The sequence below is a fragment of the Sus scrofa genome, chromosome 7, assembly GCF_000003025.6.
Source record: "Sus scrofa isolate TJ Tabasco breed Duroc chromosome 7, Sscrofa11.1, whole genome shotgun sequence".
NCBI lineage: Eukaryota > Metazoa > Chordata > Mammalia > Artiodactyla > Suidae > Sus > Sus scrofa.
Window position 1 is genome coordinate 55,380,431 of NC_010449.5, and position 144,179 is coordinate 55,524,609.

At 44.3% G+C, this 144,179-nt stretch overlaps 2 protein-coding genes and 1 pseudogene across 6 annotated transcripts; 1 reads left to right on the forward strand and 2 right to left on the reverse strand.

Annotated features, from left to right (window-relative positions):
• AP3S2 (adaptor-related protein complex 3, sigma 2 subunit) lies at window positions 14,729–81,922 on the reverse strand. The gene is made up of 6 exons (NM_001244548.1): window positions 81,770–81,922; window positions 77,738–77,829; window positions 76,985–77,096; window positions 58,119–58,190; window positions 17,979–18,086; window positions 14,729–16,400 (listed from the first exon to the last, which is right to left on the reverse strand). Exons 1-6 carry the CDS (start codon window positions 81,836–81,838, stop codon window positions 16,272–16,274), a joined length of 582 nt encoding a protein of 193 aa, NP_001231477.1. The 5' UTR covers window positions 81,839–81,922; the 3' UTR covers window positions 14,729–16,271.
• LOC106510165 lies at window positions 43,055–44,213 on the forward strand (annotated as a pseudogene).
• ARPIN (actin-related protein 2/3 complex inhibitor) lies at window positions 88,585–103,202 on the reverse strand. Of its 5 annotated transcripts, none has more exons than XM_021098270.1 (6): window positions 102,798–103,118; window positions 100,867–100,942; window positions 95,708–95,840; window positions 91,513–91,719; window positions 90,994–91,157; window positions 88,585–89,580 (listed from the first exon to the last, which is right to left on the reverse strand). In XM_021098270.1, the coding sequence occupies exons 3-6, from the start codon at window positions 95,718–95,720 to the stop codon at window positions 89,572–89,574; spliced, it is 393 nt and encodes a 130-aa protein (XP_020953929.1). In that variant the 5' UTR covers window positions 95,721–95,840; window positions 100,867–100,942; window positions 102,798–103,118; the 3' UTR covers window positions 88,585–89,571.

The window sequence follows — 144,179 nt, forward strand, 5'->3', positions numbered from 1 at the left end:
CTTCTGCCCACCCAGCCTGAGCCTTCCCTGCTCCACCCGCCAGGCTACGAGCCTCTTTTCCCAGCACTGACCTGTGCAGTGGAGGAATCTCTGTATCATGCCCATTTTCACCTCTGCTGATGGGTTTCCTGGGGCCTCTACAACAAATGTTCATAAACTGTGTGGCTGAAAACAATAGAAATGTATTCTCTCACTGGTCTGGAGAAACATCAGTCTGAAATTATGGTGTCAGTAGGGCCACACTCCCTCCAAAGGCTCCGGGAAGGACACTTCAGTGGCTCTTTCAGCCTCTGGCAGCACCAGGTGGTCTTAAGCTTGTGGCTGCATTACCCCCATCTCTGCCTGGGGTCATGTGGCCTTCAACTCTGTGTATTTCCTGTAAGGACAGTTGTCATTGGACTCAGAACTTACCTAATCCAAGATGACATCTCCAGATCCCTAACTTAATTATATCAAACACCCTTTTTCCAAAAAGGTGACATTCATAGGTTCCAGGGATTAGGGCTGGGACATATCTTTTGAATGGGCATCTTCAGCCTACCTCACTCAGCAGGGCCCTGGGCCCTCCTCAGCCTCCTCCAGGCCAGTCTTGGCCCACTCGCCACATGGCTCACCTAAAACACAAAACACAAGCACCCCTCGCCCCAGACTATGGACAGTCAGCCATTCTTACTCCCCAGGCCCTCTCCACCCCCAAGCCTCCACTTCCCTCACTTGTGAAGAGGAAGGTCCGAGAGGCCCTTCAGGCTGTGGCGTCCCCGGATTTCTCCTCTTCACAGTCCTCAGAAGGCTGCAGAGCCTCCACAGCCCAGCTTGGCCCCTAGGGCTTCAGGGCCCCTGGGAGGCCCAAGCTGTTGTGGAAAGAGCTCAACCAGCCCTTGGCCTTGGTCGTGGAAGATGGGTCAGTCTTCTTCCCGGTCTCAGCTCTGCACAAAATGTGGCCCCCAAGACAGGCTGTCCACAGGAGACATGGGGCCACTGACCTAGTGGTCACTGAAGCCTACTCCAGGCTCCTGGGGACCTGGGGCCTGTGCCGGGCTGGAGGTTTCAGGAAAGGGTTAGGGCAGACCCTGCACCCAACACTGAGACTAGCTTTGTATCCTGCCTGTGACATTTCTTAGCTGAGTGACTCTGGGAAAGTAACTTCTCAGTTTCCTCATCTACGGAGACTAATAGCACTTTACCTCTCAGGGTTGCAGGGAGGATTAAATAAAGAAATACACAAAAAGCTTATCAGGCAGCTGGGCTCATGTCAGGCTGGCCTTGTGATCACCATCATTACAGGCAGCCCTGGGCCTCCGGCCTCTGTCTGAACCTGCCTCATCCTTCAGCCCCAGACCTGAGCCTCCTGCCCGAGACCCTAGGGCTTAGTGATATGATGATTACATGTTTAACCATCTGCAGGGAGTGCACTTGAGAGATTAGCCCTGACTTAGCGTTTTCCCATATCCGGGGTGTAAATAACCCCAAAGGTTCAAATTTGAGCTTCCGCAGGAGGCAGAGTTGGGAAGAGACCGCTTCTACCTAACAGATACAATGGTGTGCAGAACCGCAAGAGCAAATATACCAGTCAGATGTGGAAGTGTAATTAGGAGGCCATGGTTTTGAGTATTATTACTTTTGTTTTTTACACTTTTTTGAGTGCAAGCATATATAATTTAATTGTTGTTTATTTTTGTTTTTGTTTTTAGGGCTGCACCTGCGGCATGTGGAGGTTCCCGGGCTAGGGGTGGAATCCCAGCTACAGCTGCCATCCTACATCACAGCTCACAGCAACACTGGATCCTTAACCCACTGAGCGAGGCCAGGGATCAAACCTGCATCCTCATGCATACTAGTCAGGTTCCTTACCACTGAGCCACGATGGGAACTCCCTAATTTAATTTTTAATAATGGCTGAGTTTAACAAATGATCCATGGAGTTCCTGTCGTGGCACAGTGGTTAACGAATCCGACTAGGAACCATGAGGTTGCAGGTTCGGTCCCTGCCCTTGCTCAGTGGGTTAACGATCCGGCGTTGCCAAGAGCTGTGGTGTAGGTTGCAGATGCGGCTCGGAACCCGAGTTGCTGTGGCTCTGGCGTAGGCGGGTGGCTGCAGCTCCGATTCAGCCCCTAGCCTGGGAACCTCCATATGCCGCAGGAGCGGCCCAAGAAATGGCAAAAAGACAAAAAACCAAACCAAAACAAAACAAAACAAATGATCCATGAAATTCCTGAAATTTTAAGTTAGCTCTCCCAAGTGGGTACAAGTTGGCTTCAGAACCCCACTGCTGCCATGCCATGCCCACTTTTCCAAGAGATGTGGGTCTTCTCTGAAAACTGTGGGGCCTGACATCTGCTTACCTCCTCTTCCCCCAAGGTGACTATTGGGGAATATTGTGTTTAAGCAGGGGCTGTGTCTGGGGTTCCATGCGTAGCCCATATTCATATGTGGAGACCCTTATCTCTGAACCCTTGACCTACAACTCAGACTCCTTCAGGGTTAAAAGGCACAGGTTTTTAATTCAGGCACACCTGGTCCAGATTCTGGGTCCAGGTGAGCTGAGTGACCTTCAGCAAGAAATTTAATTCCAAAGAACCTTGTTTTCCTCATTTGTAAATAAGGATAAGAATTTGATTAGAATTCTAGTCTGACAGTTTTCTTTAAAAACAGTTTACTGGAGTTCCTGTCGTGGTGCAGTGGAAATGAATCTGACTAGGAACCATGAGGTTGCAGGTTTGATCCCTGGCCTTGCTCAGAGGGTTAAGGATGCAGCATCACCGTGAGCTGTGGGGTAGGTCACAGACTCAGCGCAGATCTCGAGTTGCTGTGGCTGTGGTGTAGGCTGACAGCTATAGCTCTGATTTGACCCCTAGCCTGGAAACCTCCATATGCCATGGGTGTGGCCCTAAAAGCAAAAAAAAAACCAAAAAACAAAAAACCCAAAACCCAACAGCAATTTACTGGAGTAACTTGACATATAATAAACTGTATGTATTTAAAGTATCTAAGCTCTGACATGTATATATTCATGTAACAATCTCCACAATTAAGATAATGAACATATCTGTCACCCCAAATCTTTCTCATGCCCCTTTGTAAAACCTCCCTTTTGCCCCCTTCTATTCCACCCAGTGGCCAGGCAGCCACTGATGTGCTTCTTGTCACTGTAGGTTACTTTATGTTTGCTGGAATTTTATACGCATGGAATCGCATACTGTGTGCTCTTTTTTATCTGGCTGCTTTTACTCTCAGAGTTACTTTGGGATTAACTGCACAGTGCCTGGTGCAGAGCAAGCATTCCAAATCCATAGGGAGCTGTAGCAGTCAGCTGAGACTACGGTATGCTTCGGTAACCAGCAGCTCCCAAATTTTAGCAGCTCACAACAAGGTTTATTTCTTACTCACATTACATGTTTCCCATGGGTTGAGTGCAGCTCTACAAGTCAGCTCCACTCCAAAACCCAGGTTATAAAGGAGCAGCCCTTATCTGGGACACTCCTGGTCTCCTGGCAGAGATGAGAGGACATGGCAAGTGCTGTGACTGCTGAAGTCTCTTCCTAGAAGTGGCACGCCTCACACACTCAGGTCACTGACCAAAGCAGCCAAGCCTATCAGGCAGCCAAGCCTGATTTCAAAAGTGTGGCAAATATCATGTGCCCCAGGAAGAGAAAAGAGACATTTTTAACAGGAACAGTGTCTATCAAGCTGCTTTCACCATTACTGTTGATGTTGTTCTGCAAGTTGGAGGCCGTGCAAAGGCTCCACACACGTGATCCAGCCTGATGCGCTGCCGCCCTGGGCTTGGCTCTCTCCTTTCCAATCCAGGATCCTGCCATTCCCCAGTGCCTGGTTCATTGGCCTGGAAGTTTAGGGACAGGCTAAGCATGCCAGGCCCCACATCTCTGTCATCCTTGGCCACAGCCCACTCCGTGCATGAGTCCCACCCCTCTGTCAGCCCTTCCCCCTGAGCCCCAGATATTCTTGTTTCATGGCCCGATCTGAGCCTCTCCTCTGGGCCAGCTGCCTAAACTGGGCACCATCCTTATAAGCCAGGTGTTCTCTGTGCTTCCCTTCCCTTCTGCGACCCCACCCTCCAGAGGCCTTGCCCACTGCATCTCAGTCTTTTCGGACTCTTCTCTCCAAACCTAACTTATGCCCACCCCCAGTCCTGTTCCTTGGAGGAGCCTGGCAGTGCGTTACCCAGGGGGCCTTCCGAGTCCCTGGTACTGCCTGCCTCGTCCTTCCTCATGCTTCCCTCCATGCTGGGTGACAGTCCTCAATGTCACCCAATGTTCCACGTCTCTCTACCTCCACAGGCCCACCCCAACCTGGTCCGGGTCACCACCAAAGGCTTCCTAATTTGGCTCCTGGAATGTTTTTGTCTCCCTCACTAAAGCCAGGGCAAAACTGAACACATATACCTCCCCCATGCCCAGCAAACACATACCCAGGCCACTCCCTCCCTGGCTTCCTGCCGTCCTCAGGATGGACTCCAACCCATTTCCTGCCTCCAAGGCCCCAGCTCTCCATCACCTCCCTGACCTCAGTTTCCACTCCTTGCCGTAGCTACCTGCAAGCCCTTCGTTTACCCAGTTCTCACTCTCTGGTCTCCCAGCCTCTGCAGCAACTGGCTAATTCCTTTTTTATTTCTTGCTTTTTAGGGTCACACCTGCAGCATATAGAATTTCATTCTAGGGTTAGAATTGACAGAAGTTCCCAGGTTAGGGGTCAGATCAGAGCTGCAGCTCCCAGTCTATGCCACAGCCACAGCAACGGGGGATCCAAGCCGTGTCTGCAAACTTTACCACAGCTCACGGCAATGCCGGATCCTTAACCCACTGAGCAAGGCCAGGGATACTAGTTGGGTTTGTTACCACTGAGTCACAATAGGAACTCTAGGAACTGGCTAATTCCTTGCTGAGTGAGTGAGTTAAGCCAATCCAGGAGGTCTGTACCCACTACCCACAAACAAGCTCGAGCCCCTGTGCTTGCTGCACCTGTTCTGTCTCCTGAAAAGATTTGAGGGTTGAGAACAAAAAAAGAAAGAAAAACACAAAATCATAAAAGAACTCATCGAAGCTTCACAACGTGAACACACTGTGAATCCAGTACCTGGATCAAGAAAGGGAGCTTTTCCACCCCCAGGAACCCCCCTGCTCCTTCTTCTCTGCCCTGCTGGGATGACACCACTATCCCAGCTTCTAAAACCAGGCATTCATTTTGTCTGTGTTTGATGTGCAACTAAATGACACCATACAACTTATGCTGTTTCCTGCCTGGCTTTTTATGCCTGGCATTGTGCTTGTTAGACTTCTTCATGTTGTTACATGGTTGTATTTTGATCTTTCTAACAGCTGTTGTGGTATTCCGGGGTAGTTATTTATTCATATTTTCCATCGTTTTTTTTTCTTTTTACCTGTGGCTAGGGGCTGAATCAGAGCCGCAACCACAGGCCTATGCCACAGACATGGCAACACTGGACCTGAGCTGCATCTATGACCTACGAGGAGGCTTGTGGCAACGCTGTAAAATTAACCCACTGAATGAGGCCAGGGATCAAACCTACATCTTCAAGGACATTATGTCAGGTTCTTAACCCACTGAGCCATAACAGGAACTCCATGCATTGCATTCCTTTTTTTTTTTTTTTTCTTTCTTCTTTTTTTTTGTCTTTTTAGGGCCACACCTGTGGCATATAGAGGTTCCCAGGCTAGGGGTCAAATTGGAGCTGTAGCCGCTGGCCTACCCCACAGCCACAGCAATGCAGGACCTCAGCCACGTCTGCGAGCTGCACCACAGCTCATGGCAAATGCTGCATCCTTAACCCACTGAGGGAGGCCAGGGATTGAACCTATTCATGGATGTCAGTTGGATTCGTTTCTGCTAAGCCACGACAGAAACCCCTGCACTGCATTCTTGATGGCATCTGGCTGTTCCCAGATTTTGGTGATTACACATAGTGCTGCTGTTAACTTTTTTGTTCCTGTCTTCTGGTGGACACGCACACTCGTTTGGCATCACTGAGTCATAGGATAAGCATACACCAACTCCAGAGGATTCCACCAGGTTTCCCACCAGCTGTGTATGAGGTTCTGGATTAACTCCTAATCCTCAGGACAACATTCTGCATGCGATGTAGTGGGTGATGTCCTTCCTTGCTCAGCAAGCTCCTTCGCTGGCCCCTGGGCCTGGGCCTCACAAAGCAGGGACACTGCCTAGGAGTCTTGTCTATTCAAGGGAGGCCAGCAGGGTCTGTGGCCTCAGGGTCCAATGCTGGCAGTGCTGGTGGTGTGCTCCAGAGAATTTTTTCCCTGTGTCCTGGTCAGCTTTGTTTTGGGCTTTCCACCTTCCTGTTGAGACTGTGAGAGCTTTCCCATAACACTTTAGCAAGCTTCTGGGTTGGTTCTATTGTCTGCAACTAAGAACTCAACTGATTTAAGGAAGCTGTTTTACTTCTGTTTCAGAGATGAGAAAACGGAAGCAGAGAAAGGTTAGGTATGCTGCCCCAGGTCACACATTTGGCAGATGGTGAGGCTGGGATTCAAACCAAGTTTCTATCCTGTCCAGGGCTTTGTCTCTGTATAATAAGTGCATTCTCATACACTATTCCTACAACTAGAAGCAGGCAACTAAATGACTCACTAAGGCTCACCCATGAATCAAAAAGCCAGGCCCCATGACTCCCACCCCAAAGACTCCTGCCCCTAGGCCTGGAGTGGGTGTAGTGCTCCATGCGCATTGAGAGGGAAGCAGTGGAAGTGTTCATTAAGTCATTCACAATCATGTTTACTGACAACTGACTAAGGTGGGTCAGGCACTGTTATAGGCACAGCGAAACAGCAGCAAAAAATAGTGAAAAAAAAATCAGTTTGTTACAGCAGAACCAGGAACGAGATGTTCTGGACTCTGGGATGTCACGATCCAGGGAAGGAAAAGAAATTTGACACTGGATCCATTCCCTCCTTGGATCTCCCTTCCACCAAGTTTTCGATTCTCGGACCAGCTGCTCATTCAGAGCTGAAGGCAGCCTCTTCTGCAACCATTACTGGCCTACTCTGGCTTGTCGGGAAAACCACCCCGCCCCTCTAGACAGGGCCCGGCTGGCTTCTCTGTTCCATACCAAGTACTGGAGAATAGTGTCAAGCCCTTAGTCACCCCTGCAGCTCCGACCTTGATGCCCATCCTCTCCTGGCAGAGGCCAAACCCACTCTCTATCTGTAGCCACAACACACATTTACAGTGACACAGTGAGATGTGATTGAGGGGCTTTGAACCTGGCTGGCCTGGGGAAGCTGTAGGGGTGGACAGAGCTGTCTTTCCTTCTGGGTTATCTCCATCTGTCCCTACCCCTTCCACGCCCCACCCCACTCCCACCAAAAAGTTAAAAAAAAAAAAATCAGGATTTTTTTCACTGTCCATTGCTTTGTTTTAATAAATTTGCAGTGAAAAAAAAATCAGTTTGAACAATGGACTACTACTCAGCCATAAAAAAGAACAGAATAATGCCATTTGCAGCAACATGGATAGAACTAGAGACCCTCATATTATATGAAGTCAGAAAGAGAAAAACAAATACCATAGGATATCACTTATATCTGGAATCTAATATATGGCACAAATGAACCTTTCCACAGAAAAGAAACTCATGGACTTGGAGAACAGACTTGAGGGGGAGGGGGATGGACTGGGAGTTTGGGTTTAGTAGATGCAAACTATTGCCTTTGGCGTGGATAAGCAATGAGATCCTGCTGTGTAGCATGGGAAACTACATCTGGTCACTTATGGTGGAACATGATGGTGGATAATGTAAGAAAAAGAATGTGTGTATATATATGTATATATATATATATATATATATATATATATATATAAAATGTATGTATGTAAAGCTGGGTCACTTTTCTGTACAGCAGAAATTGACAGAACATTGTAAATCAACTATAATAAAATTTTTTTAGATCAGTTTGACAGCATATACACTATTCTGTCAGGTGATAAATGCCATGAGAAATAGGGAAGAACAGGGAAGTCCTCTGCTGGTGGCATTTGTGCAGAGACTCTCTTGAAGAGAGGGAACAAGGAAGACCTGGAGATGGGCAGAGGGGACGGCCTGGGATTTGAGGCTTTTCTGGGGCCATGGGAGCCCAGAGCAGCTCAGCAGTTCTGGGCTGGGGCTGGGAGCCGGTGACCTGACAGGGAAAAGGGTTGTAACTCAGAGTACTGTGGCTCAGGGCGGGGCCTGGCAGGGAGGGCCTGCTGCGGGCTGTCAGTCTGCCAGGTGCATTTCAATGCCAGGTAGTGTCACTGTGACATCTGCCTGTTTGGCATAGAACTTGGACTCAGGAGTTTCCTTCCAATCCTCTAACATCACCGTGCACTTTAAACAGTGGATGGGTTGGGTGGTTAAGAAGTGAGCAGAGCCTGGGAAACTCAGCAGAAAACACCCCAAAGTGCCCAGTCCAACGTTTGAGTGGGAGCCACCTCCTGGTGGCCGGTGCTGAGGGGGCAGGTCCAGCTGTACCTCTCAGACACACAAAGGAAGGTCCAGAAAAGCTGGTTTAGCAGTTGGCAGGTCAAATCCTACCTGGCCTCAGTTAGATAAGCACTTCTGCAGGAAAAGATCACCTCCCAGCATACATGTGCCATCCTTGGCATGCAGCTTCCTCATGCCTGCCAGCCAGAGTAAGATTCCTGTGGCCTGTGGCCAGCTAGGGGGCCACTGGGAGGCTTGGAGAGGGGTCAAGGGAAGGGCACCCAAAGCCAAGTGCTCAGAACTAGGAGGCTGGAGGGAAGCTTCACTCCCAGGCTGCCCAGGGCAAAGGCGGTGATCTTCTGCAGTGGGCGTTGAGTTGGGCTTGTGGCTTCTAGTTTCACTGCCAGCTTGTGAGGGTCTAGGGGTGGGGTACAAGAAGGCCCCTTGTCCCTCCCACCACAGTGGCCAAGTGAGACGCTGACTCACCAAGCCACAGCTACAACCAACAGGGCCTCATTCTCACTTCACCCAGGCCAGCAGCAGACTGAACTGTGGCAGCTCCGGGTGAGGTGGTCTCTGGGCTTCTCTCCTCTGTTGCCACAGGAGAGGCAGGGACCTGGTGACAGAAGCATCATGAACCCCCAGTAATACCCCCAAACCCCCATCTGGTACCTCCAATCATCGGTGCCTGAACCATTCCTGTTGGTAAACATTTTAAGTTATCACTTGAGTCTGGGGAGCTGTGAAAGTTTTACATGGCTCCTTTGCTCAGCTGCTGCTAGGGTGCTCAGTCTCTCCGAGGAAGCTCAGGCTGCACTGGGGTCAGGTCCTCCTTTCGTACGGTGACTAGCACTGTGCCAGGCAGTACCTGCCTAGCACTCACCGGCACCGTGGCCTCTTTCTCAGAGCTTACCTGCATCTACTCAGCCTTCATTCATGGAGGATCAATGCCTTCATTAAAGCAGCCAGTGTAAATGCTGACCCCTTCTGGGCAAGATTGTTTGCCGAGGCTCTGGCCAGTGTCAACATAGGAGGCCTCAGCTGCAATGCCTGGGCTGGTGGGCCTGCCCAGCAGCTGGTGCTGGACCTGCAGGAGGTCCCGCCCCCTCCACCACTGCTGCTCCAGCTGAGTAGGAGACAGTGGAAGCAAGGAAAGAATCTGAGGAGTCTGATGATAACATGGGCTTTGGGCTTTTGGACTAAACCTCCTTTGTAACATGTTCAATTTTTTTCCTTTTCACAGCCACATCAGTGGAGTATGGAAGTTCCTGGGCTAACGGTCAAATCGGGGCTGCATCTGTGATCTATACCACAGCTTGCAGCAACATCAGATGTTTCACCCACTGAGTGAGGCTTGGGATCGAACCTGTGTCCTCACAGACACTACGTCGGGTTCTTAACCAGCTGAGCCACAGCTGGAACCCCAAAAGCTGAACTCTTAAAAAAATGAAAAATGAAATAAAAAATCTACCTGTACCTCCTCCTTTATACTATTTCAGCTGTGCTTTTACCCCATGGGTTTGCAAAGGGTTTTCATCCTCATCAATGCAGAAGCAGGGCCCATTCTAAGTGGCAGCAGAAGGCACCCCTGATGCCAAGTGCTCTAGGAGGCCAGGCTAATGTTGAGTTCAACAAAAATGTAAAATTTGCAGAGTTCCCTGCTGGCTTGGCAGGTTAAGGATCTGTTGTTGTCATTGCTGTGGCTCAGGTTGCTGCTGTGGCAAGGGTTCAACCCCTGGCCCGGGAAATTCTGTATGCCACTGGCACAGCCAAAAAAAGAGAAAAAGAAAAAGATTCTTAAAAATGTAGTTTGCTCTTGAGAAAGCCCAAAGATCTCATTTCTCAGGGTAAGCATGAAATCCCTCTAAGACCAGCCCTCAGCCAAGCCCAGTCCTGGCCTGCAGGACCTCTCCTTTCCCGCTGACTCCGGGGGAGGGGGTTCCAGGCTGTGTCCCTGAACTTCTGGTCCCACCAGTCTTTAAACTCCTCTTTGTAAAGGAGACTTCACTTCCCCTACAGCTTTACCCAGGGCTGGACTGTCCCAGTCATCCCTCTGCAGCCCTTGGTTCCTCCTCCTCCTCTGCCAGGACTTCAGTGCCATGGGCTGGTCTCTCCTTCCCAGCACCAGCAGGGTCCACCCAGCTGAGCGCATCTACTCCAGCTCCCGTTCCCTCTGCAAAACTCCCAATGATGACTGCAGCCCGTGCTTATGGAGTCCTTCCAGGTCTATATCAGTTCTGTTAACGTCAAACAGTCCCCTGAGGCAGGAGTTACTGGTGCCCTTTGTGGATGAGGACGCTGGACTTTTGAAGGCTCTGTGTCACAGAGCTGGATTGTGGCCCTTACCCTCACAAGACCACCTTGTGGTTTGGATCCACCTCGCTGCTGCCTAGCCTGAACTGCCCCTTCTGAAGTTCCCTCATTTAGCTGCCTCACTCCAAGAGCTTGGGGGACAATGGCTAGACTGAGAGGTCATCTCCTCCTAGTCCCACTCCCTGGCCTCTCAGCAGGGTGCCCACCCATTGACAGCCCCCCTCAACTTGAGGTTGCTCCACCATCTCCCCTCCTCTCCCCACAGCTCAATCCTCAACCCTTTCCTCTCGGCCTTTGGCCACATCACTTGCTCCCACGTCTTCAACCATCATCATCTCTCTGGGATGGACATTCATTTCCTCTTCTGCCCACACCCAGGTTCCAGCTGGCTGGTGGACATCTGCCTCCAGACACTCTTGGCAACTCCAACTTCATGTGTCCACACCCGAGCTCTGCGCCTTTTGCCTCCCAAACCGCCTCCTCCCTCCCAAGTAACTCTTGCTCGCTGGTCGTCCAGTCACCTGGGCTCCACCGCCACCAGCTTTGCCTTGTGCCCCTCCCTTACCCCACAGGCCACCACGTGGTCCTTCCCTGCCAGCTGCTCCAATGCCATCCCCCCTGGTTCTCTTTCCCAAAGTGCCAACTGAGCATGGGGCCTGGGGAACACAAGCTATGAGTTACTCTTATGATTTACTGTTTGCCTCAACCATTCACTCATTCAAGGGTTATTTACTGAGCTGTATGTACCAGGCACTGTTCATAACAGTGGGGACTCAGCAATGAATAAGAGCGAAAACGCCAGCCCTTTGAGGGGTGTACATCCTGGTAGGGAAGACAATGACCACAACCCAGACACATGGCAGGTCAGAGTGTTACAGAAAACAGAGCAAGGACAGGGCATGCTCACTTTGTAGGGGCTCATCTGGGAAGCCCCTCCTCCCTACGAGGACAGCATGGTTGTAGTGGGTTGAGGTCAACCAGCAAAGTCAAATGGAACAGAACTCTTAGGAAGTATACTCTCGGTTTTGGTAATAAAAATCTATGGGCTTTGTTTATGTTAAATTGGAAACACTTGTTTCTACCAAGGATCTAGTAGGGGGCTTGGTGGTTTGGGGGAACAGGGTGGGAGTCTGGCTGAACTTTTTTGTTCTCTTAAACTTTGAACTGTTTGAATGTATTTCCTTTTCTAAGCATTAATTCATTTTAATAGGAAAGAACTTACACAATCTTTTGGGAAAGAGTAATCATTTCCATGGAACTATTTCGTTAAAGGAGGCCCTGTCTGCCTATCTGCCAACTGCTGCCAACTGCATTTGTAGATGTGGGAGCCTCCAGAGTTTCCCAGTGGGTGACATTTAAACCCTATCAGCCATCCGGCACCCTATGGACACTGGCCACATGCTGGTGTCTGCAAGTCTGTGGACCCCAGGCTCACAACAACTACAGTGAGATGGGCACCCTCTTGGTGGAAGAGCAGAGGACTTGGGAAGCCGAAGACCAAGATGTCTGCTAGGAGCCGACATCACCCCTTTCCCCAGGTCTCTCTCACACCTAAATGGCCCTCACTGGTCGTCATAATCACTCCTGGTCTTTATCTTCAGGCGCCAAATCACTAATGCATCCTATTTGGAAACCCAAGGCCCACACTAAGGAAATTCTGCCCACAAGACAGGATTTAGCCATCAGCCTGGTTTGAGTCACACTTCTCTGGTTTTTTTTTCTGAAGCTGGGCCCAGGCAGGGCTTCACTAGGCTGGCTCCTTAAAAGTAGATGTGTAAGAAGGAAAGGCCAGCTCTAGAAGTGGCAGAGGCCTGAATAACAGGGACTTAAGACTTGAGACATCTTGAATGTCCTCTATGTGACAAGCACAGGGCCAGGACCAGGCCTAGAAGGAAGGTGGGTAATCAGGTACTGTATAGACTGAATGTGTCTTTCCCCAAACTTATACACTGACATCCAAGTCCGAGTGGGATGCTGTTTGGTGACAGGGCCTTTGGGAGGTAGTTAGGTTTGGATGCAGTCATATGGGTGGGGCCCCCACGGTGGGTTGATGCTAAGGGGATGAAGAGTCTAGAGCTTTCTCCTCACCATGTGAGCACAGAGCAAGAGGACGGTCCTCAATGAGACAGGAGGTGGGTCCACACTATACACCAAATCTGCAGGCACCTTGATCTTGATCAGTTTGAAGAACTGTGAGAAATGTTTGTTATTTAAGGAGTTCCCCTTGTGGCTTAGGGTTAAGGACCCAGTGTTGCTGTGGCTGTGGTATGGCTGCAGCTGCAGCTCCAATTCAACCCCTGGCCTGGGAACATCGTGCCGTAGGTATGGCTGAAAAGGAAAAAAAAAAAAAATTTGTTATTTAAGCTGCCCAGTCTATGGTACTTTTGTTACAGTAGCTTGAAGACAGATTGGAGCATGGACAGCAGGGCATAATGGGGTCAGCTGGGGCTGGAAGTCGGGCTGCTGTCCTTTAAATAGTCCATGAACACAAAGTCACTGGTCTCCACAAATTCAAGATGCCAGTCAGACTCAAGATGAGCACACAGAGATCCTCAGCAGAGAGAAGAGTAGGAAGCAGTCTCATTTCTCTCTCTCTCAATATTCAGAGCCTAGAACCGAGCCTGGCATTCACCAGGCACTTAGAAACTGCATAATTGAGGAATATTAGATTTTAATTAGTGGCAGTGAGTACTGAAAACCCAGTATTCCGTTCTACTTTAGGAAATCCTCGTTGTAAATCACCCAGGGCCAAGGACTCCCATATTCACACCCATCTCTCTCAGCAGCAATATTTGTATCCCTCTTAAAAAAAAAAAAAAAAAAAAAAGGTTTATGGCTTTGTTGATAGCAGGCAAGAAAACTACCTGGATTTGCCAGCAACCACAAGTACTTAATGTACAATTGCTATGGCTTGTCCAAGGGGTTCAAGTAGACCACACAGAAGACCAGGCTCAAGTTGTATGTCATTTTTAGAGGCAGTAGAGGGATGATGTTGAGATGCCCACTGTTGGGAGTCTACAGGACCAGTAAGTGGGTTTGGGGAATCATTGGTTTCTGGCAGGCAAAACATTCTAAGACTATCCCAGAAAATCCAGGACAGGTGGCTGTCCTGCAAGAATACAATAAACCGTAAAACAAACTCAAGAAAAACGACTGGGTTCTAGCTCTGTGACCCTCAACGCAACACTTAACCTTTTGGGCTTCCATGTCCTCACCACTTCAGTGGAGGGATGTGAAGTACCCTCCAGCTCCTACACTCTACCATGTTGTCGCTGATACACTCTATGATACACTCCATGATGCTGTCACTGACATCGTAGAAAACCAAGCCTATTTTTTATCACAGTTTGTGAGAAGCTAACCAACATCTTTGAAGCTTCCTTATCCATAAGAAAGTTTAAATTGGGAGAAGCCATCATGAGCAATGAAAAACAAAAGGACAGGGGATTTGGGCATAGTCTCAATGCTTAGCCCTGTGTGACCTAAAACAGGTTACTTGACCTCTCTTACTTTCTTGACTAGCAAAATGGAGATAACAATGTCTGTTGTGAGGTTTGTGCAAAGATCTTGCTGAAGCTACCTTACAGTAGGTGCAAAATAAATACTGTTTCCCTTCCTTAGTTCCTATTTCACTTTCAACTAATGTGAGAGAAAGGGATGTGAATGTGAGAAAATGACTGTTTAAAAAAAATCATATATATATATATTTTTTTGGTCTTTTAAGGCCACACCCATGGCATATGGAGGGTCCCAGTATCTGCAGACCTATACCACAGCAATGCCAGATATGAGCTGTGTCTGCAACCTACACACAGCTCACAGCAACGTTGGATCCCTAACCCACTGATCAAGGTCAGGGATCAAACCTGCATCCTCACAGATACTAGTCAGATTCATTTCCACTGTGCTATGATGGGAACTCCAAAAAAATTAAACTTTTAAAAGAATAATATCAGAGGTTTTGACATCAGATATATTTACCTACAACTTCCTCTTCCAACATGGGAGGGCCTACCTTCTGACCAACACTGCCCATCTCTAAGGTTATCAGAGAGGTTCTGAAAGAATGAGAATAAGAGGCTACAGGTAGCAAAGGGCACCAACCACAGGGAGCAGTGTCAAAGCAGGAAAAGACGTAGTCCTGACACATGGTCCTCTCACACACCACCTCAGATGGACCCTGGGATACCATCAGGAAGCCTGAGGACAGCCTGGACCACCGGCTGGGACGCACAAGAAGTCCTGACATGATGGCGCAGGGAGCTCCCCAATCTCAAGCTGCTCTCCAATCTCAAGGCAGCTTAGCACCATACCAGAGACCTGGCCTCCGAGGCAGTGCAGGAGTGGGAGGCACTACCCCAAAGAGCAGTTCAGCTCTAAGTTATCCACAAGAAGAAAGACTCTAATTATACATAAACACTTACAGGTTTCCACAGCCAGCTCTAGGGGACTGTCATTTGAGGGGAGCAGGGGGGCCCATATGTGTGCTCAGGGATAGACCCCTCGCTCAGTGGGGAGAAGATGCTACACTGCCACCCATCTCAGCCAGCACACTGCCCATTTCCCCGGCCTTCCTCTGTGCTAGGTCCAGAACACGTGACCCGAGCTCAGATTTGTGCTCCAGAGGCTGGTATAGACAGCAGCAGGCTTCCTATACAGAGAAGACTCATCCATAACACAGCAACTGACGCATCCGCTCCTCGTGAGGACTATGTATTTTATACTTGGGAAGAGTTGTAATTCTGAGATGTTCCACTTGCCTTCTACAGACACAGGGAGGAGGACCCCTCTGGCTGCAGTGGGGGGTGGTCTCCCTGTTGGCAGAAGAGTGGGGGGCAGGCACCAAGTTTATGATTTGGATTGTGTCCTGCACACTAACAGCTATGAGAGCAGCGCCAGGACTGTGGCAGTGGGGCAAGGTGTTCCATGGGAGGTGGTGTTCTGAAAGCATGGCCATACAAAAGGATTCTGGGTGTGACAACCCTAGGAGGGCCAGTAGGCGACTCTGGATCTCATAAAATCATGGCTCTGTTTACCACTCACCACATCCCCAAATCTAGAGGATCGGCCCTTTCCTAGCTCTGGCACCTCACCAGGAAAGTCAGCGCTACAGGACCTCAGGGCGCTAGGGCTGAACACTCAAATCAAAGAATGTCCTTGTGGTGGGGCTCTGGGAATGGGGTGGGGGGGCTCTCACTCCAGTCCCCAGTGCCTGGGAGTGGTTGCATGTGGAAGGTAAGGGGGCAAGTGACTTGGGCACCTGACCCCCACTGAGGAAGCCAGGACCCCTCACACCCGAGAGGCCGCATGTATGAGAGGCAGGTGAGGCTGCACATGTGAGAAGAGAGCACAGGCTGGCAGTGGACACAGGACTCCTCCCTGCTCCAGGACAGCAGGGGCCAGGGCCCGAGGCCGGACTCCTCCAGGGCGCAGGGTGAGTTCTGTTGCCAGCCTGGCTTGGCCTTGCTGGTTCCAAGGACTCAGGTCAGCTGTCTTCCACCCTCAGACAAACTGGGACAGGTTAGGGACCTTGATGTTGAGATCGCCAATGTTGATGTTCCGAGGCATCTCTGGCAGGTTGATATTCTTCACAGCAGACACGGCCCGGGCAGGCGCTGCTGAAAGGCCACCCTGAGGAGATGTGAAGGCAGATATGAGATAAACCATCAGTATCACTTGCTCAATGCTTGAAGAAAAGAAAAACAAGCGAAAGAAGCTAGAAAATGTCCAAACTGAGCACAGGTCCAAACTGTGCCCTCCTTACACCTCAAAACAACCTTCAGGTTAGTGGGTTCTATGGCACAGGGACCCAAACTCTGCGCTCCTACAGGCGGGCTATGCCTTATGCCTCAGCACCAACAGCGCCTGGCACACAGTAGGTGCTCCATAGATGCCTGCTGAAATAATCTGAGGTAGTTTAACCAAGTCACATTCAATGTCAAGGCACTTCTCAGGTTATGAAACAAAATAAAGCAAAACCCTTTCCTCAGGAGACTGAAGACTCTTACAGACGAGTAGAGTCACAGGGGAATTGTTAAAGGGAAAATGAATGTCACAGCTCAGGACAACAGCTTGCCAACTAATAATGGGAAATGGAAAAGAGCTGCTTTGGGAATGTCATGTGGCAACAAGATGGGAGGAAGGCCACGTAGGGAGCAGAGTGAAGTCACAGACCCAGAAGGTCCGGAAATGACACAGAGAGGAAAGGTGCCTGTGGTCAGCCCTGGCCCACCAGGCTCAGCCCCACTGAGCAGAGGAGGGGAGAAGCTGACCGTGATGTCATCAAAGCTGTCTCCTCCTCATCGACTGCTTTCAGGATCCCAACTCCAACTCTACCCTCGAGCAGCAAGTCTCCGTTTCTTCTGGTTTCCAAACCCCTTGCCTCTGACTCACTTACTATTCCTGGAAGCGTCCCAGCCCACATTTCTGAAAGAACTACAGTTGCCACAATAGCCGCGGTCTGGAAGAGCTTCTTCAGCAGGACTGCCAGTCCTCACAGAAAGAAGAATCCCTGGTTTCGCAAGATCAAGTTCCATTATACAAAGTAATGAAGCTCTTTAGGTCACTCAGATAGAGAGGTCCTGCTCATTCTGCCATGGGACCCTCTACTCCCTGCTAGAGGCTGATAAAGGCGATGGAGAGACCTCAGAGGAACAGGATAGACTTGGCTGTGAGCATTTCTATCAAACGAGGCACTCTGTGGGGGTGGATCTGGGCTACGTTATTTTCAAACCAGCCCAAACTCTACTGTAGCTTTTTATAAGGCTAACTGGAAATAAGGAAATTGGCAACTCTGAGGTCTGAAAGACACCACTAGAAATGGCTGCTGGGAGACCAGACTCATAGGCACACAAACTAGGAAATCACGTTGGAATCAGAGAAGGGGATTCTGAGTACCTCCAGGCAGTGTGTGGCTTTGAAAAGAGGAATTACAAACCACAAACATGGGCCATAACCTCTCAAGCTAGAAGATGTGTGCCTTCCTGTGCCACCTAGCTCTTCCATTCACACTTTTAGCCTCATTCTTAACTGTTTAATCTTCAGGGCTGGTCTTCAAACCAGTGAGTTTCAATGGACTCAAGGAAGAAAGAGGATGAGGAGAAAACATCCTAAAGGTTCCACAGCAACCCAAACCAACACATTAGCCATTCCTCCTTCTGCCTGGGTCTTCTCTAACCAGCGAGGGCAAAATTACACCTGCACGGTCACCTCCGATTTCTCCAGCTTGTTTTGAGCTTCAATCTGAGCCACGATTTCATTCATGTTTGTTTCCAACACCATTCCACCCATCACCACCTCCTGAAGGATGTAGTGCACCTAAAGGGGAAACAAAAATAATTCAGGTTAGAGCTCTTCGTGGTGTTTGGGGTGTGGCCCCAAAGGAAACCTTGTGGGTTTTCCTGCAGCAGCAGAGTGGCCAGACCTGACACTGGCTCCTGATTCATAACAAATGCCTCAGCCCCCTGGACTGAGACCACGGGGGATTCCCCCACATCTCAGCCTGTCATGACACAAATCTCTCCCATGAGCAGTGGCAGAAAAGCCTGGCTACACTCAAAGCAGGGGGCAGGCTTCATTTGAAATTAGACTGTGTTTAAATTTCAGCTCTGTTATTTGTTAGCAGGGTGACCTTGGGCAACTACCCCTTCAGGGCTGTGGAGAGGGCTGAATGAGATAACTTATGTCAAATGCCTAGCCTGGTATCTGGGACACACTGGGTTCTAAATAAATAATAATGGCTTTCATCACTGGTATCCTCGTGGATACTAGTCGGGTTCGTTACTGCTCATCCATAACGGGAACTGGTGCATGTGAATTTCTGCCATATGAAGTTTCCTGGCACATCCGTTCTCCACATTTCGCCCACAGTACGTGAGGGGAACACACTAACAGATATCTAAGGTATTTCTTTGGACCACGAGGAGGGAGTTTACTAAAGCATACATTTAAATACAAATAAAATACATTTGCTATTAAGTCTTATTAACCACTTTTCTGTCCACATATACGCTCACATGAGGTGTTCTTAAATTTTCTACAATATGAACGACTTCATTATCTACATGCAATGGAGATTTCACGGTAAAACTCTCATCTATAGATAATTTACAAAACTAACAAGACTGTTCTTAAAATTATTCCCTGGGGAACTACACTGTTTATACTTCCCCATCAAGAAACAGGCCTCCGTAATCACTAAGGTATTTTCTTTAAAAATTAAAAATAAAATTACCTTATTACCTCTGGGTTTATACCCAAAAGAACTGAAAAGATATTCAAAGAGATATTTGTACATCTGTCTTCACAGCATCATTATTCACAACAGCCAAAAGGTGGAAACAACCCAAGTGTCCATTAACGGATGGACAGATAAACAAAATGTGGCATTTACATGCAATGGAATATTACTCGGCAATAGAAAGAAAGAAAATTCTGAAACATGCTACAACACCAATGATTCTTGAGGACATTACGCTAACTGAAGTTAGTCAGACATAAAAGGATAAATATAGTATGGTTCCACTTGTATAAGATCCCTAGTAGTCCGAACTATACAGGCAGAAAGTACAAAGGTGGTTGCCAGGGGCCAAGGGGAGGAGGGGCTGGGGAGCTGTTGTTTAATGGGTACAGAATTTCAGTTCTGCAAGACGAAGACTTCTGGAGATGGGCTACACAAAAATGCGAACACATTTAAAACACCACTGAATCGTACGTAAAAATTGATGACAAAGTTCTCTTGTGGCACAGCGGCATTGTCACTGTAGCAGCTCGGATCACTGCTGTGGCATAGGTGTCATCCCTGGCCCAGGAACTTCCACATGCCACGGGCACAGCCAAAAAAAAAAGCCTCTAGATCAGTGCTCCTAGCATTTACTCCTTTCATTTAATGAACTCCTTCATGGGGAGTAGTACTTGTGGAGTACCCACTCTGGTCTGATTTTATAACATCCACCTGAGGGGGGTAATGTTATCTTCATTTTATATGAGGAAACTGATAAATAAAAAAGTCAAGAAACTATCTGAATGTCACATATTTAGTAGCTGGATCTAGGTCTGCCCGACTCCAGAAGTCATGTTCTATTCTTTCCATTACACTTCCTCAAGATCCCAGATTATGTCTTCCAGCCTGTTCATCTCTTAGTCCACATGGACTTGTTTTAAGACTGGCCTTCGGTGTTCAAAGATCGAGTAGGACTTCTTCCTTGTTTTATCCCCAAAGCTTAGAGCAATGCCCAGTGTGCAGGAGGCATGCTGGATGAATAAAAGGCTTTTCCTATGTCTGACCAGCATCCTCCATGTGCTTTAGGTGCTTGGAGGATGCATGACACTGTGGCAGTGGAGCTTTCATGGAGAAAGTGTAGTAAAAGGCCCAACAGAGAATATCATGGGGCCCAGTGGTTGATTAATAGAAAAGGTCAGTTAAGACTTGTGCTTTGAACACTGCAACATGAAGTCGTAATTTTATTTATTTATCTATTGCTTTTTAGGGCTGCACAGGCAGCATGTGGAGGTTCCCAAGCTAGGGGTCCAGTTGGAGCTACAGCTGCCAGCCTACACCACAGCCACAGCAACACAGACTGAACGTGCAACCTCCTGGTTCCTAGTTGGATTTGTTTCCACTGAGCCACGACGGGAACTCCTGAAATCATAATTTTAAAATGCTATTCAAAATGTATTTCAAGTGCAAAAAGGAGAAATAAATAAAAATGCAAATTCTAATTCCAATGAAATTAGAAGAAAACCACAATCCCAGGCCTGCAAATGAGTGTAAAAGCTGTCAAAAGCAGGGAGCTCAAGCAATGGCTCCTTTCCTTTAGAGAAGGATAGGGAGAAAGGATGCTCAGAGAGGACATGGGAGCTGGAGCACTCAGGAAGATCTGCAAAAAGATACTTCTCGTAGGTAAAAGACATAACCTCTGGGATCAAACAGACTCTTTGTTTTTGGAAGATAGGAACTTCTTTCCACCTACAGTTGAGGCTAAATGAGAAACCACCCAAACAATCTCTATTTACCAGTCCCTGTGGCAGCAAAGAAGACAGTCTTTGCATAGTGGAAAAATCACAGACTCCCATCTCTCTTGGCTGAGTGGAAATAAAGGGTAAGGAACTCACCCAGAACCTGAAATCATGAGAACACTGCAGCCAGTCGGGAACACAGACTTGGCACCTCCCCTAAACCAGCATCCTGCAAATAGCTGGTCCCTGAAAAACTCACCTATTTAAAGATGAGTCATAAAGATGAGATCTGCAGAGGATCTATATAAAGGTACAAAGAGAAAAAAATAGGGAAGAAACAGGAAAACGGAAGGACAGACTAAGACTACACACCAAAAAGACACTGCCATGGAGCAGATGAAAGGTGATGAAATATTTTGTAACTTGAAAAAAGAAAACTATGAAGCGAGAGTTTCAAAGCTATGATTGCAAGAGCTTATGGGAGTAGCAAGGAGACAAGAAATAGGTGGAAGAGAAGAAACATGCAGAAATGCAAAAAGCAAAAAACAAAAACCGGAAAGCACAAAAGGGAGAAGAGACACTGGTAAAAACACAGGAAGGAACAAAAAGGGAAGTTTTAAAGAGCAAGTAAAATGCAAAGAAAAAAGAATTAAAAGGAGTAGGGAGGAAATGAGTTACAGAAGACAGTACAGAAAACTGTAACATGGAACGGAAAAAATATGTAAAAACCCAGTTCATAAAGAAGACAAAAAAATGCAATTCAAGATGTTCCTGGAGTTCCCGTCATGGCGCAGCAGAAACAAATCTGACTAGGAACCACAAGGTTGAGGAAACGAATCTGACTAGGAACCATGAGGTTGCGGGTTCGATCCCTGGCCTTGCTCAGTGGGTTAAGGATCCGGCGTTGCCATGACTTGTGGTATAGGTCACAGATGTGGCTCAGATCCAGTGTTGCTGTGGCTGTGGTGTAGACCTGAAGCTACAGCTCCGATTAGACCCCTAGCCTGGGAACCACCATATGCTGCAGGTGCGGCCCTCAAAAAACAAAAACAAAAACAAAAGTTCCTTAAAAGGCACATTGTATCCCATGGAAAAACTGGCCCAGAACAGTCAGTGCCTAGATAGAAACTGAAGGTAAGATTTCTGGATTTTCACAACCAGGCAAAAAATCAAATCACTTAAAAGAAGAAAATCTTGAAAATTTCTGCAGTAAAATTCAATGCTAGCAGAAAAAGAAGCAATACTTAACAAAAATTCCCAAGGAAATTACAACTCAAGATTTTTACACCCAGCTGATGGTAGGATCAAGAGTAACAGGATGGGAAATATTGTTCCCATGAATCTTCTTAGAAAACTACAGAAGAAAACACTTCTGCCAACTAAGGGGTGACTGAAAAAAACCATGGCAGAAAGACGGAATCTCCCAAATGGCATTCGAGTGACAACAGAGTGTCAATGTTATATGCTTTGACATTGCAGAAAAGCTACGGCTAGCAAAAATTAGGAAGATGGGGGAGAGGGGAAGGAGGAAGGCAGAATAGTAACACTGATTTCCTCATCTTCAATGACTGAGAGCCAGTGGAGAACATTTAAAACCAACTCATGTAATAAAGACAAATTTTCTTTTCTTTTCCTTTGCCTTGACCACAGCGTGTGGAAGGTTTCCAAGCCAGGGATGTAACCTGAACAGCAACCTGAGCTGATGCAGTGACAAGGCTGGATCCTTAACCCACTGCACTACAAGAGAACTCCTAAAGATAACTATTTTGACTTTTGTTGTGATTTTTTTCCCCAATGTCCAAGCCCATAATCATCCACTATAAACAATACTTTGAGAGCCACCAAACTATGAATGTAGGGCCAACAAGACCTCTTCTGCTGGCTGGAGATCTATGCCATTTTGCATAAAATTTGCCCATAATGTATCATCTACAAATTCCAGTTTCTCTAAAGGAGAGGGAGAACTCAGGCTCCTATGAAACAGGAAGTACAGAATTTTTCTAGATTTTTAAGAGTCCCCCACCTCTAGTATTCCACAGGTATCCTGCCCAAACTTAATCCAACTTCATTTCATATTTTTAACTGATTTGCCTTTCCAAACCTTCATTTTCACAATTCTTTCCTCACTCATGGTTTATCTGTATATTATTAATTAAATCACATAATTATAGGAGTTCCCGTCCTGGCTCAGCGGAAAGGAATCTGACTCCTATCCATGAGGATGCAGGTTCGATCCCTGGCCTTGCTCAGTGGGGTAAGGATCCAGCGTTGCTGTGAGCTGTGGTGTAGGTCACAGATGCAGCTCGGATCTGTTATTGCTATGGCTGTGGTGTAGGCCAGCAGCTACAGCTCTGATTCCACCCCTAGCCTGAGAAGCTCCATATGCCAAGAGTGTGGCCCTAAAAAGACTAAATAAATAGATAAATAAATAAAATAAAAACCATATAATTATAATACCAATAAAAGTTGCATCAAAGATCTGAAGCCATCACAACTGAACTTTTGGTAAGCACAGTGGCTCATGTGGTGTTAATGAGCAGAGGGTGAGGAAGTAGGTGTTAGCTCACTAGCTGCCCATGTTAAGCTGACAAGCCAGTACAGACCTCCTTCCACTGAACAACGAGCAGATCCCGAAAGCTGAGTGATGTTTCTCTGAGTGGAGATGGGGACATGAAGAAAGCTGGAGTTTGTCGAGCATGAGTGTGGGGAGAAGGCAGCCAAGAATCAATGCCAAACTCAAACCTAAAAACCTAGAGATAAACTCAGATCACAGAGAATGGTTCAATTAAATGACAGGAGTGATCTGATGGGACGCCAGCAGAAATGTAGGTAAATACCTCAGAGAACACTGAACGTTAAAAGATCACACCAACAAAGCAAAGTGTTGGAAAGAGAAATCTGAGGTGGCAACGCAAACCCCGGGAACAGAAGGCAAAGTGGTAAAGGCCCTCAGAGCCTGAAACCAGCCTAACATAGCATGCACTATATAAATAGGAATTATCAAGTAATAATAAGATTTTCTGCTATTTCAGCAACCATCTAAAATAACAATGCTGGGAGTTCCCGTCGTGGCGCAGTGGTTAACGAATCTGACTAGGAACCATGAGGTTGCGGGTTCGGTCCCTGCCCTTGCTCAGTGGGTTAACGATCCGGCGTTGCCGTGAGCTGTGGTGTAGGGTGCAGACGCGGCTCGGATCCCGCGTTGCTGTGGCTCTGGCGTAGGCCAGTGGCTACAGCTCCGATTCAACCCCTAGCCTGGGAACCTCCATATGCCGCGGGAGCGGCCCAAGAAATAGCAACAACAACAACAACAACAAAAAAAAAAAAAAAAAAAAAAGAAAAAAAGAGAAAAGATAAAATAACAATGCCTGCAAAATTCACTCAGAAGTGTTTAAGAGTTTTGGAGTTCCTATCGTGGCTCAGTGGTTAACGAACCCGACTGGCAACCATGAGGATGCAGGTTAGATCCCTGGCCTCACTCAGTGGGCTAAGGATCCAGCGTTGCTATGAGCTGTGGTGTATAGGTCACAGACGTGGCTCAGATCCTGTGTTGCTGTGGCTGTGGTGTAGGCTGGCAGCTACAGCTCGGATTCGAGCCCTGGCCTGGGAACCTCCGTATGTCCTGGGTGCGGCCCTGAAAAAAACAAAACAAAACAAAACAAAACAAAAGAAGTGTTTAAGAGTTTCAACCAAAATGCTACTGATTTCTTTTCTTGGCAAAGCCAGTGGTAATCTGACCCAGGAGTAATCACAACCAGCAAGAGTTTAAGATAAAGTCTTTAAAAAATAAGATTAAGATAATTCCAATAAAGTTATTTTGATATAAGGAGAAGGCAACAGAGGAAATACTTTGGATGATTAATCTGAAATGTTAACAGGTAAAATACTGGTTGGAAATTGGTGTTACATAAGATCAAGATATAAAAATTTATGTCTACACTTTAATGAGTGGAAGCTGGTGTTTATAATTCTGTCCCATTAAATATCTCTTAAATCCCTCAAAACGGTCAAAAAGTAGGAATGGTTACTAAAATCACGATGTTTATTCCTCTCAAGGCAACCTAACCTGCTTTATTCCTCTCAAGGCAATCTAACCGGCTATCAAGACTATTCTCTGCTCCCCCCACATCTGGACATCCCTTCATTTTTCTTTTCTGGGAAATTGTCACATCATTTTCCCTCCCTGGAAGGTACTTGCTTCTATCACTACATCCTCTAGGCATCCAACCTGGTCTCAGTAGATGTTAACTGCTTGAGACCCTCCCTATCTCACTCCTTAGCAGCAATATGAATGTCCTGATCAGGACAGAGTTCTCTAAGTTTGTACCCTCGGCTTTCCCAGGAAGTTTTTCTGTGACCCAGTTAACTAATCGACGAACTAAGAAGAACGAATCTGGTGCATGCTGAGCTTTCAACAGTGCTTAGGTATAGCTTTGGGACTCTTGGAAGGAGTGACTCTTCTGTTCCAAAGAGCTTGAATCAGAGGTTCTGTGCCAAAAAGGTCTGGTAAGCAGTTCCACTGTGAAAATGTACAGAAGGGTGAAAATAACACTGGGAGGTATTGGAAGAGAGTTTAAAGATTGTCTAACCTGTTGGGACTTCCTGGTGGAAAGAAAGCACTTCTCCAATTGGAACAAGGGCTTGTAGTGCTGCCAACTGTGCTGAGAACTGCTAATCCTAACCCTCACTATTTTCTACCAGCCTTCATGCAGATCCTGTTAAGCAGTTCTGTGAACATCAGAGACTGCAAAAATCTTCTTCCAAGATTTGAGGTGATGAATATCCCAGGCTTGGGCCAAGTAAGTTCAAGAAAGACGAAGGACCTGACCTCTCTAGGCTGATAGTTATCCTCTTCTTTAAGATACTGCTGTACCCAGTTGTACCTCTCCTAAGGGACTCAATTCAGCACACTGTCATATTTTTCACTTGTCTGTCTTTTCTTCTTGACCATGATTTTCTAGGAGGGCAGGTTCTGTGCCATATTCATTTCGGGGTCCCCAGTGCTTAGGACTGTGCTTGGAAACAGCAGTACTTCATAAATACTAGCTTGAATGGCCAGAAGAGGCTCATCTAGTTCAAAAGACCTGATTTTTTTTTTTTTTTTTTTTTTTAGGGCCACACCCACAGCCTGTGGACATTCCCAGGCTAGGGGTCTAATCGGAATTATAGCTGCCGGCCTAGGCCACAGCCACAGCAATGTAGGATCCAACCCGCATGTACGAGCTCCACCACAGCTCAGGGCAATGCTGGATCCTTAAGCCATTGAGTGAGGCCGGGGATTGAACCCGATTCCTCATGGATACTGTTAGGGCTCGTTACCGCTGAGCCATGATGGAAACTCCCTGAATTTTTTTTTTTTTTTTAATTTTTATGGCTGCACCCATGGCATATGGAGTTTTATGTGCCAGGGATTGAATCCAAGCCACAGCTGTGACATACATACACTGCATATGTGGCAACGCCAGATCCTCTGGCCCACTGCACTGGGCCAGGGATCAAACCTGTGCCTCCGCAGCAACCTGAGCCACTGCAGTCAGATTCTAAACCCACTGCACCACAGCAGGAACCCCCCAAAAGTCCTGATTTTGAGGAGACACAAGACTTATGAGTTGGCCTGATATCTGATTCTAGTACTAAGGAGCAGGCTCTACTGCCTGGGACAAAGGAGTGTCATACAGCAAAAGTGGGTTGGAATGAGCTTGCTCATTTCGTGTCAGGATTGATGGAGTCTAAGACAGAAAATAAAAGTATAACTTCAAGGATAGAGGTGCTTCTTAGAGACACAGCTCTGGAACTTCTGGGGATGGAGACAAGTTAGTTTCAACAACCATATCCAAGAACAGAGAATTCCAGGGTCTTCAAAAGTTCATCCTTGGTTGGAGTTCTCACTGTAGTGCAGTGGATTAAGAATCCAAATACAGCAGCTCAGGTTGCTGGGGGAGGTGTGGATTTGGTCCCTGGCCCAGTGCAGTGGGCCAAGGGATCTGGCGTTGCCACATCTGCAGTGTATGTATGTCCAGGTTTGATCCCTGGCCTCGCTCAGTGGGTTAAGGATCCGGCGTTGCCGTGAGTTGTGGTGTAGGTCACAGACACGGCTTGGCTCTGGCGTTGCTGTGGCTCTGGCGTAGGCCGGCAACAACAGCTCTGATTAGACCCCTAGCCTGGCAAACTCCATATGCCACAGGTGTGGCCCTAAAAAAAAAAAAAAAAAAGACAAAAGACAAAAAAATTAAAAAAAAAAATCATCCTTAGTTATGTTTCTCACTAAAGTCAAAAAGTTCTAAATCTGGAGTTCTTGTCATGGTGCAATTGAAAAAATCTGACTAGTATCCATGAGGATGCAGTTTCAATTCCTGGCCTCGCCATGAGCTGTGGTGTAGATCGCAGGTGTGGCAGCTTGGATCCCACATGGCTGTGGCTGTGGTGGCAGGCCGGCAGCTGTAGCTTCCACTTGACCCCCAGCCTGGGAACCTCCATATGCTGAAGTGTGGCTCTAAATAGACCAAAAAAAAAAAAAAAGTTCTGAATCCAATCCCAGGTCAATAGAGACCATCACTGATGGCTGTTAACATAACTGAGTTCCTCCTGCCCTTCCACAAAGCCTACCTGGGACTGCACTGTGAGGTAAATCACTTCGCTGTTGTATTTGTATGTAACAGATATTGTTTAATTAATCACCATTAGGACCAGGTGGCCTCTATGCTCTGTCAGTCCCCAAACAATGCTGAAGACCTTTGCTGACGTATACCTGGCACCCATGAGACTAGTAACTCATTCATAAATCTTGACTTGAGAATGAGTGTATGTCCTGCAAAAACCATGCAAATGTTTTCTTAGGTCAATCTCCCAAAGCAATAGAAATAAAAACAAAAATAAACCAATAGAATCTAACCAAACTTACAAGCTTTTGCACAGCAAAGGAAACCATAAAAAAACAAATCAAAACAAAAGACAATCTATGGAATGGGAGAAAATAGCTGCACACAGTGCAACGGATGAGGACTTCACCTCCGAAACGTACAAACAACTCATAAAACTCAACCAAAAAATAAACAACCCAACTGAAAAAATGGGAAGAAGACCTAAACAGACATTTCTCCAAAGAAGACATGGCCAGTAAAAAATGCTCAATATCACTAAGTATTAGACAAATACACGTCAAAACTACAATGAGGTACGATCTCACATCAATCAGAATGGCTATCATTAATAAGTCTACAGATAACAAATGCTGGAGAGGGTGTGGAGAAAAGGGAACCCTTCTACATTCTTGGTGGGAATGTAAATTGGTACAATCACTATAGAAAACAGTATGGAGGTTCCTCAGAAACTAAATATAGAAATATGATCTAGTAATCCCACTCCTGGGCATATATCTGGGCAAAACTGTAATTCAAAAAGATACATGTAGCCCTACGTTCATTGTAGCATTATTCACAGTAGGTAAAATATGGAAACAACTTAAATGTCCATTGACAGATGAACAGATTAAGAAGATGTAGTACATATACACAATGGAATACTACTCAGCAATAAAAACGAACAAAATAATGCAGCAACACAGATGGACCTAAAGATTATCAAACTAAGTGAAGTAAGTCAGAAAGCGAAAGACAAGTGATATAATATCACCTATACGTGCAATCTAAAATGTGGCACAGGAGTTTCCATTGCAGTGCAATGGGATCAGCAGTGTCTCTGGAGTGCTAGGATGTAGGTTCGATCCAGAGCCTGGCATAGTGGGTTAAGGATCTGGTGTTACTGTAGCTGCAGTATAGGTCATAGCTGCAGCTCGAATCTGATTCCTGGCCTGGGAACTCCAAATGCCATTGAGCAGCCGAAAAAGAAAAAAAATGTACAGCACAAATGAACCTATCTACAAAACAGAAACATACTCACAGACATAAGAGAACAGACTGTGGTTGCCAAGAACGAGGCAGGAGCGAAGGGGATAGACTGGAAATTTGGCATTAGCAGATGCAAACTATTACATTTATTTATTTATTTTGCTTTTGTGGGCCGCAGGTGAGGCATATGGAAGTTCCCATGTTAGAAGTTGAATTGGAGCCGCAGCTGCCAGCCTATGCCACAGCTACCATGATGCAGGATCTGAGCCACATCTGCGACCTACACCACAACCCACAGCAACACCAGATCCTTAACCCACTGACTGGGGCTGGGGATTGAACCTGCATCCTCATGGATCCTTGTCAGGTTTGTTACCTCTGAGCCATGACGGGAGCTCCAATGCAAATGTAATGCAAACTATGACATTTAGGATGGACAATTAATGAGTATACATACAGCACAGGGAACTATATCCAATCTTTGGGACAGACCATGATGGAAGATAATATAAGAAAAGGAATGTATATGTATATGTATGACTGGGTCATTTCATTGTACAGTAGAAATTGGCACAACAGTCAATCAACTATACTTAAAAAAATATTAGAAAAAGAGAAAGAATGTATATACATATGACTAGGTCACTTGGCTATACAGCAGAAATTGGCACAACACTGTAAATCAACTATGTTTTAATAAAAAAATTTTTTTAAAAAAGGAATGCACATAATGTTTCCAAGCATATACCCTCCTATACTAGGTGAACTATGAAATTGTTCCAGTATCCCTTCAGCAGTGTGGAATGCAGCTGCAAATGCTCCTAGGTCAATGTCTGCTCCATCCCACCCTATAAAGTACCCTATAATAAATGGATTCCATTGATTATGTAGAGCTGCCTGCCTTGGTTTTCAGTCAAGATACCTTAGTTTGGTGGGCACTTTTTGTTCCCTCTGACCTTTAACAATCACTAAAAGCAAACTGATCTGGTGCTTCAAGATAATAAACATTATTCTTTTTCCTCTCGTAAAAAATACAGTCTCCAGACATTGAGCTGGCTATGTTCCAAAAGTCTAAGTATTTTTCAATGTATTTTTCTTTTTTGGGGGGGGCACACCTGTGACATATTGAAGTTCCCAGGCTAGGTGTCGAATTGGAGCTGCAGCTGCCGGCCTATTCCAGTCATAGCAACATGGGATCCTAGCCATGTCTGTGACCTACACCACAGCTCACAGCAACACCGGATCCCAGACCTACTGAACAAGGCCAGGGATTGAACTGGCATCCTCATGGATACTAGTTGGATTCATTTCCACTGCGCCACAATGGGAACTCCCCAATGTATTTTTCTACAGATATAAGTAAGGTTTTTATGCCAGCAGCACACAAAAGCTAGCTCTAATCCATAATGCTACCTAGAATGTGGTACCATAGAGCACCCCTACACCTACAACTAAGTACTATGAATACTACTGTTTCTGTAGTAAAATGCAGTTCTATATTAGGACGGCAAGAACCTATCCAGCAGAACTCCCCAGGGATAGAGGGTAGGTAAGATCTTCCATGACAGGTAAATGCACCAGATACTCCAAGCTCAATCACATCCATAGAAACCGCTAAACTAAATCAATCCCTCCCCAGATGTTTTGCACTGGAGGACAAAAGTCTATGTACCAAGAAGACAGGGGTTCATATCCCCATTGCTTACCCACACTCTCATATCTTTCTTAAAACAATCATTACCACAGAGAAGGCAATAAAACACTACCAATTACAAAAGAGCACTGTCACAGTGCACGTACTGGAACGGGAGGAGACCACTATTGCAACCCTCAAGTTTTAAAAGAACTGTTAATTGCTAATAAGATATCTAGTCTACTACATAAAAGCTTAAGTGCTAATGACTTTTTCTACACCTTCTTGGCTTGGTTGGTTTCATTGGTTCCTAGGAAAGGTCTCCAAAGAGTAAGGTGAGAGGAGATCATGGTAGGATGGGGTATATGCATCCTTTCCTGGTCCATGCTACGGGGTGTGGTGGCTCTTAATAGGCCAAAGGGGTAGGAAGACACACCAAGTAATCTCAACACTGACGGGAAGAAATAATCATCTGAGAGTCATTTTGCCCAGAGTCAGTCTCCAGTTCCCATATTATCCATTTTAAAAAGAAATGCAAAAGGAAGAGTGTATAAAAATGACTTTCAGAAATCTGGTACACTCTGCTAAAGAAAGCAGGCAGATAGCACAACCTGCATTATAAAGTTCTGTTCTTCTCTTTTCCTTGCTATTAGTGTCTTGTGAACTACTTTTATGACCTTCCTTAATCTTTACACTGGACATCTCCACGGTTTTCTCCAGATGTCCTCTTGTCATGAAATTCCACAAAACTCAATCCCTAGTCCTTGATTGTTTATCTTACTTTCTCTTTCATTCACATGATTACACATACTTTCAGTGAAAAAAATGAAGGAATCCAGTGGAATCTCATCTTATATAATAAGGTTTAAGTTCTCAGGTCACCAAGTAAGATGGAAACTATATGGAGCTAAAAATTTTCTTAGACCACGTACATAGTCCAAGTCAGCTGGTCTCTCCTTTCCCAGTGGTACTGATTACTCCCCCCAGCTCCCCGGGAAGCACCAGATGAAGAGGCTGGCTTGTTTAGGGACCATAGAGATTGAAAATCTATACTGTATCTTTAAGCATTCAAATCACTATAAACACCGTAAGATGCTCATGTTAGGCACAAGACAGACACATGAGAGCAGAGGCAAAGAAGAACTGATTTAAATCTTCCATCTCACAACCACTCCAGGCACATGGGAGTAGAACTGTAGGCAGAATCATCCTGTATTTAGAATTTTTGTTCTTTCTTTTTGCCAAAGGGTTAGAGATGTGATCTGTGTAAACTAAGTACATGTATGCAAGCCCACTGTATCCACTTACCCTCAAGATAACGTGTTAGATTAAACACATTCGGGGAGCCTCTGTTGGGGCTCAGTGGTTAGTGAACTTGACTAGGAACCATGAGGTTGCAGATTCGATCCCTGGCCTTGCTCAGTGGGTTGAGGATCTGGCGTTGCCATGAGCTGTGATGTAGGTCCCAGATGCGGCTCAGATCCCACGTTGCTGTGGCTCTGGCGTAGGCTGGCAGCTATAGATCCGATTCAACCCCTAGCCTGAGAACTTCCACATTCTGCAGGTGCAGGTGCGGGCCTTAAAAAGCAAACAAACAATCAAACAAAAAATATTAAACACATTCTTTCATTTTCGCCAAAAGAATGTGATTTGTAATAATGTCTGTTTTCAAATATGCTGAACATCATAGAATGGAGGAAATGAAGATAAGATGTGGACCCTGTCCTCAAAGGGGTTAGTCAAGTAGGGAAAATAAAACATGTACAGGATTAATGATAATGAAAGGATGACTGTGATAAGTACTACGGTCCAAGTATGAAATGCTACAAAGGTCAGCAGAGGATGGGCCTTAAACTAACCAGTAGATGAAAGAGAAAGCACCCAAATGGAAGGAATGGAAGCTGCCCAGTAACTCATTAACCAATCCTTATGCTTTACTAATAATTATTCTTTAACAAAAATCACTTATTCGCTGGTTTCTTATGCTCTTGAGTATGTATCATAGACTGCAGCAAAGTACACACATTACATATTATTCCTTCCCCCCTCTTTTTTTTTTTTTTCTTTTTTTTGCTTTTCAGGGCCGCACTTGGGGCACATGGAGGTTACCAGGCTAAGGGTCCAATCAGAGCCACAGCTGCCGGCCTACACCACAGTCACAGCCACTCGGATCCAAGCCACATCTGTGACCCAATTCCTTGCCCCCTTTTTTAAACAAATTTCTTTTACGAGTCAGAGTTCTCTGTGATTCCATTTTTTTAAAATGTTCTCTTAGGCTACTATATAGAGAGCAGATAAACAACAAGGACCTACTCTATAGCACAGGAATCTACATTCAATATATTTTAAGGACCTACAATGGAAAAGAATGTGAAAAAGAATATGAATATATATATCACTGAATCACTTTGCTGTACACCTGAAACTAACACAACATTGTAAATAAAATACATTCTAATGAAAAAACATTTTTTTAATGTTCTAGCATGGAGTTCCCGTTGTGACGCAGCAGAAACGACTCTGATTAGGAATCATGAGGTTACGGGTTCAATCCCTGGCCATGCTCAGTGGGTTAAGGATCTGGCGTTGCCGTGAGCTGTGGTGTAGGTCACAGACGTGGCTCAGATCCCACATTGCTGTACAGCTATGATGTAGGCCAGCAGCTGTAGCTCTGATTTGACTTCTAGCCTGGGAACCTCCATAGGCCATGGGTGTAGCTCTAAAGAGCAAATAAATAAAACAAAATAAAATAATACAATATAAAATGTTCTAGCAGGACTTTTTCTTCTTTGTCTACTGTTTCATCCTCCTTCATTTCTTGCCTGTTTGCAATATTGGTCCCAAATATTAAGCACAATGCTGGCCTTGTTTTCTTGAATGTTGTCTCTCTGGGTGGTTATTTGTTAACAAAACATGAGTCAAATACATTTCTTACCATGGTGAGGATGCTAAAGCAGGAGAGGACACTAAGGGCAGCAGAGCAGTGAGGAGAGTACAGACTCTGACGTCAGAGCCCAGGGTCTAGAGTTTGCCTCTGCCACTTACTATTGTGTGACCTTGGAGAAACTCAGGCATCCTAGCTCTAAAGTCAGCTTCTTCATCTGTAAAATGGGGAGAACTGGAGTTCTTACTTGATGTACCCATTCTAAAGATAAATGAGATGATGCAGGAAATAATTCAGACACTGAATTTAAAGCACTTAACTATTATGTGCCTCATACATACAAATTAGTTCTTGATGAATGTAGTCATTATAATTTAAGTCATCCTGTCCAACGTCCTTCCTGATGCAGGAATTTATTTTTTGGCTCTTGAGACAGAATAGATCCTTCAGTGATGAGAGTTCACTACTGTTCCCTACTGTGGAGCAGCAACAACTATCAGAAAGTTTTTAAGTTGCTGAGCTACAAAGTATATTGAACCATTTCCATCCCGTGGCCCTATGTGCACCCTCTGGAGCAGCAAAGAATAAGACCCTACTCTCCAACCCTGGGATTCCACCACTTTTTCTAAATTGAGCAAATGTCAGGCAGTCAGGTAAGTGAAACACAATTCATTTGATCATCAAGAAAAAAATCCTAGGAGTTCCTACTGTGGTGCAATGGGATCAGTGGCATCTCTGGAGCCCTGGGATGCAGGTTTGATCCCTGGCCCAGCAGAGTGGGTTAAGGATCCGGCATTACCGCAAGTGTGGCATAGACCGCAACTGTGGCTCAGATCTGATCTCTGGCCCAGAAACTCCATACGCTGTGGGGTGGCCAAAAAAGGGAGAAAAAAAAAAAAAATCCAAATGCCATGCTTGGATCCACAAGTCCATTTCTAAGAAGATGATCTCCATCCCCATAGCTCTTGTTCCTTCTATAGCACTGCCCCTGGAATAGCCCTGGGCCCTCCTCCACCCTCTCTAGCCTTTTACATGCTGGGCCAAACATTTACAGAGCTGTAACCTCCCTAAAGACAAATTACATAAACTGTAGGTACTACTGGGACACAAGGGTCAAAGGAGGCGATGGCAAGAGGTAAGGCTAGGAGAGCGGACTGGGAGGCCTTGGAGGCCTCTGTGAATGTTTAAGGGCCTCAGTGCCATTCTGTTGGCAGGGGTCTCCATTTCGTTTTCCACATTCACAAAAATTCACTTGTTTAACACTGTTCTCAATCACCCAGTGTCATTTAGCATTCATAAGGGCTTTGAGGAAGGCAGGGAAAGGAATGAGGCATGTCCTCCTTGTCCTTAACAATCACTGTTACAGGAGTTCCTATTGTGGCACAGTGGTCATAAATCCGACTGGTATCCGACAGCAAAGATGTCCTTCTACAGCCAAAACTGGGAAAAGAGGAATGAGATCAGGGAGGACCCAAGAACCAAGTAAGGCTCATTGGTAACGAACCCCGACTAGTATCCACGAGGACATGGGTTTAATCTCTGGTCTCATTCAGTGGGTTAAGGATCTGGCGTTGCCATGAGATGTGGGGTAGGCTGCATACATGGCTCAGATGCTGTGTTGCTGTGGCTGTAGCACAGGCTGGCAGCTGGAGCTCTGTTTGATCCCCAGCCTGGGAACTTCCATATGCTGTAGGTGTGGCCCTAAAAAGCTAAAAAAAAAAAAAAAAAAAAAAAAAAAAATCACTGCTATGGGGTGAATTATTCAAATAAAAAATACACTTTTAAGGTGTTCCTATTGTAGCTCAGTGGGTTAAGAACTCAACTAGTATCCATGAGAATGCAGGTTCAATCCCTGGCCTTGCTCAGTGGGTTGAGGATCTGGCGTTGCCATGAGCTGTGATGTAGGTCCCAGATGCGGCTCAGATCCCACGTTGCTGTGGCTCTGGCGTAGGCTGGCAGCTATAGATCCGATTCAACCCCTAGCCTGAGAACTTCCACATTCTGCAGGTGCAGGTGCGGGCCTTAAAAAGCAAACAAACAATCAAACAAAAAATATTAAACACATTCTTTCATTTTCGCCAAAAGAATGTGATTTGTAATAATGTCTGTTTTCAAATATGCTGAACATCATAGAATGGAGGAAATGAAGATAAGATGTGGACCCTGTCCTCAAAGGGGTTAGTCAAGTAGGGAAAATAAAACATGTACAGGATTAATGATAATGAAAGGATGACTGTGATAAGTACTACGGTCCAAGTATGAAATGCTACAAAGGTCAGCAGAGGATGGGCCTTAAACTAACCAGTAGATGAAAGAGAAAGCACCCAAATGGAAGGAATGGAAGCTGCCCAGTAACTCATTAACCAATCCTTATGCTTTACTAATAATTATTCTTTAACAAAAATCACTTATTCGCTGGTTTCTTATGCTCTTGAGTATGTATCATAGACTGCAGCAAAGTACACACATTACATATTATTCCTTCCCCCCTCTTTTTTTTTTTTTTCTTTTTTTTGCTTTTCAGGGCCGCACTTGGGGCACATGGAGGTTACCAGGCTAAGGGTCCAATCAGAGCCACAGCTGCCGGCCTACACCACAGTCACAGCCACTCGGATCCAAGCCACATCTGTGACCCAATTCCTTGCCCCCTTTTTTAAACAAATTTCTTTTACGAGTCAGAGTTCTCTGTGATTCCATTTTTTTAAAATGTTCTCTTAGGCTACTATATAGAGAGCAGATAAACAACAAGGACCTACTCTATAGCACAGGAATCTACATTCAATATATTTTAAGGACCTACAATGGAAAAGAATGTGAAAAAGAATATGAATATATATATCACTGAATCACTTTGCTGTACACCTGAAACTAACACAACATTGTAAATAAAATACATTCTAATGAAAAAACATTTTTTTAATGTTCTAGCATGGAGTTCCCGTTGTGACGCAGCAGAAACGACTCTGATTAGGAATCATGAGGTTACGGGTTCAATCCCTGGCCATGCTCAGTGGGTTAAGGATCTGGCGTTGCCGTGAGCTGTGGTGTAGGTCACAGACGTGGCTCAGATCCCACATTGCTGTACAGCTATGATGTAGGCCAGCAGCTGTAGCTCTGATTTGACTTCTAGCCTGGGAACCTCCATAGGCCATGGGTGTAGCTCTAAAGAGCAAATAAATAAAACAAAATAAAATAATACAATATAAAATGTTCTAGCAGGACTTTTTCTTCTTTGTCTACTGTTTCATCCTCCTTCATTTCTTGCCTGTTTGCAATATTGGTCCCAAATATTAAGCACAATGCTGGCCTTGTTTTCTTGAATGTTGTCTCTCTGGGTGGTTATTTGTTAACAAAACATGAGTCAAATACATTTCTTACCATGGTGAGGATGCTAAAGCAGGAGAGGACACTAAGGGCAGCAGAGCAGTGAGGAGAGTACAGACTCTGACGTCAGAGCCCAGGGTCTAGAGTTTGCCTCTGCCACTTACTATTGTGTGACCTTGGAGAAACTCAGGCATCCTAGCTCTAAAGTCAGCTTCTTCATCTGTAAAATGGGGAGAACTGGAGTTCTTACTTGATGTACCCATTCTAAAGATAAATGAGATGATGCAGGAAATAATTCAGACACTGAATTTAAAGCACTTAACTATTATGTGCCTCATACATACAAATTAGTTCTTGATGAATGTAGTCATTATAATTTAAGTCATCCTGTCCAACGTCCTTCCTGATGCAGGAATTTATTTTTTGGCTCTTGAGACAGAATAGATCCTTCAGTGATGAGAGTTCACTACTGTTCCCTACTGTGGAGCAGCAACAACTATCAGAAAGTTTTTAAGTTGCTGAGCTACAAAGTATATTGAACCATTTCCATCCCGTGGCCCTATGTGCACCCTCTGGAGCAGCAAAGAATAAGACCCTACTCTCCAACCCTGGGATTCCACCACTTTTTCTAAATTGAGCAAATGTCAGGCAGTCAGGTAAGTGAAACACAATTCATTTGATCATCAAGAAAAAAATCCTAGGAGTTCCTACTGTGGTGCAATGGGATCAGTGGCATCTCTGGAGCCCTGGGATGCAGGTTTGATCCCTGGCCCAGCAGAGTGGGTTAAGGATCCGGCATTACCGCAAGTGTGGCATAGACCGCAACTGTGGCTCAGATCTGATCTCTGGCCCAGAAACTCCATACGCTGTGGGGTGGCCAAAAAAGGGAGAAAAAAAAAAAAAATCCAAATGCCATGCTTGGATCCACAAGTCCATTTCTAAGAAGATGATCTCCATCCCCATAGCTCTTGTTCCTTCTATAGCACTGCCCCTGGAATAGCCCTGGGCCCTCCTCCACCCTCTCTAGCCTTTTACATGCTGGGCCAAACATTTACAGAGCTGTAACCTCCCTAAAGACAAATTACATAAACTGTAGGTACTACTGGGACACAAGGGTCAAAGGAGGCGATGGCAAGAGGTAAGGCTAGGAGAGCGGACTGGGAGGCCTTGGAGGCCTCTGTGAATGTTTAAGGGCCTCAGTGCCATTCTGTTGGCAGGGGTCTCCATTTCGTTTTCCACATTCACAAAAATTCACTTGTTTAACACTGTTCTCAATCACCCAGTGTCATTTAGCATTCATAAGGGCTTTGAGGAAGGCAGGGAAAGGAATGAGGCATGTCCTCCTTGTCCTTAACAATCACTGTTACAGGAGTTCCTATTGTGGCACAGTGGTCATAAATCCGACTGGTATCCGACAGCAAAGATGTCCTTCTACAGCCAAAACTGGGAAAAGAGGAATGAGATCAGGGAGGACCCAAGAACCAAGTAAGGCTCATTGGTAACGAACCCCGACTAGTATCCACGAGGACATGGGTTTAATCTCTGGTCTCATTCAGTGGGTTAAGGATCTGGCGTTGCCATGAGATGTGGGGTAGGCTGCATACATGGCTCAGATGCTGTGTTGCTGTGGCTGTAGCACAGGCTGGCAGCTGGAGCTCTGTTTGATCCCCAGCCTGGGAACTTCCATATGCTGTAGGTGTGGCCCTAAAAAGCTAAAAAAAAAAAAAAAAAAAAAAAAAAAAAATCACTGCTATGGGGTGAATTATTCAAATAAAAAATACACTTTTAAGGTGTTCCTATTGTAGCTCAGTGGGTTAAGAACTCAACTAGTATCCATGAGAATGCAGGTTCAATCCCTGGCCTTGCTCAGTGGGTTGAGGATCTGGCGTTGCCATGAGCTGTGATGTAGGTCCCAGATGCGGCTCAGATCCCACGTTGCTGTGGCTCTGGCGTAGGCTGGCAGCTATAGATCCGATTCAACCCCTAGCCTGAGAACTTCCACATTCTGCAGGTGCAGGTGCGGGCCTTAAAAAGCAAACAAACAATCAAACAAAAAATATTAAACACATTCTTTCATTTTCGCCAAAAGAATGTGATTTGTAATAATGTCTGTTTTCAAATATGCTGAACATCATAGAATGGAGGAAATGAAGATAAGATGTGGACCCTGTCCTCAAAGGGGTTAGTCAAGTAGGGAAAATAAAACATGTACAGGATTAATGATAATGAAAGGATGACTGTGATAAGTACTACGGTCCAAGTATGAAATGCTACAAAGGTCAGCAGAGGATGGGCCTTAAACTAACCAGTAGATGAAAGAGAAAGCACCCAAATGGAAGGAATGGAAGCTGCCCAGTAACTCATTAACCAATCCTTATGCTTTACTAATAATTATTCTTTAACAAAAATCACTTATTCGCTGGTTTCTTATGCTCTTGAGTATGTATCATAGACTGCAGCAAAGTACACACATTACATATTATTCCTTCCCCCCTCTTTTTTTTTTTTTTCTTTTTTTTGCTTTTCAGGGCCGCACTTGGGGCACATGGAGGTTACCAGGCTAAGGGTCCAATCAGAGCCACAGCTGCCGGCCTACACCACAGTCACAGCCACTCGGATCCAAGCCACATCTGTGACCCAATTCCTTGCCCCCTTTTTTAAACAAATTTCTTTTACGAGTCAGAGTTCTCTGTGATTCCATTTTTTTAAAATGTTCTCTTAGGCTACTATATAGAGAGCAGATAAACAACAAGGACCTACTCTATAGCACAGGAATCTACATTCAATATATTTTAAGGACCTACAATGGAAAAGAATGTGAAAAAGAATATGAATATATATATCACTGAATCACTTTGCTGTACACCTGAAACTAACACAACATTGTAAATAAAATACATTCTAATGAAAAAACATTTTTTTAATGTTCTAGCATGGAGTTCCCGTTGTGACGCAGCAGAAACGACTCTGATTAGGAATCATGAGGTTACGGGTTCAATCCCTGGCCATGCTCAGTGGGTTAAGGATCTGGCGTTGCCGTGAGCTGTGGTGTAGGTCACAGACGTGGCTCAGATCCCACATTGCTGTACAGCTATGATGTAGGCCAGCAGCTGTAGCTCTGATTTGACTTCTAGCCTGGGAACCTCCATAGGCCATGGGTGTAGCTCTAAAGAGCAAATAAATAAAACAAAATAAAATAATACAATATAAAATGTTCTAGCAGGACTTTTTCTTCTTTGTCTACTGTTTCATCCTCCTTCATTTCTTGCCTGTTTGCAATATTGGTCCCAAATATTAAGCACAATGCTGGCCTTGTTTTCTTGAATGTTGTCTCTCTGGGTGGTTATTTGTTAACAAAACATGAGTCAAATACATTTCTTACCATGGTGAGGATGCTAAAGCAGGAGAGGACACTAAGGGCAGCAGAGCAGTGAGGAGAGTACAGACTCTGACGTCAGAGCCCAGGGTCTAGAGTTTGCCTCTGCCACTTACTATTGTGTGACCTTGGAGAAACTCAGGCATCCTAGCTCTAAAGTCAGCTTCTTCATCTGTAAAATGGGGAGAACTGGAGTTCTTACTTGATGTACCCATTCTAAAGATAAATGAGATGATGCAGGAAATAATTCAGACACTGAATTTAAAGCACTTAACTATTATGTGCCTCATACATACAAATTAGTTCTTGATGAATGTAGTCATTATAATTTAAGTCATCCTGTCCAACGTCCTTCCTGATGCAGGAATTTATTTTTTGGCTCTTGAGACAGAATAGATCCTTCAGTGATGAGAGTTCACTACTGTTCCCTACTGTGGAGCAGCAACAACTATCAGAAAGTTTTTAAGTTGCTGAGCTACAAAGTATATTGAACCATTTCCATCCCGTGGCCCTATGTGCACCCTCTGGAGCAGCAAAGAATAAGACCCTACTCTCCAACCCTGGGATTCCACCACTTTTTCTAAATTGAGCAAATGTCAGGCAGTCAGGTAAGTGAAACACAATTCATTTGATCATCAAGAAAAAAATCCTAGGAGTTCCTACTGTGGTGCAATGGGATCAGTGGCATCTCTGGAGCCCTGGGATGCAGGTTTGATCCCTGGCCCAGCAGAGTGGGTTAAGGATCCGGCATTACCGCAAGTGTGGCATAGACCGCAACTGTGGCTCAGATCTGATCTCTGGCCCAGAAACTCCATACGCTGTGGGGTGGCCAAAAAAGGGAGAAAAAAAAAAAAAATCCAAATGCCATGCTTGGATCCACAAGTCCATTTCTAAGAAGATGATCTCCATCCCCATAGCTCTTGTTCCTTCTATAGCACTGCCCCTGGAATAGCCCTGGGCCCTCCTCCACCCTCTCTAGCCTTTTACATGCTGGGCCAAACATTTACAGAGCTGTAACCTCCCTAAAGACAAATTACATAAACTGTAGGTACTACTGGGACACAAGGGTCAAAGGAGGCGATGGCAAGAGGTAAGGCTAGGAGAGCGGACTGGGAGGCCTTGGAGGCCTCTGTGAATGTTTAAGGGCCTCAGTGCCATTCTGTTGGCAGGGGTCTCCATTTCGTTTTCCACATTCACAAAAATTCACTTGTTTAACACTGTTCTCAATCACCCAGTGTCATTTAGCATTCATAAGGGCTTTGAGGAAGGCAGGGAAAGGAATGAGGCATGTCCTCCTTGTCCTTAACAATCACTGTTACAGGAGTTCCTATTGTGGCACAGTGGTCATAAATCCGACTGGTATCCGACAGCAAAGATGTCCTTCTACAGCCAAAACTGGGAAAAGAGGAATGAGATCAGGGAGGACCCAAGAACCAAGTAAGGCTCATTGGTAACGAACCCCGACTAGTATCCACGAGGACATGGGTTTAATCTCTGGTCTCATTCAGTGGGTTAAGGATCTGGCGTTGCCATGAGATGTGGGGTAGGCTGCATACATGGCTCAGATGCTGTGTTGCTGTGGCTGTAGCACAGGCTGGCAGCTGGAGCTCTGTTTGATCCCCAGCCTGGGAACTTCCATATGCTGTAGGTGTGGCCCTAAAAAGCTAAAAAAAAAAAAAAAAAAAAAAAAAAAAATCACTGCTATGGGGTGAATTATTCAAATAAAAAATACACTTTTAAGGTGTTCCTATTGTAGCTCAGTGGGTTAAGAACTCAACTAGTATCCATGAGAATGCAGGTTCAATCCCTGGCCTTGCTCAGTGGATTAAAGATCTGGTAATGCCTCGAGCTGTGGTGTAGGTCGTGGATGTGGCTTGGATCTGGTGTTCCTGTGGCTGTGGAGTAGCGGCTCCGACTCGACCCCTAGCCTGGAAACTTCCATATGCTGTGCATGCCGCCCTAAAAAGACAAAAAACCAAAAAACCCCACTTTTAATATGTTAGTAGGAGGCAGGTGTGTAAAGGATGGATTTAAGGGGGTAATATTGGAGGCAAAGAGAAGAGTAGGAAAAAAAATAAAGACAAAATCACCATTTATTGAGCTAAGCAATTACTCACTAAGTCCAACTCTCAAAATAATCACAAATGGTGGAAGTTAATTTTATCAAAGTCAAAACTCCTTGATTATGAATCACAAAATTAATTTATCACCAAAAAGGAAAATGCTGAAATGCTAATTTAACTAAAAATGCCACTGACTGTAAGACAAATCTGGATTTGCTATGTTAAAATTATAAATATTACCCAAAAAGGGAGTCTAAGGATCACATAAATATGGTATCAGCTCTGTTTTACAAGTGAAGAAACTGAGACAACAAGGAGGCCCTTAAGAGGGTTGCCTAAGTTGCACAGTTAGAATTTGGTATAGCCCATGAAGCCCATGAGGCCACTTCAGGCAGAATCCCAGTTGAAAACCAGGGTCCTTTCTGAGTTCACCCAGAGTTCATCTCCTGAGAGAGCAGAAGCAAAGCTGAATGAGTCCTATTCTGAAACTAGTGAGCATACATAATATAACCTTGAGAGTCAAGGTCTAATTAGAATCCAGTTTCTAAAAATAGGCTTCTAGCTGTGTTAAATCAGACCTTTTATCTGAAAAGGGCTTTGAAAATTAAAAACCTTCTGAAAGCACATAGAATTTGGACAATCAATCAACAGCATCAAATGAACTATCAACTATATTTGAGTGCCCTGTGCTGTTCAGATAACCAACGAAGTATTACATGCTGACACTGTTCCAAGAGTAAACAATCTACTGGAAACAATTAGGACTAAAAGCAAGAGTAAGAAGACAGACAGTTTGGAGAACTACGATACTGGAGTTTAGGGAAGACTCCATCGAATGCACAATGAGCTGGGTGCCAAAATCTTGAACACTTGTTTGGGGGAAGATGAGGGTATTTCAGGGTGGGGCCGTGGCACCGGCAAAAGCAAAGAGGTGGGAATTGGGCTCAGACACAAAGAAGTGTCAGCTGGGCCCGAGGAGTCTTCGTTCCAGAGCAGAGAGCTCCTGAGCAATGAAAGGATCCACCATCCAGAGATCCTTTGGGGCCACAAGAAAGTAGATTGAAGGGAAAATGGGAGAAATGTTTTCTGTAGTTTAGACTGAAAAGATGGGAGAAAGACTAGATATAGCTGCTATGGCTGCTTAGAGCTGGTATGTTAGCTACCTGGGAAGGAAAGGAGGAGTTGGGGCTGAAGCAAACACTGAATAAGAACCAACATCATCGTGTGACCACTGGAAACAGAAGGCAAAGTGGGCATCCCTGAGACTTCATGCCTTGAAGGAAGATGGTGTCGCTGACAGAATAAGGAAAGTTAAGACGAGAAGACGGCGGGTGAGTGGGTAAAGGGTGAAGGGGCAGGCAGGAAAGGGGATGAAGAAGGGAGGAAACGTGAATGGACTGGTGCGCACCAGGCTGCAAGCGGTGGCAGGTCTTCCAAATGGAAAGGTGCTGTCTACTCCTGGAAAAACAAGCCTTTAGCTCTTTCCCTCTGAGAGGGCGGCAGCGGCAGCTTGTAACAGCCGTGGCCAAGATTAAGGCTCAAGACCTTCAAGGCCAGAGGAAGGAGATGCTGCTGAAGCAACTGGAGGACCTGCAGGTGGAGCTGCCCCAACTGCATGTCGTGAAAGTAACAGGCGGGGAGGCTTCCAAACTCTTCAAGATCCGAGTTGTTCACAAATCCATTGCCCATGTTCTCACCGTCATTAACCAGACTCAGAAAGAGAACCTCAGGAAATTCTACAAGGGTGAGAAGTACAACCTCTGGATCTAACGGCCCAGGAAAACACGTGCCACGTGCCATTGGCTCAACAAGCACAAGGAGGACCTGAAGACCAAGAAGCAGCAGCGGAAGGAGCAGGTGTACCCACTCTGGAAGTTCACTGTCAAGGCCTGAGTGAGCATCCAGGCAACAATAAAAGAAACAAACTGGCAAAACAACAACAAAAAAGCAAAACAAGCCCTTTGCTTGGGTCAGAGTGAGATGCAGATCTGTCACCCATCTGTATCAAAGTGGATGAGTGCCCAAGGATGAATGTATAGAAAGAAAGTCAGCAGGGTGCCAGTGACAGACCTGCAGGGAAGGTGCCCATTTCTCTCACTCTGCAGGCAGGAAAAGCAGCAGTTTTAAAGCTCAATGAGTCTGTCAGCAGGGAACCTTCCATCCCTACCCTGAGATTTCTCCAATCAACATTCACAAGGTTCTTTTAGGGTAAATTCAGGTACATTAATTCCGGGAATGTAAAGGGATGCACTTGTGCAGTGACAGGGCAAAAAACTCCAGCAGTGCTCAGCTCCAGGCTTGGACTTCCCTGCAGTGCGATCAGCAGTTAAACTGCAAGGGGATGGGCCTGGGCATCCCTCTGCCATAAGCTGTTGAAAATGTCTCCTGGTACAGACCTGGCTAACTTCAGACACAGGTTCAGCAACTTGTTCTCTATAAAATTCTTGCGATCAGAAGCAGATAAGGCCACAAAGATTTGTCAATGACTGGGATGTCATTGCAGTGCATTGTTTTTGACCAATCTGGATCCATAAATGCTTTCAGAACCATAAATGTGTCCTGCGGTGTACTCTGGGCCATAAGCACTGCTGTGCACATACTCCCTCACCCCTCTCCACCCGAGTGAACCACAGTTCCCAGGTTAGGGAGGAGGGGTAATTCATAGACAATCTGTCAGTTTATCTGGCTTCAAACTGTTTACTGTACTGGGCCATAAAGCTTATACACACAGAGGACTGTACTCTTCAGTGTGCTGGGCCTAAAAGACCCAGAGTGATAAAAAGGCAATACGTGCACAGGGCACAATATTTTTGAAAAGTTAGTCCTCACGCTTACCTAGCTCCTCGCTCCAGAGGCAGTGACCCTTACCAATCTCTTCTGTAAAAGGGACTTACAATGACTTACCCGATCCTCGTTCCCCATCCCTACCTCAACTCCTATTATTTCCCCCCTTTCTCACTTCCACTTGGCTATACCGGCCCCCAAGGTCTTTGGATTTGTTGTTCCATTTAACTGGAATGTGCTTCCCCAGGGAGTCATGAATCCTTCACTTCTCTTCCTTCAGGTTTTTGCTCGAATGCCATCTTCACAGTGATGCCCTCCCTAAGCACTGTATATAAAACATCAAGTCTTGTCCACCCACCACTTAGCCTGTTTTATTTTCTCCCCTGCACTTATCACCACCTAACATTTATTCTGTCTCCCTCTAGCAGATGTAAGATTCATGAAGAGAGGAATGTCTGATTAACTCTTTTCCTAGAATAGTGGATGGAGAAATGAATTCAACAACGAATAACCAGTATGTGTCAAGTACTGTGCTAATATCTGGGAACACAGTGGTAAACAAGATCCTTATCTTAATATCTGGGGTGGAGAGGGGGGGTCAAACAAACAAAAGAATAAAATACTTACTCTGTATAAGCCCAGTTCTAAGCACTTTCCATTTATTTAACGCTCACATCTATCATATAAACTAAGTGCTATCTTGATTTCCTGTCCACATGTTAGTTCCTAAGGCACAAGCCATACAGTTCCTAAGCAGCAGAGCCAGGGTTCAAGCCTAGACATGCTGGCTCTGGAGTATGTGCTCTTAAGCAGGCAAATAAGCAAAAATCACTGTTAAATGCAATGGCAAAAGCAGCTGAAGGGGCTGGGGGAACAACAAGTACAACTATTTCAGTCTATGAGCAGGGAAGGGAATGCCAGGAAATGCTTCCCTAAACGGTGAGTCAGAATGGTCAGTCTGGAAATTCAGGGGGCTAGAGATTCGGTTTTGGACAGAACTGAGTTTGAAATCAAGTTGAGTTCAGACAGTTACTTTAGTAATCGCCAGCAGAAAGATAATTGAGGTCATGGGATTGTATGAGATTTCCTAAGAAGAGAGTGTTTATAAGAAAAGAGAAGAGGCATCATTCAAGAGTTAAAAAGTTCAAAACACCAGATGGAATGGCCAGAAAGGCAGATAAAATGCCAGGTGAGCGTGTATTAAGGAAACTAGGAATACAGGATTCTTCAAGAAAGAGGAAGTATCAAAACTGCATGGTGAGAAGAGCATTGGAAGCACATGTTAGACTCAGAAGAAGTGCAGAGGACAAGGCTGTCCACAGTCTGATCATCATCTACTTCTTCAAACTTCTCCCTAACAAATCCCATATACACCCTGTACTCTACCCCAGTGCTCTTCGTCTAGGATGGTACTGCTCCCACCCCAAAGGGCCACAGCCACAGCAACTCGGGATCCACATCTCATCTGCAACCTACACCACAGCTCACGGCAACTGAGTGAGGCCAGGGATTGAACCCGCATCCTCATGGATACTAGTCCAATTCGTTTGCACTGTGCCACAATGGGAACTCTCTCCCCAAATATTTTCAATCTAAGCTTGGTTGAATTGACAGATGTGGAACCTGCAGACATGGAGGGCTGACTAATTTTACACAGGAGTTTCTACAGCCCTCGCTGCTCTTCTCACTCTGCACTGACCTTCTATCTCAAGTGGTTTTCTCTAGATATCCAACTTAGGGCCATTACACCTGTGGCGCTCATCCAGCCTTGCCACACTTAGCATGGGCCACTGCACTCAATCGGTAGGCTGCCCAACATGCTCCATATCTAAGACCCCAGACTCTCAGCCAAAAGCTGCAGATGGGCCACCATCTATCCTACCCCATTCTATTTCAGAACCTAGCCTCAGAAACAGCTATTTCTTTAAAGTCTCATTCTTCTTTCTCTACCTCCAATTAAATACACGAGCTCATGATTAGGTACTGTATCATTCTGTATAAATAATTTACATACACTTTAGTTTTATGAAGTACAATATGCAGATATACTATATATATTTGACTATACACAATGCTTGTGATCATTTCCATAAAATAGTACAAAACGAAAGCTCTCTCATATAAAACATGCCTACTAAAACATTACATCCAACTTATGACTTCTTTCCCAAAAATGTTGCTTAGTCCAACACTGAGGAATGTCTCCATGTGACCCATCTTTGTAACTGGACTACGAACCCCTTGAGTGAGGACAAAACATTTGTCTTTTCCATCTTTATATCTCCATATTTAACACAATATCGTCCTTAGTAAAAAATGTTTGCTGGGGAGTTCTCACTGTATCTCAGCAGCTTAAGAACCTGACTAGTATCCATAAGGATGCAGGTTCGATCCCTGGTCTCACTCAGTGCGTTAAAGGTCCAGTGTTGCCGCAAGCTACAGTGTAGGATCTGGCACTGCTATGGCTGTGGTGTAGGCTGGCAGCTGCAGCTCTGATTAGACCCTTAGCCTGGGAACTTCCATGTGGCCCTAAAAAGACAAAAAAAAGTTTGCTGTTTGACAGTCAGAGAAAAAAAGACAAAAACATTCTCAGCAGACATTAGCACTGTATACCAAGGTCAGAAAGTGAAGGTAAGTATAGATAATTTGAGAAAAGCCTCTGTAAGGAGGGAGATGCCTCTCAGGTAAGGAAGCAATTTATTCTATTGGGAAGTTTTAATTCCATAAGTCACCTTAAATTCATCTGGCAAGTATGTAAGCTATAGATGCCAAATATTCCATTAGAGAAACTGAGAAGTTGTTACACGAGATATCTTCCCCTAAGATTTAGCCATGGTTCCTTCTTGGAGTGTTCTTCTATTGTTCTGATACTAAAATTTCTAAATGCCCACCTAGAAAATGATACTGAGCAAACATCAGCTTTTCCTTTAAGAAAATAAGTGGGAAAAAAACTACACTAACCATTAGTAATATTCAAAACTATTTCTGGTTCTCCCCCATCCTGGGCACATGGTAGGACTGTAATTCCCTAGGCTCTTAAGTATGGGCATGTGACTTGCTTTTGGCTAATAAAATGTGAGTGCAATGGATGTATCAGCTGAAGAGCCAGCACAGGAGTTCCTGCGGTGGCTCAGTGGTTAATGAATCTGACTGGCATCCTGCGAACCTGACACAAGTTTATCCCTGGCCTCGATCAATGGGTTAAAGATCTGGCATTGCCATGAGCTGTGTGTAGGTGGCAGATGTGGCTTGGATCTGGTGTCGCTATGGCTGTGGTATAGGTTGGCAGCTATAGCTCCGACTGGACCCCTAGCCTGGAAACCTCCAGATACAGTGGGTGCGGCCCTAAAAAGGAAAAAAAAGAAGACAAAAAAAAAAAAAAAAAAAGAGCCAACATGCAAGTGCCTAGATGGAAGTACGCGTTCATGATTTCCATCAACCTGGACCTCTGAGGGGCTACAGTGAGCAGAGACACCACAATGGCTACATAAGTGAGAAATAAACCTTGCTGCTATAAGCTATTAAAAGTTTAGAGCTATATTATTACCTAGTCTACCTAGATTGATATAAACATCAAGGCTGGCAAGGGGTTCTCAACTAGGGATCAAGAAATTCCGTTTTTTATCTCAGAGCAGGCCAATCCTCTTTTGCATCATAAAGAATAATAGCAAGAACAGTAGAAATGAATCTCAATTCCAGCCTTTTGGGGGACCTACACATCAACAGTCAAAGTGACATACACTTGCCTTATCTGCAACACAACCAAGTAACATCACTGGTAATAAGCTCTGCTGTAACTACAATCCTGACAAACACTAGGTTTTATTAAAAAGGCTGGATAACAAACGGGCAACTCTAAAGGTCAAATTCTGCTATTTTGTGTACACTGTCATCCTAATGCCCTTGACCAGTAATAAGGAATGATTAAACAAAACAAAACAATTCTCTGTCATTTCAAGGGGCAATCGAGACTGTGCATCAAGGCAGTGCAAAGTTCAAGTAAGGAAAGCGAGAGTGTGTACTGTAGCAGAGAGAGAGAGAGTGTGTGTACTGTAAGTGTAGTTTGGAGCATTCTAAGTTCTTATTCTCTTTTTAAAAACAAAGTATAGCAATGCTAGAAATTTGTTGTTGTTGTTGTTGTTGTTTTTAGGGCCACACGCGCAGCATCTTCCCAGGCTAGGGGATAGAATTGTAGCTGCGGATGCCAGCCCATACCACAGCCATAGCAACATGGGATCCTAGCCATGTCTGCTACCTACACCACAGCTCACGGTAACGCTGGATCCTTAACCCATGAGTGAGGCCAGGGATCAAACCTATAGCTTCAAGGATACTAGTCCGGTTCCTTACTGCTGAGCCACAATGGGAACTCCTAGCAATGCTAGAAATTTAAGAAATCATTATTGCTAATCTCTCAGCTGTCATGAGGGAATAAGATATTGGCCTCTGAAAAATATTCTGCCACAAAATTCTTCTCTCTCAAGCATCAGCAGAGCAGGGTTCAGGATGCAATGGAACAAAAGGCAGGTCCCCTTGGCTCTCTCAGGCACGTCCAGAGAGAAACAAAGGCAGACAGATGGTCAGACATGCCAACCAGCACCTTTCACAAGAACTAAAACCCAAACAGGAGTTCCTGTCGTGGCGCAGTGGAAATGAATCCGACTGGGAACCATGAGGTTGCGGGTTCGATCCCTGGCCTCGCTCAGTAGGCTAAGGATCCGCTGTTGCCGTGAGCTGTGGTGTGGGTTGCAGACGCGGCTCGGATCTGGCATTGCTGTGGCTGTGGTGTAGGCTGGCAGCCTCAGCTCCAATTCGACCCCTAGCCTGGGAACCTCCATATGCTGTGGGTGTGGCCCTAAAAAGACCAAAAAAAAAAAAAAAAAAAAAAAAAATAGAACTAAAACCCAAACAGACTGTCTTGTTCTTCTAGCCTCATCAGCTCCTCCTTCCTCACTAAAACCACATTGGATGTACGTCCTTTACTCTTCCTCCATTCCTGGAGACAGCAATCAGGATAGCTGCTCCAATGTCACCAGGGTGTGGAGGGCATTAATGAGCTTTCTTATCATAACCTCTGTTCCCAGAAGGGACAGTTAACAAGTACAACCATTATTACTATTTATGACCCTTTCATCTTAGGGCTCAACAGTCATTTCAATTCTGAGCCCTCAGCATTTTCCCATTTTAGCAGCCTATACTTAACAGAGATTTTTTAATTCCATACTACAAGGATTCCTGGGTTCAGACCTGCCCCAAAGCATATTCCAACTCAGGCTGGATGAATTCCTTTGACATAGTCACTAAATTGTGACTCTGATGACCAAACCTTGAAAACCCAACTGAGTTCCAAATCCAGCTCTGCTGTTGAGACACTTGTAGACCAGAATGTTAGGCTACTCACATGGTTTTCTTTGAACAAAACTCAATTCATCAAAATTAACCAACACCCAACTCAGTCATGATGTTAAGTTGTGCGGGGGAGGGGGGGGTTCTAAAATCGAAAGGCAACCAACTTCCCCAGGCCAGATAAGCTCCAAATGGCACAGTATGGAGAGCTGAGGATTACACCAGAGGCTATAGAATCAGACTTTACTCCAACCTGCATTTTAAATCATGAAGAAGCTTATGAGGCTAGAGATCTGAGACCTCTTTAGTGACACTCACCTATGTACACTTCACTCAGTAAAAAGCACCATGCTAGATCCAGTGAGGGAGACAAGGGCAAACACACACAAAAGAACAGTCTAACCAAGCAGGGAAAACATACATAAATGATGGTATAAAAGGACAGAAATAGCACTACATGTTGTCTACAGAGATCATGACAGGCAAAGGGAACCAGGACAAGCTTTAGGGTGGCAGGCTTTGAGCTGAGCCTGAATGACAGGCTGGATACAGTTATATGAAGATGTGAAAAAGGCAACTCGGGCAAGGGCTCTGATGCAGGAATTACAAAGTGCTGAGACTGGTCCACTCTGGCTAGAGCAGAAGACACCTGGCCAAAAGTAATGGTAAGTGAGGCCAAGGTAGAATAGGGGCAAATTTTGGACAGCTCTGAACGCCTGTCCAGGGAGTCAATGCTTGATAATGGGGGACCAAAATAGGTCTGTGATCAAGGGAGCAGCTAGTTTAAAAGGTGATTTGGGAAAATGAATCTAATTTCAGTGTGCAAGATCAACAAGAAGGAAGAGAAAATAAGGTAGACAATCTGACAGACATAACTGAAATCAAGAGATATAGCATAAGCACATAAAGACAGTGCTTGATTGGGAATTCCCCCTGTGGCTCAGCAGGCATGAACCTGACTGGTATCCATGAAGACAAGGGTTTGATCTCTGGCCTTGCTCTGTGGGGTAAGGATCTGGCATTGCTGTGAGCTGTGGTTAGGTTGCAGACACAGCTCTGATACTGTGTTGCTGTGGCTGTGGCATAGGCTGGCAGCTGCGGCTCTGATTCGATCTCTAGCCTGGGAATTTCCATATGCCACACATGCGGCCCTAAAAAGCAAAAAAAGCAAAAACGAAAAACCCAAGATAGTGCTTGATTCATAACTGAAACTAGGATTAAAATTTACATATATATAAAGGGCATTACTGGGACAAATGGGAAAAATTAAATGAACTATATATAGGAGTTCCTGTTGTGGCTCAGGGGAAATAAATCTGACTAGCATCCATGAGGACACAGATTCAATATCTGATCTTACTCAGTGAGTTAAGGTCCGGCATTTCCATGAGCTGTGGTGTAGGTCGCAGACGAGGCTTGGATCTGGTGTTGCTGTGGCTGTGGCATAGGCCAGAGGCTATAGCTCCGATTCAACCCCTAGCCCGGGAACCTCCATATGCCACAGACGCAGCTCTAAAAAGCAAAAAAACCCTGTATATTTAGAATAACAGTTATTTATTCATGTTAAATCTCCTGAATGGGAGTTCCCATTGTGATGCAGTAGAAACAAACCCGATTAGTATCCATGAGGATGTAGGTTCGCTCAATGAGTCAAGGGTCTGGCGTTGCTGTGAACTGTGGTGTAGGATCTCTCATTCCTGTGGCTGTGGTGTAGGCTGGCAGCTGCAGCTCCAATTTGACCTCTAGCCTGGGAACTTCCCTATGCTGCAGGTACGGCCCTAAAAAGCAAAAACAAAACAAAACCAAAAAAAAAACACTCCTGAATGTTAATTTTTTTTTCTTTTTTTAGGGCCATACCTGTGGCATATGGAGGTTCCCAGGCTAGGGGTGGAATGGGAGCTACTGCTGCAGGTCTGCACCACAGCCACAGCCACAGCAACACGGGATATGAGCCACGTCTACAACCTATGTAGTTCAATGTCTGCTAAACTACTTAAGAGTTACAACATCATGATGACTGCAACTGACTTTCAAATGGTTCAGGGAAAAAGCATATATCGAGAGAGATATAAAAGCAAGTATAACAAATATTAATGACTGGTGAATCTTAGAACAAGATATGAGAATGAGGATGAGGGAGCTGGAGTTCCTTGGTGGCTCAGCAGGTTAAAGATCCAGCATTTTCACTGCTGTGGTGTCAGTTCAATCCCTGGCCCAGGAACTTCAAAGAAGAATGAGGGAGTTCCCTGGTGGCCTAGCAGTTAAGGATTTGACATTGTCACTGCCGTGACTCCGGTCTGATCCCTGGCCCAGGAACTTCCACATGCTGCAGGTGTGGCCAAAAAAAAAGGTGTAAGAATGACTCTACGAAAAAAAACCCTGACTGCCGGTTAGGGGCAAGGAAGAGGGAGGAAAGAAGGGTTTTGAATGAACAAGACACAGTATGCTTCCACAGTTTTCCACCGGAAAAAGTAAACTGGGGGAAGAAACAGTTTTCAGAAGACACATGAATCTGGCTCCAGATAAGAAGTGGCAAGAAGAAATAAAATACTAGAATGAAATGTGAAAGAAATGTCTTTGGGCAGTTGGAAAAATAAGAATAAGACTTATGCCATACATCAGGACTAGTAATGACCAACTTAGGAACTACCTAAGTGGATAACAGTTAAAGTGTGAGAAAGAGATGACATCTAAGAAAGAGGCATTAGAGGGAGAAGAGTGAGGTGAGAGATGACTGATGTCATGAGTTACTGGCAGAAGCTGGGACGAGAATAAGGAAAAAACCAGGAGAGTTCTATGTGACAGATAAGGTAGAAAAAGGATTGAGGCAGGGCTCCATGGAATGCTCAGCAGCATCAAATGCCACAGAAACATTAAAGAAGGCAACTGAGATTAGGAAATCATCTGTGAATTTTGGGTTGAAATGAAAACCAGGCAACAGGCTCCAGAGAAGAAACAGACGAAGCGGAAAGGCAGGACTGGGCATAAACCACTCACTCACTGAGGAAGTTTATCTGAAATGAAACAATGGAAATGAAAATATAGTTAAAAGTATCGGTGCAAGTCTGGGAAGAGCTGTATTCTTTTTTTTTTTTTTTGTCTTTTTAGGGCCACACCTGAGGCATATGGATGGTCCCAGGATAGAGGGTGAATCGGAGCTGCAGCTGCCGGCCTACGCCAGAGCCACAGCCACACCAGATCTGAGCCACATCTGCAACCTATGCCACAGCTCACGGCAACACCAGATCCTTAACCCACTGATCAAGGCCAGGGATCGAACCCACATCCTCATGGTTACTAGTCAGTTACTAGTTAGTTACTGAGTTACTAGTTAGTTACTAGTCAGTTACTGAGCCATGATGGGAACTCTGAAGAGCTGTATTCTTTAAGAAATTGGGACAATCTGGGGAAATCTGTAGTTACAAAAGAAGGAACAAATAAAGGCACCTCGGTTGAAGAAGTGAGATTATGGTGTATGTCAGGGAGAGATGGGAAGAGGACTTAGCTCTAGAAACAGAATGGAACGAATCTTCCTTTAAGATAGGAAGAAAGGCTGAGAGAAAAAAAGACAGCAGTAGTGATAAAAAGAGGACACTGACAAAAACAATTTAGAAGCTGAGAAAGAAATCTCAAGATGAGTTCCCATTGTGGCTCAGTGGTTAACCAATCTGACTAGGAACCATGAGGTTGCGGGTTCAACCCCTGGCCTTGCTCAGTGGGTTAAGGATCCGGTGTTGCCATGAGCTGTGGTGTAGGTCGCAGAAATGGCTCGGATCCCCCATTGCTGTGGCTCTGGTGTAGGCTGGCAGCTACAGCTCCGATTAGACCCCTAGCCTGGGAACCTCCACATATTGCAGGAGCGGACCAAGAAAAGGCAAAAAGACAAAAAAAGAAAAAAAATCTCAAGATGAGACAAAACAATTGCCAGGGTAGCAGGAGCTCAGTCATTTCTGGTCCTCTCACAGGCCTGCTCCTCCAGCCACTTAGGGGAATGGGGCAGCCTTCCATGACAACTCAATGCAGAGAGTAAAGGTCTGATAGGAGTTCCTGACATAAAGTGGGGAGATTCTTCAGTTAAGAAGGACAGTGTTCAAGCTGATATGCCTATTGTCTTATGACAGGTCCTCTGCTTATCTCAGTAAAAAGGCCATTTTCTGTTATCAATAGAAGATATGCCTGAATTAGCAACTGCTCTCTATGAGGGCAAAGGTAAGCCAGAAATCCCACTGAAAGCCACCTGTTAGAAAACACCTTCAGGCATTCTACAGGTGAGTACAATGAGGTTCAGATTCATTGCATCACTTTTCAAAAACTTCAGGAGATATGGACAGTCATATGAGCAACTAAAAATAAAGTTTTACAATCTGTAAAGGAAATGTGCTGCAGCAGCAAAACGCTTTATAGAACTTACCTGAAGGTAAGACATGAGAAAGAACAATGTTTTTATGGCCTTTTATTTTCTTTAAAAGCCACGCCTTTGGCACATGCACACTGAAGTATATATGGAAAGATTGGACAATGGAGATCTGCTATATAGCACAGAGAACTCTACCTAATATTCTGTGATAATCTATGTGGGAAAAGAATCTGAAAGAAATGGATATGTGGTGAGTTCCTGCTGTGGCGCAGTGGCAACAAATCCAACTAGTATCCATGAGAACATGGGTTCAATCTCTGGCCTTGCTCAGTGGGTCGGGGATTCGGCATTGCTGTGAGCTGTGATGTAGGTTGCACATGTGGCTTGGATCCCTCACTGCTGTGGTTGTGGTGTAGGCAGGCTGCTGTAGCTCAGATTTTGCCCCTAGCCTGGGAACTTCCATATGTGGAGGGTATAGCCCTAAAAAGGCAAAAAAAAAAAAAGGAAACGGATATGTGTATGTATGACTGAATCACTTTGTTGTACAGCAGAAATACAACCTTATAAATCAACTACGCTTCAATAAAACTTAAAAAAAAAAAAAAAGCCATGTCTAATAAAATAGCTGGGACTGGAATTACTTCTCTGCTTTAGCAGGTATCCTCACAAATATCTACAAAAAAATATTTACAATGATAAGGCAAAAAATCTTGACTGGCTCAGGAGATGCAGAAAAAGCTTTTGATACATTTTAATACCCTTCCATGACTAAAAACTTTCAGCCAGTAGGAAGAGAAGAAACATCCTTAACTTGATAAGGAATATCAAATGCTATATATACAACAAATTCTGGCAGGATGAAGACTTCCCTTTGAAATCAGGAACTAAAAGAGATGCCCGCTATTACCATTTCTATTCAACATGACACTGGAATCCTAGTCAGCAGAGTAAAGCAAGAAAAAGACAAGGATTGAAGAGAAAAAGGCAAAATATTTACAGATAAAATATCAGAATTAGTAAGAGTTTAACACAATCTCTGGAGTCAACATGAACATGGAGAAATAAAGTGATTTCTATATTACATAGCAGCAATAAACAAAAAATGAATATTTAAAACATCATTACATAAAAAACATAAAACAAGTATCTAGGAATAAATTTAATAAAAGATATGTAAGACTTCTAATGGAAAAATTGTAAAAGTTCATTGAAAAACTTCAAAGACCTAAAGAAATGGATATACTGTAGCATGGATAAAACTTGATATTGTAAAAACGTAAATTCTCCTCAGATGTTTTACTGATTCAATGCAATTACAACCAAAATCCCCACAGGGGTGTGTATGCACATGCTCTTGTGTGTGCTTATACATACGTACGTGTATAACTTATAAACTGACCCTAAATTGTACACTAAAATGCAAAAGACCCAAGCTCAACTTCCCACAGGACCTGAAACTGCTTCCTGCAGGTTTATTGTCCCATGGTACCCAAGGTTTCAAGTGTTGGGCAGCTGGCACTCCCAGACAACGTCTATAGATTGCGGAGACCCAAATACAGACTCTTAGCATCCAGGCAGTTTGCGCATCTCCTCACTGGTAAGATTACTCCTGATAAAAAGAGAGGGCACTGGGAGGAGGGCAGGGGAATCCCTCCAACAGAGAGAGGCCCTGACACACCACTCAATGGGACAATGGAAGGATGGGTGACCCGTGCCTCCTCTTCTCTCACATGGGAACTCCCTTTCCCTAATAAAACCCATCCCTTAATCCATGATCTGAGATGTGGATTCATCATTGACCTGCTAAGCAACAGGACACATCCACAAAGGAAACCACTTTAAACCAGGTGGGAATCCCCAGGGAACACCTTGTATCTCACAATTAGGCGGAAAAAAAAAACTTTGAAAAATAATAACAATAAAGGCCTAAGGGAAGGCATTCCACCATTCCCTCCATAGTCTCAAGTCTCTTTAATCTTAACCTTTTCCCCCTACTAGTACAGAAGGAAACTAGATTTGAGCTATGGCTCTCCTTAACAGAAATTATAAGACAGCAACACCGTTAAGAACCGACAAGTATAAAACAACTTTAACTGCTGGCAAAGAGGAGGGCAAGACCCTTTCATATGAAAAGGGAGTGTGACCACCTCAAAAGCCTCAGTGTGCTCTGGAAGCCTTGTGAGGCTAACAGGGAAGCCCCAAGTCAAGCATCTTAAAAAGGGATGGGGTTCTGTGATTCTCCTGCACCTGCTGCTCAGGGAGCCACACAGCCAAGCCAGATGTTGGGAGAGAAAACTTGACTCCATTCCAACATCCAATGCACTCACTGCATTAGTCCAGAAAGTGCCATACGAGAAGCCCTTGGGAGACTTAAGTGAGACTGAAGATCCTGTTGGAAAATGAAAGCAAGTCTTCGAGACAGCAATGATGTATCTCAAAATACGTATTTCGTCATGATGAAAACAGATAACAAAGGATCATAGCTTAGCAATGAGTAGCTGTCTTGTAAAAATCATTAACTCCCTCCAAGGGCCATGGATCACAGTGACAATAATCAGCAGAAGAAAAATCAGGACCAAGAAAACCCAAGATGCACCAACCTCCACCAATGTGCCAGCTGGATAAAATAAATGTGGCCGTTCCTACCCCCTTGCTGGCTATCTCCCACATTTAATTTGGCACATGAGGACATAAACATGTCACCAGCTAGCAACACAAAACTGTGGTACTTTTGGACAACTTCAATTCCGCCTGATATCCTGGTTCCCTACAAAGTAAAATAAATGACCTCAAACTATGTTACTGATGTCTTAGCCACTACATTACTCTTTAGGAAAAGAGGGTAAATTTTACTAGCTAAGTCAAAAACCCCTGTGTTGTATTTACTCCAAAGCTTTCCTGTCAATGAATGGACTACAACTAGGAAACATTTCATGACCAATATAAAATTATTTATCTCATTGTTGGACTGGTAGCCAGTCTAGTGACATCATTCACCTAAACCAAGAAGTCTGACTGTGAAAAGACAAACCTATTATAACATAGGCCCAGGAATAATCTTGTGTGTGTTAAAACTAGTGACAAATCTCAGCAAAATACTCCCCCAACTATTAAACTTAAGAATTAAATAGGGGAGTTCCCGTCATGGCGCAGTGGTTAACGAATCCAACTAGGAACCATGAGGTTGCGGGTTCGATCCCTGGCCTTGTTCAGTGGGTTAACGATCCCACGTTGCCGTGAGCTGTGGTGTAGGTCCGCAGACGCGGCTCGGATCCCTCGTTGCTGTGGCTCTGGTGTAGGCTGGTGGCTATAGCTCCGATTTGACCCCTAGCCTGGGAACCTCCATATGCCGCAGGAATGGCCCAAGATATGGCAAAAAGACAAGAAAAAAAAAAAAAAAAAGAATTAAATAAAATAAAGTCTAGGACTATCCCCAGAGTAAAAAATCAAGAGAAGGAACAGGAAAGGGGAGTTCCTGCTGTGGCTCAGTGGAAATGAATCCGACTGGGAACCATGAGGTTGCAGGTTTGATCCCTGGCCTCGGTGTAGGTCGCAGACGCAGCTTGGATCTTATGTTGCTGTGGCTGTGGTGTAGGCTGTCAGCTGTGGCTCTGATTGGTCCCCTGGCCTGGGAACCTCCATCTGCCATGGGTGTGGCCATAAAAGGCAAAAAAAAAAAAAAAAAAAAAAAAAAAAAAAGAACAGGAAGGGGTACAGACAGCTAGAGATGTCTTAGGTTCTTAGTTTCCTAGTAAACCTGGTTTAGGAGAGACGGTACCTTATCCATATGGAAGATCAAATCCAATTCACAAACATTTTCGAAACATTTATCCAGAGTCTCCACAAAAACCTAGGAAATAAGGAGAAACAGATACATAATTCACATCTTCATAAATGTCGCATATGAAAGTAAAGGGGGCAGTGAAGATACTCTTTAAGGAGTTCCCATTGTGGCTCAGTGGTAATGAACCTGACTCACTCATTACCATAAGGATATGGGTTCGATCCCTGGCCTTACTCTGGTTAAGGATCTGGCATTGTCATAAGCTGTGGTGTAGATCGCAGATGTGGCTGGGATCCTGCATTGCTGTGGCTGTGGTAGGTGACTGCAGCTCTGATTCAACACCTAGCCTGGGAACTTCCATATGCTGCAAGTGTGGCCCTTTAAAAAAAAAAAAAAAAAAGAGAGAGAGAAACTGTCTACATTATAAGTCTCAAAAAAACCCTAACAGCCCCACTCCAAACCTACCAGCACTAGCTAGCTGATCACCCTACTTATCCCAATTTGAAGGGGACAGCTTGTTTTCAGTAAAGTTAACACAACAAGCAGTCACATTTGGCTTTCGTTCCCCCTTTGTAAGATGCTAACTTAAAAAAAAAATAACAAATTAAAATAACAACTACTTAGGAGTTCCTATTGTGGCTTAGCAGGTTAAGGACCCAACATTGTCTCTGTGAGGATACAGATTTGATCTCTGGTCTTACTCAGTGGGTTAAGGATCTGGCACGGTCACAAGCTGTAGCGTAGGCCACAGATGCGACTTGGATCTGGTATGGCACAGGCCCCCGCTGCAGCTCCAATTTGACCCCTGGCCTGGGGAGTTCCATATGCTGCAGGTGCCGCTGTAAAACAAAATAAAACTTAAAATACTGTCCTTTCCCCAAGCCTCCACGTATATAAGTACCAAAAATTTTTCATTTTTATGGTGTTAACATAACTCTGTCTTACTAATTTCATTAACTTCAAAATACTTTTCAGAGTTCCCTGGTGGCTCAGCAGGTTAAGGACCTGGCGTTGCTGCTGTGGCTCAGGTCACTTCTGTGGCTTCAGTTCAGTCACTGGCCCAGGAAGTTCCACAGGCTGTAGGTGCATGGCCAAAAAAACCCCCACAAAACAAAACATTATTCCATGAATAACGTTAGTTAACATGCCTACAACTTTTTTTTTTTTTTGCTTTTTAGGGCCACACTTGCAGCATGTAGAGGTTTGTAGGCTAGGGGTCTAATCAGAGCTGCAGCTGCCGGCCTATGCCACAACCACAGCAAGGCCAGATCCAAGCCGCGTCTGCAACCTACACCACAGCTCACGGCAATGCTGGATCCTTAACTCACCGACCAAGGCCAGGGATTGCATCTGCAACCTCATGGTTCCTAGTCAGATTCATTTTCACTGCGCCACAATGGGAACTCCTAATTTAACTTTTAAATATAACATTTAAACAGAAAAGTGTACGAGTGATAAGGGTGTGGCTTCATGAATTTTCAGAATGAACATGTCACGTCAACTATCATCCAGATGGAACACTGCTAGCTCCCTAGACAGCCCCTTCATGCCCTGTTAGGTATTATCCTTTCTCCAAAGGTAACCACCATCCTGACTCCTACTATCAGTTTAGTTTTGTCTGTCCTTGAACTTACACAGGAGTCATAAAACATGTACTCCTTTTATTTGGCTTCTTTCACTCAACAATGTGAATTCTTCCATGCTGTTGCATGTCATGAAAGGCTTGTTCATATTCACTGCTATATGGTTATTTCACTTTTAAACTTATTTATCTACTCTACTCCAGACAGGACATTTGAGTTTTTTTCAGTTTTTTTGACTGGGTATAAACATATAAATGGAAATTATATCTCCAACCACCTTGGAAAATTATGTGACATTACTTACTAATATCCCATGACCCAGCAATTCTATTCCTAAGTATATACTCAACAGAAATGCACACAAATGTATGCAAAAAACCACACACAGTAACTTCATTATAGCACTATTCATAACTCTTACATTTTTAAAAGTGACTCAGCATCCACTGTAAGGATAACATACATAAACCTGGGTTTATTTTCAATCACTGTGCTGGATACTTGGTGAGTCCTGCAATCTAACAACTCAAAGTCCTTCCATACTCCTAGTGTATATATATATATATATATATTTTTTTTTTTTTTGAGCTGTTTATATTGGGATATTGAACCTGCCATTTTCCTATCTTTTCCTCCCATTTTCCTTTCAGGTTTTTAATTTCCAAGAGATCATTTTGCTCTATGTTTCTTGTTTGTTTAGCAGCCCAGTTTGGGGTTTTTGTAGTTGTTGCTGTTTTTGTCTGGAACTGGGGGAAGGACTTAGGGACCTAACCAGTTTTCAGAGAGCTTTCCCTGTCTACTCTATACCCACACCCCAGAGAGACTCTGTGCTTTGAGGATTCTGTAGTGTGGTGTCAGCTTTCTACACTGCTGGCCTGGGATGTGGCTTCCTTGGACTAGCCAAGTCAAGAGAGGAATTCATATTCCCTTCTGCTTTCAAAAAATTCCTTGCTATTGTCTTCTCTCCTGTTCTCTGAGCCCTTGAGTGTATACATGTTCTTTTAAAATTCATGTTCTCTAGGTTTTGTGTGTGTGTGTGTGTGTGTGTGTGTGTGTGTGTGTGTGTGTGTGTGTGTGTTCTCTAGTTTTAAAGGAAGAAAATCAACTACCCTACTGCCAGGACTCTGGACTAAGAAGCCTGGAGTATGTAAGGAGAGGCAGACCATACTTCTCAGCAGCACAGTGCCAAGGGGCTGTTTCCATTAAAGAGGGTTAATGAAATTAAGATTGGTGTATTAGGGAGTTCCTGTTGTGGCGCAGTGGTTAACGAATCCGACTAGGAACCATGAGGTTGCGGGTTCGGTCCCTGCCCTTGCTCAGTGGGTTAACGATCCGGCGTTGCCGTGAGCTGTGGTGTAGGTTGCAGACGCGGCTCGGATCCCGAGTTGCTGTGGCTCTGGTGTAGGCCGGTGGCTACAGCTCCGATTCGACCCCTAGCCTGGGAACCTCCACATGCCTCGAGAGCGGCCCAAGAAATAGCAACAACAACAACAACAAAGACAAAAAAAAAAGACCAAAAAAAAAGATTGGTGTATTAGTCTTCTTGGGCTGCCATAACAAAATAAGGAGGTACTGTCGTGGCTCAGCAGAAACAAATCTCACTAGTATCCATGAGGATGCAGGTTTGATTCCTGGCCTTGCTCATAGGGTAAGGATCTGGCATTGCCATGAGCTGAGGTGTAGGTCACAGACGCAGCTTGGATCTGGTGTTGCTGTGGCTGTGGTGTAGGCCAGCGGCAGTGTTGGAAGTTAAAAGTCCTAGATCAAGGTCTTGCAGGATCAGTTTCTACTCCTGGCTTGCAGACTCGCTATGTCCATGAAAGGCCTTTCCTTGATTTGTGCACAGAAAGAAAGAGGCCTCTGGAGTCTCTTCCTCTTCTTATAAGAACGTAAGTTGTATGGGATCAGAGCCTTACCCTTAGACCTTGCTTAACTTACTTCCTTAAAGACCCCATCTCTAAATACAGCCACATTGGGGATTAAGACTTCAACATGTGAATTTTGGGGGGCACAATTGGGTTCTCAATAAGCAAGTGATACAGAATGAGACAGAACAGCTCCAGAAAAGACAGCCCCAGATAGAGATAAAAAAAGAGCAGTCACAGGAGCTCCTGTTGTGGCTGAGCAGAAATGAACCCAACTATCCATGAGGACACGGGTTCCATTCCTGACCTGGCTCAGTGGGTTAAGGATATGGCGTTGCTGTGGCTGTGGCATAGGCCAGCAGTTGCAGCTCCAATTCGACCCCTAGCCTGGGAACTTCCATGTGCCACACCTGTGGCCCTCCCCCCCCTCCCCGCCAAAAAAAGGCAGTCAGGTGTATCTGTTTCTCCTAAAGTTTTCTCAAAACATCATTATTCAAGATCACGATCAAGGTAAAGAGAACAAAAGTCAGATAATGTAGGAAAGAACAGAAGCAAAGAATATGCTAATGCATGAAGAGATTGAACTGAATGTGCTAGAGACTCAGACAGCAAAAGAGTATGACATGAATCTAAAAATAGTCTAAAAAACAAATTTGAGGAACATAATGACAAAGAACACTCATTCTTCTCACAGATAGGGAAACTAAATTTATCTGAAAACGGGGAGGACAGACACAACTGCAAAGAAAGAAAGTCATCAAGTGGCGGAAGTTACTCAAGATCGAAGCCTCATAAAAGGCATCATCTGAGAAAAAAGGAGTGGGAAACAACTTGATCCTAGGAGGCTGGAAAGGATGGACAAATTACAAGAAAAGGAAATGGTGAAAAACAAAAGTAAGAAATAGCTGCAGCTACTGGAGCTTTTCTATGTTGCTGTCCTGCTGTCATCGAGAACACAAGTAACTCCTTGAGTGGCTATGATGGCTCAAACGGCAGCCCTGCAAGCTAAAGCTTTGGCAGAGACCAGAAGAGCCACATTTAGCTATTATAACCCAGGAGCTGTGAATCTAATGAAATTTGCTGAACAAGAAATAAAAACGAAAACACTGGATACAGCTCGGTTGATGGAGAAAGTCATATGACTATGAAGTAACAGGAAATAGTCTTTGGAAACCTGGATGCTAAGTATCAAAAGATCACATGCCCACATGAAGAGGAGTGGGACTGGGTTAGACATCTTCCAATTGAGGAATGGATACAGTTTGAAGGTGACTACACATTTAAAGTTTGGGACTTACAGAGTTCTCCAGATGTCAGCTCCTTGTGCACCAAACACCTAGCATTCTAACTTTTCATGGATGTCACAATGATTTTTATGTACTAGAAAATATGATTCTCACCACACACAAAAAAAGAAATAGTAATTATGTGACAGGGTAAGAGGTGTTGGCCAACACTATTGCGGTAGTCATTCTGCAATGCATAGGTTTATCAAATCAACATTCTGTGTATCTCAAATTTACACAATGTTATGTATTACATATCAATTATATCTCAATAAAGCTGGAGGGAAATATCATTTTTTGTAAATATTAAATCAGTGATACTGATGTTAGTGTTGTAATCAGATTAAATGTATTTCTATTAAACTTGATGGATTTTTTTTCTTTTTTTCTTTTTAGGGCTGCACCTGCAGCATATGGAAGTTCCTAGCCTAGGAGTCAAGTTGGAGCTGCAGCTGCTGGCCTACACCACAAGCCACAGAATCCTTAACCCACTGAACGAGGCCAGGGATCAAACACGTCCTTATAGATTCTAGTTGGGTTTGTTACCACTGAGCCACAAAGGGAATTCCCTTTTTTTTAATTTTAAATGGCAGCACCTATAACATATGGAAGTTCGTGGGCCAGGGACTGAATCTGAGCCACAGATGCAAACTACACAGCAAGTGCAGCAATGCCAGATCCTTTAACCCACTTCACTGAGCCAGGGATCAATCCTACGTCTCCTCAGCGACCCAAGCCACTGCAATTGGATTTTTCACCTACTGTGTCACAGTGAGAACTCCCAACAATATTTTCTAGCTCATGAATTCTATACTTTTCAAATCTACAAAAGCCAGAGGTGGGATAAAATCTCATAGATGCATTTTTTTGTGTCCAGCCTTGTGTACTTTTGTTCTTAACCTCTTACTGTTATTTTCGTCGTTTGAAACATGAATGTTATGTAGATATTCTATTCTTTAGACAGTTGGGCCATTTGCTACATAAATAAGCTGGGTAATGATGACAATAAATATGGTTTTCTCAAAAGAAAAAACAAGCAACAGCAATACTGGAGGACATATTTAAACTTTTTTTGGCCATGTCCACAGCAGGTGGAAGTTCCTAGGCCAGGGATCAAACCCAAGCCACTGCAGTGACAATGCCAGATCCTCAACCTGCTCAGCTGCAAGAGAACTCCCCTTTTTAAAAAACTTTTTTACTTTTAAGAACATTTTTATACCTTCAAACTATAAGAAAAAAGGCAGACCTAACTACATAAAGTTAAAAGACAAGGAGAAAATATTTACAATAAATATAAAAGAGGAGTTCCTGTCGTGGCACAGCGGTTAACGAATCCGACTAGGAACCATGAGGTTGCGGGTTCGGTCCCTGCCCTTGCTCAGTGGGTTAAGGATCCGGCATTGCCGTGAGCTGTGGTGTAGGTCACAGACTCGGCTCAGATCCTGCGTTGCTGTGGCTCTGGTGTAGGCCGGTAGCTACAGCTCCAATTTGACCCCTAGCCTGGGAACCTCCATATGCCGCGGAGCAGCCCAAGAAATGGCAAAAAGACAAAAGAAAAGAAAAGAAAAGAAAAGAAAAGAAAAGGATTGGTATCCATAAAAATTAGGAAAAAACCCAACACTTACAAATGAATAAAACAAATAAGCCATAGAAAGGTAGATACATACAATGGTCAGACATTTTCAAATACAAATGACTGGTAAACACTAAAAGATATGCAGCCCAGTATTCAAGGAAGCTAGGGGAAACAACGAATACCTACTTTTGCACCCATCAGACTGGCAAACATTAGAAAGTATTCTTAATATTTAAAATTGGTAAGGTTATGAGGAAATACAACTTTGGGGAGAGGCGATCTGGCAATATCTATCAATGTAAAAAGCACACATCTGGAGTTCCCGTCGTAGCTCAGTGGTTGATGAATCTGACTAGGAACCATGAGGGTGCAGGTTCGGTCCCTGGCCTTGCTCAGTGGGTTAAGGATCCGGCATTGCCGTGAGCTGTGCTGTAGGTTGCAGACTCGGCTCGGATCCCAAGTTGCTGTGGCTCTGGTATAGGCCAATGGCTGCAGCTCCGACTGGACCCCTAGCCTGGGAACCTCCAAGTGCTGAGGAAGCGGCCTTAGAAAAGGCAAAAAGACAAAAAACAAAAAAAGCACACATCTTTAATTAAAGCAGCAATTCCAATTTTAGGAATCTATCCCCCTAAAACTAACACATGCACATATGGATGCATGTGTAAGGATGTCACTGCATCATAATTTGCAATAGTGAGAAATGGGAGAAATCTAAATGCTCACAAGTAGGGTACTGAATAACAGATTAAGATACATTCATATTATGGAAAATCATGCACTACTAAAAAGATTATATGAAGTGGAAAAAGTTCCAAGACTTATTAAGTGATAAAAAAAAAGAGAGCAAGTTGCAAAACTATGTATATAGTGATTAATTTTTATTTAAATTAAATAAGTAGGAGTTCCCACTGTGGTGCAGTGCATTGTCTCTGTGGAGCACCAGTTTGATCTCTGGGCAGACATAGTGGGTTAAGCATCTCACAATGGCCCTGCTGCAGCATAGATCACAAGTGCAGCTCAGATCTGATCTCTAGCTCAGAAACTTCCATATGCTGCAGATGCAGCCAGAAACAGAACAGAAAGAAACAAATAAAAAATATGTATATGACACATATGTGGGTCTGTGTGTGTACATGCACTAAAAGACTTAATAGTGGCTACCTCGAGAAAGGGGAATGGTATATGACAGAAGGGAATAAATGCTAAGGAGGAAGATGTCTTCATTCTACTTAATAACCTTACCGTTCAAGTCCTTTATAAAAACAAAAAATTCAGGTTCTACTTAATATAATTTAAAAAACCCAAAACAAAATAATGTACTTGAAATTCCAGAAATAAGCTTAAATTTATCAGAAATTTAAGTTAAACTGGAAGTAGCAGAACAATGGGAGACTGAATAATTTGAAGAAACTGAATAATGATAATGGAGAAAAAGTAACTCAGCTCCCTATCTCAGAATATATTGAAATAAATCTTGCATTAAAAAAATGTAATAATCTTTGTGCTAAAAAGCTTAACAAAATATGGAGTTCCCGTTGTGGCTCAGCAGTAACAAACCTAACTAGTATCCATGAGAATAAGAGTTCGATCCTTGGCCTTGCTCAGTGGGTTAAGGATCCGGCATTGCCATGAGCTATGGTGTAGCCCACAGATGCAGCTCAGATCCTGCATTGCTGTGGCTGTGGTATAGGCCAGCAGCTGCAGCTCCAATGTGACCCCTAGCCTGGGAACTTCCCTATGACGTGGATGTAGCCCTAAAAAGATTAAAAAAAAAAAAAAAAAAAAAAAAAAGCTTGGAGTTCCCGTTGTGGCACAGGGGAAATGAATCCGACTAGGAACCATGAGGTGGTAGGTTTGATACCTGGCCTTGCTCAGTGGGTTACGGATCTGGTGTTGCCATGAGCTATGGTGTAGATCGCAGACACTGCTTGGTTCCCACATTGCTGTGGTTATGGTGTAGGCACAGCTGTAGCTCCGACTGGACCCCTAGCATGGGAACCTCCCTATGCCATGAGTATGCCCCTAAAAAGCAAAAAAAAAAAAAAAAAAAAATATATATATATATATATATACACACACACACACATATACACATATATACATATACATACATACATATATATATATAAAATATACATTTTTAATTGACAACAAATGGTTTGAAATTTCATCCCAAGTGTGATAGGAAGATGACTGGTGAAGAAGCAGAGAAGTAAAGTGAATAGTTGCAACTATACTGAAGCACAAATAATGAATGAACAGAGTAAACTAAGAACTAAAGGGAAGGTTGTATAATGGTTAAGAAACACTTGTGTACATGATGATTGATAAATATCCTAAAACTCCAGAATAAACCACGAGAAATTAGGGCATTGTTTTTACAGAAAAACAAAGCTTTAGTGAAAGAGTCAAAAGAAAGAAATGAATATATGGAATGGAAGGAAATGCTACTGTATTTATTTTTTGTCTTTCTGCCATTTCTTGGGCCGCTCCTGCAGTATATGGAGGTTCCCAGGCTAGGGGTCAAATTGGAGCTGTAGCCACCGGCCTACGCCAGAGCTACAGCAACTTGGGATCTGAGCAGCATCTGTGACCTACACCACAGCTCATGGCAACAACATATCCTTAACCCACTGAGCAAGGCCAGGATTCGAACCCGAAACCTCATGGTTCCTAGTCAGATTCATTCACCAATGAGCCACAACGAACTCCAGGAAATGCTACTTTAAATTCACTTCTCCCCCCCCCCCGCCCCTTTATGGCCACCCGGCGGCATATGGAGTTCCTGGGCCGAGGATCCAATCCAAGACTGAGCTGCAGTCTATGCCACAGCTATCCCTAACCTACTGTGCCAGGCTGGGGATTGAACATGCATCCCTGCTGCTGCAGAGACACCCTTGATCCCACTGCACCACAGCAGGAACTCCTATATTCACTGTTAATTATAATCCAATAGGAACTTTGGGGACCTTTACAACTCATTCAAGAATGTGTATGAATGAATAAATGGTTATAAATATCAGAGAATATTTTGTAAAAGAACTGTACCCAAGGTAAATAACTGGCATTCCTACGGATATGACCCTATATAACAACCACAAATAAAACAGCATGAAACTAACACAGAAAGAGACTCAAACTCAGAGGAACAAAGTGAAAAGTAAACACTAAATCTACTATGGATTAAATATTTACTCAGTTTACTTAGTGAGTATTTACTAAGCACCAGGCACATACCAGTCTACTCTAAGGAAACCTAGGTCAACAAGTCACATTCTCGCCTGGGTTATGTTCTGAGTATGGTGAGAACAGGGCAGATAAATAAGATCTTTCTATTGTCACAAGTGCTCTGAAGAAGTAAAGGCAATGATGCAATGGGGGTTACTTTAAACAGGGAGTCAGGAAAGTCTCTCTGAGGATAACATTTGAGCTGAGTCATGAATGATGAAGTCAGTCTTTTAAAGAGCTGAAGGGTGAAAGAACCTGGGCAAAAGCATTCCAGCAGACAGAACAGGTACAAAAATGTACTTGTGTATGAGGAACAGAAAAAGGCTGGAATGGCTAGCTAGAGCAGCGGGAAGGTGAGAATGTATATGGTGAGGTTAGACGGAGACAAAGGAGCCATACCACGTCGGACCTTGCAAGCTGTGATTGGGCTTTTGGATTTTACTCTAAACTTAAACACTAAAGTTTCTTCAACAATGGATTATTTATACTTAATGTAACTGTTTAGAGAAAAGTTGGTTCAAAAATAAACTAAAAAAGGAGTTCTCATCATACTGCAGCAGAAAGGAATCCGACTACGAACCATAAGGTTGTGGATTCGATCCCTGGCCTCACTCAGTGAGTTAAGGATCTGGTGTTGCTGTGAGCTGTGGTGTAGGCCGGCAGCTGTAGCTCTGATTTAACCCCTAGCCTGGGAACCTCCATATACTGCTGGTGTGGCCCTAAAAAGCAAATAAAATAAAATAATATATTTACTTTTTCATTGATTACAAGCAAACCATTAACCAAGAAAAAAAACACTGTCAGTTTTAACTGTAAGATGTCATCTACTGTAATACACATCCTGTTAGTTATTCAAGTGTGAAAAATATGTCATCTTAGAGTTGATGAAATATAATAATATAAACCAGGACCTAGACTTAACTGGCCAAGTGGTTCAATTATATCACAAAAGGTTTACATGAAAAAGAACATTATAAATCCACACATGGAAAAAGTAGATAATTAATAAAAACAAAAATTCTGACATTTGTGAGGTACTACTCCGCCTCTGAATAGAAATTAAAAATGACATATTTCTTGAGGTTAGTAGATGCAAACTATTGCATTTGGACTGGGTAAGCCGTAAAGAGACCCTGCTGTATAGCACAGGGAATTATATCTAGTCACTTGTGATGGAACTTGGTGGAGGATAATGTGAGAAAAAGAATACATATATATTAATGACAGGGTCACTTTGCTATATAGCAGAAATTGCCAGAACATTGTAAATCAACTATAATAGAGAAAATAAAAATCTTTTAAAAAAGACATATTCCAATGCTGGAGCTAAGACAAATAAACTGATACAGTTCTAAAAGAATTATAAAGTTAATCTTTCTAAATATCTATCTAGAAACATGCATTACAATTAGGAATATGAATCCCTTTGACCCAGGAATTTCATTAGGGTGAAAGAGGCACAGCAGTTTACATAAAAACTTATAGTAGTTCTATTCACATTAATAAAAAATGGAAACTAATTAAAAAAGAAAAATGGAAACACTCAAACTGTCTAGTATCTGTTCTACTGCTCTGCTGACTCCATCAGCTGAGAACCCTCATTTTACCGCCACTGGAATATTGTTTTGAATTATTCTTGAAATACAGGGGTAGCATGACAAGCTGAGAAGCAGAAAATATATAGTGGGTCCACTCTCCTGTCCATGTTCCTGCGAGACAGCCAGGGCCCAATGCCTCAACTACAGAGGGCTCTAAGTTTCCCAGATTCACTCACACGACTGCTCTCAGACTTTCCCAGAAGGGCTTCTGATAAACTTGGGGATACTGAAGCCAGATCATGACACTCTGCTCAGATTATCTTCTCGTGGAAGCTTTCATCTAAAAGCGGTAAATTATACTTTCCTAACGTATCTATTTACTCTGTTTTTTTCAAACTAGTAAAATACCATTTAGGGAATAGACACTACATGTTAAAACTATAATGAGAAGCAAAGAAAGAATCAACTTAAGTCTGAGGAGGGATGCAGCGAATGAGGGGGATGTAACTGAGGAGGGGCACATAGGAGCTTTAAGGTACTAGCAATGTACCTGCCTTTCTCCCTTCCTTTCTTTTTTGTACTTTACTGTCCACTTTGTTTCCCTCCAATTTCTTCCTACTTTTTCTTCAGTTTTTTTTTTAATTTTGATTTTGCATTGGAGTATAGTTGATTTACAATGTTGTGTTGCTTTCAGATATGCAGCAAAGTGATTCAGTTACACATATACATGTATCCATTCTTTTTCAGATTCTTTTCCCATATGGTTTATTACAGGATACTGAGTAGAGTTCCCTGTGCTCTACAGTAGGTCCTTGCAATGTACTGTTTCTTAATCTGAGAGAGTTTCACTTTATTGGAATTCCTCAAACTGTATAGGTATGTTTTCTATATAGTTTGCATATACATGTTTCATAATAAAAATAATTTTAAAAAAACTATAAAATATTACTGGGGTTCTGATTGGGTTTTCAGTAATTTATAATCTGGAAGTACACCTGACCCTTGAACATAGGTTTGAACTGTGTGAGTCCACTTAACAGTCAGATCTTTTTCAATAGTAAACACTACAGTATTACACAATCCCCAGTTGGTTGAATCTAAAGATACAGAACATGGATACGGAGGAATTGTGTATAGAGAAGAACTAGGTATGGGGGAGGTCCACTATAAATTATATGTGGATTTTTGACTACACGGAGGGTCAGCGCCCCTAATCCCTATGTTGTTCAAAGGGTCAACTATACTGACATTTTCATGGGTTTTTGCAACAGACAATGAGTATGTTTTATTCATTTTGTGTTTATCTTTTAAAGTTTTCTTCATACAGTTCTTGCCTTCTTTTTTTTTTTTTTTTTTTTTTTTGGCCTTTTCTAAGGCTGCTCCCGCGGCACATGGAGGTTCCTAGGCTAGGGGTCCAATCGGAGCTGTAGCTGCCAGCCTACGCCAGAGCCACAGTAACTCGGGATCCGAGCCAAGTCTGCAGCCTACACCACAGCTAACGGCAACGCCGGATCCTTAACCCACTGAGCAAGGCCAGGGATCGAACTGCAACCTCATGGTTCCTAGTCAGATTCATTAACCACTGAGCCACGACGGGAACTACAGTTCTTGCATTTTTAACATTTATTCCTGGGTATATTACGGAACTTTTTGCTATTATGAGTGGGCCCTTTTAAATATTATATTTATAATATTTTTGCTAAGGGAAAGCTATTAATTTTTAGATTAAACTTGTAGCTAGTTCCCCTAATGAACTCTATTGTTAATTCTAATTGTTTTTCAGTTGACTGTTTTGGATTTTCTAGGTAAATAATAATTTCACCTGCAACCATTATATGTCCTGAAACCTAGTAAAGCCAATCCCTCACTACTGTCCTTTTCCTTTAAAACAGACTTCTGCATTTCTTGACCATTTATTTTTCCTGATAAACTTTCCCTTTACCAAGTCCTCTAAGATCTCTTGATGGACTTAGACTTAATTTCCCATTTAATCTATTGATTACTTCTGTAATCTTTGTTCAACTCTTGCCGGTAAGAGGAGGCTTGCAGTTCCCTTTATTTCAAGTGTTCCTTATGTTTTTCTTCTAAGATCTTACAAGTTTATTGGAATGAATGTCAAGTACTCCATACCATATTAATTTCCAAACATTAAATACCCTTTGTCACTAATGTAAGTGAAATTTCTTCATGAAATTTCCAGCTGTTTTCACAAGAAACAGGAAATTCAATTTTAGTGAATTTATCTCATATTCTCATACTATTTTGTTCATGTCATTCACTACTTGTTACAATCCTCCTCCCAACTTTTTTTTTTAAGGTTTTCTAGGTACATAGGCTATCTTACAGTGATAACTTATTGCTCTCGTCCTTTACTATATGACTTCATTTCTTTTTTTTAATCACTCATTACAAATGTTTGATCAAATGAGAGTAAACAGTAAGAGACACCCTTGCATTTATTTTGTTATCTTTTGGTCTTTTCTAGGCCGGCACTGGCGGCATACAGAGGTTCCCAGGCTAGGGATCAAATCGGAGCTGCAGCTGCTGGCCTACACCACAGCCACAGCCACCCAGGACCTGAGCCGGGTCTGAGACCCACACCACAGCTCACGGCAACGCTGGATCCTTAATGCGCTGAGTGAGGCCAGGGATCAAACCCGTAACCTCATGGTTCCCAGTCGGATTTTTTAACCACTGAGTCATGACGGGAACTCCCTATTTATTTTATTTTTTGCCTTTTTGTCTTTTTAGAGCTGTACCCGTGGCTAGGGAGGTTCCCAGGCTAGGGGTGCTATCAAAGCTGTAGCTGTTGGCCCACACCACAACCACAACTCAAGATCCAAGCTGAGTCCATGACCTACACCACAATGGATCCCCAACCCACTGGGCAAGGCCAGGGATCGAACCTGCATCCTCACTGACACTAGTTGGGTTCGTTAACCACTGAGCCTCGATGGGAACTCCTGGCTCCTGGTTTTAAACTAAAATTGCCTGCTTCTAGGTGACTAGAGAAGAAAGATGTTTTTCACTGTACACTCTTGGTATGTGTCTTCTGAATTTTGAACCACATAAATGCATCATTTCTTCAACCATAAATAGTTTACACTAGGAGTTCCTGTCGTGGTGCAGTGGAAACGAATCCGACTATATACCCTGAGTTTACGGATTTGAACCCTGGCCTCACTCAGTGGGTTAAGGATCTGGTGTTGCCATGAGCTGTGGTGTAGGTCCCAGATGTGGCTTGGATCTGGTATTGCTGTGGCTGTGGTATAGGCCAGCAGCTATACCTCTGATTGGACCCCTAGCCTGGGAACCTTCATATGCCATGGGTGAGCACCCCCCCACCCCCTGCAAAAAAAAAAAAAAAAAAAAAAAAAAAAAGTTTACACTAAATAAATAAACATGCACTAAATAATCAAGCAAAAATGCTTCCAATTTAAGAGTATATCAGAAATATAATTCAGGTAATCATTTCTCTTGGCATCTACTGGTGAAATTAGTTTCTACTATTTTTCTTACTGTTTAATAGAGACTCTAAGAGTTTTTCACTGTTAACTGACCTGTATTCTTGGAATAAAGACTATTTGGATGTAATGAATGATTCTCTACTATGCAGTATTCCTAAGAGAGAAAGAATTTTAGGGCTAGAAAAGAACATCCAGTATCCTTGTAAATCAAAACAAACACAGACACACACACAGAGAACCAAAACAAGACAAAAGCCCTAGGGCCAACGAAACTTAAATAATTTATTACCACGCTGCTTGTTAATGGGAGAGTCTGAAACAAGCCAGGTCTCATGACTCCTTGGCTCAACTGATTATTTGCTAAGATTTTATTTGATAATTCTGTACCAATAATTCCATGCAATATCTGACTAAATATTTTCTTTTCGAGAGGATTTTGGATCACAATCAATTTACTCCATAAAATACACTTAGCAGTATGATTTTTTTAGTCTGAATTTAAAAATAACTTATGTAATAAAGTTTGCTTCAACATTAAAAAAAAAATTCTGGAGTTCCTGTCATGGCTCAGCAGTTAGCAAACCTGATCAGCATCCATGAGGATGCGGGTTCAATCCCTAGCCTCCCTCAGTGGGTTAAGGATCCAGCATTACTGTGAGCTGTGGTGTGGGTCGCAGACTCGGCTTGTACCCCGTATTGCAGCGGTTGCGCTGTAGGCTGGCAGCTACAGCTCAGATTCTACCCCTAGCCTGGGAACCTCCATATGCTGTGCGTGCGGCCCTAAAAAGACAAAAAACACCCCCCCAAAAAAAATTTTTTTTTTAAATTCTGAGTCTTTTTGTGGACCTACCTTGGATATTTATTTTTTGAAGTCAGCTGTTTCAAACATATAGGCACGATAACTATGTATAGCAACCTCTAAAAACGTTTTGATGTTTTCTATTTCTTTTATTCTCTTTATGTTAGGGTCACTATTGGTTTTATTGTCTTTCTGAAGAGCAAACCTCTTAGTTCCTATTATTTTCACTTTTTATTTATCTATCTTGCCGAATCCAATGTATGCTAAGCGTTTCATAAATATTCACTACTAAAGTTACATTTCTTTTTTCGTCTTGTTAATATAGATATCTGAAGTGCTTTCCTATAGTAACCGCATCTCAATATTTAAAATATATCTATTTCCTTATTTTCTAATATACTTATTACTTGCACATTTCTTTAGCATTCTATAGTTTACAATACTATAAAGTATACTGTCACATTTGAATTCTTCAACATAGTATTTCATTTTTTTGAATTGAAATATAGTTGACAAAGAATATTACGTTAGTTTCAGATGTGCTACATGGTGATTTGACATTTGTATACTTTATGAAATGATCACTAGGATAAATCTAGTAACCATCTGTTTCCTAACAAAGTTATTATAATGTTATTGACCATATTCCTAAGCTGTATATTATATCCCCATGGCTTATTTATAACTGGAGGTTTGTACCTTTTAATCGCCTTCACTTTTTTTTTTGCCATTTCTAGGGCTGCTCCCGCGGCATATGGAGGTTCACCAGGTTAGGGGTCGAATCGGAGCTGTAGCCACCGGCCTATGCCAGAGCAATGCGGGATCTGAGCACCATCTGCAACCTACCCCACAGCTCACGGCAACTCAGGATCTTTAACCCACTGAGCAAGGCCAGAGATTGAATCCGCAACCTCATGGTTCCTAGTCGGATTCGTTAACCACTGAGCCACGATGGGAACTCCTCCTTCACTTATTTTGCCCCTGACTTCCATCCCTCTTCCCTCTGGCAACCACTCATTTATTCTCTGTAGCTGTAACTTAGTTTCCATTTTTACAAGCTAATATTTCTATATTCAGATGGCAGATCCATGACTCAAACCTCTCAATCTTGAGCTTTTCTTGTTATGCCACATTGACTCTCAATGTCCTATCTGACTCAGGTGTTAAGAAAGCATTTAAGATTATCTTAAAATGAATCTTTTGGACGTCTTTATTATTTATTTTTTATGTATGATAGCGATTTTGATATATGAAATTTTAAAATTAATCATCTTAAATCATTTCCTGAAAGTGAATGGGTATAAATAAATAAACAAAATTTAAGGAGTTCCCATCATGGCTCAGTGGTTAAGGAATCTGACTAGGAACCATGAGGTTGCGGGTTTGATCCTTGGCCTCACTCAGTGGGTAAAGAATCCGGCGTTGCCATGAGCTGTGGTATAGGTTGCAGACGCGGCTCGGATCTGGCATTGCTGTGGCTATGGTGTAGGCCAGTGGCTACAGCTCCAATTAGACCCCTAACCTGGGAACCTCCATATGCAGCGGGTGTGGCCCTAGAAAAGACAAAATAAATAAATAAATTAATTAATTAAAAGTTACTATGTCCAAGAAATATCACTTTTTGGAAGAGTACAGTATATTTAAAATAAAAACACACACTCAATATTTCCATTTATTTGTCCCTAGGTATATTAAATTTAGCTTCTTTTTTTTTTTTTGGTCTTTTTGTCCTTTTGGGGCTGCACCTGCGGCATATGGAGGTTCCCAGGCTAGGGTTCTAATTGGAGCTATCGCTGCTGGCCTATGCCACAGCCAGATCCAAGCAGCGTCTGCAACGTACACCACAGCTCACAGCAACACCAGATCCTTAACTCACTTAGCGAGGCCAGGGAGCGAACTCGAAACCTCATGGTTCCTAGTCGGATTCATTTCCACTGCGCCATGACGGGAAATCCAAATTTAGCTTTACTTTATCTTAACAAAATAAAATATATTTGTGAGCATGTAAACCTTATATTTTCTAGCTGGAGTTTTCTATAATTGTTGTTACTAGGTTTTAATGCAAGCTCCTTTTGAGTGACTTCTTTTTTTTTTGGCTATGCCCACAGCATGTGAAAGTTCCCAGGCTAGAGATCAAACCCACGCCACAGCAGTGACCCAAGCCACTGCAGTGACAACACTGGATCCTTAACCCACTGTGCCACAAGAGAACTCCTTCTTTTGAGTACTTTCAACTTAAGTGACTCATTCAAGTCACTTAAAGCTTATCTAGAATATTATGTATAAAATAATAGAATTGCACTACATTGATGCTTCCCAATACAGGGTCCCTACATATTTTAATTTCCATGAAGGTAATGAAAAAAATCTATAAGCCATTTGAAATTTTCAGTAAGCCTAAAAACAATCATGTTTACTTATGTCAAGACTGCACAGACTACATAAAACATCACATTTCTTTGTTTTAGGCCAGAATTACAACTGAAAATATAGAATATGCATTTTTAAATGTCATTTAGTTTGATACCTGAAAAAAATTTCAAAATATGACATGACATTATAATTTATAATGAGAACTATTTGACGTTTATCTTCATTTCTGGCACAGAACTCCTAAAAACCTTGGAAACTTCCTAAGTGATAAAGGTGTCTTTTGTTCCGTTAATAAGATGTCTTTTGGAAAGCACCTAAGAATGGGGACTGGTTGCCAGGGGAATCAACCATGTGATTAGAGGGTTGGAACTTTCAGTTTCACTTCCAGACCTCTGGGGAAGGAAGAGGGGATGGAGATTGAATCAACCACCAGTGGCCCAAGATTTAATCACTTGTGCCCATGTAAAGCGACCTCCATAAAATGTGACGGGGATAAGGTTTGGAGAGTTTCCAGGCTGGTGAACACGTGGCAATTTGAGGACAGCAGTGTACCTGGAGAAGAGACAGATGCTCCACACCTTTCCCCCAGACCTTGCCCTAAGCCTCTCTTACAGCTGACTGTTCCTGAGTTACATCCTTTTGTATTGAGCCAGTAAACTAGTAAGCAAAATGTTTCCCAGAAAGTTCTGCAGGGCACTCTAGCAAGTTAATCAAACCAGAGGAGGAACTCCTGGGAACCTCTAAAGCTACAGCCAGTCAGTCAGAAGCACAGGTGATAACCTGTACTTGCAACTGGTGTCTATCTCTAGATAGACAGTGTCAGAATTGAGTTAATTTGTAGGACCCCTGGTCAGTGTCCATGGAGAACTGAGTTAATTGCTTAGGGTCAGGGGTTACAGACATTGGAACTGGTGTAAGAATCATAGAAAAAAACCAAGGGGAGTGAGAGGGCTGGAGATCTACAAATGCAGCTCTGAGAGTTTTTACGGGTTGTTAAGGAACTTTCTTGCAGCACCATCTAGTGGATATCTAGCAACTTTTACCAGTATCGATAAAGAGACCAACAAAAGAATCTACAGGATGGCTATCCCAAAATCCAGTGCAAACTCTCTAAAGTGGCTGCCATCATTGCCTGCCGCACGTACCTGGATGAGGTCCAAGATCCCAAGTTCGCTCTCTGATGAATCCACACAAAATACAAAGTAGAGGGTGGCATAGTGCCGATAAATCAGTTTGTAGTCAGAGCCACCAATCAAACTGTGGAAGATGGGAAACATTTAAATGAACATACCTTAATTGAACACATCAAAGAGAACTCTGTGCCAAGGAATGAGAGCAGGCCCAACAGAAAGGAGGACAGGTCAAACAAAAGACCATTTTACCAGATGAAAGGCAACCAAATTTGGCAGAGGTGCCTAAAGCTACTTTACCTTTTCTTCTGACCATCCTCCCAAGGAACCAAACATCTAAACATTTGAGGCACACCATTTAACAGCATCTGGGAGGTCCTGTTGTGGCTCAGCAGTAACAAACCCGACTAGTATCCATGGGGACACGGGTTCAATCCCTGGCACATTCAGTGGGTAGAGGACCCAGCGTTGCTGTGAGCTGCAATGTAGATTGCAGACGCGGCTCAGATCTGGTGTTGTTGTGGCTATGGTGTAGGCCAGCAGCTGCAGCTCCAATTTGACCCCTAGCCTGGGAACTTCCATATGTCATGGGTGCAGCCTAAAAAAAAAGACAACAGCTTCCGAAACAGAACTGGGTCTACCCTGAGGAAATCATGCTAAACTCGGCTCAAGATGCATCAAGTACCTGATACCCGAGTACTGCCTGAGACGCATGCATGATGAAAGCCACCCGAAAGTAGAGAGATGGGGAGGAGATCCATCGTTTACCTTCCGCCCTCCAAGAAGTTACAGATGTTGTCATCCCGCTTGAGAACCAAATGGAAGGTCTCTCGAACAATCTGCTGTTGAATTTCTTCTGGCTACGGGATAAAAGAAACAGAGTGGATCAGTGGGAAAGTCTGAAAAACTACATCCCATTAATGGGGATGGACAAAAGGGAAGTGCTTCCAAGCTAGGAATGATCTAAATGTTCCGTACCCATTTCCAGAAAAGACAAATGAGGAGCAGAGAGGAAAAAAAAAAAAAAAGGAGAGTCTACGCGGAAAAATGGACAAGAAGGCTCTGTTACAGGAATTAAAATAGGGTATATTTACCTAGATATCTAGTCCCTAATCATTACTGTCCTGATAGGTAAGTTGATATTTCTTTACTGTTAACAACCAAGGAAAGGAGAACCAACAACTTCATACAAAGTCAAAGAAGTAGAAGTCCTGATCCAAAAGCATTTTGTTTCACCCTAGAAAACATCTATGCCACGGTAAATAATAAATGTCAGTAGGTCTAATACTTCAAGGAAGTCAAAATGTAATTGTGCACATGTTTTGTTTTTGTTTTTTTGCTTTTTAGGACCACCTTCAGCATATGGAAGTTCCCAGGCTAGAGGGTGAATCGAAGCTGCAGCTGCCAGCCTACGCCACAGCCACAGCCAGACCAGAGCCAAGGCATGTCTTCGACCTACACCACAGCTCATAGCAATACTGGATCCTTAACCCACTGAGCAAGGTCAGGGATCAAACCTGAATCCTCATGGATACTAGTTGGATTTGTTTCCACTGCACCACAATGGGAACTCCCATGCACATGTTTTAAAAATCTGAATTTGCCATCGTTTGTACTGGTTATATAGATATTATATATAAGATGCCATATTTATACATACTATGGTACTTATTTGTATTTGTACAAAGTACTACTGAAAAAGAGAATGTTCTATTTATAGATTAGAATTTTGAACAACTATAGAGCTATAATCATTTTTCACATGACAAAGCTCAACTGTGATCAAATCTCTTGATAACCCACATTTGGTTTCTATTTATACAGATGAGGTTCATAATAAGTATGGTTGTAAAAAAGGATAATGGGAGGGAGAAATCAGTCATTAAGATAAATGTAATTAAAAGCTCCAGACCTGTGCTCTCAAATCTCAATGTGTAATGAATCATCTGGGAATGCTGTTAAAATGCATATTCTAATTTAGTCGGTCTGGAGTAAGTCTTGAGACTGCAGTTCTAACAAATTTCCAGGTGACACAAACGCTGCTGGTCTGGGGACCACACTTTAAGTTGGAAAGCTTAAGAAAACCTTAGGATTGGACTTGCTTTAAGATTCAGATAATAGTGTTAAGTAATGTTAACCCCTTTCTACAGCACTTAATCAGGCTTGAAATGGTTAATTATTTAAAAGAAACAGAGGGGAAAAAACAGGGAAAGTGTCGTTGTGGAGAAATTACTTTTCATAAATTCGACTTAACGTGGGCGTACAGAGGCCCTCTGTATTTACTGAATGGATGAATGAAAACTTGGTAATCGTATCACTGTAAGTTTGAGTAAATGAATTGCTATCTTCTGGTTCCCATTTAAAGAATTCACAAAGCTCGCAGACGCCAGCATGCTGTAAAGGATTAACTCTGGGTACTCAGAAATAGAAAACATGCTAAGCATCAGCACTTTTTTACACAAACATCTTTTACACGAAAGCGTTTCATCTGACTCTTTGGGGAAATAGCAGTAGACAGTGGGTAAATGGTATGAAATGGTGAGAATACCTAATATCCAATTTAACGAAATGGTAAACTATCAATAGCTTACATGTCTCAATTATTTTAATAATCCTTCATATCTTTCAGTACTCTGCAGTTTGCAAGGTAATTTTCACTCAGAAGCTAATTTAGTTCTTAGAAAAATCCTATGCTCTCCAAAGAAGATACACAAATGGTCAATAAAGACATGGAAAGATGCTCAACATTATTAGTCACCAGGAAAAAAAAAATTAAAACCAAAAGGAGTTCCCATTGTGGCTCAGTGGTTAACGAATTCGACTAGGAACCATGTTTCAGGTTCAATCCCTGGCCTCATTCACTGGGTTAAGGATCTGGCATTGCCATGAGCTGTGGTGTAGGTTGCAGACATGGCTCGGATCTGGCATTTCTGTGGCTCTGGTGTAGGCTGGCAGCTACAGCTCGGATTAGACCCCTAGCCTGGGAACCTTCATATGCTGTGGGTGTGGCCTTAGAAGAGACAGGGGAAAAAAAAAAAAAAAAGGAGAATCCAGTTTGCACCACTAAAATGTCTTTAATTTAAAAGATAATAGGAAATGTTTTCAGGGAGGTGGAAAAACTGCAGCTCATACTGTTAATGAGAATGTAAAACAGTGCGGCCACTTTGTAAAAGTTTGCCAAGTTCCTCCAAATGTTCACTATAAGGTTATTATGTGACTCAGCAATGCTACTCCTAAGAGAAATGAAAATATATGCTCCCACAAACACCTGTACATGAATGTTCACAGCACCATTATTCACAAGAGCCATAAGTAAAACATCAACTGATGAATAACAATTAAAATGTGGTACATCCACACAATGTCAATAAAAAGGAATGAAAAACCGATACATGCTACAACGTGGATGAACCCTGAAAACATGCTAAGTGAAAAAAGGCAGTCAGAAGAGACCACATATTATATTGATTCCAGTTATATGAAATGTCCAGAATAAGCAAATTTAGAGAGACAGAAAGTAGGTTAGTGGTTGCCAAGGGCTGGGGTTGTTGATGGGGAAATATGGAATGATTGCTAATGGGTAGAAGTTCCTCTTCTGGATAATGAAAATGTCCTAAAATTGTGGTGATAGTTGCATAATTCTGTGAAGTACTAAAAGCCATTCCACTGCATATTTTTTAAAGGTGAAATGTATAGTATGTAACTTAGATCTCAGTAACACCTTAAAAAACCTGATGGAGGGAGTTCCTGCTGTGGTGCAATAGGTTAACAACCCTGTTGCAGTGGTTCGGGTTGCTCTGGAGGTGCCTGTTTGATCCCCAGCCCTATGCAATAGAGTTTTAAGATCTGGTGTTGAGGCAGGTGCAGCTCAAATTCAATCCCTCGCCCAGAAGTTTCCATATGCCTCTGGTACAGTCATAAACAAAACAAAGCAAAACCCTGACAGAAAAATTCACACACACACATGCAAATACAAATTGAAGTGTTATTAAATGCTAACATAAAACCGATATAATTATTTAATAAAATGTAATCTAGCTAAAAATTATATGAAAAAGGTAAAAAAATTTTTTTCATTTCTATTTGACAAAAGAGGAAATAAAATCTGAAAGAGATTTATCAACTTGACCTGAACATAAGTTTTCTCACTTCTCCTCTAGGTTTCACCAACCCACCAATTACATTTTTAACCTAGCTCTTAAGAAATAAAACGTCGGGGGACAGGAAGCAAATAATGACGTTTATTCTTCCCAAAGAAACGTTTTTGGAAAACTCAAATTCACATCATCAGGTACTGAGCCCTCACGCGGCTGCATTTATAATTTCTCATCATTTCTCACTTTCCAAACTGACTTTGAACTCTACAGAGTGAAAGGTATCTAGTCCCTAGGCAGTCCCAGCCTCCACTGAAGCAAAATAATTCCAAGAAAGCACTTTTCTAAATCCTCTGGCTAAAGCGAAACCATTTTAAAAAGCTGCGTATTTCTCCCTGGTGAAACTGCGAGGTGAGTTTCACCTCGACAACCGATAAGGTGAAAGCGACCTCAACCATTTAAGCTGTTAACCACCACTTGAGACACTGGAGAAGTGTCACAAAACGGCACAGAAATGCTGGGGTCCTGGAAGGGGTAGGAAAGAACGGGGGTAGCGGGGCCGAGGCAGGTTGAGTCTGGGGGTCACCCATGGCACAGGAGCCCGAAAAGGTCTGCGGGCATTTTCCCGCGCGCTTCGCACAGGCCAAAGGGAGGGAGGGGGGTGCAGGCGCCCCAAAGGGTCGTGACGAAGCTAGGCCGCACTCACGAAACGCTGGTAGAAGCGGACCAGCCGCGGTTTCCCGTGGTTATTGAAAACCAGAATCGCCTGAATCATCTTTGCCCGCCACGCTTCTTTCAGCACCGGCTGCTCCCAGAAAGCATCTCCTTCCGCCACAACACAGACGTTTCCGGTTGATGCGCTGCTGAGAGTGGCCTCCGGAAACTTGTCCCGGCGCCCAGGGGCCGGGCCACGAAGAGTCCGGCCTCCCGGCACGCCTTGGTGAAAACTGCAGGGCGGGAGCTGGGCTCGCCGCGGGAGGGCTGGTGCGGACTCCGAGGCTGAGGAGGTCCGGCCCCTAGGCCAGAGCCGGTGGGCCAGTTAGGGTCTGGCTAAGACGCCACCCTGGCTCTTAGCCCTTCGTACACACCCACCGTTTGCTTAAGAATCCCGCCAGGCGCAAAGCCGAGCACGTCGGAAAAGCAGATGAAGATCGCTCAGTGGATTAAGGATCTGGCTGAGTCGCTGCTGCGGTGCAGGTTCTATCTCTGGCCCAGGCACTTACGCAGGATGGCGCGGCAAAAAAACAAAACAAAAAGGCAGAAACCCCAACAGCAGCCACGCTCCCAGATGAAGATGCTGTGGGATCTTCCATTTCTCCTCGGCGGCGTTAACACATACGGTCCTGCCTTCTTCCCCTTAACACTGCAGAACATTCCACGTGTGCAGATGCAGGCTAATTTAGCCATTTCCCGGTTGGGGAACCTTATGTTCGTTTTTAGTATTACATAAATGCTGAATTATATAGAGGTCTCTTCATGCAAAAGGACTGTCTGTCCATGGTAGACAGCGAATGGTGGAATTAAGGGATCTTTAATGCAATTCCATTTAATAGGTACTGACGATCCCAGATCGGTAGTCTTTGTATTTTTTTTCTTTCTTTTTTAAATTTGGCTTTTGCGTGTGTGTGTATGTGTGCGAATTTCTTTTAATGACTTAGTGGGGGTGAGGTGAAGCCCGTCCCTATATTGCAGATAGAACTGCAAATTGGAATCATCTACCCTGAGGTCTGTTGGCAAATATGCATCAAAAGCCTTTAAAATATAGATTAGACTCAGTATTTCCAGTTTTAGAATTTATAATAAAGGAGTTCCCATCGTGGCTCAGCGGTTAGCAAACCCGACTAGCATCCACTGGGATGCGGGTTGACCCCTGGCCTTGCTCAGTGGGTTAAGGATCCTGCCTTGCAATAAGCTGCCATGTACGTGGCAGACTGGGCTGGGATGGCACATTGCTATGGCTCTGGTGAAGGCCAGTGGCTAAAGCTCCAATTGGACCTTTAGCCTGGGAACCTCCATATGCTGCTGCTGTGGCCCTAAAAAAGACCAAAAGACCAAAAAAAAAAAATATATATATATACATATACATATATATATGTATATGTATATATATATATATAAAATAAAATGATTATGGAAAGATTTAGCCTCAAAAATGTACATCTCAGCAACATTATCACAGAGGAAAATACGAATCAAACTAGTTATTCCAAAATGAGAAACTGGTTAAATGCATTGATCCATGCGCATTTGAGAAATATTAAATAGCTATAAAAAATCATGGTATGGAGTTCCATTTGTGGCGCAGCGGGAACGAATCTGACTAGGAACTATGAGGTTTTGGGTTCGATCCCTGGCCTTGCTCAGTGGGTTAAGGATCCAGTGTTGCCATGAGCTGTGGTGTAGGTCGCAGACTACGAGGCTCAGATCTGATGTTGCTGTGGCTGTGGTGTAGGCTGGCAGCTGTAGCTCCAATTCTGCCCCTAGCCTGGGAACCTCCATATGCCACAGTGCGGCCTTTAAAAAAAAAAAAGAGAGGAGTTCCCGTCGTGGCTCAGTGGTTAACGAATCCGACTAGGAACCATGAGGTTGAGGGTTTAATCCCTGGCCTTGCTCAGTGGGTTAAGGATCCGGCGTTGCCGTGAGCTGTGATGTAGGTTGCAGACGCGGCTTGAATCCCGAGTTGCTGTGGCTCTGGCATAGGCTGGGGGCTACAGCTCCGATTCGACCCCTAGCCTGGGAGTCTCCATATGCTGCGGGAGCGGCCCAAAGAAATAGCAAAAAGACAAAAAAAAGAAAAAAAATATCATGGTATGAAAGATTTATGGTGTAGGGAAATGATCATGGCATTATCTGTAAGTGAAACGATTACACAAAGGAACACCACCACTTTGTAAGATTGGAGGTATATACACCAAAATATGAAGAAAAATTGTGTTTCATAGAATGGCAGCATCAAAATGTTCAGCACAGGCCTCCAGAACCCCAATGCCCTGGTTAAAACCCTGGCTGTGTTGACTGCCTGGGCACCGTGAGCAAGTGTCATCATTTGTAAAACAGGCATAATAATCAGTTTACTGTAAAATTTGGGGTTTTTTTCTGGTTGAAAAAAATGATTCGGAATTTATGTCATGGCTCAGTGGTTAACGAATCCGACTAGGAACCATGAGGTTGCGGGTTCAATCCCTGGCCTTGTTCAGTGGGTTAAGGATCTGGTGTTGCCATGAGCTGTGGTGTAAGTTGCAGACGCGGCTCTGATCCCAAGTTGCTGTGGTTGTGATGTAGGCCGGCGGCTACAGCTCTGATTTGACCCCTAGCCTGGGAACCTCCATAGAAAAGGCAAAAAGACAAAAAAAAAAAAAAGATTCTACTTTCCTCAGATAGTTATTATAGCACAAAAGAGTTAATATTTTTAAGTAATCAGAGCAGTGCATGGTATATAATTATTACAAAAGTGATTTTTTAAATGGTGGAATTATATATATATATTTTAATTTATTTTTTGCTTTTTAGGGCCACACCTGCAGCAGCATATGGAGCTTCCCACGCTAGGGGTCAAATCCCAGCTACAGCTGCCAGCCTACACCACATCCAGAGCAACGCCAGATCTGAGCTGTGTCTGTGACTTACACCACAGCTCATGGCAATGCCAGATCCTTAACCCACTGAGCGAGGCCAGTGATTGAACCACATCCTCTTGGATACTTGTTAAGTTCAGTATCCAATAGGAACTACTGAGGCACAACAGGAACTCCAAATCAATTTTTTTTTTTTTTTTTTGGTCTTTTTGTCTTTACTAGGGCTGAACCTGTGGCATATGGAGGTTCCCAGGCGAGGGGTTGAATCAGAACTACAGCTGCCAGCCACAGCCACAGCAATGCGGGATCCGAGCTGCATCTGCAACCTACACCATAGCTCACGGCAACGCCAGATCCTTAAGCCACTAGTGAGGCCAGGCATCGAACCCACAACCTCATAGTTCCTAGTCGGATTCGTTTCCATTGTGCCACGATGGGAACTCCCAAATCAATTTTTTTTAATGGAAAAGTTTTCAGAGTTCCCTGGTGTCATGCGACATGTTTCTACAATATTTTCTTAGCCTCTTTGCTTCTATTTTCTATGCTGAAAACTCCATCATGTCCTGCCTTACTTTACCCCATCTTCCTGCTTGAAAAACAGTCAAAGTGCTGGTGAATGACTTAAGCTTAAGAACAAAGACCTAAAGGCATATTCATAGGGTCAGCTGAATGAGGACATAATGCTTTGGTCTAGGCACTCGGAACCTGTGCAGAAAGGCACGCTGTTTGTACAAGCATGATATGTCCTCTAAAGACTAAGAGGAAGATGAGTCTCACGGCCCAAGGGGTTTATGAGGGGTTGTTAGCAGGACATGCATTAGCAAGGAGAACCGAGGTGCAAACCTAGGCATGCTGCAGGGTTGCTGCAGATAGGCACGCCCTCTGCAGAATCACAGTGGTGATTCTCTAGAATGCTATGCATAGATAGCTGACACTAAGCTTCCTCAATGCTAATCAGTGTTAAATGCCTAAAGGTCAGAATAAAAACTTAATCTGCAACCGGCTATGTGACTTTTAAAATAACTTTAAAAAACCTATATCCTGCACCTGTAACCCCCTCCTCACTTGATGTAATCCTCAAGAGCACAATAAAAGCAGTGTGGTTTCTTGAGGTGGCACTCTTTGTCCCTGAGAACTTGAGTCCCCGGTTCCCATCTTTACTTAAGATAAATGTCTCTGTGTCTTGTTTTATGTTAACTTTTTTCCTTAAGTTTCACAGCACCTGTTCTTCAGCCCCAACCTGCTAAGCTGGTCTCGGCACCTGGTGCCTTAAGACCCAGCATTGCCACTGCCGTGGCTCAGGTTGCTACTATGACATGGGTTCAGTCTCTGGCCTTGGAACTTCCAACTGCCATGAGTATAGCCAAAACAAAAAAACCAACTAAACAAAGATAAATGGAAATGTTTTTAAGATTTAGCAAATGGTTATATTTAAAATATAGTAACACATAAGGAAAGACATCTAGGAGATGAACATGAAAAAATGTTTAAGTTCACTATTAATGGGAGAAAGTAGTAATTAAAATTAAAGTATTAATTTTAAAATTAAAGTATTATTGGAGTTCCCATCATGGCTCAGTGGTTATCGAATCCGACTAGGAACCATGAGGTTGCAGGTTCGATCCCTGCCCTTGCTCAGTGGGTTAAGGATCCAACGTTGCCATGAGCTGTGGTGTAGGTTGCAGACGCGGCTTGGATCCCGTGTTGCTGTGGCTGTGGCGAAGGCTGGAAGCAACAGCTCCAATTAGACCCCTAGCCTGGGAACCTCCATATGCTGCGGGAGGGTCCCTAGAAAAGGCAAAAAGACAAAAATAAATAAATAAATAAAATTAAAGTATTATTTACTCCTTGACAAATATCATTTAAAAAATTTTATCATACCCAAGTCTGGCAAAGGTAGCATGAAAATGTTCCTCTCCTACATTGCTGGTGAGACAATAATTTAGAATAATGCTTTTGGGAGTTCCCATCGTGACTCAGTGGTTAACGAATCCGACTAGGAACCATGAGGTTGAGGGTTTAATCCCTGGCCTTGCTCAGTGGGTTAAGGATCCGGCGTTGCCGTGAGCTGTGATGTAGGTTGCAGACGCGGCTCGGACCCCTCTGTTGCTGTGGCTGTGGTGTAGGCTGGTGGCTACAGCTCTGATTCAACCCCTAGCCTAGGAACCTCCATATGCCGCGAGAGCGGCCCTAGAAAAGGCAAAATGACCCCCCCCCCAAAAAAAAGAATAATGCTTTTGGAAAGCAATTGGCAATATAACCAGAGCTTTACAAAAGATTCTAAGATTCCTAGTAATCTGACTCCTGGGAATCCATCCCTAAAGAAATAGCCCTCAAAATATAGTGTATGGGGTGGGAGCCTGAGGGTGAGGTTGAGAAAACTGTGTAATTTGTAATAGTTTTTGACATAGTTCTAAATGGGTATCAATTAATTCACCAAATTTTGGAAAATGATAGCGCTATTAAGGTAGCCAATCTTGAAAATGATGGTATGAAGACTGTGTAGCTATATAGAAAATGGTTATATAACATTAACTGACAAAGGGTTATCAAATTTTATGTTTGTATAATAATGCAATGACGATGTACAGAAATCACAGAGTCCAAGATCACACCACTTCCCCATCTCCATGACTTGCAGGTCCTCCTCTCTCACTGGAGAGTCCCTTTCTACCTGTCTACTTGAATTTCTTTCCGTTTCCACTGCCACCGTGACAGACCAAACCGTTCCAGGCTCTCACCTGGACAATAACTGCAATCTCCTAGTTGGACTCAATCTGCCTTCAGTTTCTCTGGAGTTAAGTGATCTTCGAAATATACAAATCGGATCACATTACTCTCCCTCCCTAGGATCACTGGCTGCCAAGATGTTAAGGATAGAGTCTCAAAATACTTAACACACTGGTGATGACACGCCTGACCTCCAGCCTCATCTCAAACATTGTTCCACTCCCACCATTCTCTGAGCTCCAGGCAGGGTGGCCTTTTCCTGCCAAGAGCCCAGCCCCATGCCTCTGAGACACCAAGCCCAGCTGTTGCCCAGGGTATCCCCCCCATTGACACACTGCGCCTCCCTGTTTAGAATGATGGCCTGTCCACATGCCCTTGCCATGCCCTTTGGCCATGGTACTCTGGGCATCAGGATGCCTGGTTAGGTGTCTCTCCCCTAGTCAGTGTCCCCAGGCCTCCTCCTGTTTAACCCCTCCCCTGGCCACTGTTATGGTTGAGGCCCCAGCATGCTCAACAGTGAGCCAGCCTCATTCAGACAAAGGACAACAGGGAGGTGGCTTCTACAGTAACTGAGCTGAGTGACTAAGAAAAGGGCAATGAGAACAGAAGAGACCAGAGAGCAGTTCAGTGACCTTCAGGTAGCCTAAATGAAGTGTTGATTCCAAGCCTCACAGCCAGATCATTGAGCCCAGGATCAAATACACAGGAAGGCAAAGGAAAATGTGAACCATGATAATAAATGCTGGGACCTCAACCATGAAAACCATATAGAAATAAATGGAGCTAATTATCACATGTGCCTCTTGGGACTCTTGTGACAATTAAGTTAGATACTACAAGTACCTGGCACAAGTGCTTGGCACAAGGACTAGCAGCAGGAGTCATTCAACAGCCAGTGGCTATAATTATTACCGTGGAAAGCATCTAGTGCTGACTTTGACACATTAGGGGACTTGATAATTGTTAGTTTACCACCACCTCCTCTCTTCTCTGAGCCAAACAGGATCCACATTCCACCAAGTTCTGCTTATTCTTAGGACTGAGACTGTGCTTAGCATTAAGGTTGTAGATTTCAACTCCGGGTCCCTTCCTAGATCTGGGTCTGGGCACACTATCCAGCAAGGCAATATTCATGACCAAAATGATGTGGCTTTCTTTTTATACGGAGATTGCTCAGTTGGGAGGCTGTTTATATCAAATAACAACCCAGTCGGTATAGAGGAATCATTTCCTGAAGATTTTATTCATTCATAAAAAGTTCTCAAGGTACAAAACAAGAAAAGTGTTATAAAAAATGTGGCCTGGAGGAGTTCCTGTCATGGCTCAGCAGTGATGAACCCTACTAGGATCCATGAGGTGGTGGATTTGATCCCTAGCCTCACTCAGTGGGATAAGGATCCAGTGTTGCCATGAGCCGTGGTGTAGGTTGCAGACGTGGCTCGGATCTGGCGTTGCTGTGGCTGTGGCGTAGGCCAGCAGCTGCAGCTCTGACTCGACCCCTAGCCTGGGAACCTCCATACGCCACATGCGCATGCTTTTAAAAAAAAAAAAATGTAGTCTGGCAGAATGAGTCAGAGATGGGGACCCACCAGCCACACCTCTGAATGCTCTCAGCCTCTCTGAGAGGAGCATCCCTGGGAGAGGAGCAAAGGGAGGTCAGGAGACAGGAACCCCCAAGGTACAGACAACCAGAGGAGGAAAAAAACTGACAGTTCTGGGGGGCTGAAAAGGGAACAAGGAGGCTTGAGCAGGGGCACAGAGGCTACAGCACAGAGTGCTGGGGAAGAGGGCAGTTTCAGAAGGAAAGCAGGCTACACAACAAGAACAGAAGAAGGAGGCCCTGCTAACTTCTCTGAGCCACTCTGCATGCAGATGAGGGATTTCCCCCCCCCCCCCAGTTCTGTACCAAGTCCAGTTCCCCTGAATGCCCTGGGGAACTCGCTATCATGAAAATGTCTAGGAAGGTTAGACTCACATCCAGGGAGAGATGCTTCATGAGGCGCAGCGCAGGGCCCCAGTGCTAACACCAGGGTCTTGGGTTTGATTTTAGCAGAGCTTGTTCAAAGGGTGTTCTGTGGCCGCTGTAGGGAAGAACCAGGTAGGGCTCGGCGGACTTGCTTCTGCGAGCTCCAGGATGAAAGGTGATGGAAGAAATGCTTAACAGTGCTGGTGGGCCCTGGAGGCACCCCATCTCTCACTGACCTCAGTCATCCTGGGGTAAAGTAAAGAGAAATGAACAGGGCACATTTCACACACGTCTCCTCCAAGTCCTCAGACAAACAAGCATTTTATTGAGGGGCCTCGGCCTTGGCTTCCTCTTGTCAGAGTTGGCCCAGGAAGCCAGTCTGGCAACTCCAATTGCTTTTTCAGTCCAAGACTCACTTTATTAAGTCAAAAGGGAACCCAGTCTCTCCACGCTCCCTGTCCCTGTTTTCTCTAGCAAATGTCACTCATCTTCATCACCTAGAGAAATTGTCCGTGTTTTTTTTTTTTTTTTTTTTTTTTTTTTTTGTCTTTTTGCTATTTCTTGGGCCGTTCCCTCAGCATGTGGAGGTTCCCAGGCTAGGGGTCCAATCGGAGCTGTAGCCCCCAGCCTATGCCAGAGCCACAGCAACTCAGAATTCAAGCCGCGTCTGCAACCTACACCACAGCTCGTGGCAACGCTGGATCCTTAACCCACTGAGCAAGGCCAGGGACCGAACCCGCAACCTCATGGTTCCTAGTCGGATTTGTTAACCACTGCGCCATGACGGGAACTCCTAAAACTTTTTTTCAATGTTCAATTTAGGGTCTTTTCACACCAACACAAATCTTCTAGTGTAATATACCTCAAAAAATCAAATCAGGAGTTCCCAGGATGGTGCAGCAGAAATGAACCCGACTATTATCCAAGAGGACTCGGGTTCAATCCTGGCCTCGCTCAGTAGGGATCAGGTGTTGCCATGAGCTGTGGGGTAGGTTGCAGATGCAGCTTGGATGTGGTGTGCTGTGGCTGTGGTGTAGACCAGCAGCTGCAGCTTCAATTTGACTCCTAGCCTGGGAACTTCCATATTCTGCAGGTTGGCCCTAAAAAGCAAGGGGAAAAAAAAAAAAAAGAAAAGAAAGAAAGAGAAAAACCAAATCAACTGCGAATAGGCTGAGGATCAACTAAGGGGCTGACTTTGGGGCCAAAAAAACTCTTAAGGACCAAGTCAGCCATTCTTCCAGCCACTTTGGGCAAGGAGCCCAGAACAAAGTGGGGGGAAAATGCTCATTCAGCAGCTCAACTGCCCCAACGTGGCAGATATTTTCACTAGAAGTGGAAGTATCTGGAGCCTTAATGGCATTAAGTCTCCTTGGTTCCTCTCTGCATGCCATCCTTTCCATCTTGTCCTTTCATAAATCTCTGGGGCTCTCTTGTTGATTGGCACGGTTCAGACCTACCAAAGAGAAAGGTCCCAGGATGTCACTCTTCATACCCTGAAGGAATCCTCTAGATGCTAACATACCCTCAGGAACCTCCCAAAGCTGTGGAGTAAAGTTTATGTTGTTGTTTCTTTGTCCTACACCTAACCACAACTAGTACCAATCTCTCGCCAAGAGATAAACCACAACACCAGGTCCACAGTCGCCTCCCTGGACCTACCCACTCCTCGTCCTCTGCGCCGTCCCCCTGTCCTCGGGTCTCTGCTGCAGCCCCCTCCCAAGACTTCTGGGCCATGATGTTGTCTGTCCAGGACGCTCCCGTCTTTCCATCACCAGCGAAATTACACTTGGTCACTGTTCCAGCTTCAAGTTTGGCTAATGACTCTGAAGAAGAGAGAAGGTGAATGGCCTCTTTCTGTGTGGCAGAACATAGAAGGGGCTGGCCCGTTTTGCTGGGGTCCCCTAGGCCTGGGTGTGCTCAGGGAGGCCCTGGATGGGACCCGCAAGGTACCAGGTAGAAGAGGTCCCTGACAGGAATCATGGGATTGGGCGGCACCCCAGATCCAGGGTACTGGCTGAGGGACTTGGGCATAAATCTCAAGGGGTCATGTCCACCGGGAGGCCATGGTCTGCTCCAGGAGCTCTAAGAGGGAGGGATGGGGAAGCCTTGAACAGGAGGCCAGGAGCCCCGACAGGTCATAGGGGAGCATCAGGCCACAGTGGAGGCTGCCCTGCTCACCCAGGAAGGGACCATCACCACGAGTTTTCAGCCGGACCCCAGCCCCTATCTCGAGCTCCATGGCCTCCATCTCTGACTCAGGCATCCAGAATGCCACCGTCTGGTCGGGGGTGAGGCTCTCAGTCAGCGCAAGCAGCTCTGGCTTATTCACCAGCCCCTTCAGTGCTTCGGGCGAGAGACTGTCGGTGTCTCCCTTGGCCTCCACCTCTGCAGGTACACAGCACAAGTGGGTTATTCACTATAATAGCAAGAATTTTTGTTGTTGTTGTTGTTGTTTTTATGGCCCCACCCACCCAGGCTTCTATAGCCTGGGCATATGGAAGTTCCCAGGCTAGGGATCGAATTGGAGCTGTGGCCACCAGCCTACACCACAGCCACAGCAACGTGGGATCTGAACCAAATCTATGACCTACACCACAACTCACGGCAACACCAGACCCTTAATCCACTGAGCAAGGCCAGGGATCGAATCCGCAACCTCATGGATACCTCAGTCGGGTTTGTTAGCACTGAGCCACCATGGGAATAGCAAGCAATTTGGGAGGGCTTTTTAAGAGCCAGGTGAAGGATGAGTGTTGCACCTGCTCACAACCACCTGAAGGTAGGGCTCTGAGCTCCCATCCTGCGAGTATCCATCAAGGAGTTCTGAGTTCAGGCTCTGGAGCCAGACTGCCTGGTGCAAATCTGCTTACACACTGTGGGACCACAGGCAAGTTACTTAACCTCTCTCTGTGCCTGACATATAGGGATAAAAGTGGTACCTACTGATGAGGTTGACAGGAGGTGTAAAAGAATTATCTAATGCAAGCAAAGCACTTAGGATGGGGTCTTGCACACAGCAAACCCTCAGCAAGTGTTACTGTATTTCTTATTCCTATTTACAGATGAGAAAACTAAGGCTTAGAGAGGCTAATTAATTTGCCCAAGGTCACAAAGCTAGTCAGCGGAAGAGGCAAGATTCAAGCCCTCCATATAATTCTTTTTTTTTTTTTTTTTTTTTTGTCTTTTTGTCTTTTTAGGGTTGAACCCACCACAATTCCCAGGCTAGGGGTCCAATCAGAGCTGTAGCCGCTGGCCTACACCACAGCCACAGCAACACAGGATCCAAGCTGTGTCTGCGACCTACACCATAGCTCACCACATCACCAGATCCTTAACCCACTGATTGAGGCCAGAGATCGAACCTGCATCCTTATGGATGCTAGTCAGGTTCGCTAACCGCTGAGCCATGACAGGAACGCCCCTCCACATAATTCTGCCTTCCCATGGCGACCCCAGTGACCAGGCAGGGTTCTCTCCCAGCCCTCAGGTCATCCTGGCTGGGGTGGGGTCTGCTGGAACCAGGAGCAGACTTTGATGGTCCCCATGCCTCTCATCCTGGCCCTGGCAGAGCCCAGAGACTTAGGGAGGATGCCCCTCTCACTCACCTACCCGGAAAGTCCCAAATCCACTAATCCCAGGTTGGGGAGGAGAGGGCAGTCCCAGTGCCAGACGAAGAAGCAAGGCCTCTCATGCCACCCTGGAGCTCTCCGCAGGCCACCTTCCCCATGCCGACATCCAGAGGGCTGCCGGCCACAAAGACCAGACCACGTTTGGTTCATCGCATGAAACCTCTGACAAGCTCTGCCAGGAACGCCTTCCAGGAACCCCTAGACATCTCGCTTGCAAGGAGGAGGTTCACTGCTCCCTCTCCTCAACCCCCACCCGGCTCAACATCCCCCCAGAAGAGCCACCTCACTTCCTGCTTCGCAAGATGACAAAAGCCAGAGGTGGGGCCACTCACCTTCCTGCCACCACCTCTCTTCTTTTTTTTTTTTTTTTTTTGATTTTTAGGGCTGCACCCACAGCAGGGGTCAAATCAGAGCTACAGTTGCTGGTCTACACCACAGCCGCGGCAATGCGGGATCTGAGCTATGTCTTCAAACCTACACCACAGCTCATGGCAACACTGGATCCTTAACCCACTGAGAGAGGCCAGGGATCGAACCTGAGACCTCACGGTTCCTAGTCGGATTTCTTTCTGCTGTGCCATGACGGGAACTCCTCCCTCCTTCCCTTCTGCCAAAGGACAAAGTATCTGATCTCGGGCCCCAGGTCCTACCCCCTCCCACTTCTTCAGGGACCTGCTTGTCTTCCTTGCCTAGATCTTGCCTATCTGCCTTCCCGTGCTCTGGCTGTGGCGCCCTCTACTCCAGACCACACCACCACTGCAGAGCTATGGGGGAGCATATCACCGTGAAGCCCACTGGGTGCTCCGCAGTCCTGACCTCACTGGGCCTTGGGCAGCCCCTGACCCCACTGCCACTCCTCACTCCTGTCCTCCCGGGCTTCTCTGGGCTTCAGAGACACACGCTTTCTCCATCCTGTTCAGACTCCTCTCATGTTCCTTCCCCTGCTCCTTGAGGCTCCTTCCCTGTCCAGCCCCTGTCCTTGTTGTTACCCAGGACAACCCAGGGTGACTTATTCACTGAAGCAGCTTCAGTACCACCCACGTGTGATGACACTGAAATACGTGCAGCCAGCTCAGGGCTCTTCCTGGGTTCTAGAACGGTACCACCCAGCCTCCAGGAGACATCCTCCTCTAGCTGGAAGTGCTACCACGTGGCTAATGCTATGGGTCCCAAACAGAACTCCTCCCCAAACTGCTCTGATTGCACCTCTGTCCCCTAAACCTGGCACCCGAGGCCAAATCCTGGGGTCACCCTGGACTCCCCTTATCCTCCCCATATCCAAACAAACACTGAAGCCACCATCCCTTCTCTGTCTTTTTTTTTTTTTTTTCTTTTCTGGCCTCCCTGGATTTCCCAGGGCCAGGGATCAATCAGATCCAAGCAGCAGTCTCAGTCTCAGCCTAAGCTACAGCTACAGCAAGATCCTTAACCCACTGTGCTGGACCAGGGATTGAACCTGCAACCCAGTGCTCCCAAGACGCTGCCAATTGTATTGCACCACAGCAGGAACTCTCCTCCTCTATCTTGAGCCTGCCCAGTCTTTCCATCCTCACTGACCCGTCCTTCATCCTGGCCTCATATCTCCTTCCTAGTTGCCATCGCAGCCTCCTAACAGCCTCCTGGTTTCTAGTCTATTCACCCCCGCCCCAGGGGTTTTTAAAATCTAATCACGTCACTCACCTACTTAAAACCACTTACTGCAGAGCTCCCCCTGGAAGGCTTCTCCTCACCTGCATTGGGAGCCCTCGATTCCCAGAATTCCCTTGGCATGCTGCCCCATCTCTGAAACACCTTTCCAAGCCTCAGTACCCACCTGATTCCTGCTCATCTTTCAGGATCCAGTACTAGCGTTCCCTCTGCCAGGGCACCTCCGCTGACCGCACCTGCCTGGACTCCAGTCATGGCCTCCAGCTCCTCTACTAGACTAAGAACATCCTGAGTGCAGGTCCGGGTCTTGCCCTTCTCTGGACCCTCAGTGTGTGGCTCAGGGTGGATTCTCATTAAATGTTCACAAAATCAATGAGCAACCGAAAGCATGAATAAATAACATGATGGAGGGGTGGATTCCCACTCAACCTCAAAACCTCATGAGGGGCAGACAGCAAAAATGTCCTTCTACAGCCAAAAGTGGGGGAAGAGGAATGAGATCAGGGAGGGCCCGAGAACCAAGTAAGAATTTTGGCAGGGGAGTTTCCACTGTGGCTCAGCGGTAATGAACCTGATTACTATCCATGAGGACATAGATTCTATCCCTGGCCTCGCTCAGTGGATTAAAGATCTGGCATTGCCGTGAGCTGTGGGGTAGGTTGCAGACGTTGTTCAGAACGTGCGTTGCTGTGGCTGTGGTGTAGGCCTGCAGATGAACCTCTGATCCAATCCCTAACCTGTGAATTTCCACAGACTGCAGGTGTGGCCCTAAAAAGACACACACGAAAAAGAATTTTGGCAGGAAAATGGAGGCCATTTGGCTTGAACTCTGCACAAAGGCAGGTTCACGTATGATTCTGCCAGACTGCAGAAGATGGTAAGAGCCAAGAAGGTAGCCAGGCCCTCAGGACTGACGTGGAGCACTGGGGATCCTGAGTAAACGAGGGGCAGGAAGAGTCCAGCCAGGGAGTCCTCAGGCCAAGTGTGGGCTTCAAGGACAACCATGCTAAGACACTTTCTAGGAGCCAAGAGACCCCTGGAAACAAAGGAAGGCCACAGTGTAGGGGGGCCCTAAGGGAAGAAGAGGGGGTACCTACTGTAGGATGACATGAGGAAGCCTGTGTTCACCTTCCTGGTGGCGCTGAAGTTGGGCTCGATTTCATTTCCCTTGGGATCAAATTTACGGCGATGGATGCGACTGGGCCGGATATACAGCACGTAGTAGCGCTCCTGGGACCAGGCAGAGAGAGAGTGAGGGGGCTGTTTCATGCTTCACCCTCCGACACACACACTCCCCATGTGCTCTGGCTGCAGCAACTCCCCCCCAACCTTACTCTCTACCCCCAGAATCCCACCACAGCTCCAAAAGATGTTCACATTAGCCAGAGGACCCCACTGCACTATCATTCATTCATGTGTTTAGAGGAGAACTTGTTGGAATTCCTGTTGTGGTACAGCGGAAACAAAATCCAACTAGTATCCATGAGGACTCGGGTTCTATCCCTGGCCTCGCTCAGTGGGTTAAGGATCTGGTGTTGCCAGGAGCTCTGGTGTAGGTCGCAGACATGGCCCGGATCCTACGTTGTTGTGGCTGTGGTGTAGGCTGGCAGCTGCATCTCCAATTTGACTCCTAGCCTGGGAACCTCCATGTGCCAGCAGATGTGGCCCTAAAGAGAAAAAGAAAAAAAGAGAACTTGTCACACATAATGAGCCATACGAGACTTCCGAGAGAGGGCAAGCTCAGAGCCACACCCTGAAGCCTCCATGCAGTCAGAGACAGAAAGTATATACAGAAAACCATAACCCAAGCACTAAGGACCCCAAATACCATGAGGGAGGAGTGGCAGCAGCAAAGAGGCCATGGAAAGGACACTGAAATGAGGTTCTGAGTGAGGACACCCACTGTGCCTCTTCTCCCAAATGTGGGTCCTGGAGCAGATCATTCCTAACCTCGGTTTCTCCTGTTGCCTTGGAGACAAAATGATGTTTAGGGCATGTTGTCAGCTTTGTTTGCTTTTTTTTTTTTTTTTTTTTTAATCTTTTTGCCATTTCTTGAGCAGCTCCCGCAGCATATGGAGGTTCCCAGGCTAGGGGTCTAATCGGAGCTGTAGCTGCTGGCCTATGTCAGAGCCTCAGCAACTCGGGATTCAAGCCCTGTCTGCGACCTACACCACAGCTCACGGCAACGCCAGATCCTTAACCCACTGAGCAAGCCCAGGGATCGAACCCGCAACCTCATGGTTCCTAGTAGGATTTGTTAACCACTGAGCCACAACAGGAACTTCACTTTTTTTTGCTTTTTTGCCAAGCCACCTCTGTAACCTACACCACAGTTCACGGCAATGCTGGATCCTTAACCCACTGAGCGAGGCCAGGGATCGAACCTGTATCCTCATGGATCCTAGTTGGGTTCGTTTCCATTAAGCCACAACAGGAACTCCAATATCAATTCTTTTCTTTTTTTATCTTTTGTCTTTTTACAGCTGCACCCACAGCATGTGGAGGTTCCCAGGCTAGGAGTCTAATCAGAGCTACAGCTGCCAGTCACAGCCATAGCCACACCAGATCCAAGTTGCATCTGTGACCTACACCACAGCTCACAGCAACGCCAGATCCTTAACCCACTGAGCAAGGCCAGGGATGGAACCCGAGTCCTCATGGTTCATTACCACTGAGCCAGGCAGGAAACTGCTATGATTCCTAGTTGGATTCATTTCTGCTACACCACGATGGGAGCTCCTCGTTGTCAGGATTTAAGAGATAATGGAGGAGCAGGCACAGGGTAAAGCACGAAGTGTGCCTGCCAGCTATCCTCATCAAAACAGGCGGGCCAGATGCTCTCAGAGACTGAAGAAGAGGAAAGCACCTCCTGGGAGAAAGAGAGGAGGCAAGAAGGGAAAAACCCGAAACTGTAAGAAAAGGATGTGGGAAGAATATCAAAAGCCAAAAAAACAAAAACAAAAATGGTAACAACTTACCCATAATACTAAGTAGTAAAAGCAGGACTGGGTCCAGAGTCTATGCTTTCAACCCGCTATTTCCTATTGTACTCAGTACTTAAGTATTTACTTAAATAATAAAAGTAAGGAGTTCCCGTCGTGGCGCAGTGGTTAATGAATCCGACTAGGAACCATGAGGTTGTGGGTTCGATCCCTGCCCTTGCTCAGTGGGTTAACGATCCGGCGTTGCTGTGAGCTGTGGTGTAGGTTGCAGACGAGCCTCGGATTCCGAGTTGCTGTGGCTCTGGCGTAGGCCGGTGGCTACAGCTCCGATTAGACCCCTAGCCTGGGAACCTCCATATGCCGTGGGAGCGGCCCAAGAAATGGCAAAAAGACAAAAAAAATAAAATAAAATAAGACTTGTTCTTAACTCAAAAAAAAAAAAAAAAAAAAAAGAATATCAAAAGCCTTGACAGGTACATAAAATAAAAGTCAAGGTCTTGAGTTCCCACCATGGCTCAGTGGAAAATTAGTATCATTAGGAAGCAGGTTTGATCCCTGGCCTTGGTCAGTGGGTTAAGGCTCCGACGCTGCTGTGAGCTGTGGTGTCATTGCAGATGCAGCTCCGATCCTGCGTTGCTGTGGCTGTGGCGTAAGCTGGCAGCCACAGCTCCAATCTGACCCCGAGCCTGGGAACTTCTGTATGCTTTGGGTGCGGCCCTAAAAAGCAAAAAGAAAAAAGTCAAAATCCAGTATGTATAGTTTTTTTTTTGTTTTTTAGGACCACATCCAAGGCATGTGGAAGTTCTTGAAATGGGGTCAAGTTGGACCTGCAGCTGCCATCTTATGCAACATCCAGATCTGAGCTACATTTGTGACCTACAAGGCAACTTGCAACCCACTGAGCAAGGATCCTTAACCCACTGAGCAAGGCTAGGGATCAAACCCGCATCACCACAGACACCATGTGAGGTTCTTAACCTGCTGAGTCACCTGGGAATTCCTTAACAAATGTTTATTATTTTTTGTTTTCTTTTTTGGCCGCCCCACAGCGTACGAGTTCCCAGGGCAGGGATCAGATCCTTAATCCACCGTGCCAGGCTGATGATCGAACCTGAAGCCCAGTGTTCCAGAGGTGCTGCCAATCCTATTGTGCCACAGCAAGAACTCCCGTGTGTATGTCTGAGCAACACAAGACCCTTAGAGGCTTCATGGGAGTCCAGGCTGGGAAAGCAAGTGGGATCACTGCAGAGCAGTCTTGAGGCTTAATCTCCAAAACATACAAACAACACATATAACTCAACAACAAAAAATCAAACAACCCAATCAAAAAAGTGGGAAGAAGACCTAATAGACATTTCTCCAAAGAAGACATACAGATGGCCAGTAGGCATATGAAAAGATGTTCAACATCACTAAGGATTAGAGAAATGCATGTCAAAACTATAATGAGGTACCATCTCACACCAGTCAGAATGGCCATCATTAATAAGTCTAAAAACAGCAAATGCTGGAGAAGGCGTGGAGAAAAGGGAACCCTCCTACAGTGTTGGTGGGAATGTAAGCTGGTGCAACCACCATGGAGAACGGTATAGAGGATCCTCATAAAAGTAAAAATAGACTTACCTTATGATCCAACAATCCTACTTCTAGGCATATACCTGGACAAAACCATAATTCAAAAAGATATATGCACCCCTATGTTCACAGCGGCACAACTGACAATATCCAAGACTTGGATACAACCTAAATAAATGTCCATCGACAAATGGATTATGAACATGTGATACAGAAGTTCTCTTGTGGCACAGTGGGTTAAGGATCTGTTGTTGTCACAGCAGTGGCTTGGGTCGCTGCTGTGGCACAGGTTAGATCCCCAGCCTGAGAACTACTATATGCCACAAATGCAGCAAAAAAAAAAAAAAAAAAAAAAAAGAATATGTGGTAGAAGTTCCCATTGTGGTGCAGTGGAAAGCGAATCCGACTATCCGATTAGTATCCATGAGGCAGGTTCAATCCCTGGCTTCACTCAGTGATCTGGTGTTGCCATGACCTGTGGTGTAGGTTGCAGATGCAGCTCAGATCCCGAGTTGCTGTGGCTGTGGCGTAGACTGGGAGCTATAGCTCTAATTCGACCCCTAGCCTGGGAATGTCTATATGCAGTGAGTGTGGCCCTAAAAAGCCAAAAAAAAAAAAAAGAAGATCTGGTACATATACATAATGGAATACTACTCAGCCATAAAAAAGAATGAAATAATGCCATCTGCAACAACATGGCTGCACCTAGAGATTCTCATACTAAGTGAAGTGTCAGAAAGAGAAAGATAAATACAATATGATATCACTTATATACAGAATCTAAAATATGGCAAAAATGAATCTATCTATGAAACAGAAACAGACTCATAGACATAGAATACAGACCTACAGTTGCCAAGGGGTAAGGGAGAGGGAGAGGGATGGACTGGGAGTTTGGAGTTAATAGATACAAACATTTAAAATGGATAAACATGGAGTTCCCGTCGTGGTGCAGCAGAAACAAACCCAAGTAGGAACCACGAGGGACAGGGATCAAACCTGCATCCTTGGAGTTCCCGTAGTGGCTCAGTGGTTATAATGAATCCGACTAGGAACCATGAGGTTGCAGGTTTGATCCCTGGCCTTGCTCAGTGGGTTCAGGATCTGGCATTGCCGTGAGCTATGGTGTAGGTCGCAGACACAGCTTGGATCTGGCGTTGCTGTGGCGTAGGCCAGCGGCTACAGCTCCGATTGGACCCCTAGCCCAGGAATCTCCATATGCCGCAGGGGCAGCCCTAGAAAAGACAAAAAGAGACAAAAAACAAACAAACAAAAAAACAAAAACCCAAACCCTGCGTCCTCATGGACACTAGTCAGATTCATTACCGCTGAGTCACAATGGGAACTCCAAGCCTCCCAGCACATTAAATCTCTTCCATCAGAAGGTGCCAAGATCCCTTCACTCAGCATCCAGAGCCTGAGTCCTGAACTACTTACCTCACCCCTTCCTGCTCTCAGTCCTCCTAGTCCCAGCCCCAAACATATCCCTTGGGTTTAGAGCCTGGTCTGTCTTCTTAAGAACCCAGGCCACCAGCACAGCCCAAACTGATCCCTTCCACCTATGGCTCCTTTTGGCTGTCAATCTCCCAGCCTCTTCACCTGTCCCGGGAGGCCCTTGATTGAGCAAAGAGCTGGACCCCAAGTCTTGGCACTGGCGGCACCAAGCAGAGGGAAATGCATTGGAGGGTAAGGACCTTGAAGCCAGTGCCCTGTGGGTGCCCCCAAGGAAACATCCTCACCTTCCTGCCATGGGCATCTGAGATGCTGTGCCGTGATACATCGACCAGCTCTCCCTCCAGCAGGACACCATCTCCCCTGGGAATGAGAGAGAAGAGGGGACCAACTGGTTCTGTCAGTCTGGAGGAAAGAGCCCCTCACAAGGGCCATGGCCCAGTTCAGAGTGTACACTAGACAGAAGCGTGTCCCAAACCTGTCTCCCATTCACCTGGCCCCCGAGCAGGGCCCAGAATGTTGCAGCCCCCTTCTCTGTGCTCCCACACCTCTAAGGGTCCCAAAGTCTGGGGTATCATCCAGAGGGTAGGAAGCAGTATTGCCAGGCTGTAAGACCAAGCTATGGCCCCTCCTGCCGGGGGTTACTATAACCTCTGTGGTGTTCTTATCCACAAAATGGGAGCATCACAGTCACCCCATTCTGCTTCTATGATGATGACAACACACAATCATGTATGTGAAGGTGCTGTGTACACTATTAAAGTGTTTACTAAATATAAGAGATTTTACTTTTTTATTTAACCAAATTTTTCAGGGGGTAGGGTCTAAGTAGCTTCTCTTGTCACGTGTTTTAAAGCACTTCCTGGAGTTCCCGTCGTGGCGCAGTGGTTAACGAATCCGACTAGGAACCATGAGGTTGTGGGTTCGATCCCTGCCCTTGCTCAGTGGGTTAACGATCCGGCATTGCCATGTGAGCTGTGGTGTGGGTCGCAGACGCGGCTCGGATCCCACGTTGCTGTAGCTCTGGCGTAGGCTGGCAGCTCAGCTCCGATTAGACCCCTAGCCTGGGAACCTCCATATGCCACAGGAGTGGCCCAAGAAATGGCAAAAAGACCAAAAAAAAAAAAAAAGCACTTCCTTTTTAAAAAATTTATTTTTTGGCTGCCCTCGTGGCACATGGAAGTTCCCATGGAAGGCCAGGGATGGCATCCACACCAGAGCAGTGACCACAGCTGCTGCAGTGACAACACAGGGTCCTTAACCCTCTGTGCACAAGAGAACTTCTAAAGCACTTTCACACTCCCGCTCTCATTCATGTCCACTTTAGAAATGGGGAAACCCAGACTCAGAAGGTTTGTGACTAGGCCAAGATCAGAGGGTCCCAGGAGTTCCCATCGTGGCTCAGCCTTAACAAACCCTGCTAGTATCCTTGAGGTCTCGGGTTCCATCCCTGGCCTTGCTCAATGGGTTAAGGATCTGGCATTGCCGTAGCTGTGGCATAGGTCTGCAGTTGCAGCTCCCTTCAACCCCTAGCCTGGGAATTTCCATATGCTGTGGGAGAGGCCCTAAAAAAACAAACAAAAAAACAAAACAAAAAAATCAGAGTCCCTCATTAAAGGGAACCAGACCCTGGCTTGCCAATCCTAATTCTCACAAAAGCAGAACCTGGGGACTTCCTTTTTGGAACCACGTAAATGGGAGAGGGGTGGGGCAGGTGAAGAGATGGGGCTGAAAAGTTAAAACTCCCAGTACCTCACTCGCCCCTATCTATCCCGCTAATCCCTTCATTCAGTTGTATTTGTAATTGCAAATGGAGTGGTCTAGTCGTTCTCTGTTCTCCGTGCCAGTGATGGTAGGGCCTGGCCCTCCGGATCCAACTCAAGCCTCCAGGCAAGCCTGGCCCTCCCTCCCAGGCCAACTCCCACCCGCTGTTCCGGTCACAGCACCACACAGTCCCTACTGAAGCGGAGTGCACCGTGTGCAAAAGGCCTAAAGGCAAGGCAGGGGCAAGTGGTGAAGTTTATAGCCGATATATGCCAGCGCGGGATAAAGACAAAGGTTGGTAAGCAATCGCCGTCTTATGAGCGCTGTTTGGGAGTCAGGACCGACCCTCTGTGAGTTTTAAGGCTTAAGGGGTGCGCTCCGAGGGGAGCACTGGGAAGAGCGGTCTGGAGCCCAGGGGACCTTCGGTGAGCCCCGCCTTTCCTCCCAGCCGTACCCGATCTTGGTGGCGCCCCCCTTCCCCTGCCAATCAGGGAGCCCGGGATCGACGCGGAGCCTAGGGATCCGACGCAGGCCGGCCCGGGAGGCGGAGGGAGATGCGGGCGGAGCCTACCCCTGGTGGGCGGCGGGGTCCCAGGCCCCAGGCAGCCGCGCGCTCTGCACCGCTTTGTTCTGGAGGGCGCTGTCGTGGTAGATGCGGCTCATTCTCCCCACGGGCGCGGAGCCCTCGCGGCCCGGGGCACTGAGCCGGCACGCGGGGCGGAAGGCGCTGCGAGGAGCCGCGCAGGGAGCACACGCCGAGACTGGCAATTCCCAGCCGCAGATCCGGGTCCGGCGCGGCTGCGGGCGTTCCCGCGCGGGATTTAAAGGGGCCGAGCTCCATTTCTGCCCGCGGGACTTTGCTTGGTGGGAGGCCGGCTCCTGCAGGGACCCGGCCTTGGCCTTCTGCCGCGGGTGGGGATAGGGCGGGGAGTGGAGCCACGCCCTTCTCGTTCTCTCCCTCTTCCTTGTTCCTAGAGGGAGACCTAGGCCTCACACACGCGCAAGGGAAATTGAGGCCAAGAGAGCTAGTACGGTCAGCTCTGAAAGGATGGGATTCCAGGAAGCAGGAACGGAAAAATGGGAACAGCCCTCAGGGACGGCGCAGTGGTTAAGCACAGAGTCGCTCTTTTTACGCCCCACGCGCGAGGTCGCAGAGCGGCTGAGGGAAGAGCTCTGGGGACCTGTAGCAAAGGAGCCTGAGCTGAGATGTCAGATCAGCGACTTACCATGGTTAGAATCCCAGCCAGGTGAGCTTGGACAAGTTCTTCAACCTCTCTGAGCCCGTGCCTCCTCCTCTATGAGATGGGGTCAGTGTCAGAGGAGTTGTAAAGATTTAATAAGCTCACTCTAGGGAGTTACTGTTGTGGCGCAGGGGAGAGGAATCTGACTAGTATCCATGAGGACACTAGTTCCATCCCTGGCCTCTTTCAGTGGGTTAAGGATCCAGAGTTGCCGTGAGCTGTGGTGTAGGTTGAACTCCGCTCAGATCCAGAGTTGCAGTGGCTGTGGTGTAGGCCGGCAGCTACAGCTCCGATTCAACCCTTAGCCTGGGAACCTCGATGTGCAGTAGGTGTGGCCCTAAAAAACAAAACCAAAAAAAAAAAAAAAAAAAAAAAAGGGAGGAGGGCAAAGATGGAGTTTCCTTATGGCCCAGTGGGTTAAGGATCTAGTGTTTTCACTGCAGCAGCTTGAGTTGGACCCTTGGCCCAGGAACTTTTGTAAGCCACAGATACAGCCAGATAAGGGGGGGGGGCAAAGAAATTTCTTCAAAGGAGACATATGCATGCCCAAAATTTATATGAAAAGCTACTCAGCGTCACCAATCATCAGGGGAATGCAAACCAAAATCACAATGACATATCACCCCCCACCTCTTAGAATGGGTTATCAAAAAGATAGAAGATAGGAGTTCCCTTGTGGCACAGTGAGTTAAGGATCTGGCTTGTCACTGCAGCAGGCTAGGTTCAATCCCTGGCCCGGGAACTTCCACATGCCGTGGGCCTGGCCAAAAAAAAAGACAAAAGATAAGTGTTAGTTAGCAAGGATATGGAGAAAGGAGAATTCTTGTACAGCATTGATGGGAATATAAATTGGTGCAGCCACTGTGGTAAACACTATGCAATTTTCTCAAGAAATTAAATATAGAACCACCAAATGATCCAGCAGTCTCACTTCTGGGTTTATGTCCAAAGGAATTGAAATCTGTGATACCAAAAGGATATCTACAATATGGGAAACGAATCTGAAAAAGAATGGATATGTGTATATGTAAAGCTGAATCACTTTGCTGTGCAGCAGGAATTATCACAACATTATAAATCAACAACAATAAAACCTTAAAAAACAGGGGAAAAAAAGGAAATTCTCTTGTGGTACAGCAGGTTAAGAATCTGGTTTTGCCACAGCTATGGCAGAGGCTGCAACTGTGGTACAGTTTCGATGATCCCTAGACTGAGACCTTCAACCTGCTGTGGATGCAGGCAAAAAGAAAAAAATTAAGGAAAGAAAGGGGTAATCTGCATTCCCATGTTCCTTGCAGCATTATTCACAATAGCCAAAATATGGAAGCAACCTAATGTCCATGAGGTTATGGACATAACCTCATGAATGAAAGAAGGTTGAATGGAAGAAGAAAATGTGATATATGGATACAATGGAATATTGTATCAGGCTTAAAATGTATTAGGCTTAAAAAAAAGGAGACCCTGCCATTTGCAACAACATGGATGAACTTGGAAGTGAAAGAAGCCAGACAAAGAAAGACAAACACTGCATGAGGAATCTAAAATATTCAAACTCAGAGTTCCTGTCCTGGCTCAGTGGTTAAAGAACCCAACTGGTATCCATGAGGACACGAGTTCGATCCCTGGCCTCCCTCAGTGGGTTAAGAATCTGGCATTGTGTGAGCTGTGGTCTAGGTCGAAGATGAGGCTCAAATCTCATGTTGCTGTGGCTGTGGTATAGACCAGTAGCTACAGCTCCGATTTGACCCCTAGCCTGGGGACCTCCATATGCCAGGGGTGCGGCCCAAAAAAGACAAAAGACAAAAAAAAAAAATTCAAACTCATAGAAGCAGAGAGTATAACTGTGGCTGCCAGGGCCTTGCCGGGGGTGGTGGCGGGGGCTGGGGGTGAGGGAGAGCAATGGGGAGGTTATAGTCAAACCTGAGCTGTGGCATGGGTCGAAGATGCAGCTTGGATCTGCCTTTGCTGTGGCTGTGGTTTAGGCTGGCAGCTGCAGCTCAGATTCGACCCCTGGCCTGGAAACTTCATATGCCGCAGATGAAAAACAAACCAAAAAATCCTGGTCCCAGCCACAGGCAGGCACACCTCTTCCTCCTCCCCCTTCTGTATCATCTTCCCCTTCAAAGGGCTCCAAATCTTTACCGCCTTTTATGGCAGCCCCTAGTTATAGGTGACTATTAAAATTTGAATTAAACCTAAACAAAATTTAAAATTCAATTCTTCAGTCTCACTAGACACATTTCAAAACTCAATAGCTAGCAACATGTGGGCAGTGGCTACCATTCTGGCCAGGACCCACACAGAAGCTTTTCATCATCGCAGAGAGTTCTATCAGACAATACTGCTCTAAATCCTTTCTTCAGAAGAGTAATCTGGAGTTGCTGTTGTGGCTCAGGTAACACACCTGACTAGTATTCTTGAGGACACAGATTCGATCCCTGCCCCCACTCAGTAGGATAGGGATCTGGCGTTGCTGTGAGCTGTAGGTTGCAGGCCCAGCTCAGATCTGGTGTTGATGGGGCTGTGGTGTAGGCCAGTGGCTACAGCTCTGATGCGACCGCTAGCTTGGGAACTTCCATGTGCTGCAGATACAACCCTAAAAAGCAAAGCAAAGCGAAACAAAACAAAACAATAATCTCCTGCTTACCAGACTCTGACTCACCCCATCAGCATAGTGGGCAGATCAGGCACCAGCAGGACAGGGAAACAAAAAGAACGAATTCCCCTCGTGGCGCAGCAGAAACGAATCCAACTAGGAACCATGAGGTTGCGTGTTTGATCCCTGGCCTTGCTAGTGGGTTAAGGATCCGGCGTTGCCGTGAGCTGTGGTGTAGGTCACAGACATGGCTAGGATCTGGTGTTGTTGTGGCCGGCAGCTGTAGCTCTGATTGGATCCCTAGCCTGGGAAACTCCATATGCCGCAGGTGCGGCCCTAAAAAGCAAAAAAAAAACAAAGAAAACTTTTTTTTTATGGATTTGATTGCCTAAAAAGCATCGATCATCATGAGGGGTAAAAAACAGAACTTTGTTGGACTTTCTTATAATATTTTGTGGGTTATTGGTATCTCTGTTATAAAACCATAAGGTACATGGAGACAGTTTAAGTTTTGGGCCCTTCAGTTCCATGGTCCCTTTTAAGGATGGGGTTGAAGGGCCCTAACAGCATATTCACAAGGGCATCTGCTTTTGTACAGTTTCCACAGGCAAGGCAGTTTGGGTGCAGTCAGCTAAGACCACTATCTCTTTTTGCCCCAATTCTCCTTTGCCTCATGTATCCAGATAATGTTGAAGTGGATCTGAGTGAGGGAAAGCTGACATGAGGTACATTGCGTTTGAGTTTGTTTGTTTGTTTTTTGTCTTGCCTTTTAGGGCCACAGCCATGGTGTATGGAAGTTCCCAGGCTAGGGGTCCAATCGGAGCTATAGCTGCCTGTCTACACCACAGCTACAGCAATACCAGATCCGAGCCTCGTCTGTGACCTACACCACAGCTCACAGCAATGCTAGCTCCTTAACCCACTAAGTGAGGCCAGGGATCAAACCTGAGTCCTCATGAATACTAGTTGGATTCGTTACCTCTGAGCCATGATGGGAACTCCGAGTCTGGGTTTTGTAGAATAGATTTATGTGGCCTGTAGTCCTTCCCAGCCACAATTCAGTTTTGCCAGCTGTCCTAGTGTAGGCATGCCCTCCCACCCTCTGTGAGGACGCATCTGGTGTAGGGCACAAAGTGTGTGACACAGAGCAGCAGGGAAAGGGGTCACACCACAGGAGAAACATGCCCAGCGGTGCCTGGTGCTCAGACTGTGTGGGAGTGGGGGAGGAATGTGGTGCATAGAACAAGCTGGTGCCTAGAAAATTCTTCCACCTAGCAGACAGGTCAATCTGTAGGCAGAGGGTTTGGTTTTCATGAAGCCTAGTCAAAAGGGAAGCACTTTCAGGAGTGTCCTCTCGAATGCTGTGCAAGCAATTATAAATACACCAACTTTTTTTTTTTTTCTCTTTTGATGGAAAGCAAAATAGCATTTATCAGGATGTGGGGCACACATATATAACAGCAAACCCAAACAGGAATGTGTGTGGGTGTGGACTCTTAGCGTTTATGCACCAGATCACATCTTAGCATATTTGACACATCTTGTCCTGACAAAGTCTGGTGCTTCCAGAAGAAGTAGAGTGCTAAATTATCACCAATGCAGTGAAACAGCCTGAAGAAGATACGCATACACACCACAGAGCAAAAGATGCAAAACGAAGGCAGAGCTCAAGAGGGAAAGCATAAGATGAAACGAGATGCCAGAATGAGAACTAAACCTATCCATCACATTACATCAATAAATGCAAATGGGGTAAACCTAGTTTGGAAAGAAAATCTATGATATGCCTCTGTATCAGACATCTCTTAATGTCACATCAGAGCCTCTTGGCCTCCAGTGCCTTTGACCTATCCTGTCCTTGCCCCTCCGTAGTGACCAAACTCTGCTTGGGCTCCAGCTAACTTCACGCAGAAACAGTCTCTGACACCTCATGGCCACACTGCACCATTTTCCCCCCAAAATAATTGGTCCCAAGAGTGGGGCTTAAAAGACTTTCAGGATAGGACTGTGAAATTGGATTACCTACTGTTCTGATAGCAGTAGAGACAGTCTAGTGTTACGTTGGTGGTGTGGTCACCCTTGGCATGAAGTGGCGTCAAAATTACTGAGGTTTTTGGGAGTTTCGCTATGGTGCATCAGAAACCAACTAGTATCCATGAGGATGCAGTTTCTATCCCTGGCCTCAATCAGTGGGTCAGGGATCGAGCGTTGCTGTGGCTCTGGCGTAGGCTGGCAGCTGTAGCTCTGATTCCACCGCCTGGGAATTTCTATATGCTGTGGGTGTGGCCCTAAAAAGCAAAAAAAAAAAAGTGCTTAGGTTTTCATCCATGGTTAATTGAGGTAGGGTACAGGTGGAAGGTGAAATTGAGCTGGAAAATGGAATGGAGCATTTGATTGTATGGGGACAATGATAATTACGAGATGTATGGTAGGCTGGCTTTTACAACAGCATGCGAAACCTTGCAAAAAAAGACAAGCCCAGAGTGATAAGCCCAGAGTGGCTAACAGCCAATTTAAGATATGTACAAAGCCATAGGGAGGTTTATGGCAGTTTTTAAGAAGACTCTCATCTCATTCAGCTTCAGGGCAAACTGCTAAAAGACAGGATCAGCAGCTGATCATAAGGGTGACAGAGCTGCCAAAGGACTTTGATAGATCTGCTGTCAAATGCAGGGCCTCGCTAGGAAAAGCATGGGACACTGGGATGGGGATGTTGGGTGGATGAGCATTGAAAACCTTGAACTCTCAAATTCCCCTGAACTCTCCTGGCCAGCAGAAGCAGCCACTCCCCTCATCTGGAGACAGTGCAAAGACCTCACTGGAAGCTGATGTCTTGCAAGATGTCATTAACTTTTCTTTTCTTTCTTTCTTTTTTTTGGCCATGGTGTGCTATGGCTTAATGTAGGATCTCAGTTCCCAGACCAGGGATCGAACCCAGTCTGCAGCAGTGAAAGTGCCATATCCTAACCACTAGACCACCAGGGAACACCCCGTTGGCTTTTCTTAAGATCTACATCCTTCATCATTCATTGCCTCCATGCCCATAATCAGAATTGGGACTCGCCACAAACTGAGCGGGAAGGTACAGTTCCTACTGCCAGAGGATCAGCCTACCCACCCAAGGAATCTCGGGACCTAGTCAACACGTGCCACCTGGAGCAAAGGGAAGCCATGTAGCAATGGATCTGAGCTGATGGACCAGGGGGAGTAGAATATAAGGTGGGATTGGAGAGATTTTATTGACATGGGGCATTCACTTGTGGATGTGAATTTGCCTTCAGTATTCCAACAAGGATTCCTGGAGCTGGTCCTAATTGTATGTGGAGGTCACTAAACTTGTGTGTGACAGGAGTTCCCATCATGGCTCAGAGGTTAATGAGCCCAACTAGTGTCCATGAGGACTCAGGTTCGATCCTTGGCCTCATTCAGTGGGTTAAGGATCTGGTGTTGTCTTGAGCTGTGGTGTAGGTTGCAAACGCGGCTCAGATCTGGCATTGCTGTAGCTGTGGTGTAGGCCATGGCTACAGCTCTGATTTGACTCCTAGCCTGGGAACCTCCATATGCCATGTGTACAGCCCTAAATAGACAAAATACATACATACATACATAGAAATAAACTTGTATGTGACAATGAAGTGGAGATGCCAGAATTTCCATGACATTGAGAAAGTACCTATAAGGCTCAGGGAGAGGGGAATTCTAGAATGGATTTACTGTGTACCCACACACTGAGAACCACATCTGACTGGGCCCGGGAAGCCCAGAGGCTGTGAGGAGGACAGGGCCAATGGGATCTTTGAGATGCCCTGTGGGCTTAATGAGAGTAGATAAGTAGATACTACCCGGGAGCTAGACTCCCAAATAAAAGGGAGTTAATTGACTGATTGATTGATTGTTAGCAAGTTAAAGGCTGATGTCATCTACTGCTATGGATAATGATTGGTCCCTTGTCAATACCCAGACCTGAGTGAGTTTTCAAAGTCCATTGAAGAGTGGGGGCCAAGTCCCTTTGAGGAACACTGAGAGGATTTTTTTCCTTACACAAGTGCTTCTCCAATTCTCTGACACCAACCAGGCATGCCGCCATCCAATTTGAATCGGACTAACTAACTACCTTGGAGTTGGCATCAGCCTCTGGGTTAAAGGGCTGTGCCCACAAGACTTCCTCCCTCCCCAGATGCCGGTCTCAAGTATAGGATCCCCAGACTATCCACACTTCTGTCTGACTTGGTTACCAAGTTGGGGGTTCCCTCAGCCCCTCCTCTCAGTAAATTGCTAGAATGACTCATAGTCATAGGACTTGGCAGAATATTATACTTACCATTACAGTCATTAGAAAGGAATAAACAGCCTGAGAAAGAGGCACATAAGGTGAGACCCAGAATAGTCCCAAGCACGGGTGCTTCTTTCCCTTTAAAGTTGGCTTGACCAGACACTATCAAACTCCTAGAGGAAAACATAGGCCAAACACTCTCTGACATAAACGACAGCAACATCTTCTCGGATCCACCTATCAGAGTATTGACAATAAAAAGAAAAATAAACAAATGGGACCTACTCAAACTTCAAAGTTTCTGCACAGCAAAGGAAACCCTAAACAACACAAAAAGACAACCCACAGAATGGGAGAGAATCTTTGCAAATAAATCGACGGACAAGGGATTAATCTCCAAAATTTATAAACACCTTCTGCAGCTCCATACCAAAAAAACGAACAACCCCATCAAAAAATGGGCGGAAGATCTAAACAGACAGTTCTCCAAAAAAGACATACAGATAGCCGAGAAACACATGAAAAGATGTTCAGCATCACTCATTATTAGAGAAATGCAAATCAAAACCACGATGAGGTACCACCTGACACCAGCCAGAATGGCCATCATCAAAAAGTCTACAAATAATAAGTGCTGGAGAGGGTGTGGAGAAAAAGGAACCCTAGTACACTGTTGGTGGGATTGTAAATTGGTGCAACCACTGTGGAAAACAGTATGGAGATTCCTCAGAAAACTAAACATAGAACTACCATTTGATCCAGCAATCCCACTCCTGGGCATCTATCCAGAGAAAACCACGACTCAAAAAGACACATGTACTCCAATGTTCATTGCAGCACTATTTACAATAGCCAAGACATGGAAACAACCTAAATGTCCATCGACAGAGGAGTGGATCAAGAAGAGGTGGTACATATATACAATGGAATATTACTCAGCCATCAAAAAGAACGAAATACCAGCATTTTTAGCAACATGGATGGACCTAGAAACTATCATGCTAAGTGAAGTCAGCCATACAATGAGACACCAACATCAAATGCTTTCACTGACATGTGGAATCTGAAAAAAGGACAGACTGAACTTCTTTGCAGAACAGATGCTGACTCACAGACATTGAAAAACTTATGGTTTCCATATGAGACATGTTGGGGGGTGGGGGGATACCCTGAGGGTTTGGGATAGAAATGCTGTAAAATTTGGTTGTGATGATCATTGACAACTATAAATGTAATAAAATTCACTGAGTAATAAAAAAAATATTAAAAAAAAGAACTCATGATGAGATGGGATTAGGAATGCAAGAAGCATATAATCAGCTATGAAGAGGAAGAACAGGATTGGACAGACAAAGCCCTCAAATCACAATGCAGATCTCATACTTGTGATCAGAAAGTGGAGGAGGAATCAAGATGGGGCCAAGAGAGCCTGAGATGGAAGCAGACCCAACAAAGTCCAGGCCAGCCCAATAGGAGTTTCAACGCAATCAACCTTGACAACAATCAACCTTGACAAGGTTGAACAGAAGGTCTAATTGAACAAAGATATGATGGAGCTCAGCATCCTGCATCCTTTAAGCCTTTGAGGGTGGCCCTGATCCCTCCAAGTCTTCCCAGGATGTGATATTACTTTTTATTTATAATATTTCGAGAAGAGGAGGAGGTATTTTCAAAGGCTTTTGCTGGTTCTTCCGACAGCAAAGGCCCCTGGCCCCCAGGTCAGGAAATCAACATGAGATTCCTGCTAGCGTCCAAATAAATATTTCCAAAATTAAAATTGGGGGAACTAGGGAAATCACTGCAGGGCCATTCCACAGGCCCATTGAACCAAATAAAAGACAGAGTTGGGCCAAAACTCCATTTACTGCCTGACTTCCATAAGCTCACTGTAATAGGAGCACAGTGATGGCATTTCAGGTCTTTTGATCAGTAGAGAGAACATTTTAACATTTTTTTGGCCATGCCCATAGTGCATGGAAGTTTCCAGGTCAAGGATGGAACATGTGCCACAGCAGCAACCAGAGCTGCTTCAGTGACAACAATGGATCCTTAACTCACTGGGTCACAAGAAAACTCCAACAATTCTTTAAAACTCCAGGTAGCCCCTGACTTTGGTGCATGGTTATCCAGTCAATGGCCAAAGATCCCTTTCGGGGGAGACTATTTACATTTATACTTGCGGCGGTGTTTTTGTTATAATTAGAAAAACCCTTAGCCTTTGTTCTGGTTCTTGGCACAAAGCTCCTGAAAACCTGGGAAGTTCCTGAGTGATCAGGATGATGGGAACATCAATTGCACTAATGAAGCAAGTCCTATTGGGCCCATGGATAGCTTCAGGATGGGGGCTGGTCTCCAGAACATCCAGGACCTGGTTGGAAGCTTGAGACTTTCTAGCTCTCAACCTCTAGGAGGGAAAGTGGGCCTGGAGATTGAGTTAACTACCAATGGTCTATGATTTCATCAGTCATGCCTATATAAAGAAGCCTCCATAAAAACCTCTCAATGATGGGGTTTGGAGAGCTTCTGGGATGGTAACACATCCATGCATGGGGAAGGTGGCACAAGCCAACTTTTTTTTTTTTTCATTTTTTTTTATTACTCAAATGAATTTATCACATCTGTAGTTGTATAATGATCATAACAATCTGATTTCACAGGATTTCCATCCCACAGCCCAAGCACATACCCCCACCCCCCAAACTGTCTCCTCCGGAGACCATAAGTTTTTCAATGTCTGTGAGTCAGCATCTGTTCTGCAAAGAAGTTCAGTCTGTCCTTTTTTCAGATTCCACATGTCAGTGAAAGCATTTGATGTTGGTGTCTCATTGTATGGCTGACTTCACTTAGCATGATAGTTTCTAGGTCCATCCATGTTGCTAAAAATGCTGGTATTTCGTTCTTTTTGATGGCTGAGTAATATTCCATTGTATATATGTACCACCTCTTCTTGATCCACTCCTCTGTCGATGGACATTTAGGTTGTTTCCATGTCTTGGCTATTGTAAATAGTGCTGCAATGAACATTGGAGTACATGTGTCTTTTTGAGTCGTGGTTTTCTCTGGATAGATGCCCAGGAGTGGGATTGCTGGATCAAATGGTAGTTCTATGTTTAGTTTTCTGAGGAATCTCCATACTGTTTTCCACAGTGGTTGCACCAATTTACAATCCCACCAACAGTGTACTAGGGTTCCTTTTTCTCCACACCCTCTCCAGCACTTATTATTTGTAGACTTTTTGATGATGGCCATTCTGGCTGGTGTCAGGTGGTACCTCATCGTGGTTTTGATTTGCATTTCTCTAATAATGAGTGATGCTGAACATCTTTTCATGTGTTTCTCGGCTATCTGTATGTCTTTTTTGGAGAACTGTCTGTTTAGATCTTCCGCCCATTTTTTGATGGGGTTGTTCGTTTTTTCGGTATGGAGCTGCAGAAGGTGTTTCAACCCCTAGCCTGGAAGCCTCCATATGCTACAGGTATGGCCCTAAAAAGACAAGAAAAATAATCTTCAAGATTCATTGGAAGAGGTCAAAATATCGACATTAACAGGAGTTTGGAAGAAGCTGATTCCGACCTTCATGGGTGACTTTGAGGGGTTCAAGACTTCAAGAGAAAAGATAACTGTAGATGTGGTAGAAATAGCAAGAGAACTAGAATTAGCAGTGGAGTCTGAAGATGTGACTGAATTGTTACCATCTCATGATAAAACTTAAATGGACGAGGGGTTGCTTTTTAAGGTGAGCAAAGGAAGTGGTTTCTTGTGATAGAATCTACTCCTTGTGAAGATGCTGTGAAGACTGTTGAAGTGACAGCAAAAGATTTAGAACATTACATAAACTGAGTTGATAAAGCAGCAGCAGGTTTTGAGAGGACTGACTCCAATTATGAAAGAAGTTCTGCTGTGGATAAAATGCTATCAAACAGTGGCTGCTGCAGAGAAATCATTTGTGAAAAGACGAGTCCATTGATGCAGCAAGCGTCATTGTTGTCTTATTTTAGAAATTGCCACATCCACCCCAGCCTTCAGCAACCACTACCCTGACCAGTCAGCAGCCATCCACATTGAGGCAAGACCCTCCACCAGCAAAAGCATATGACTGGCTGAAAGCTCAGATAATGGTTAGCATTTTTTTAGCAATAAAATATTTTTGGGGGGTCTTTTTTTTTTTAGGGCTAAAACTATGGCATATGGAAAACTTAATACAGTAGAAATGTGAAACTTTAATTTACCGCCTCCCAGGCTAGGGGTCGAATCGCAACTGTAGCTGCCAGCCTACACCACAGCCATAGCAACGCAGGATCGGAGTCATGTCTGAGACCTACACCACAGCTCATGGCAACATTGGATCCCTAATCCTGAGAGAGATCGAACCCGCATCCTCATGGATACTTGTTGTGTTGATTACTGCTAAGCCACGACAGAAGCTCCAATAAAGTATTTTTTAAATTAAAGTAGGTACATTGTTTTTTTTAGACATAAAACTATTTCACACTTAATAGACTACAGTAAGGTGTAGACGTAACTTTTATATACACTGGAAAACCAAAAAAAAAAATCAGGTGACTTACTTTATTGTGCTATTTTCATTATTGCAGTGGTTCAGAACCAAACATTCGATATTTCTGAGTGTGCTTATATTCAAATTCATAGAGACAGAAATAGTATGATGATTGCTAGGGACTGGAGCTTGGGGGGAGGGGGAGAAAAAGAAGTTGTTTAATGGGCATAAATTTTCCTTTTGGGAAAATGAAAACGTTCTGGAGATGGATGCATCACAGCAGTGGGATTGTACTTAGTACTACTAAATTGTACACTTAAAAATGGTTAAGGTTGGAGTTCCCTCGTGGCTCAGCAGGTTAAGGATCTGGAATTGTCAGTATTGTGGCTGAGGTCACTGCTGTGGCAAGAGTTTGATCCCTAGCCTGGGAACTTCCATGAGCCACAAGTGCAACCAAAAAAAAAAAATGGTTTAGATGGTAAGTTTTACATTATGTATATTTTACAACAATAAGAAAAAATCAAACACACATCCACTGTAGAAAATATGATATGCAAAAGGAAAATGTTTTTAGAAATTGCACTAAGGGGGAAAAAAGAAACAGATTGTGCCCATATCTAAGATGATATATGTAAATTAAAAAACAAACACACATATACACCAACACTGGGTCTTAGTTTGCTGGGCTGCCATAACAAAATGCCGTAGATGGCATAGCTTATACAACAGAAATTCATTTCTTCATAGTTCTGGAAGCTAGAAGTCTGAAATCAAGGTGTTGGCAGGATTGGTTTCTTCTGAGGCTTCTTCTCTTTTTTCTTTTTTTTCTTTTTGTCTTTTTAGGGCTACACCTATGGCATATGGAAGTTCCCAGGCTAGGGGTCCAATGGGAGCTATAGATGCCAGCCTACACCACAGCCACTGGAATGCCAGCTCCTTAACCCACCAAGCCAGGGGAGGGATTGAACCTGCGTCCTTACGGATATGAGTCTGGTTCTTTACCGCTGAGCCACAATGGGAACTCCCTGAGGCTTCTTTTCTTAACTTCTAGATGGCCGCCTTCTCCTTGTATCTTCACATGGTCTTTTCTTTGTCTGCATACATATCTATGTGCAGATTTTCTTTCAGAAGGACACCCATTGGAGTTCTCATTGTGGCACAGAGATTAACCAACCCGACTAGCACCCATGAAGATGCGGGTTCTATCGCTGGCCTTGATCAGTGGGTTAAGGATCTGGCGTTGACGCAAACTGTGGTGTAGCTCTCAGATGCAGCTCAGATCTGGTGTTGCTGTGGCTGTGGTGTAGGCCAGCAGCTACAGCTCTGATTGGACCCCTAGCCTGGGAACCTCCACATGCTACAGGTGTGGCCCTAAAAAGACAAAAAGAAGACAAAAACAAAACCCAGAAGGACCCCCACCATATTGGATCAGGGCCAACCCTGGAGCTCATTTTAACTTAATTACCTTTAAAGACCTGATCTCCAAATACTGTTATGTTCTGAGGTTGTAGGGGTTAGAACTTCAACATATGAACTTTGATAGAACACAATTCAGACCATAACGCAATGACATTTGATGAGACATATATAACGAAGGACATTAGGTGGGGCAGAGGGAGAGTGAAGTTGGAATGGGAGGGGAAACGGTGCAGGAAGGGGAAATGTCACTAAAAAATGACTTGTGTGTGTGTACATGTATGTGTTAGAAATACAGTAGAGGAGTTCCCGTCATGGCTCAGCAGTAATGAACTAGTATCTATGAGGACTCAGGTTCGATCCCTGGCCTCTCTCAGGGGGTTAAGGATCCAGTGATACCATGAGCTGTGGCGTAGGTCGCAGACACGGCTCGCATGCAGCATTGCTGTGGCTGGATGTAGGCCACTGGCTACAGCTCCCATTCGACCCCCAGCCTGGGAACCTTTATATGCCGTGGGTGCGGCCCTAAAAAGACAAAAGACAAAAAGACAAAAGACCAAAAAGAAAGACAAAAAGACAAAAGACCAAAAAAAAAAAATGATAAACCTTTTAAAGTACTGTAAAAATACCAGAAGAAAACATTTTTAAAAGCCTAATAATTTCAATATGTGGTAACTTTTTTTTTAACAACAGAGCTTTGTTAACTGGTTGTTTGAGTCTCAGCCATAAAAAGAAAAGACTGATAAATTTGGCTCTTTGAATTTTAAATTTCTGCGCTGACATGCTAATGGCATGAAAAAAGGGGTGGGGGAAGTATTATTCTAGATTTACAAATGGGTTATGAAAATGTTAAAAGATGCTCAACTTCATTCATAATTAAAGATATGCAAACAAAACCATTGAATGGAGTTGAGTGTCTTTTAACATGTTTTATAAGCTATTTATATTTACATGTTCTATGAAAGCCATTTTTTTTTTTTTTTTTTTTTTGTCTTTTGAGGGCCGCACCTGCGGCATATGGAGGTTCCCAATCTAGGGGTCTAATTGGAGCTGTTGCTGCCAGCCTACACCACAGCCACAGCAACACCAGATTCGAGCCGAGTCTGCGACCTACACCACAGCCCACAGCAACTCAGGATCTTTAACCCACTGAGTGAGGCCAGAGATCGAACCCACAACCTCATGGTTCCTAGTCGGATTCATTTCCGCTGCACCACGACGGGAACTCCTGAAAGCCAATTTTTACTTTCATCTCTATTTTCCCCCAGTTTGGTAAAGATCAGAACATTTGATAGTACAAATTTGGCTATAACATACAGAGACACTCGTACATTTCTAGGGAAACTATATGTGTGAATTGGTGCAAATTTTTTGAAAGGACACTTAACAATGCTATTAAAATTACAAACATATACATCTTAAATGTTTTCATCACAAGAAAAAAATTTTATAACTAGGCAAAGAATGCTAATTAGACTTATTGTAATGACCATTCTGCAATATATACAAATATTGAAGCATTACGTTGTATACCTGAAATTAATATAAGGTCAATCATACCTCAATAAAATAAGATAAACCATGCACAAACATACCATAATACCCAGTGATTCAGTTTCTAGGAGTAGAACTATTTCTTTTTCTTTCTTTCTTTTTTTTTTATGGCCTCACCTCCAGCATATGGAAGTTCTTAGGCCAGGGATTAAACCCATGTCTCTGCAGTCAGATTCTTAACCCACTGCACCACAGCAGAAACAGATGTCTTTAAAAAATTTTTATTTTAGTTTTTTTTTTTTTTTTTTTTTTTGTCTTTTCAGGGCCGCACCCACAGCATATGGAGGTTCCCAGGCTAGGGGTCGAATCAGCTGTTGTTGCTGGCCTACTCCACAGCCACAGCAACGCCAGGTCTGAGCCATGTCTGCAACCTACACCACAGCTCAGGGCAATAACAGTGCCTTAACCCACTGAGCGAGGCCAGGGACCAAACCCACAACCTCATGGTTCCTAGTCGGATTTGTTGCTGCTGTGCCACAACAGGAACTCCAAGTAGAACAATTTCTATGACTATATTCCTATATGTGAAATAACATATGTGAGCATTGTTTGAAATAGCAAAATACTAGAAACAACCTACCAGTCCATCAGTGGGGGACTGGCTAAAGAAATTACAAAATATCAATTCAAAGAAATACTCTGTAGCCATAAAAAGAATGAAGAATACCTCTGGGCAGGAGCGGGCTCTCAATATTGAACTCTCTCACTTGCTGTTAAGTAAAAACAGCAAAATATAACATAGTGTGCTCAACAATCATTCAAGAAATTTTCTTTCTAGGGCCACTCCCGTGGCACATGGAGGTTCCCAGCCTAGGGGTCTAATCGGAGCTGTAGCCACTGGCCTATGCCAGAGCCACAGCAACGCAGAATCCAAGCCGAGTCTGCGACCCACACCACAGCTCATGGCAACATCAGATCCTTAACCCACTGAGCAAGGCCAGGGATCGAACCCCCATCCTCATGACTCCTAGTCGGATTCGTTAACCACTGAGCCACGACGGGAACTCCTCAACAAATGTTAATCAAGAACTATGCCTAGAACTGCCCTGGTACTGGAGAAATAGGAGTAAACAGAACAGCCAGATCCAAGCTGTCATGAAGCTTGCATCCTGATAGAGGAGAGAGGCAATGAACAAATAAAACAACCAGAAGTGAGATCATTTCCAATACTGGTAAATGCTATGTAGGAAATGCAGGCAGAGATGTGATGGTAGGAGAGTGGGTGCCGAGGGGATGCTTTAGAACAGGGAGTCAGGGAACACTTCTCTAGAGAGGCTCTGAGTTGAGAGGCAACAGGGCACAAGAAAAAAAGCCCTAGAGCCAGCAAGAGCTTAGACCGCCAAAGGCCCCAAAGATGCCAGTGCAGTCAGTGCAGTAACCGGTGGAGGGGGCTGTACAGACGAGGTCTGAGCCGTAAGCAGGACAGGGGGCATGTATTTCACTCTAAAAACATGTTCTTGTGTTTTTAACTTTTTTTTTAAGGCTACACCCACAGTATATGAAAGTTCCCAAGCTAGGGGTTGAATCCGAGCTGCAGCTGCCAGCCTATGCCACAGCCACAGCAATGCCAGAGCCAAGCCACGTCTGCGACATACACCACAGCTCATAGGAACCTTAACCCACTGAGTGAGGCCAGGGATTGAGTCCGCATCCTCACAGATACTAGTCTGGTTCATTACCGCTGAGCCACAATAGGAACTCCTGTTCTTTTGTTTCTAAAAGGAGACTATATATGTACATAACTGTATTTCTTGTGTGTGTGCTTGCTTATGTACATATTTTTGGAAGAGAAACAAAAAGCTGATCACGATGGCTACCTTGGGGGGACTGTGCCTCCAGGGTGGGAAGGAAGCTTATGTTTCATAGTGTATCTTTTTATGCTGTTTGATATTTTTCCATGTACATGAATTACTTTTTCGATTAAAAACTAGTCAATTTTTTAAGCTATGGAAACATCTTAATATTCAATCTTAGTTGTAATCAGGGAAATGCAAATTAAAACATCAGGGAAATAAGGTTTTTTAGGAAGGATTTCAGATCTCAGAAAGCTTATAGTTGACGAGGATATGAGAAAATTGGCTCGTGTATTATTTGCATATTTTATTGGTGGGAATGAGCCTTGGTCAACTTTTCCTGAGGATCACAGGACTTATTTTTGGCCCCACAAGCAGTCTGCAGAAGTTCCTGGACCAGGGATCAAACCTGTGCCACAGCGGTGACCTGAGCCACTGCAGTGACAACACTAGATCCTTAACCCACTGCACCACCAGGGAATTCCTCAAAGGACTTTGATATCAAGGAAGACCTAAACTTTTTTTCTATACCTTTGCTTCAACCATTCTATGTCCATGAATTTCCCCAGAGGAAAGAATCAAAAACAGGTGTGGAGATTAAGCTACCAGGATATTCAATTCAGCACATTAATAATAGGGAAATTTTAAGAGCAATTAAATTCTAACTATAGGAGTTTCCCCCCTGGCTCAGTGGTAATGAACCTAACTAGTATCCATGAGGACTCGGGTTCCATCCCTGGCCTCGCTCAGTGGGTTAAGGATCTGGCTTTGCCCTGAGCTGTGGTGTAAGTTGTAGACTCAGCTCAGATCTGGCATTGCTGTGGCTGTGGTATTGGTCAGCAGCTGTAGCTCCAATTTGATCCCTAGTTTGGGAACCTCCGTATGCCGTACTTGCGGCCCACAAAAGCAAAAATAAATGAATAAATAAATAAATTCTAACAATAGTTCTTTATTTAAATAAACCATGGTATATCCATACAATGGAATTTTATGGCCACATTTAAAATACTCTTAAAGCATATCATTAACACATAAAAATGTTGTCAATTTATTGTTAACGTGAAAAATAAAGTTACAGAAGAGAATGTTCCATTTTCTAAATTTAGCACAAATATATATGTACACATATATATATATGTACACATACAAAGAAAAAATTAATGATAGTTTATAAATCCTGAGTGATTTATAGTCTTTCTTGCTTAAAGTGCATTTTAAAAATGATTTTTTACTTTTTGGACCTCAAATGCACATAGATTATAATTCAGAGATAGGAACACACTCTCATTGTTTAGTACATGCACGGTCACTTTCATTTTATTTACTTTGATCTGTTCGTGTATACATTTCTAAAATGAATTCCCTCGAAACCACCATCCAACTAGAATACTGCCAATAACTTCTTGGCTTCTTGCCTTTCCCGTTCCCATCCTTTCACATTTAAAGGAACCACCATCCTGAATTTTGTGCTTATCATTCTCTTGCCATTTGTGTGTGTGTGTGTGTGTGTGTGTGTTGCTTTTTAGGGCTGCACCCACGGCATATGGAAGTTCCCAGGCTAAGGGTCAAATCGGAGCTGCAGCTGCCTGCCTACACCACAGCCACAGCAATGCAGAGTCTGAGCTGCATGTGTGACCACAGCTCAGGGCAAAGCCAGATCCTTAACCCACTGAGAGAGGCCAGGAATTGAACCCACATCCTCATGGATACTAGTTGGGTTTGTTACCTCTGAGCCACAACAGGAACTCCTCCATTGCTTTTTTTCATTTTTTGTTTGTTAAAAGTTGTGGTGAATGACTGGGTCATTGTGCTGTACAGTACAGCAGAGATTGGCACAACATTGTAAATCAACTACACTTTAATTTAAAAATTGTGGCAACCTCAGAAAAGAAAATCATGGACTTGGGAGTTCCCGTCGTGGCGCAGTGGTTAACAAATCCGACTAGGAACCATGAGGTTGCAGGTTCGGTCCCTGCCCTTGCTCAGTGGGTTAACGATCCAGCGTTGCCGTGAGCTGTGGTATAGGTTGCAGACGCGGCTCGGATCCCGTGTTGCTGTGGCTCTGGCGTAGGCCAGTGGCTACAGCTCCGATTCAACCCCTAGCCTGGGAACCTCCATATGCTGCAGGAGCAGCCCAAGAAATAGCAACAACAACAAAAGACAAAAGACAAAAAAAAAAAAAAAAAAGAAAAGAAAATCATGGACTTGGAGAAGAGACTTGTGGCTGCCTGATGGGAGGGGGAGGGAGTGGGAGGGATTGGGAGCTTGGGCTTATCAGACACAACCTAGAATAGATTTACAAGGAGATCCTGCTGAATAGCATTGAGAACTATGTCTAGATACTCATGTTGCAACAGAACAAAGGGTGGGGGGAAAATGTAATTGTAATGTATACATGTAAGGATAACCTGACCCCCTTGCTGTACAGTGGGAAAATAAAAAAAATAAATAAATAAATAAAAATTGTGGCAAAATACACATGCAATTTATCATCTTAACCATTTTTAATTGTACAGTTCAGCAGCATTAAAAACATTCATATTTAAAAATAAAAAATAAAAAAGGAAGACAAAACAACAAGATCAATAAAAACATTCATATTTTTGTGCTAGCATCATCACCATCCACCTGTAGAATGTCTTTAATCTTGCAAAACTAAAATTCCATTCCCATTAAACAATAACTCCCAGAGTTTCCGTTGTGGCTCAGCAGGTTAAGAACCATGAGAATGTGGGTTCAATCCCTGGCCTTGGTCTGTGGATTAAGGATCCAGTGTTGCTGTGAGCTGTGGTGTAGGTGACAGACACAGCTCAGATCTGGCAGTTGCTGTGGCTGTGGTGTACACTGAAACCTGCAGCTCAGATTTGACCCCGAGCCTGGGAACTTCCATATGCCGAGGGAGTGGCCATAATGAAAAACAAACAAACCAAATAACTCCCATTTCCCCTTCCCCCCAGCCTTTCTAGCAACCACCATTCTATTTTCTGTCTCTATCAATCTGAATACTCTAAAAACCTTATATAAGGGGAATCAGACACTATTTTGTCCTTTTTTGCCTGGATTATTTCACTTAGCATGGTTTCCTCAGGTTTACACATGTTAAATATAGCATGTAGCCCTTTTAAGGCTGACTGATAACCCAGAGTTCCTGTCGTGGCTCAGGGTTAATGAGCCTGACTAGCATCCATTCAGTGGGTTAAGGATCCTGTGGGTTAAGGATCCTGGCCTCATTCAGTGGGTTAAGGATCCTGTGTTGCCGTGAGCTGTGATGTGGGTCACAGAGGCGGCTCGGATCCCGAGTTGCTGTGACTGTAGGCTGGTGCCTACAGCTCCAATGATTTGATCCTCTGGCCTGGGTATCTCCATATGCCATGGGTGCGGCCCTAAAAAGATTTAAAAAAAAAAAGGCTGACTAATATATACCACCTTTTGTTTATCCATTCAACTATCAATGGACCCTTGGGTTGCTTTTAGGGCAATTTTGGCTATTGTAAAATATGCTGCTATGCACATGGACGTACACTTACCTATCTGAGGTCCTGTTTTCAGTTCTTTTGGATAGATACTCAGCAGTTCTGTTTTTAGTTTTTTGAGCAACTGCTGTACTGCTTTCCATAGTGGCTGTATCATTTTACATTTCCACCAATGGTTTGCAAGGGTTTAAACTTCCCTACATCCTCACCAACACTTGTTATTTTCTGTTTGTTTGTTTGTTTGTTTGTTTTATAATAGCCATCCTACTGTATGTGAGGTGGCATCGCTGTGGTTTTGATTTTTGTTTCCCTAATGATTGGTAATGCTGAACAGTATTCATGGACTTCTTGCCCATTTGAATATCTCTTTTGGGGAAACGTCTGTTCAAGTCCTTTGCCCACTTTTTAATTGTGTTGATTTTTTGTTGTTGAGTTGTAGGAGTTCTTTGTATATTCTGCGTATTAATGCCTTATCAAATATACGCTCTGCAAAAATTTTCTCTTACCCTATGGGTTGCCTTCTCACCCTGTTGATTATGTCCTTTGATGCATAGAAGTTTTTCATTTTGGTTAAGCTTCAGTTTATCTATTTTATCTTTTTGTTTGTCTATGCTTTTGGTTTCATATCCATATGAACCTTGCTTTTTAAAAATGGTTTTATCACGTATATGGGTGCCTTAATGATGTATTGTTTTCCTTGTTTTATTTATTTATTTATTTATTTATTTATTTATTTCATTTTTGGCTGCTCCGAGGCATATGAAACTCTTGGGCTAGGGATCGAATCCGAGCCATAGCTGCAACCTAAGCTGGATCTTTAGCTCACTGTGTCAGGTTGGGGATCAAACCAGCGTCCCAGCACTCCCAAGACGCTGCTGATCCCATTGCAGCAGGAGTTCTGTGTTTTCCTTGATTTTGAGTCTTATAAAAAGTGTACTGCACTCCATGTGGTCATCTGAGAAGCACTTTTTTCACTATCATTATGCTAAGTTCATATCTATTGTTCAACACCTAGAGCTATAGTTCATTTATATTCAGAGCTGTATAATATTCCACTGTGTAAATATACCAAAGTTTATTCAATCATTCTGATACCAATGGGCATTGCATCAATTCTATTTTTCTGCTACTCTGCACAATAGGTCTGTGAACGCTTTGATATGTGTCTCTTTGTGTGTGTGTATATATGTGTATGTATGTGTCCTCTCAGTTATCCACCTAGGAGTCATTGGGTGATAGGGTGTAAGAATGCTCAAATGTACACAATAATTCCAAATTATTTCAAAACAGGTGAACCATCAGCAATAGTTATGAAATCTCATAGATCCATCGTTTCTCCAATACTTGGTATAGTTGGATTTTGTAATTTTTGTCAGTCTCGTGGATGTTAAATGGTATCTAATTGTGGTCTTGATTTGCATTTCACTGACTAATATGTCAATTAAGCATCTCTGTATGTATTTATAGGCCACATATGTCTTCTCTACTGTAAAATACCTGTTTGTGTCTTATGCCCATGTTCTGATAAAGTTGTTTATTTTATTCTTGTTTGATTTGAAGACTTCTTTATGCATTCTTGGCAGCAAGTCTTTGTTTGGATACATATGTTATAAATATTTTCTCCCTTTTTTCCTTTTCATTTTTTACAACGTCTATTGATGAGTAAGTGCTCTTAATTTAAATGCAACATAATCTTCTCTTTCATAGTTAGAACCTTTCAGCATCTTGTTTAAGAAAGCTTTCCCGGAGTTCCCGTCGTGGCGCAGTGGTTAACGAATCCGACTAGGAACCATGAGGTTGCGGGTTCGGTCCCTGCCCTTGCTCAGTGGGTTAACGATCCGGCGTTGCCGTGAGCTGTGGTGTAGGTTGCAGACGAGGCTCGGATCCCACGTTGCTATGGCTCTGGTGTAGGCCGGTGGCCACAGCTCCGATTCGACCCCTAGTCTGGGAACCTCCATATGTCATGGGAGCAGCCCAAAGAAATAGCAAAAAGACAAAAAAAAAAAAAAAAAAAAGAAAGCTTTCCCTACTCCACTTTTTATTCTGGTCCACTGATCTGTCTGTGTAGTACCAAAACACTGTTTTAATTTTTCTTTTCTTTTAGGGCCGCACCAGTGGAATATGGAGGTCCCAGCAATGCCCAATCCTTAACCCACTGAGCAAGGCCAGGGATCGAACCTACATCCTCATGGTTCCTAGTCAGGTTCATTACTGCTGAGCCATAACAGGAACTTCCTCTTTTTTTTTTTTTTTAATTTTTCTAGTTCTATGAGATAATCCAAAAACTGATATGGCAAGTTTCCCTTTGTGACTCTTCTCAGACTCTCTGCTTGGGCATATGGTCACATTTCAATTGTATTTATTTATTTATTTTGTTTTTGGGGGGCCACACCTGCGGCATATAGGATCCGAGCCGTGTCTGTGACCTACACCACAGCTCACAGCAACGCTGGATCTTTAACCCATGGGGCGAGACCAGGGGTTGAACCTGCAACCTCACGGTTCCTAGTCTGATTCGTTTCTGCTACACCATGATGGGAATTCCTCGATTGTATTTAACTCTTTGTCTGAGATACTCACTAAGAAGGAAATTACCTCTGAGGATTAGAATGACAGAATTGGGGTTTTGCTAGATTTCCAGCATGTATGCCAATCTGACTGGAAAATTCCTCACTGATGTGCTCATAAGAAATGGTGGTGTTAAATTTTAACATTTGGGAATGAACTTGGAGATACGTTGTATTTCTGTGTTGAGGGCTGGTGTTATAGAGATATCCTGTCAACTCTTCCCTGCAAACTCTCCTACTTGGACTGAATATTATCAGGGGAAAGTGATCATTTCCCCCAGTGATCATTTCACCCATATCCTGTTGCAGTTGGGGCATGTTGATTTGAGAAGAGCGAGGGGCTTCGGAAATCCATTTATGACACTGCTATGTAAGATTTTAAGTTTGTATGATTATTTGTTCAAATCTACATGCTCATTGTAGAAAATGTGAAAAATAGAAGTATAAAGAATTAAAATAGGAGCTCCTGTCATGGCTCAGCAGAAATGAATCTGACCAGCATCCATGAAGATGCAGGTTCAATCCCTGGCCTTGATCAGTGGGTTAAGGATCCGGCATTGCCATGAGCTGTGGTGTAGGTCGAAGACACGGCTTGGATCCTGCGTTGCTATGGCTGTGGTGTAGGTTGGCAGCTGTAGCTCTGATTTGACCCCTAGCCTGGCAACTTCCATATGCTGAGAGCGCAGCCCTAAAAAGACAAAACAAACAAACAAACAAACAAAAAAAAAAACAGCAGCAAAAAAAGAGGAGTTCCTTTCTGGCACAGAGGATTAAGGATCCAGCGTTGTCGCTGAAGCAGCTCAGGTCACCACTATGGTGCTGGTTTGATCCCTGGCTCAGGAACTTCCGCGTGCCATGGGTAAGGCCAAAAAAAAAGTCCTTAAATATAATTTTAATAATTGTGCAAAAGCGTATTTTATACACATGTAATAACTTGTTAAACCATTCTCCTATTTAGTATATTTAAAATCCTTACAAGTTTTTATTTTAAAAAATGTTTTTTAATGTCCACACCCATAGCATATGGAAGTTCCTGGGGCCAGGGATTGAATCAGAGCCACAGCTGTGACTTATGCCCGCAGCTGTGGCAATGCCAGATCCTTTAACCCACTACGCTGGGCTGGGGATCCAACCCACGCCACTGCAATCAGGTTCTTAACCCACTGCACCACAGTGGGAACTCCCAAGCTTTTGTTTTTATCAGTATCACGAAGTCTCAAAATACAACACAACTATAGCTGGGATATGAAGAAAAAAATGTAGCTCTTTAATTTTTTTTTCTTGTCTTCCCGATTCCTGGTCTCTGGCTAGCGTGGGGAAAAAAAAGTTACCTTTAAAGTCTTAGTCCTGGAGTTCCCACCGTGGCAGGGCAGAAATGAATCCGACTAGGAACCATGAGGTTGCAGGTTTGATCCCTGGCCTAGCTCAGTGGGTTAAGGATCCAGTGTTGCCATGAGCTGTGGTGTAGGTCACAGGTGCAGCTCGGATCTGATGTTGCTGTGGCTGCGGCTGTGGTATAGGCCTGTGGCCACAGCTCTGATTCAACCCTTAGCCTGGGAACCCCCATATGCTGCAGGTGCGGCCCTAAAAAGCAAAAATAAATAAATGCATAAAGTCTTAGTCCTATCCAACTACCTTTACATGCAAGCAAGGCTAAGTCTCTCTTAGCCTTCTACAGTCTTCCACTCCTGTCCAGGATGGTGACTGAGGAATAAAAAGGGAAGGAGTGTGGCAGCTGGGATTCCAAGGCAGGGGTGTGAGATCAGGGGACTTTGGCCATCATTGGCTCAGGTCCCTTCATAGTAGGGGTGTATTGCACCACAGTGAGCTCCTTGGGCAACTTCACTGTGGGCTCTCAGCTAGGTTGGTACCCCATCCACCAACAGGGGTGCTACAGGGGCTCAGGGACCTGGAACTGCAGGGCCCTCCCCCTGCCAACCTGCCTTAAATTGATGTGTCTGTGGCTCGGATACTTCCAGGACTTTCTCAGAGGAAGCTTCCACCAGGAGTCCCGAGCAGGAAGAGAGACAAAGCCCCCTCCACCATGGGTGTCAATCTTGGGTCTCATTTCTGCCTGTCTTCCTCTCCTCCTTCTTGGCTTTCATCTCCAGTTTTCCCCAGGGCCTGCGACAGGTGAGCCTGGCCCTGCTCTGCCTCACCTCCCTCCAATGGGGGGCAGGGAGCTCCCAGCCTGCTTTCCAGAGCAGGAGGGATTTTTTTATTTTTTGGCTTTTGGTCTTTTTAGGGCTGTACCCTTGGAGTATGAAAGTTCCAGACTAGCAGTTGAATCGAAGCTGTAGTTACCGGCCTACACCACAGCCTCAGCAACACAGGATCCGAGCCACATCTGTGACCTACACCATGGCTCATGGCAATGCCAGATCCTTAACCCACTGAGCAAGGCCAGGGATCAAACCCGAATCCTCATGGATAATAGTCAGGTTCCTAACCCACTGAGCCACAATGGGAACTTCAAGAGCCAGAAGGATTATCTTCTCCATTTAGAGAGGACCCCACAGGCTGAATCCTCTGGGCTTGGTGGTTGCAATGCTTAAAGAATGGGGGTTGTGCATGTGCCTAGTATCAAAAGAAAAGAATTTAGAAGTTCTACTTTTAAGACAAACACTCATTTTGCAAGGCTAATGTCTTGCTGCATAATTCTATTTTGAATGTCAGAAGCTGGATATTAATTCTGTTCTCCCTTCATTCTTTACACAATTTTGCATTTCCCTGAAATGAATGCCTTTAGCTGTAAAATGCGCTGTTATTTTAGGTACTCCCAAGGAAGAAAAACAAGCTGCTAATTATGTTATGAACAATGCCTTCTTATCAGTTAGAATGTTGGTTTATATTCATTGAAAAAAGCTCTTTTTAGACTTATTTGGACATACATTTTTTTTATCATATATCTTTTACATAGGTAAAAAGAAAATACAAGCGAAATACATTGGAAAGTGTTCCTATAACAAACAGAAGAGACTCATGCAGAGAATCATTCCTCTGAATCCCTTTTTGGCTTAGAGTTGGTGATGATTTTGTCTTTTCCCACAGTATTGTCTGTGCATCAAGAGTGTTATTGAGGGAGTTCCCATCGTGGCTCAGCGGTAACGAACCCCACTAGGATCCATGAGGATGAGGGGTCAATTCCTTGTCTTGGATGGTGGGTTAAGGATCCGGCATTGCTGTGAGCTGTGATGTAGATCACAGATGCAGCTCAGATCCTGCGTTGCTGTGACTGTGGTGTAAGCCAGAGGCTATAGCTCTGATTCAACCCCTAGCCTGGGAGCCTCCATATGCCTCTGATGGCCCCACCTCCGACCAAAAAGAGACCAAAAAAAACCCTCCCCAAAACAAAAAAGCAGTAACTACTTTATATGGATCCCCTTGCCACTGATCAACAACGCCAGGGATTGAACCTGTATCCTCATGGATACTTGTCAGATTCATTTCCACTGCACCACAATGGGAACCCTCTCCCCAGACTTTTAAAACCCTATAGAAGGTATTAATAGGAGTTTTTCAGACCACAATTGCTTATGCGTAGACAGTGACAGTTGTATCATGACTATTACCTGGTCAACAGTCAACCAACCGATTATAGGACACACCCCAATTACAAAAAAAGTCTTAGGAATGATGAATTATAGTGAAATTTACTATTTCTCCTTTCCACACCTCCTCTTCTACCTCTAGGCAGGTGGATCCTTCAAGCCAAATAGAAAGAAAGGTATGTATCTGGAAAGATGCTTTGATACTTTCTTGGATATCAATCCTATCACATAAGTTCTGATGGAAAGGAAATCTTTGCATGTAAAACTTTGATTACTCTTTCTGTTATTTCTTCTGAAGAAGTCCTAAAACAGGTTTAAATACTAGGACCTGCTGTATAGCACAGGGAACTCTACCCAATATTCTGTAATAACCTATATGGGAAAAGAATCCGAAAAAGAATTGATATGTGTACGTGTATAAACGAATCACTTTGTTGTACCGCAGAAATTATCACAGCATTGTAAATCAACTATATTGCAAGAAAACTTGAAAAAATGAAAAAAATAAGACTGATTATTCTTTTCATGAATATAAATCACAGTTCTTGGATCAGTTCTTACGCCCTCTGGGGCCACTTGAAGGTAGTTGGTTGGTTGAGGCATGACAGTAGGAACAAGAGCTGTGTTCTCTGCTTTCTTCCCCTGCTTGTGCCAAGAAGACAGCAGAGGAATTTGCCTGCAGTCAGGAGCAGTAAGGTGAGCACCTGAGCTAAAAAAAAAATCAGGGCAGTGTCTGGGAAAGCCAACACTTAGAAGCAAGAAGGAACTTCCTTGGCCAAAGACATATGCTACTGATTCACCCCACCCAGCAGAGTGTTCCATTCCTCAGTCATAATTATTTGATTTAGGATGTAGCAAACAGTTACAATGTTCACACACCAGCCACATCTGTTAGGAATGGGTTTCGCTTTTTTTTTTTTTTTTTTTTTGTCCTTTTTGGCTGTGGAAATTCCCAGGCCAGGAATCAAACCTGAGCCACAGCAGAGACAATGCCTCTTAACCCACTGTGCCACAAGGGAATTCCAGGAATGTTTTGCAAGTAATCACTAATAGTGGCTTAAACAAGACATTTAATTAAATCACAAGATGTTTAGAGGTCATTTCAGTTTTGGTGCTTCTGATTCCATAAAGCCATCTAGAAGACAGATTTCCTAACTTTCCAAATCACCTTCCTTCATGCATAGCTGCCTCATTGTCATACAGTGGCTGCTTCATTCCAGCCATCACTCCCATGTCCAGGAAGAAAGAAAGGGAAAAAGGCAATACCACTGAATTGCCTCACAAAAGACTTTTTTTAATAAAGTAAAAAACATTCTCAGAAACTTCTCAGTCGGCTTCCACGTAAGTGAGGCTGAGAGAGAGACACACACTGAAATGACAACAGTTAGTGCAACATGATTTGTTGACTGAGCTGGCTGGGCCCATGACTGTCCAAACACAATCAGGTTTCCGTTGGAAAGCAAGAAGGGAGGAATACCTATTAGTAGCCCATTGTCAGTGTCCTCTGTGAAAACTAAGAGAAACACCCCAACACTAAGACAATTGTACATCTCAGAGTCGAAAAATACTTAAAGATAAACAACACCTTGAACCAGGGATACCAAACCCAACAAGCAGAAGAAACAGTAAGAATTTAGATTAATTATATATGATATCAGATAGATAAAAGAAAAGTTTGCATTCAAAACTAATTAATGGGAGTTCCCGTGGTGGCGCAGTGGTTAACGAATCCGACTAGGAACCATGAGGTTGCGGGTTCGGTCCCTGCCCTTGCTCAGTGGGTTAAGTATCTGGCATTGCTGTGAGCTGTGGTGTAGGTTGCAGACGCGGCTCGGATCCAGCGTTGCTGTGGCTCTGGCGTAGGCCGGTGGCTACAGCTCCGATTCGACCCCTAGCCTGGGAACCTCGATATGCTGAGGGAACGGCCCAAGAAACAGCAAAAAGACAAAAAAAAAAAAAAAAAAAACTAATAATGAGGGAGTTGCCTGCGTGGCTCAGCAATAATGAACCCAACAGGATCCATGAGGATCCCAGGCCTCACGCAGTGGGTTAAGGATCTGGCATTGCCATGAGCTGTGGTGTAGGTCACAGATGTGGCTTGGATCCCGAGTTGCTGTGGCTGCAACTAGGAACCATGAGGTTGCTGGTTCGATCCCTGGCCTTGCTCAGTGGGTTAAGTATCTGGCATTGCCATGAGCTGTGGTGTAGGTTGCAGATGCGGCTCTGATCCCACGTTGCCGTGGCTCTGGTGTAGGCCGGTGGCTACAGCTCCAATTAGACCCCTAGCCTGGGAATCTCCATGTGCCACGGGAGCGGCTCTAGAAAAGGCAAAAACAAACAAACAAACAAAACAAAACAAAATTTAAAATAATTTTAACAAATATATAATGCCTGAACAATGTATTATTTTTACTTGGTTTAGAATCTTATAAAAAGAAGAGTTCCCTGATGGCCTAGCAATTAAGGACTTGGCATTGTCACTGCTGTGGCTTGGATTCCATCACTTGCCTGGGAAATTCCACATGCTGAGGGTGCAGGCTCCTGTCCCTCCCCCAAAAGAGTTATCACTGTGTGGTTGTCTGAATGTGTTTTTTCACTCCTCATTGTATTACCCTGATTCATGCTTGTTGACTGGACTATAGTTTGTTCTTTTTTTACAGCTATATGATATTCCATTGTGTGACCACCCCAAGTTTATCCATTCATTCTCCTACCTCCTACCACCTTTGGAGGATGGGGAAAGTATGTGTGTGGACTGATAGTGAGACTTCGATCTTTATTGTCTCCAGTGAAAACTCAACAGATGATGACTAAAACCGAAAAATCAAGAAGCAGCAATGCATGTATATTATCTGGAGATAAAGAAGTAACTGTGAGAAGAATCAGCTAAAGGAGTGAAAGTGGTTTCCACTGGGTAAAAGGAAATGGTAGTGGGGAGGATGGAAGAGACTACTGTTTTTCATAACAAGACTTACACAATGAATAGACTTTTGCATTAAGCGCACATATAACATTGAAAAAAGGTGAAAACATTAAGGGTAACCATCAGAATAACAGAAATGGCACGCAGAGTTTGCAAACCACTAGTGAGGAAAAAAATGAAATAAAGTATGATCAATCCAACAAATGGTAGGAAAAGAAAAAAAACCAATTTTTAAGTGTATTCATTGTTTCTTAAGTGCATTTGTTTCCTGTTGCTGCTGTCACAAATTGCCACAAAATTTGTCCCTTAAAACAGCCGTTCTGGAGTTTGGCTCAAGACAATGGGAATCAAGTTTCTCAGTATCAGAAAAGGGAGTTACGATATGGGAAGGGAGAACACTATGGGGTACTGTATGGAGTTGGATTGGAGTTAGAGGTATCAAGTGAACTTATGGTTTTCAACATAGATAGATAAACAGATGTGGATATAAGAACGTACATAGAAATACACTTACAGGAGTCCCGTCGTGGTTCAGTGGTTAACAATCCAACTAGGAACCATGAGGTTGCGGGTTCGATCTTGCTCAGTGGGTTAAGGATCCTGCCTTGCAATGAGCTGCCATGTAGGTGGCACATGCGGCTCGGATCCTGTGTTGCTATGGCTCAGGCGTAGGCCGGCAGCTACAGCTCGGATTAAACCCCTAGCCTGGGAACCTCCATATGCCACGGGAAGCGGACCTAGAAATGGCAAAAAGACAAAAAAAAAAAAAAAAAAAAAAAAAAAGATAAGAAAAGAAATACGCTTACATATATTCCCTAGCTCTGTCCACGGAGAGAGCCTCGAAGAAATGACACCCCTGAAACTATGCACACACTTAATGTACATAATAACTGCAGGGCAGACAAATAGCAACTATGAGAGAGCTCAGAAAATGCTGGGTTCCAACCTGAATGGAGGGGCTGCACTGAACAGCCAGGCTGTCCCTTGAAAAGCCATTGAAAAAGAGAAATGACGCAAACTGGCATAAAAAGAAATAGACAATTTGTATATCTCTGTACGTATTTAAAGAAGTTGGGTTTGTAATTTAAAAACAAAATCTTTGCAAACACGTACACACACAGAGGCAATATTCTTAGGGAGACATTTATAGCTGTGTAAATATTTGCATTAGTAAAGAAGAAATTTCTAATATCAAACTTCCACCTTAAGAAACTAGAAAATAGAGAGCAAATTAAACTCAAAGTGAGTGGAGGGAAAGAAATAAGATAAGAGAGGAAATCAATAAAATAGGAGACAGGCAAACATTAGAGAAAATCAATGAGGCCGAAAGCTGGTTCTCTGAAGAGATCAATAAAATTGATCAACCTCCAGACAGACTGATCAGGAAAAAAAGGAGACATAAATTGCCAACACATTTTGAGGTAAGTTTGCATTACTCTTATGTTAAATATTCATATAGTTCTAGAGTCGAATCTACAAAATAAATATATTCAGACAAGCATAGCTTCTATCTCTGTCCCTAATTCCCTTCCTCTTCTATAGGAATCAGTTTATTTATTTTCTGGCTAATCCATTCCATATTTCGGCATAGGAAAATACATGCATAAGGAATATATCTATAGCATTGGGGTTTTTGGGGGGATGCCTTTTTTTCTTTTTTGGGGGGGCCCCCACCCATGGCATATGGAAGTTCCCAGGGTAGGGGTCTAATCAGAGCTACAGCTGCCCGCCTACACCACAGCCACAGCAAACAGGGATCCAAGCCACATCTGTGACCTATACCACAGCTCATGCAATGCCGGATCTTTAACCCACTGAGCAAGGCCAGGGATTGAACCCCCATCCTCACAGATACCAGTCAGATTTGTCTGTGATGTGCCACAACAGGAACTCCCCGAGATTGTTTCAAGGAATGCTGTGTTTCACAGACGGCGTTCTCATGGGGTGGTTTAAGATTCTTAAAACCACCATGAATATAGTCATGTACAAATATAATCAATACATCCAAACAAAAACCTTTCAGTGTGTTCGAAAACACATCCAAGAGTGTATTCAATAGGTCAATAAGGGACTTCCCGTTGTGGCTCAATAGATTAAGAATCCGACTAGTATTAGAGTTCCCATTGTGGCTCAGCGGAAACGAATCTGACTAGCATCCATGAGGACACAGTTTCGATCCCTGGGCTCGCTCAGTCGGTTAACGATCTGGCATTGCCATGAGCTGTGGTGTAGGTCAAAGATGTGGCTTGGATCCCACGTTGCTGTGGCTGTGGTGTAGGCCGGCAGCTGCAGCTCTGATGCGACCCCTAGCCTGGGAACCTCCATATGCCGTGGATTCGGCCCTAAAAAGACAAAATAAACAAACAAACAAAAAAACAAAGAAGAACCTGACTAGTATCCATGAGGATGCGGGCTCAATCCCTGGCCTTGCTCAGTGAGTTAAAGATCCATCGTTGCTGTGAGCTGCAGTGTAGTTTGTGGATGTGGCTTGGCTGTGGTGTAGGCCAGCAACTACAGCACCAATTCAACCCCTTGCTTAGGAACTTCCATATGTCATGGGTGTGGTGGTAAAAAGAAAAACACAAGGTCAATGAATATTTACATTCGATAACTCAGTGCAGAGAATATAAGAGGGTCTCGTTCTGACTCTGCAGAGGGACAGTTCCATCTTCTTGTCGACTGCAGAGGGACAGAGCATCTGCTCACCTGAATTAGGGCTCTGTGCAAAAATCTGTTCGGTTTATTACAAGATATAAATCCTGTCTTGTATTCCAAGGGGTCCCGCTGATTCCACGTGATGCAGAGTCCCCTCATAATTTGGCTGGTAATGCGTGCATCCTGGCTGGGGGATGGGTCTTTCCAAAGTCTTTAGATTTGTTACTCTTTTCATGTCATAAGGTGATGAGCCTTAACTAAAAACTTTCAGTAGAACTATAATCATGTGATTGTTTTCTCCTGAGGTAAAACATAATATCAGCACTTATTATAACTAGTGAATGGTCCTTGGTAGCCATATGGTGAATAGACCTACCAGGTGATAGGTACTGGTAATAATTCTTGATTGGCTGTGATGATATAAACACTTGCATAGCTTGATCTGATTGTTTACATTTATTTTCAAATTAAAGGTGATTTTGTTCTAATAACTTGCAATTTATACAAGTTATAAAGCCTGATAGAGGCTTTCTGCAACTTATCCTTACATGGCAGATGTGTATAGCTGCTAACATGAAAAGAAATCTTGGAGTTCCCATTGTGGCTCAGTTGGCTACGAACCGGACTAGTATCCATGAGGGCGCAGATTCGATCCCTGGCTGTGGTGCAGGGCGGCAGCTCCAATTCAACCCCTAGCCTGGGAACCTCCGTATGCCAAGAGTATGGCCCTAAAAAGACAAAAAAAAAAAAAAAAAAAAAAGAAAGAAAAGAAAAAAAGTCTTTATGAGATGGGTGGATGGGCTGCCATGTTCAAGAGTTTGGATCGGCCTCTCTTTGGTTCAATGCTGGTTATATGTGTAAAGTTCCTACATAAGAATTATTAGACAACCTATATTTTTCTACTGCTTGAAAGTATAAATTTTACAGTTATCTCCCCCCTTCTTCTGAATTATCAGGGGGGGTTGGTTCTCTGTTTATCGTTTCTTTTTAGTCTTGATTCACACGTATGTGTATGCAATCACACGTGACAACATAGCATATTAAATTTTCCAAATGTATATTTATGATGGAGTTCTCACTGTGGTGAAGCTGAAGCAAATCCGACTGGTATCCATGAGGTAGTGGGTTAAGGATCCTGCATTGCCATGAGCTGTGGTGTAGGTCGAAGAAAAGGCTCAGATCTGGTGTTATTGCGGCTGTGGTGTAGGCTGGTAGCTATAGCTCCAATTCAACCCCTAGCCTGGGAATTTCCATATGTCTTGGACATGACCAAGAAAACAAAGAGTAGACAGTTTTTAAATTGATTGTTCTGAAAAAAAGGAAGAGATAAATGTGAAGTAAGTTTATTCTGTGTGTGTGTGTGTGTGTTAGTGTAAAACACACACATATATGCACATGTATGAGAGAGATTGTTATAGCAAAAATATTGAATTATGATCTTATCTGGAGTTTTAAAAGACTTAATTGGGAGTTCCTGTCATGGCTCAGTGGTTAACGAATCTGACAAGGAACCATGAGGTTGCGGGTTCGAGCCCTGGCCTTACTCAGTGGGTTAGGACCCGGCGTTGCCGTGAGCTGTGGTGTAGGTCGCAGACGCGGCTCGGATCCTGTATTGCTGTGGCTCTGGTGTAGGCCGGCGGCTACAGCTCCGATTAGACCCCTAGCCTGGGAACCCCCATATGCCGCGGGAAGCGGCCCAAGAAATGGCAAAACGACAAAAAAATTTAAAAAATAAAAATTTAAATAAATAAATAAATAAAAGATTTAATTTTCAGGAGTTCTCTTGTAGTGCAGTAGATTAAGGATCTGGCATTGTCACTGCAGCAGCTCGGGTTATGCCAGAAAAACAAACAAACAAGCAAGCAAGCAAGCAAATAAGCAGCTCGGGTGCAGTAAAAATAAATAAATAAAAGGAAAACTTAATTTTCAAATATAATTAAATCTTACATGGGAAAATTATAAGACCAAACCAATAACACATTAACTCTTTTACTAGAGCTTAATAACATTTTGGGTTTAGGAAGAACCAGTTCATTTTACAATTAGACAAAAATACAGAGTTAGATATCACGTAGGGATTATGCTGTGGCCGTGAATCCTTTTTCCTTTTCTTTTAGGCTCATGTAATATAGTACTGACTTAGAGTGTAGAGGTCTAGATGGTTTTCATTATTAGCATCATTAACACACTACTGGTTGTTTTAAAGAGAAAAGAAGTCTTAATGTGCCCTTAGGGACATATTAGGGAGAATAGCTATTTGTTGATAGAATTTTATATGAGTAATAAAGCTTGGGATGTAGAGAAATACACACTTTTGAGGTAGAGACAAAATTCTTCTTTTGCGTTTTAGGTTATATAGCCAGATCCAGACTCATTTTTAAAATGTAAGGCTTACCTTTAATTTATCTATTACATGATTTATTTTCATCACAGGCAATAGGCTATTGAATTCCAATTATTCACAAGTCTTTGGATAAATTAAGAAGTCAGTATTGTTTTTGTCCAAAATCTCCAAAGCATGAGGTTGTCAAAAAATAAAATCGAGTGAATATTAAAATAAAACATTTTAACAGTACTGTCAATAATAATTAGAGAACTATTACACTTTGAAAATATTACCCAGAAAGTTTAAGTAGAAAATTTTTATAGGTCTATAAATTTACAACACTCTTTGAATTTCATAAGGACCAATTTATTAAAAACACAACTGGATTATAACACGATTTTTTATTTTATTACTTAAAAATTTTTAATCATAATTTTAAGCCCATGTTTAATATAATATTCATACATTCCAGATTTTACATTCTGTTGTAATTGAAAAATGATCTCACTTTTCCAATAATTAGGATAAAAAAAACATAACATTGAATTTATCTTAGGCTTTTTTTTTTTTTTTTGGTTTTTTAGGGCCACACTTGAGGCATATGGAAGTTCCTAGGCTTGGGGTCTAATCAGAGCTTTAGCTGTTGGCCTAAACCACAGCTGATGGCAATGCCAAATCCTTACCCACTGAGTGAGGCCAGGGATCGAACCCACGTCCTCATGGATACTAGTTGAGCCACAATGGGAAATCCCATCTTAGCTAAATTTTTTATTTCTTTTTTTCTTTTCTTTTCTTTTTTTTTTCTTTTTTTTTTTTTTTTTTTGTCTTTTTAGGGCTGCACCCAGGGCACATGGAGGTTCTTAGGCTAGAGGTTGAATTGGAGCTATAGCTACTGGCCCATACCACAGCCACAGCAACACCAGATCCAAGCCGCATCTGCAACATATACCACAGCTCACAGCAATGCCAGACCCTTAACTCAGAGTGGGGCTAGGGATCGAACCTGCATCCTCATGGATGCTAGTCAGGTTCGTTTCCACTGGGCCATGATGGGAACTCCCCATCTTAGCTATTTTTCAGTATAGAGTTTAGTGGCATTATGTACATTCATATTGTTGTGCAACCATCACCACTATCTCCAGAACTCTTTTCTTCTTGCAAAACTGAACCTCTGTACCCATCAAACAACTACATGTGCTCCTTCCCCAGCCTAAGGCAATCACCATTCTACTTTTTGTGTCCATGAATTTGATGACTCTAGATACCGCATCTAAGTGGAATTGTGCAGTATTTGTCTATTTGAGATTGGCTTATTTCACTTAGCATAATGTCCTTAAGATTTATCCATGTCATAGCATGTGACAGGATTTCCTTCCTTTTTAAGACTGAGTAATACTCCATTATACCGATATGCCACATTTTGTTTATTTACTCATCTATTGATGGATGTTGGATTGCTTCCACCTTTTGCCTATTGTGAATAATGCTGCTATGAATGTGGGTGTGCAAATATCTCAAAGAGATCCTGCTTTCAATTCTTTTGAGTTATGTACTCAGAAGTAGAATTGCTGGATCATATAGTAATTCTGTTTTTAGTTTTTGAGGGACCACCATGCTCTTTTCCATAGCAGTTGCACCATTTTACATTCCCAAAAAGAGTGCACAAGAGTTCTAATTCCTCCATGTCCTTGCCAACACTCATTTTCTGTTTTCTTTCATAGTAGCCATCCTAGCGGATGTGAGGTGGCGTCTTGTGGTTTTGATTTGCATTTTCCTGATGATTAGTAATATTGAACATCTTTTCATGTGTCTGTTGGCCGTCTGTATGTCTTTGGAAAATGTGTATTCAGATCCTCTGCCCTTTTTTAAATCAGGTTGTTTGGGTTTGTTTTTTTTTTCTTTTAATGTTGAGTTGTATGAATTCTTTGTATTTGAGGGACATTAATCCCTTATTAGATATATAATTTGCAAATATCTTCTCCCATTCAATAGCTTTTTTGTTTTGTTGATAGTTTCCTTCACTGTACAGAATAATTTTAGTTTGATGTGGTCCCATTTATACATTTTTGCTTTTACTGCTATTTCCTGAGGAGACATCCCCCCAAAATATTGCTAAGACCAATGTCAAAGAGAATACTGCCTGTTTTCTTCTGGGGGCTTCGGGTCTTATATTTCAGTGTCTGATCACTTTGAGTTTATTTTTGCATACGCTATGAGAAAGTTTATTTTTGCATTCTTTTGTATGTAGCTGTCCAGCTTTCCCAGCATCATTTATTGAAGCTTTCTTTCCCCTGTTGTATATTCTCACTTCCTTTGTCATAGATTAATAGACCTTATAAGTGTGGGTTTATTTATGGGTGCTTTATTCTATGATCTAAATGCTGGGTTTTTTTGCCATACTATTTTGATCACTGCAGCTCTCTGAGCTTTTCTGCTTTGGTGGTACTGATTACTATGCATGTGCAGGTAGATGGGGCTGGCCCCTGGCCCATTTGGCTGCCAGGTCCTGCCTCAATCAGAGGCATCCCAGGGCAAGTGCCAGCCCACTGGCAGATGAGTCAGCTCCTTCTGCTAACAGGCTAGAAGGAAGATCCAACGTGGCACTTGCCAGCACCAGTGTCCTCATGGTAGAACAAGCTCCCCGAAATGGCTGCCACCAGCATCTATGTCCCCAAGGGAAGTTCTAGTTGCCTCCTGGCTCTCCAAGAAGCTCTCCAAGATCTGCAAGTGGGTCTGACCAAGGCTTCTTTCAAGTTACTGCCTCTGGAGTCCCCGTTGTGGCTCAACAGTAATGAATCTGACTAGTATCCTTGAGGACATGGGTTTGATCCCTGGCCTCATTCATTGGGCTTAGGATCTAACATTGCTGTAAGTTGTGGTGTAGGTTGAAGATGCAGCTTGGATCTCGCATTGCTGTGGCTGTGGCTATGGTGTAGGCTGGCAGCTATAGCTCTGATTCGACCCTAGCCTGAGAACTTCCATATGCCACATGTGCGACCCTAAAAATTAAAAAAAAATTTTTTTGGAGTTCCCGTCGTGGCGCAGTGGTTAACGAATCCGACTAGGAACCATGAGGTTGCGGGTTCGGTCCCTGCCCTCGCTCAGTGGGTCAACGATCCGGCGTTGCCGTGAGCTGTGGTGTAGGTTGCAGACGCGGCTCGGATCCAGCGTTGCTGTGGCTCTGGCGTAGGCTGGTGGCTACAGCTCCGATTCAACCCCTAGCCTGGGAACCTCCATATGCCGCGGGAGCGGCCCAAGAAATAGCAACAACAACAACAACAACAAAAGACAAAAAATAAATAAATAAATAAATAAAATAAAATAAAATAAAAAAATTTTAAATAAAAAAAAAAGGTACTGCTTCTGAGCTGAGACTTGGAGCATTTAGATTTTGCACATATCCTTTAAGAGTGGAGTCTGGAGTCTGTTTCCTACAGCCTTCCAGCTCTTCTGCATCAAGCCCTGTTGGCCTTCAAAGCCAGCTCTTCTGTGGTCTCTTGATCCTGGTGTAGGAACCCCAGGCTGGGGAGCTCAATTTAGGGCAGAGCCCTCACTCACTAAACACAATTGTGATTAGCCTCCCATTTGAGGATCACCTCCCCAGGAGTGTGGATCTTAACTACATCCTATTTCTGCCTTTCTTACCTGTCTCATTGTGGTTCCTTTTTTTATCTGTTTAGTTTCAGAAAATCCTTTCTCCTCTGTCATCCTCATAGACAGTTGTTTTGTAAGTAGTTGTAATTCTGCTGTGTCCCTGGGAGGACGTGAGCTCAGAGTCTCCTAACTCCACCATATTGGCCTTACCTCCTGAAATGTTTAATGCTTTGGGACATCAGTCTGGAGCCCACCGTCATTCATTCATTTCAAAATTATTTACGGAGCACCTGCCATGGGACAAAACTGTTCCAAGTGCTGGGGATACAGCATGGAACAGAATAGCTTTTATTGCGCTTCCATTGGAGTAGAGAAGACGGACAACAAGCACATAATTAAATATTATGTTAGGAGATGATATGTGAAGAAAAATAAAGCAGAGTAAATGATAGATGGTGCTGGGGATGTGGATTTTATATAAGATGATCAGAAAGGGCCTTTCTAAAGAGGTAGTTTGATGGAGTTCCTGTAGTGGCTCAGCGGAAACAAATCTGACTAGCATCCATGAGGAGGCAGGTTCGATCCCTGGCTTTGCTCATTGGGTTAAGGATCTGGCATTGCCGTGAGCTATGGTGTAGGTCACAGATGCAGCTTGGATCTGGCATTTCTGTGGCTGTGGTGTAGGCCAGTGGCTACAGCTCCAATTCAACCCCTAGCTTGGAACCTCCGTATGCCAAGAGTACAGCCCTAATAAGACAATAAATAAATAAATGAATGAATAAATAAATAAATTAATTAAAGAGGTAGTTTGAGCATGGACCTAAATTAAATAGTGCAGTAAGTAATTCAACATCTAGTGGAAGAAAATTCTTCATAATCAATAAAGTTGTTAAGGATGTGGCTCAGTGGTTTAAGAACCAGACTAGTATCCACGAGGAGGCAGGTTTGATCCCTGGCCTCACTCAGTGTTAAGGATCCGGTCTTGCCATGAGCTGTGGTGTAGGTCACAGATGCGGCTCGGATCTGGCATTGCTGTGGCTGTGGCGTAGGCAGGCAGCTGCAGCTCAAATTCAACCACTAGCCTGGGAACTTTCATATGCCGCAGGTGCAGCCCTAAAAAGAAAAAGGATAAAAAAAAAAAAAAAAAAAGAGGGTAAAAGTGAAGGGAACACTCATAGAAAATGTTGATGCTGCAGGGGAATTTGCCGATGAGAAACCCTGGATCCTGGAGGCCTGGTTCAGGCATGGTGTCTGGTTCAGAGATAAAAACTATCAGAGGAAGAGTTTTATACACTGGGGGACAGCAGGAGCACTTAAATAAGATTTTTTAAGTTGTAAAGGTAGGGAAAAAAAATCAATGGATTTGACCACTTAAAGATTTGAGTTCAATAGAGTGCCCCGTGGACAAAGTGAGCAGACTAATGACAGTCTGAGAAAAACTGTGTGCAAAGCCAAGAACAGTCATTGCAAGAACATTCAAGAACCGCAGATCAGCAAGAAAAAGACAGGAAACTCAATTTTTAAACTGGGCAAGGGATTTGCTAGATAATACACAGAATGGGAAACACACCCGGCTGGTAAGCGGACCTGAGAAAAAAAGCAAATCAAAACAACGGATACCATTTTCCTGAAATCAAGAAATTAGATGTTGGCAAGTTCTGGAGAATGTGGAGGAATGAAGAGCCCTCTGGCTGGTATGACTGTCAAGTGAGGCAGGTGCCTGGAGCCCAGTCTGACAGTACTTAGTGAGATACACAGCCTACAACACAGCAACCCCTCCCTTGAGGATACACCCTCCCCTCCACACCTCTTCCAAAACTGTCTTGCAAAGTCTGTAAGGTTTACGACAACCATGTGTGTCATAACAAGGACCTGGAAGGCAGGTAGTTCCATCCCAAACCAGCAGAATGGATGAGGAACGGGGCACTATGCTTGCAATGAAATGCCAGGCAGCATCCAGGATAAAGGATCTGGAGTCCAGGCAGAACATTACAAGTTGAGTGTAAAAAGTCAAAACAGGACATCATTATAACCCAACATCAATTACGTACCTTTAAAATTACATACAAAGGGAGTTCCCACTGTGATGCAGCAAAAACGAACCTGACTAGTATCCATGAGGTCTCAGGTTTGAGCCCTGGCCTCACTCAGTGGGTTAAGGATCCAGTGTTGCCATGAGCTGTGGTGTAGGTCAAAGATGCAGCTTGGATCTGGCATTGCTGTGGCTGTGGCGTAGGCTGGCAGTTGTAGCTCCGAGATGGCAGGCCTGTTAGCAGGTGCATGAATGGGTTTAGGCTGGTCAGGCTTCTGCTGGATCCCTGGTTAGGTCCCTAGGTTGGCAGGACTGCCTCTGGTCTGTGGCAGAGTAGGGCCTGAGCTGTGTTATGGGCTACATCAGAGTCTACAGTCCAGTCTGGTCAGCACATATATTAATATTGGTGCCCATGGGCCTGACTCATCCTGAGTCCCTGAGTGATCAGGACTGGTTCTAAGAACTTGGATGAGCAAAAGCTGAAGACAGGTCATAAGCCTGCTTCCAGATTTTCAGTCAGATCTCCAGACAGTGGGTCCTACTAGGGGCATGACAAGCATGGCTCTTCCTAGGTCCCTTGCTGTTGCCATGACCATGGATAAACAGGCCTGGAGCCTAGTCCAGGGGCCTATGGGGCTGCTTCCAGGTCTGCAGTTGCAGCCATGGTCGGTGGGCTTGTCCCTGGGGTGCAGGATCTGCTTTTTCAAAGCAGCCCTCCTCAGTCTTAGTCTCACCTATGGATTTACAACCTCCCACCTGCATCCCAAAGCTCCCACCTGCATCCCAAAGCTCCCATCGCTTTTATCTGTGATGACTACCAAATCATTGGGTTTTTTTTTGTTTTTTTGTTTTTTTGTTTTTGTTTTTTGTTTTTTTTGGTCTTTTTGCCATTTCTTGGGCCGCTCCCGTGGCATCTGGAGGTTCCCAGGCTAGGGGTCCAATCGGAGTTGTAACCACTGGCCTATGCCAGAGCCACAGCAACTCGGGATCCGAGCCGCGTCTGCAACCTACACCACAGGGGTTGTCGGATAGTTAACCCACTGAGCAAGGGCAGGTATCAAACCCGCAACCTCATGGTTCCTAGTCGGATTTGTTAACCACTGTGCCATGACAGGAACTCCCAAATCATTGTTTTTGTGAGAGGCTGGTAGCCTCCTATTCTGCCATCTCGCTGACATCATCTTCTATTGAGATATCCTCAAGCTTAGAGATTCTTTCCTCAGTTGTGTCTGCTCAGCTAATAAGCCAATCAAGGGCATTCTTCCCTTCTGTTGCACTTTTTTTTAATCTCTGGCATTTCTTTTTTTCTTTCTTTCTTTCTTTCTTTTTTTTTTTTTTTTT

Excerpts from the sequence above, each read along its gene's own strand:
- AP3S2 (NM_001244548.1), bottom strand. The coding sequence starts at position 81,838 with ATGATTCAGGCGATTCTGGTTTTCAATAACCACGGGAAACCGCGGCTG. Across the intron at positions 77,097-77,737 it reads AACTTCTTGGAGGGCGGAAG|TTTGATTGGTGGCTCTGACT; the intron begins GTAAACGATGGA and ends CATCTTCCACAG. Across the intron at positions 58,191-76,984 it reads GGATCTTGGACCTCATCCAG|GTTTTTGTGGAGACTCTGGA; the intron begins GTACGTGCGGCA and ends CTTATTTCCTAG.
- ARPIN (XM_021098269.1), bottom strand. The coding sequence starts at position 103,184 with ATGGAGCTCGGCCCCTTTAAATCCCGCGCGGGAACGCCCGCAGCCGCG. Across the intron at positions 95,841-102,914 it reads GACCCCGCCGCCCACCAGGG|GAGCGCTACTACGTGCTGTA; the intron begins GTAGGCTCCGCC and ends GCCTGGTCCCAG. Across the intron at positions 91,158-95,707 it reads CTTCCTCATGTCATCCTACA|AGTCATTAGCCAAACTTGAA; the intron begins GTAGGTACCCCC and ends TCTCTTCTTCAG.